Source organism: Narcine bancroftii, chromosome 3 (genome assembly GCF_036971445.1).
Source record: "Narcine bancroftii isolate sNarBan1 chromosome 3, sNarBan1.hap1, whole genome shotgun sequence".
NCBI lineage: Eukaryota > Metazoa > Chordata > Chondrichthyes > Torpediniformes > Narcinidae > Narcine > Narcine bancroftii.
Window position 1 is genome coordinate 116931044 of NC_091471.1, and position 144179 is coordinate 117075222.

A 144179-nucleotide genomic window follows, 5' to 3' on the forward strand; every position below is an offset into this window, starting at 1 on the left:
TAATTATGCCTGTGTTCTCCAGTTTATCATTCCTCCTCCAATGGACATAGCTTATCCACTCTGTCTACACCCTTTATTATTTCACATATGCTATGAAATCTCCCCTCTGCCATCCTGGCCTCTTAAATCTTTCCTTGCAAAATGTAATCTCTCAACGCAGGAGCCATTCTTGCACATCTTTTCTGGATCTTCACTAAAGGATTCACATTCTTTAAATAAAGTGGTGACCTGAACTGAACACAATATACCAGTGAAGACCAGACCAGTGTTTTATAAACACTCAACTATACCTCACTGGTTCACACTCTATCCCTCTATTGATGAAGCCGAGAATTGTATGTGCTTTTTTTATCAACTTACTCAACCACTTTTGATGATCTGTGCATCTATCCCACTTCAGAACAACATTTTATTCTCCTCATTCTTCCAAGCAAAATGAAACATTTCACAATTCTCTGCATTGAATCTCATCTGTCCATTCCACCATTCTGTTTTTTTTTTCACCCTGTTTCAATCCACCACTCTTTTATTCATAGTTAGAATGATGCCAAATGATGTGTCTTTCCAAAAAATTAGTTGTGGCTTGCTCTCCAAGGCCTAGATAGGCCTTGTTTGCTCTGAAGCCTGAGAACATCAAATTTTGTCCTCCTCCAGTCCAAACAACAATAAACAATAGTCCAAACAGGACCTTTACACCATGGACCATCTGAAACTAGCACATGTGGATATAATCAGTGATTACCCCATGTCAACCAAGAAGCCTTGTGGCTGACCTCCCAAAGTTCCAGATCTGCCTGGCACCCTTCCTGAACTCGGTGGTGGTGTAGTGGATCGCTTCACACAAGTTAGCGGGCAGAATCGGCAGGGACAGGCACAGGGTGGTAAAGGGACTGGGAAGTCAGCATTGCTGCATAGAAGCACAAGTCTGCAGGAACATGGGCTGCAGTTGGAAGGCAGGACTTCTGGGGAATCTGCCCATCAAGACTCTGGGAATGGTGATGGGCAGCCAGAGCTCAAGGGATGGGTTTTGAGAACTCAGAAAGGCATTGGGATTGTTTAAATATCATGTGTGTGTTTTGACTAAACTTTTTCTGTTGTGGCATTTACTGTGTGGACTTCAGTTATTGTGGCTCCTGTAGTTGGTAATTACAGATGCCAAAACTACACTAATGAGGTTGCATTATAGATCAACCAATAGTCAACAAAAATTGAAGTTCTGTTGCGTGCTATTTTGCCAAGATTTTTCCTATGCTTTCTCTTTTATACCTTGGACGTGAACACTGCTGTCAAACTTAGTATTGGTATCTCATCAAAAGCCTTCTGTGATTTCACATTGACTGCATTACTTTTATCAACTAATTCTGTGATCTCATCAAAAAATTCAATCAACTTATTAAACATGATTTGCCTTTCATAAATTCATACGTTATTATTATAATTAACCAATTTTCATCCACGTGACAATTAATTCCATCACAGAAAAAAAAATCTGAAAAACCTTTTCCAATCAGTGATTCTTAAGATCAAATTAGAACCATGCCCCTCAATTGCTTTGTTCAGTTTCTCTCCAGAAGAGGTTACACCCTTAATTTCATCCCAAAAAAGAATCCTAGCTTTTACTTTGTTGTTATCCACATGAGCAATTCTGATTAAATGGAAAGATAATTCTTCACCTATTCATATGCAATGTCTTAATTAAGTTTGGAGAAAATTAGATATAGCATTAAAGATGTCAAGGTTGAATTCGACCAGATGTGGGGCTCATCATGGATCACTATGACAACTTGAAGATTTAGTTGCATGAATGCTCTGAAGATTTCCTATCTGATGTCCAAGAGTCTGTGGTGGTACACCCCTACTGCAGGGGGAAACCTCTGTACCTGCAGGAGTGTACCACTGGCCCACTGCAGGGGGCAACCTCTGTACCTGCAGGAATGTACCATTGGCCTACTGTAGGGGGCAACCTCTCTACCTGCAGGAGTGTAAGGGGACAGGACAACATCTGGCCGGCTGCCAATCAGTTGGCCTGAATGGATCACCCTCTGGGATATAAGCCTGCACCGGCTCCCGAGGTCTCACTCCGAGTTGCTGCAACCACAGCCAGCCTGGCTCTGTGGAAGTCTTTGTGGATTAAAGCTTGTTGTACAGTCTTTATCTTTGTGTGTGTCTGATTCTGGCTAACAGTGCACCACAGAGTCTCAATTTGATTCAACAAATGCAGGTTACCCTTATTTAGTGGGAGGGGTAGGATTAGTGGTGGGGGGTGAGGGGGGAGGGTTTTTTATTTTTTTTTATTTCTAGAGAAAACCAGGCTATAGTGGACAATTAAGAATGATTACATTATAGAATAGGATGAAGATTTATAGTCCCTCTATGGGATTGTTAATTCTATCTTGTTATTTTCTGCTTAACATCAGAATCTGAGGTTTTGATCAAGCTATGTTGCCTGATAATTTTGGTTTATATTCTGGAACAGCCCTGCCAGCACCAAAGAAGTCCAAAGTGGTTCTGCTGTATGGGGAATTATGGGTGACGAAGACTGCCATTGATCCCGTATTGAGCCAGCTGTTGCCACCGCTTGCTCTTCTCCTACTGGGTGCTTAACGCCTCTAACTTTACCGCTCCACTCCAGCCCGGGGAATGCCACTTACTGCTTTCATTCAGTGAATGTTGGATTTTGAAATAGGCAGATGGCTTTTTTTTTAATTGAAATGACTGTCCTGATTTTTATGGTGTAGATTATTTTCAAATATCTCAAAATATCCAACACAATGTTGAATATTACTATTTTATGGTTCTACAGCAGTGAGTGAAGGTGAAGTGGATGGCGTGTGGTGGCAGCAAGGGATGGTTGCAGGGTGAAGGATTGAAGTAAATTTTTATAGGGGGGCACAATTTCAGTGCTTGCCATAGACACTATTTTCCCGAGATAAATCCACCGCACAGAGGTGCACTTAAGAGATAGACACATGAATATGCAGGAGAGGAGTAATATGTATCATGTGCACTGTTTCGTATTCGATTTGCTCATTTGTCATTCGTGATGTTATTTCATAGCCTAATGACTAGCTACACCAAGGAACATGGTTGGGGACTGCAACCATTTGGTTTTCAGTTATGTCATTTCTCAGCTAAAAAAGAAGTCTTCCTACATTTGTGACTGAAAAAAAATCTGATGTAGACGTCCTAAATGTTCAATGTTCTAAAATAAAATGTCAACCTGACCACTGAATCTTGTGGCTGATAACTCATTTCTACAGCTCTCAACTCAACATGGTGCGTTTATCAGTGTTCTTTCATCATGTGTTAATACATCCAATCAATTCAAGCCTTTAAAGTGTAAGTAATCATCTGAATAATTACCTGCTGTAATAGGTCTTTTCACTGTTAGTTATTTTAGATGCCACTGGTAAGATCTTGACAAGTATGTTTGCTGTAATCTAACAACGTTCAATTAATCCAATTTGTTAAAACAACCTTCCATTATTTTCTGAGGAATGTAGGTGCATTCAAATAGCAGAAAGTTGCAACGCTGCCGGAGCCACTGTGACATCAGCGCTGCCGCTGGGGCGGACCCGTAGAGAGCAAGAGATGAAGATACAGCGATCCCAAGGGGTCCAACCACCCAGTCAACTGCTATCAGCTCCACACGGGCTTTGAATGACCCATTAATCGAGCTGATGGTAGTTTATTTAAAATCTCACGACCGCAGGGTCTGCGCTCGAGATAGTGGCACCTCTGTTCAACAGCAGTCACTAAGGGTTGCAGATTCCAGAGGAGCGGGAGACTGGAGTAGGGCACCGGAAAATGGGGAGACCATCCCCCATCTGTGAAGGAGAAGCAGAGAAGACAACCCACGTGACAGTGTTCACAGCGGTGGACCAGTGTGGGGACTCTGAGACTGGAAGACCAATGCATGCTGACTCGAGGCAAGGAAACCATGGAGGCTGTGGGCTGCTGGAGACTTGCTCGAAACTGATTGAAAGGATCCCAGGTACCTGAACTGGGATGCAAGGTGGTGCCAAAGACATTTGAGGGCTCCTGACACTCAGTGACTCTACGAGGGGTGAGGGGGGGGCACTCTTTTTTGCTTTTTGCTTCTCTTTCTCTTGTGCTTCAGGGAATTTCTGCTGATGGTGATCTGTCTGCCTTACAACAGGCAAAAGCAATTGCATGTAATATGACACAGTTGAATCTTGAATCATTTATGCAGCATTAGAAAATTCTATGGCTATAAAGAAGAGAATAACAATAATCTGAAATAAAAACAACTTCAGATAAGGGATTTTGGAAATAAAGATAGAAAACAGCTGATCAGGCAGCAAATGTGGAATGAGAAATCATTAACACTTCAGGTCTGGAGAGGAAAACTAGAGTTATACAATCCAGTCATTGGGGGCCGCTGCTGTTTACAATTTATATTAACGATTTGGATTGTGGTATGAATGGTTTTGTGGCCATATTTGTGGATGATACTAAGATAGGTGGCGGAGTGGGAAGTGTAGTAAAGTTTCAGAAGGATATAGACAGATTAGGAGACTGGGCAAAAATATGGTAGATGAGATTTAACATAGAGAAATGTACAGTTGTACATTTTGGCAGTGGAAATAAACAGGCAGAATACTATTTGGATGGGGTGAAAATTCAGACCTCGGATGGGCAAAGGGATCTGGGTGTCCTCATGCAGGAAAACCTAAATGTTAATGAATAGATGAAATTGGTAGTGAAGAAAGCGAAAGCTATGTTGGCCTTCATTTCAAGAGGAATAGTGTACAAGAGTAAAGAGGTGTAGATGAGGCTCATTTGGAGTACTGTGTGCAGCTTTGGGCCCCCTATCTTAGAAAGGATGTGATGTTGTTGGAGAGGGTGCAGAGGAGTTTTACTAGTATGATTCCCAGAATGCAAGGGAACATATGAGGAGCGTTTGGCAGCCCTTGGGTTGTATTCATTGAAGTATAGGAGAATGAGAGGAGATCTCATAGAAATATTTTGTATTTTGAAAGGTTTATATAGGGTGGATGCGGGTAAGATGTTTCCCTTGGTGGGAGAATCGAGGACAAGGGGTCATAGTCTGAAAATGAGAAGTTATCCATATAAAACAGAGATTAGGAAGAACTTCTTTAGCCAGAGGGTCGTGAATTTATGGAACTCACTGCTGCATACAGCAGATCACTGGGAGTATTTAAACAAGAAATTGACAAGTATCTCATTAGTGAGGGTATCAAGTGATATGGGGAAAAGGCTGGAAATTGGAACTAGTGTAGAGTAGCTAGGTGTAGATTTACGGAACAGACTCAATGGGCCTAGTGGCCTGCCTCTGTTCCTTTGTCTTGTGAATCTTGTGGATCAGAGATGGGGCAGGAGAGCAAATTTAGGTTCTTGGGAGTCACTATCTTGGGAGATCTTTCCTCGAACTAACACATCAACGGCATCGTGAAGCAAGAACACCAGCGTTTCTACTTCCTCAGGAGGTTGCAGAGATTTGGTATGATACCAGAAACCCTGGTAAATTTCTACAGACTGACTCCATCACTGTCTGCTTTCGGAAAATCACACTCCTGGGCATAAAACCCTCCAAAATGTAATGGACACAGCCCAGGATGTAACAGGCAAAACAAAGTTAAAGATTTTCATCCATGTTACATTCTAAATGTAGTATTATGTGAATATTTTACACTCCAATAAAGAACATTGAATAGAACATTGGAGCGAAAAAAATGACTGTTGTGTTGCAGTAAACTTACAAGTTCTTTTGCAGGCTTCCTCAGATGACTTCCTTTGGTTCTCAAAGTGTGATTTTTAACCACCTCACTTATGAGGCATATGCATCTAGCATAGCTCTCCAAAATCTCTATGACATGAGAAATTCACAGTGACCTTTTCAGTCACACTTGAATTCAGTCTTTCCCCTGAGAAGGGGTAAGCCAGAACCGTTCTCAAGCACAGAGCATCTGGTGTCTCTGTGTATCCTTCTTAGCTACTCCAAGCTGAACACTCTGCTTCGCAGCAAGATGCTCCTCGCTTCTCAAAAGTTCCAAGCAATTACTTAATTTCTCTATCCCTTATCTCTCTCTTATTTCTGCACAGCTTGACCTTGGTGAGTCAGCACTGAGCTGTACGACCATGTTACACAGTTCTTAGACCAAATCCATCCTTTCTAATGACAGTCAAAAATCTCAATCCATGGTCCATAATACAATTATTAAAGACCCACACACCACTCACCACACACTCTGTTCTCACTGCTGCCATCAGGAAAGAGATAGAGGTGCAGCAAGACATGGACCATCAGGTTCAGGAACAGATGCTACCCCTCCACCATCAGACTCCTCAATCACAAACTCAATCAGAGACTAATTTAAGGATTCTTACCTGTGCACTTTATCTCTTTTGTTCTCTTTGTATTGCAGTTTGTTTACATTTGTTACCTGTTTACAGCTCTTTTACTTGTTTACATGTTTAAGCTATGTACAGTTTATTTTTTGCACTATCAATTAGTGATAATTCTGCTGTGCCCACAGGAATAGGAAATCTTAGGATTTTCTATTATGTCTGTACTCTGACAATAAATCTGTAATCTGAAAATAAGACAGTTTTCAGGGGGAGGGATGAAAGGAAACATCTCTGACTGGATGACGCCAAATAGCTTGGGGGTGGGGGGAGCATATAAATCATATAAAGTTTTTGTGCTTGTTAATCTGAAACAATATTTGTTTCTCTTTCCACACATTCTACCTGCCCTACCGAATAACTAATGCATTTTTCATATCTATATTCTGGGTTCGTCTGGTCTGAAGCAATAAAGTATCAATATAGTTTTAGGAAAAGGTTTTGCAATTTTTTAGTTACTGCTCACAGTAGAGCCCTTATCTATAATGAAATGTTACAATGCCAGGTAACCTAAGCAAACAATGTTTTATGATGAATAAATATTGGATAAATATTAATCTCATGTATTATTTCAGGAGACAGTTACTTATTCAGAAATCGTTATTTGTTTTTTTTTCATGCATCACTTCCCAATTTGCCCCCACATCCATTATGTTAAGCATCTTCTGCCTCAAATATGGAAGATATTCATTTCTATTTTGAGCTCACAAGCTACCTCAAAATCCCCAGGTCCGTAATAGAAGCAAGTTATTGTTGATCCCATTCTTTATGGCTAGAGAAGAAAAATGGTAAATAATTTGGCAAGAAATTCATATGGAGAAATTGGATATCTTTTGTTTGATTGGAAGAAAGTGAATTTCTATCGATGGATTTATTCACTTATTTCTCAAGTGATTGATTTTGAAAACACTAGTCTTTTGGGTATGTTAAGGATAGAGGATGGATCTATGTGCAGGGAGGTGGGGCTAGAAAGGGGTGTTTGGTTCGGTGCGGACTAGAAGGGCCTAATGGCCTGTTTCCGTGCTGTAATTGTTATGTTATGTTATGTTATGTTCTAAGATAGAATATACATGGATATCTTCTATCCTTCCTACCTTGTGGCAGAGATGAATGAGTAGCATGCAGATGTATTTGGCTCTGCCCCCAATTCATGGTCCCTGCTCTGCACTTTTATTAGACTTACATAAGGTGTCTGCCCTGATCTGATACCTATCAAGCAGATTCAGTTCAAATTGTTCACACAATGGAACAATGACAGAATTATCCATGATGCAAAGGTTTCAAGCATTAAAATGGAAATACAACATGTGAAAGACCACTGTAGTCAATGGGAGATGGGTTTTGAATTGGCAAAAGCTGTTTCCAGGGTGCCCTGCAGCAGGCTGCACAGATTGTCAGCTTGGTCATGCTGCTTCATAGGAGGCTGCAGTATTGAATAGAGTTAATTTGTTTATTGTCACATCTCCTGAGATAACAATGTTTTGCGTGCTGTCCAGGCAAATCAAACCCTACTGAACTACAACAGGTTGTGAAAAATCAAATAAAATGGTCAGGCATAGTGTTATAGAACAAAAGTCCAATTAAAACAGTCATCATTTTGGTAATAAGAGGTCCATTCAAGAGTCCAAAATGTTGGCTGAGGGGTTCTGCCAAGTATCACTCTCTCCAAATTCGCGTTGTAGCAGTTTTTAGAAGGCAAATGTAGTCTGACTAAAATCCTGAACTGAAGCACCAGTGATAAAGTTACTTATCTTGACTATTTCCTCTGATAGTAAATTGAACAAACTGACTGGTGAATATTGCTGGCAAGTTGCTTATGCATTCATTAACTGTGTTCTAGATTCTAGGAGGAACCAACGGTGAATCAAGGTTATAAGGGTGAAATTCAATTGGTTTAATGGGAGGAATTCCTAATTGGTCATCCAAAAGGTTTTTAATTGAAGATTTTTCTTTTGGCTTTCTTTCAATTTATTCATTTTCTATCTTGTTGGTCTGACATAGAGCTGACTCAGAGCAAAACATCAATGCATAGCGAAAAAGGTGATGTGTTACCAGGAGTTGTACTTGCTATGTGCAAGATACTTAAGGAGTGCTTTAGAGTTTGAAGATAACAGAATAGGAACAAGTAAGATGAAATGTCTATCAATAGATAATCCAGTTTTGTTTGCTATTCTCTGCTAGACAGGTTTTGCTGGAGCAAACAATTGAGATTTGTCTCACCTGTCTCTGATAAAGCAGTCTTTCCCTCCTCAGGTTATCAATTTTATTCTCTACTGGCTGGACAGCCACCAGTAGTGTGGACGGTGGGGGATTTGTGTTTATTTTACATTTGCTGATGTTAGCATATTGAGCCAGATCTTCTGCCAATATACTAGTGCTCTGCACTTGCTCCCCTTAATTTTGGAGTCTCATCTTTTTTAATGAGCCTATTCAGCTCATTCTTCTACTGGGTAGCAATTCTCCGCTGATAGATAATGTGGCAGCTGGTGAAGTCATTCGCAGTCTCAATGACTATCAAAGTTATGGCTGTGGTTGAATAAGCTCAAAACAGTTATATAATAAAATTACTCCCAAATCTTGAAAATTATTAAGAACATTAGTTTAGTTAAAATACTAAAAATATCAAAACATAAGTAAAGCAATTAAATATATATCTGAATCAACTAATTTGCATAAAAATAACTTTATATAAACATTTTACTCTCTTTTTAATTGATTGGTCCCAATGGGTCTTTACAAGGGAATGGTGGGGCAGATTTAGTGCAGAAATCTGTAAAGTTCTGTGCTCTCCCAGTAGAGGGAAATAAATATTGTTAAAATCTGCCCAGGTTTTCTGCCTGAACTCAGAAGATGGAAACTTTCACCCAAATAAGTATTGTACTTAGAAGATGGGATTTCTGAATATGCCAACATTTCTGTTCATTGTCAACTTAATTCTTGCTTGTAACTATTTTTTCCTGGTGATTCAACACAATTTCCTCCATTAACTCAAAGCTTTACTTTGCAAGTGAATAGGACATGATTTTTAATTGAAATGGAAACATAGCAAATGATAATGGACTGAATTATTGACACTGTTTTATAATGCTTTGGCTAGCATTTTACATTTTAAGAGTTCTCACCAAACATCTAGGAACTGTGGCATCTCAGTCTGCTGAGTGCAGGCAACTTCCCCCATGGCAAAGCAAATGGGCATAGGCACTCCCAACATGTGTCCAGCGAAAATGAGGCTGTCCAAACATCAAACAGAATTTGTCAAGATCGCACTGGCAGTGCCCAGGAAGTGTATAGAAATTACTTGGAAGTCTGACTCCCATCTAGGTTTAGCTTGTTGCAATGCGGAAATGCATAGTTGCATTCCCCTTGAGAAGATAACCTGTAACCTAAGAAATAAATATGGTATGTTTTAAAAAAATATATGGCAGCCATATTTACAAATTGTGGGTTGAAATCTTTATCCATGCCCCCCACCCCCCACCCCCCCCACCTCACCCTTGAGACGTGTTAATGTCCCATCAATATCTAGGTAAGTCATGGAAATTTGAACTCTGTGGAGTAGACTGGTGCTGAATCATCTCCTTCTTTCAACTGGTTTACTAGGTACAAAATGTGCAAAGGAAGTCAGATAAGCCCAAGCCCACTTAAGGGGGGCAAGTTCAGACTTTGGAGAGTTTCAGGTATCTTTAGGGGTTGTAATTAAATGGTGAAAGGTGTTGGGAAAACATGTTGGATGGATTGGTTGATGAAAACCTGTGACTCGATGGTGGGCTTGGACTGGGGCACCCAAGAGTTAAATGAAAATGGAGGGAATATCACAAGCTAATGGATATGCAAGTTGAACCAGTGAAGCAATGGTATGGCTTTCAGAAATTGAGCCAGCAGAGTAAATAGCTATATTAGGAACTCAAAGGGAGCTTGTCTTGGCTGGATTCCTATAGGCTGGACTTGTTCCTGCTCACTTGTAAATATTGCAAAGGCAGGTAATTTAAACATGATCAAAAATCCTACATGCCATGCCTAAATGTGTGTTGGGTAGTGACAGATGCCATTGTGCACGTGTGGAAACTTGTGTGCATTCTTAGCATATCCATTGAACAATTTGCATCAAAATGTAGTGATAGCAATCCATTTGGATACTCCTCATGTTTCAGTCATGCTTTACGTTTCATGAAAGTTGGATCACAAAGCAAATAAAAATGTGGTACTAAACATTAAATTCTCTTGGCAATAAATGTGTTTTTCAGAAATGAAGATCTTAGACCTAATCAGCCACTTCAAGAGACAGACAGAGAAAATACTCTTTCAAAAACATCCTGCTAGGATTATAACTGAAGGCTGTTTGATAAATACAGTGAAACTCCCATAATACTTTCTGAACACTGGAAAATCTTGCTCATCAGGCCCTTGGTCCCCAGATTCACTTTAACCTAACTGTGGCTCTGCTTCCTGTGCTCTCCTAATACACCAGTGCCCTGATTCACAAGTTCTCATGAAATTCACTGGATCCCATTTCCTGTGCTCTCCTGATGGTCTTCAGGGCCATCACTCTCTTGAAACTTACCGGGGTCTTGACCTAATTACTCCCTTGAAAGACACCTGGTTTAGTTTTCCATGATCTCTTGAAACTTAATGGAGTCTGGCTTTCCTGCCTTCCCTTTAAACATATCCCATTCATCGAAGTCTACTGTCTGATAGCTAAATGATCTGAATTGATTGTTGTATCAATACAGACAACATTCAATTGTTCAGAAAATCTACTAGTCCGACTCAAGCAAAACGCTCAGTTTGCCAGATTAATAGAGATTTATAGTAGAATTGTGCAGATTTGGAAACGTGTGACTGATTTTCAATCTGAACTGAATTGGCAATGGGTTCTCTGTCCAATTTGGATTGGGAAAAGCATTAAAACATATTACATTCTATTTTGTGGGTCTTTTCTGAAGCAATCATGCCCACTTCTCTCTTCTGCACTGTTTATTGCCTAAATCTGATGGATCATGTTAATTGTTGACATGGTGGTTGTCAAGAGGAAGAAACAGTAAAAGGTCATTAGCACCCTAAGTGCATCTTGAAACTTATCCATTCAGAAAATGTATGATGCCAAATAGAAATGATTTGTTAGGTGATGCACAAGTAAATAGGAAAACCTAATGTTTGACATTTTCAAATTAGAGCCTCTTCTAAACTGAGATGCAAGCCTATTTTAATTATAGTCCATACAACAGAAACTCTATTTTTCCCTTAGTTTGGAGAACCACATATTAAAGTAATCACTGAATACAATTTTAGAGTAAAGCAAAAAAAAAAAGTGCTTTCTATTTTTCATTTCATTGGAGAGTTTAAAGATAATGCTTGACATATTTTAGCTCTCTTAGTAGCGATTTTGCATTTGGACAGAAAAATTGTGCACCATTCCAAAACACCTCGCTCACTGCCATACCAAGTGTTGGTATAAACTGCAAAAAGCCAGATCAATAGTCCCTATTTATCTGCTTCTATTTGATAAGCAATTACACATCTACCTTATCAGGAAGAATAATAATATTTTCACATGCTGGAAAAATGTAGAGTAGACAATTAGAGGCATCTATCAAAGTGCACTACTGATGCTACCAATCAAGGCACTTGCACGGGAAATTGCTCTATTGTTAGACAAATACTGCATCCTTAACACTGTGGGGCAACCAGATCGACAACCTTAATTTTAATTGGAAAATAATCAGGAGGAGAGGCTTGTTTACCTCCCCTGAAACCTGCACAACCAAACAGCCCCATTATTCAGTGACATCATGAGTTCAACTCACCCAGAAAATCAAATCTATTGCAGCAGGAGAGATCCTTCCTGATAACCTCCATTGTTTAAAAAAAATGATCAGTTACACCTCATTTTTGCAAGTGAATGAGATGAATCCCAGGTGGAGTCATTTTATTGGTTAACCTTTGCCTGCACCACACAGCAGAAGGGGTAAACCTATATATTGCACAAATAAAGAAATATGTTAATTTCAAACCTCAATGGAATGTTCTCATTCCAATCCATAGGTGATGTGTTGACAGTTGACCCAGGAGCAGATCATTGTAATCAGAATAAAGGAAGGTTATGCAGCATAACCAAATTGGCCAGAGGAGGGAGAGAGGATGGTCAATTGGCAGGAAACCCTAACTTAGAAAGGTGCTTTGGGAATGTTATCCTTGTTTGCACCTGAATGATGAGTATGCACCTGGAATCTGAACTTCTGATGGAAAGGTGCTTTGTGCTGTGGCCTCAATTACAATCTTAGGGCAGGACCAGGGTTAATATTGGCAACTATTATGAAGACCAGGGATGCCATTAACTTGATGCAAGGGTCATTTGCAATACTCCACATTTTGAAGTACACTATACATTAGGAGCTCATAGAGTTTTAAAAAAAAATCTAGAAATAGATTAATTTCCTTTTCTTTCAGGAAGGGAGCATCAAGAGTGAAACTGTGTGGAGTTCTTTAGGCTTTTAGCTATGCAGTGTGCCATTAAGTACACTGACATTTGAATCATAAATTATTTGCCTAATGCAAAGTGCTTCAGTCACTATTGGATGGCTGGTCTATAGCCATGCATGAAGTATCAAGGTTATCACAAACTAACATGAATGTAGAAAATGGAGGAAAAAGTTCAAAAATTATCTGTGGAAAGTGAAACAACTTTACTCTCCTCTCCCACAGCTGAGCTCGCACTTGAATCTTAAGGACTTCAGAGGTACCTGGAACCAAAAAAAAAAACAGGTAGGGTAGAAAGAGTGCAGAGAAGATTTACTAGGATATTGCCTGGACTTCAGGAGCTAAGTTTGAGGGAAAAGTTAAGCAGGTTAGGTCTTTATTCCCTGGAGCATAGAAGAATGAGGGTGGATTTGATAGAGGTATTTAAAATTATGATGGAGATAGACAGAGAAAATATAGTAGACATTTCTTCCACTGTCGGTAAGTGAGATACAAATCAGAGGACATGGGTTAAGGGTGAAATGGGAAAATTTTAAGAGGAACATGAGGGGAAACTTCTTCACAACAGAGAGTGGAGAGAGTGTGGAATGAGCTGCCAGCTGAAGTGGTGAATGCAAGCATATTTTTAACATTTAAAAAGAATTTGGACAGATACATAGTTGAGAGAGCTGTGGAAAGCTATGGACTGGGTGAAGGTCAGTGGAACCAGGCAAAATAAAAATGATTGGGCACAGACTAGAAGGGCCAAAGGGGCTGTTTCTCTATTGTAATGTTCTATGATTCCATCGTTCTATGGTTCTAATGAGAGAAATGGGCAAGAGGAGGAAGAATTACATGTTTCTACCATTTGTAGATTTATAGAATGAGGGGACAAGTAGAATGCAGGAAAAAATATTAACTAGAATACTGCAGGACATTCAATTATCTCAATATTGCCAAAGAATCTGTCACAACCAATCTAAAATGGGCATTTTTGTCTCCCCAATGGAGTAAGGTGATGGGTAATGCAGCCATTTTTCTTGCCAACCCAAGTCACATCCAGTAAATCTGCCTTGTTCTTTGTGCTATTTTCTGTGCCCTCTTAAAGGAGTGAATCTAGAGCCATGCATTGTGTTTGGCAATTAATTGAAGTTCTGAGATGATTGTGGGACCAGGAGAAATGATAAATGGGTTCTTGTATAATTGAGTAAGTTTCCAATTAATTCCAAACTCCAATTGACAGAGATATTTGGTGTGCATTTGGAGGGCAAATAATAGGCTGAACACTGTTATTTTGACTACAAGATGCTTGAATATTTTACATCAATGCACTCATTTTCTTAGGCTGCAATCATAGTACTGACCTGAACGACTGCATTTTCCCTCTGTGACATCAAAGTTTGCCTTGAAACTTGACAGTCATCTGGACGGAGGAGCTTTCTTCACCATTACCACTCAAAACTACTCCTGCTTTCTTACCTCATTACACCCTGTGCCCTATAAGGATTCCACTCCATTCTATAAATTTTTCTGTCTCTGCCACATCTGCACTCAGGATGAGGACTTTCATACCAGATCATCAGAGATGTCCTCTTTCTTCAAACAACATGGCTTTCCCTCTACCACAATGCGTTTGGCTCTCACCCAAATACCTTCCATTACCGTGACATCTGCCCTGGCTCTCTCCGCCCCCACATGCAACAAGGACAGGATTCCCATTGTCCTCACCTACCACTCCTCCAGCCTTTGCATCCAACACATTCTCGTCCACCTACTACATGATCCCACCACTAGACATATATTCCCCTCACTTCCATCCACAGCAACCACTTCCTCCTTGACTCTCTTGTCCACTCCTCCCTCCTCACCAATCGTGCCCTTGAGACCAACCCCTGTGACCATAGGAGATTTTCCACTTGCGCCTATGCCTCCTCACTCAATACCATTCGTGGCCCCCAATAGTCCTTCTAAATGAAGCAACATTTCACTTCTGATTCTGCAGGGGTCATCTACTGCATCTGGTGCTCCCATTGTGGTCTCCTCTACATCGGAGTGACTGAACACAGACTGAGAGATCGCTTTGATGAGCACGTCAACACTGTCTGCCACAATAGCGTGGATCTCTCAGTGGCCACTCATTTCAACTGTCTATCCCATTCCCTTGCCAACATGTCTGTCCATGGTCCCATGCACTGCCATAATGAGACCACTTGTAAATTGGGGGAGCAACAACTCATCTTCTGGGTGGGGATCCTCCAACTGGATTACATTAATATTGACTTCTCTGGCTTTCATTAACCCCCCCCCCCCCCCCCCCCCCAGTTCTCTCTCCTTTCCCCTGTCCCCTTTCGCACAGACATGATAAATTCTCACCTGGTCCCTTATTACATCCAATTAACATATTTTATTGGTCTGGATTCCTCCCCCATTGATTGAATTCTGTGATTTTCTGATCTATCCTGTTTCTGCCTTTTCTGATTGTTCATCGATAAAGGGCTCAGGCCTGAAACATCTCCTAAGGGTGCTGAAAAGACAAGTTAAGGTCCTCCAACATTTCGACATGTTTATTACAGTCACAGCATTTGCAGCCAATCATGTTTCACTCTTCTCAGGAAATCTGTGTGGCTCACATGCTGGTAATGACCATTGTCTTTCAGCCTGAACCTGTTGAATATTTGTTACCTTGATGTCTTTGGCTTGGCTTCGTGGATGAAGATTTATGGAGGGGGTAAAAAGTCCACGTCAGCTGCAGGCTCGTTTGTGGCTGACAAGTCCGATGCGGGACAGGCAGACACGGTTGCAGCGGTTGCAGGGGAAAATTGGTTGGTTGGGGTTGGGTGTTGGGTTTTTCCTCCTTTGCCTTTTGTCAGTGAGGTGGGCTCTGCGGTCTTCTTCAAAGGAGGTTGCTGCCCGCCAAACTGTGAGGCGCCAAGATGCACGGTTTGAGGCGTTATCAGCCCACTGGTGGTGGTCAATGTGGCAGGCACCAAGAGATTTCTTTAGGCAGTCCTTGTACCTTTTCTTTGGTGCACCTCTGTCACGGTGGCCAGTGGAGAGCTCGCCATATAACACGATCTTGGGAAGGCGATGGTCCTCCATTCTGGAGACGTGACCCATCCAGCGCAGCTGGATCTTCAGCAGCGTGGATTCGATGCTGTCGACCTCTGCCATCTCGAGTACTTCGACGTTAGGGATGAAAGCGCCCCAATGGATGTTGAGGATGGAGCGGAGACAACGCTGGTGGAAGCGTTCTAGGAGCCGTAGGTGGTGCCGGTAGAGGACCCATGATTCGGAGCCGAACAGGAGTGTGGGTATGACAACGGCTCTGTATACGCTTATCTTTGTGAGGTTTTTCAGTTGGTTGTTTTTCCAGACTCTTTTGTGTAGTCTTCCAAAGGTGCTATTTGCCTTGGCGAGTCTGTTGTCTATCTCATTGTCGATCCTTGCATCTGATGAAATGGTGCAGCCGAGATAGGCAAACTGGTTGACCTTTTTGAGTTTTGTGTGCCTGATGGAGATGTGGGGGGGCTGGTAGTCATGGTGGGGAGCTGGCTGATGGAGGACCTCAGTTTTCTTCAGGCTGACTTCCAGGCCAAACATTTTGGCAGTTTCCGCAAAGCAGGACGTCAAGCGCTGAAGAGCTGGCTCTGAATGGGCAACTAAAGCGGCATCGTCTGCAAAGAGTAGTTCATGGACAAGTTTCTCTTGTGTCTTGGTGTGAGCTTGCAGGCGCCTCAGATTGAAGAGACTGCCATCCATGCGGTAACGGATGTAAACAGCGTCTTCATTGTTGGGGTCTTTCATGGCTTGGTTCAGCATCATGCTGAAGAAGATTGAAAAGAGGGTTGGTGCAAGAACCTTGATGTACATTGATTCTAACTGGTGCAGGTCAGTGTTAGCAGCTCAGACTATCTTAATCCAAGACCTCCTATAAAATTGTGCCATGTAGTCATAGCTAAACCAATCAACACAAATCATGACAATAAAAAGCAGCAAAGATTTTGGACCTTGAACTTAGCTCTCATATTGATTTTTATACGAGGACATAATAGCTACTGCCCCTTGTTCACTTTAGGATAACTAATCCCATTGTAGGTTTTCAGGAGGAAAAAAAAGATCAATTCAATATCCATTGCTCAATCAACAACAAGAGGAAATAAGGGAAACATGCATCTCATTTTTACCTTGCATGCTGACAATATTTTGTGGTATAATCTGCGGCTGGGGCATGTAACTAAAGACACATTGTGATGTGCCACTGCGAATTGCGGAATGCCACGCAGTGTCATTTTTTGCAAGGCCATCCCAGTCAGTATGATTGACATGGAATGACTGGAGATCACACTTGATTGTAGCGAAGATGTGGGCAGCCAACAGGGCAGGGAGCATCTGGATGCCCACCGTAGAGGACATCTTTGGGCAAGCCGTCCTCCATATGGACAATGTGGCTAGCCCACCCCAGGTGGCGAGCGAAGATGATTGAGTAGAGGTCTGTACTTCCAGTCTTCTCCAGGACTTGGACATTTGTGACTATGTCACGGCATGAGTAGCCAAGGATGGATCTGAGGCAGTGGAAATAGAATGATTTAAGGCGGTGTCCTTGCTTTCTGTATGTGACCCAGGATTCACAACCATAGAGAAAAGTACTCAGCACGCAGGCCTCGTAGACTCGGATCTTCAATTTGGTGGAGACATGGCACAGAGGCATCCAAAGGTAGTGGATGCTTTGCCCTTCCTATTTCTGACCTCCTCCCACAATTACACTCTCTGCGGCATCCTTCCTTTCTAAAGCCGTGATACTATCCCCGACCAATAACGTAACACACCTCCCCCCCCTTCACCTTTCTTTTAAAATCTCCCATCCTATTCCTTTTCAAACATCTAAACCCTGGTATATGCATCAAACAATCCTACCCTTCCTCCAATCATTATTTTTGTCACAGGCACAATATCGTAGTTCCACATACTGATCCATGCTCTAAGTTCATCTTGTTTATTCCTAATACTCCTTCCATTGAAATCAGCACATTTCAAACTGACTACATTTATGCTTCGTCCCCTGCCTGTCCTTCCTCACTAACTCAGAACACATTGCATCATGCTTTTGACATTTTGCCATAGTCTCCACTCTCACATTCTGGTTCCGACCCTGACAATACCATGATATTTGTCAGAAACTTGACCATGAATCTCACTGATGCAGATTGTAGCTGGATCTATGGAAAATGAATTGATGTTGATGTTAAAGTTTGTCCATGGATGTGGTTTGGTTTCACCACTGTCTGTTCTCCATCAGATCTCTGTCCAGAGTAAGCTCACAGTGGGACAGGATGTGGTATCTCTAGCGATCAGCATTTTTTGTGCATCAAGGCAGGTGCTCAATCAATTGGAGTGTAATTGAATCAACTTTGCAGCATTTTGTCCAATTGTATGGAAGAATTAAGAGTAAGCCTGGCAGCAGAAAACAAAGGTGAGATATATAGGAAGATAATGAGATGGATAACAAAATTATTCTGTTGCATTTTACAGCAATTTATTTTGTAATCCTTGCAATTTATGTTTTTTTTGATTGCAGGCATGTAATGGCACAATCAAGGAATTTTGCCACTATACAGGCAGTGTAAAAAGGAATGTGTATATTTAAGAGGGAAATGTACGTGTTTTGGTTGACATGATTCACAGTGTGAAAAAGAAAAAAAAGGAATGTGCAGGAATTTTGAGTCAATTCCTGCACCACGATTAATCCTGCAGGACCCCTACAACTTTTTGGAGGAAGCCTGCAGTGTAAATCATACCAGAAAAATTCATTGACTGCAAGTACCTGTGTCCAACCACTGGGACTGTTGGACACAAATACTTGCAGTCTAAAAAGGCACGCAGTGTGAATGATGAAATGGGCAGTAATTATGTTAAATTTTCAGCTATTTTCTCGACGTTGCATTAGTGACGTATAGTAATTTCCTGAGGTTACAAATTATTCGAACAGCAGTGCATAACGGATAATGCGAATCATATGTTTGGGAGATCTAAAGTATAGCAGATTGGTTTAGTATGGAAACATTAAGGGAATATCAGGAAGGAAAGGAAATACATTTATAATATGAATAGGTCTCTACAGCCACATTGAAAAGAATGAGGTCTTGAGAGTGATTGTAATATATATTCATTTTTATGTTTGTGAATGTTGCTACCGAGGATAGATATTATTGTTTATTCCTAGTTATCCTTGAGAGATTGATAATTATCTATGTTCTGGTGAAATTTATTTGGTAATGGTAGAGTGGTACATGATTTTGATTCACCTAATTGAAGAAATGGTAATATTCAATCAAATCAGGATGGTATGCATCTTGTGGGGAACTGATAGGCAAAACTCCTTTTCGAATCCAGACTAAAAATGATGCATTGTTACACAGAATATCCTGAAGTCAATTCAGGACTATAGGCTTAGACGCTATTGGTAGCAATGATACAGTGGTGCAGCTGTTTGAGCTACTGCCTCCCACATCCAAGCGACCCACGTTTTTTTCCGTCTGTACAGAATCTGTATGCTATCCCTGTGATGGTGGGGTTTCCTCCCACACACCACTGTAAAATGGTCCATGACAGTAGGTGAATAGTAGAATCAATAAAATTGTAATAATGTAAGATTTGGGTCAGTAGGTACTGATGATTGCCATGGACTCATTCAATCTATTTCTACACTGTATCACTTTCTTAATATCAGCTAAGAAATGTTTATTTATCACAGGGTTTCCCAACCAGGGGTGGGGGTGTAAGATAGCATTCCAGGGGGTGCAAGATAACTTTTCAGTTTTTTTTATAAATCCATACTCCTTCAATTTGGATAATATGTCAGATGATGAAGAGCTGAAGGAAGATCTTATTGAACTGCGCACAAATCATGTTCTTGAAATGCAGTTTGAAAGCAAAACTTTGGAACAATATAAGTGTTCGGCATGGACATGTTTCCAAGACTTTGTTAAAAACCACTAACAGTGCTCATCCCATTTGTGACGACATACTTCTGCAAGTCTGGATTTAGTGCCCTTTTGTCAATCGAGACAAAATCTAGAAATCGCTTGGGTTCATGCGGATTGCTCTCAGCTACAAAGTCCCACGTTTTGAAAAACTCTTAAGCAATAAACAGGAACAAAAGAGTCATTAAATTTAAATTGGCATATGAACAATTGAACATTAGTTCTTTAATTTTTTAAAAGAAATTTCATACATGGATGAAAATTTAATTTTTTGTAGGGTTTATGCAACTTTTAATTTGTTGTAATATTTTTTCTTTTCCATATGTTTCATTTTTATTTATATATTATTAAAAATTGATTATACAAATTAGTTTTGGTCACCACCTTTATTTTTAAATAAATTATTACTTTAAGGGGTGTGAGAACATATTAATTTTTTTTTCTGGTGCAGGGCATAAAAAAGGTTGGGAACCACTGATTTATCAGATTCTGCTGTTCTTTCATGGGTCTTGGACTATCATTATAAATATATTTCCTAAATATTCTTAAACTATGGATGAATTAGAAAGTTACTAAAAAGATTAATCACGCCTTAGGGAATTTGGGGAGATAAACACTAGGCACTAATATTTTTTGTAAGAGAATAAAATGTACAAAGGCATGATAAGAGACTTATAGGTATAGATAAGGTTGAATGAAGCAGGCAGCTTATCTTGAACACTAAACATCGAACAAAATAACGCAACTACAAAATCAATATGCCCTAGGCAATCTTAGACATTAGAATTAAAAATAACATTTTTATTGACAGGGATGTGGACACTTGATACAGAATGCCAGATAAACTGGTTGATTCAGGGTCAATTGGTTCTTACAAATGGAATTGCTTTGACATCGGAGATGAATGTAAGTATATCAATAGCATTGTTTATTTAATTTCCATTTACAAGCTCAAAAAAAGAAATGGACTTTTATTGAAGATGGGTGGCTCTGAGAAAAAGATAATTTTTTTTTCAACTAATATGTTATTAGGTGAGCAGAATACTGAAAAAGGTGCATTTTAATTTCCCATCCCAAGTTATCAAGAAACTGATCTGTATCATCCCTCTTCAATGAATTACTAATAGTCAGATGAAGATTATGACCTTGTAGTGAATGAATTCTGCTGCAGACTCCAACACTACTTTCGACTCAGTGAGCCGAAACATTTCATGTTGGGCCTCCGCCTTGAGACTGGTTATGAAACGGATGGAAAAATTGGAATTTACCTTTCACACAGCAGACCTAAAATGCTGCTCCAGCATCCCATTCATTTTCAGAAGCACCTCATAGCGCCCTCTGGAACTGATGGAGTCGGGGGTGACTGATGCCATGGTGCCACCCATCATAAATTTGTGGCAGATCAATGGCCTTCTTCCCTACCCATAATCCCCCATGCAGCTAGAACTGTTCTATGCTTCCCAGAACAGTCCCAGCCACATGGGGAACTATGGGTGGGGAAGACGGCCATTGCTCTGACTCATTTTGAGCCACGGAGAGTAGCCCCAAAGGCTGAATCAGCCTGAATAACTTAGGATGCACCGGCCACCCCCTGATGGCTCCTGCTGCCCTGGTAGCCCATGCTGTCCCGACTGCCCCCACTGTCAGCTCCTGACAGCCCCGCTGTTAACTCCTTTCAGCCCCCACTGACAGCTCCCACTTCCCCGATAGTTCCCACCGCCTCCGCTGACAGCTCCCGCTGCCCTGACTGTCCCCGCTACTCCAACTGCTCTTGCTGCCCCACTGGCCCCGCTAACAGCTCCTGCTGCCCTGAAGGCTCCCGGTGCCCCTGACTTGGAAGGAGAGTGGGGAGATGGGTCACAGGCTGGTGGCATCATCAGCCCATTACTAAACAACCACTTAGTGTGACTACTTTCACATCAATCGGTGGAGGACTGCGTTGTGGAGATGATCCCTCTTGGAGAGTGGTTGGAATATGTGGCTCGGAGATCACCTCCACACATTTAGAAAGGTAGGTAATTATGTGTTTTGGGGGAGTTTCTCCACCTTTACATCTCAACTTTTGGCCTATTTGAAATGGCCTAATGGTACATTCCCAAGTTGCATAACATTTTAAGTAGGGTAAACTTCGTTATTCTTTTGACATACTTTGTGGTATAATTTGGATGACGGGAGGAGTTCTGTCAGATTTCGCTTAACAAGTTGATACAGTGCAGTCACAGTGTACCAGCACTTATGAAAAATTTGGACATCATATTCCATTGGTTGCCTTGTGAGTTAGTCCTGATACTTGGCTTCAATGGGAGTAATTCAGTTGACAACTAATTTCCTGATTTGAACAGTCAAAAGCTGCTGGGACCATGATTTACATCTTGATAGATTCCAATGAATTTAAAACTGTGAGCACCCATGTAGATAGCACAATGCTAAATTATTCCTTTGTTCTCATTTTATGTCAAACTGATCTAAAAAGTTTTAAAAATTGGTTCCATATTTTTATGCCCTACATTTCAAAGAAAAATAAAGCATCGAAAATAAAAATGGAACTAACCTTCGTTTTAATTTCAGGTAGTCATTTCTGTTTGCCTGGGTTTTAGCTTTTTTTGTTTAGTTCAGATTGTTTATGGTCTCCTCTATATCAGAGAGACTGGATGCAGACTGGGAGATCGCTTTGTTGAACGCCTCGGCTCTGTCTACCACAATAGCGTGGTTCTTCCAGTGGCCACCATTTCAATTCTCCATCCCATGCACTTGCTGACATATCTGCCCATTACCTTATGCACTGCTAGAGACCACCCACAAATTGGAGGAACAGTACCGCTTCTTCTGACTGATAACCCTCCAATCGGATGGTATTAATGTCAACTTCTCTGCCTTTAGTTAAACCCCCAAAGCTAATGGCACGTTGGCCTTAATAACAAGGAGAGTTGAGTGTAGGAGCAAAGAGGTCCTTATGCAGTTGTACAGGGCCCTGTTGAGACCCTATTGTGTGCAGTTTCGGTCTCCAGGTTTGAGGGAGTGCAGCAGAGGTTCACAAGGTTAATTCCCTGGATGGTGGGACCGTCAACGTATGTCGGAGCAAGATTGGAGCAACTCGGCTTGTAAACACTGGAATTTAGAAGGATGAGAGGGGATCTGTTTGAAACATTTAAGATTTTTAAGGGATTGGACATGCTAGAGGCAGGAAACATATTCCTGATGTTGGGGGTATCCAGAACCAGAGCCCACAGTTTAAGAATAAGGGGTAGGCCATTTAGAATGGAGTTGAGAATAATAACTTTTTCACCCAAAGAGTTGTGAATCTGTGGAATGCTCTGCCTCAGAAGGCAGTGGAGGCTATTTCTCTGAATGCTTTCAAGAAAGCATTAGATAGAGCTCTTTAATATTGTGGAATCAAGGGATAAGAGGATAAAACAGGAATGGGGTACTAATTGTGCATGTTCAACCATAATCAAAGGGAATGGTGGAGTGGGCATGAAGGGCTGAATGGCCTATTCCTGCACCTATTGATTCCACTACCTCCTTAAGCTCACAACCACTGTTTGATCTAACAGATATCAGTAGTGATCAGTAGTGATCCTTCAACTAATATTTGAACAAGCCCCATATACTGATTTCCATCCTCATGCTAATCACTAGCAGTAGATCTTCATCCAAGCATTATTTATAAACCAGCAGACTCACCCCACCCCACCCCATTCAATCCACTAGATCGTCTCCATTTGAATTCCTAAATCTAGTCATGGGCTCAAACCAAGGGCCATACTTTGCATAAGGCCAGAGAAACACAAGCAACTGCAGATGCTGAATTCTTGAGCAACAAGAGAATCTGATTTCAGTACCAACCTGAAAACTTTACTGTCCATTTCTCTCCAAGGAGGTTGCCTCACATGCGAAGTCTTCAGTTTGTTTGATTTGTTTGACTGTCTGTTCACCAGGACCAGACATTTTAGGTTTTGGATACTATTGGCTCACAGACAAAATGGAGCTTGAAAGCAGCTTGTCAGCTTCTAGAGAAATTCTCACCAGTGTAATTTGGATGATTGGGTTTTTTTGTGATAACAGAATAATGTCAGGGTAATCTCTTGTTTGGTTATGCCATTGTGTATCCAAGGATCAGAAACAAAATTATCAATGATTTCTGTAAGAAATTCTCATGGATTCTGTTGCATGCGCATGCGCATGTCCATGTGATTTCATGTAATAATTTACATTCGATATAAGGATGCCATCTTGAACAGAATAAAGAGTGATCACAGATCCTATCATGTGAAACTATTTAGGATAAATATATAACAGAGTTGGTGAAGAGAATAAAACCAAACAAAATTCTACACTGGGCGATGGAATCTGTGGAATTTTGAGTAAAGAGGACATCAGAGGCAAGAATTTGTGGTAAAAACAGTGACCAAGATGATGTCGACAGCAACAGGACAAAAGCACGTATTCGTCAGCAATGAAAAAATTTGCGACGAAGACAACAAAAGAGTAAGAATAAGCAATACTTGGATAGCGGATTGACTTTGGTACTGGATATTAAATAGTGAAAATGGCAGAATGACGCTTTGGGAAATATAGAGAGACTGAAGATTGGTATAATTATGTCGATGTTTGATATGTACTGCATTGCTCATGATGTGAGAGAGACTGAGACTTGCAATAAAAAAAAACAGGTGTTTTTGATCGAGGTGGGGAGCAGGAGATATGGTCTTATCAAGACTCTAGTGACATCAGTAAAACCACATACCAAGTTCTGTAAAGAGTTATGTGACCTTGTTGGAGACCATCTGTCCCCCAAAACCAATAGTGATTGCGGAAAGACACAAATCCTATACCAGGAAGCAAAAGGCTGGTGAAACAATGAGCCAATATTCGGCGAATTGTCAGAGTCAGGTAGTTCTGAGAAACATGTTGGTGATTGGTTGGGCTGACCACCATGCCCAACAATGTAGACATTAAGTCCGCCTATGAGATAGCATTGATTTTCAAAATGGCCAATCGTCACATCAACATTATAGACAGTGAGCACGCGTGAAGAGAATGGGCCAACAAGAATGTTTCCACGATGGAAGAAATAAGCACAGCCCTGATAACTATTATTAGAAAAAGGCTAAGTGTTATTTGTGTGACTATGTGGGAAGCATTAAGTCAAAGTGTCCAAGGCATAAAGAAAAAAAAGAGAAAGATAATCCTAGGAGGAAGAAAAAATAGAAATTTAAGTATAAAAAGCAAAGTTAAAAGCATCATGGGAAAAGACAGAGTAAGCCAGAGTACGAAAGTGATTCCAATGATAATAGGGCATGAGCATTAATGTACATCCCTATGATATGATCACAGGACAGATATGTTTGTCATATTCAAGCCAACTCAAACCTGTCCAAATGGAACTTGACACAGGGGCAGCTGTGCCATTAATGTCAAAAGATCTGAAAGACAAACTACTGCCCAAACTTAAAATGAAACAGTCCGACATTGTATTAAAGACAATGACAAAAGAGAAAGTTAAAGTGCTAGGGAAATGTGACATTGAATATAAGGGACAGAAAAAAGAAAGGACTACCTCTCTACATAATTGACACAAAAGGACCTGCCTTGTTTGGAAGGATTGGTTGCACATTCAACTTGATTGGAATGCAATTGATGTAGTGGAGAATGTACAAGCTATTGATTATTTAAAAAAAAAACAAGTTGAAGCAGGTACTTCAGAAGTATCAGGCAGTGTTTGGGAAGAACCTGGGAAAATATTTTGGGAGTCCAGGTGAAATTGCAATTGAAATCAAAAGCCAAACCTCAGTTCTTCAAGACAAGGACAGCATTTTGTGTTATATAAAAAAAAGGAATTGAGACTGAACTCAACAGATTTGAAAGTGAAGGAATATGTAATGGATTTGTGTTAACCTTAAATTTAATGTTAAACTATATATATTTTATAAAAATATCTTAGTAAAATAAATTGTAGAGTTAAAATATTGTATTTGTATTCACAGTAAACTGGCTGTAGGGTCAGAAACACAGGTCACAGCACATTTATCGAGAATCATTGTTTTCAGAGAAGAGTGTTCATTCTCCGAGTCACAGCATCTTAATTATTCAAGAAGTGCTGAGGAAGCCATCAGTTTTTAATCAAAGCCACTTAGCCTTTTAAACAGAGATGAGGTCAGAGGCTGTTATGGAACAGCATTTTGATAGAAATAAAAATGATGGTCATGTAGTTTCCAAGAATTGGGACTCACTTCAGTGATGATGTAGTAGTCACATGATTTGGAGAAATATATTACAGAATTCGGACATTTTGAGTTCAGTTTTGGAAGAGTTCAGTTTGGAGAATGCAGAAGACACAGGGGTTGAAGCCTTGTGAAAGACAGGGTTGAGTTACAGTACCCAGAATTGGTGCTGTTGTACGTTACTCCTAGGAAAAGGGGAACACAGAACCAGTGGCTTTTGAATTAATGAAGACCACTTTGCTGTCTCTTTGGAAAAGAGGACAGAATTCTACTGAGTCTATTTTTGTGTTTGGCCACCTCGTTTAACCCTTCTCTGGTTTGTGACTTCATCATGGAAGAAGATAATCACAATTATTTAACCCTTGTCTGACTTGGTGAGTTCATCGTGGAAGAAAATAGTCACCTTGTGAGTAAAAGAGGCCTGAAGATATAATGTTTAAAATCACTTTATAGTTATTTCTGAACTGTGAACTTAAGACCTTCAAGAAAGTCTAAAATGATGCTGAACTTTTAAAGATTGGCTTTTCAGAATGGAATTTTAATTACACACACACACACACACACACACACACACACACACACACACACACACACACACACACACACACACACACACACACACACACACATATTTATGCGTAGTGGGATTAAGTTTAGAGTTAAGTTTAGAAATAAGTAAGAAATGTTATGTTATTAACAGTATAATTAAAAAAAACTATTATTTTGAATTTACCATTGCTGTTCCTGTGTTAGTGCTAACAAAGTCCCTTTCGTCTGAAAATAATTGAAAGGTTTGTTAGTTCATAACAAATAATAGAGATATTTCAGTACAGTGATGGGACAGAAAACATAGTGATGAAATTCAAATTTTTGGTGACTCTAAGGTCACAATTAACTAAGCACTGCAAGTCCCCAGACATCCACTTCCCAGAGTGGAGGAATTATTTCAAGCTCTGAATGGTGAAAAAAACTTCACAAAACTAGACTTATCACAAGTATATCAACAAGTCAAATTTGATCTTAAATCAATGAAATATGTTGCTATCAACACTTACCTGGGGTTCTTCATGTATAATAGGACGTCATATGGGATATCATCAGCTCCAGTGATGTTTCAAGTTGTTATGGACAAATTATTGCAAGGACTAAATGTTGGATGTTACCTAGATGATATCATCATTCTAGGTATTGATGACACAAAGTATCTAACAAACTTGGAAACAAACTGAAGATTGACTGTGTCAAGACAAGTGTGTATTTATGGTACTCTTAGTAACATACTTATGATTTATGAATGATCGTGAAGGAGTCAGGATGGATGAAACAGGCAGTGAATCTGTTCGCAGGGCACCCAGAGTCGGCGTCAGAACAAATCTAATCAGGGGGCATTAGGGTGGCTACAGGGTGGGGGGTGGGATGAGGGGAAACTGCCATTTGTGTGGCAGTTTTATGTGCCATTCACAGTTCATGTTTGAGTGAGTGGGACACAATAGTTTCCCATGTATAATCAGGGGTCAATATGTATAGCCATACTGCCAGATTGACATTTCTTGCATTTGACTGATCCTATGCAAATTCGTTACAAGTACCAAATTAAACACTGGATGTCTTCACTAGTTTCTGCACTTGGACTTGCAGCTTAAAGACCTATAAAAGTGGTTCTCAAACTCCGTCTTTCCACTCACATACCACTTTAAGTATTCCCTTTGCCATAGGTGCTCTCTGATTAGTAAGGGATTGCTTAATGAGGTATGTGGGTAAAAAGAAAAAGTTTGTTTTAATCATACCTAATTGACTCGTAATGTGCACGGTTTCATAACTCCAAAGGAAATGGGCCAATGACAATTTTTCTCAAGCAAAATATTTCAATATACTTATATACAACCTTAAGCTATCCCTTACTAATCACAGAGCACTGATGTCATAGAGATTAAAGTGGTATGTGAGTGGAAAGGAAAAGGTTAAGAATCACTGACCCTATAATTTTGGGTTCAAACCATACTCCTATACTTGAGTTCTGTAACTGATGTCTATGGGAATAAAGCTATTTTCAAAAGCAAACATTTTGTGTATTTATCATCTTCTTAATGCTATAAATGCTTAATGCAAATGCTTAATGCAAAGCAAAGCTCGATGATGCAACCCGCCTCACGGACCCATCCCCTGAAACCCTCTGGGATCAGTTGAAGACTACCATACTGCAATCCACTGAAGAGGTACTGGGCTTCTCCTCCAGGAAAAACAAGGACTGGTTTGACGAAAACAGCCAGGAAATCCAGGAGCTGCTGGCAAAGAAGCGAGCTGCCCACCAGGCTCACCTTACAAAGCTGTCCTGTCCAGAGAAGAAACAAGCCTTCCGTCGCGCATGCAGCCATCTTCAGCGCAAACTCCGGGAGATCCAAAATGAGTGGTGGACTAGCCTCGCCAAACGAACCCAGCTCAGCGTGGACATTGGCGACTTCAGGGGTTTCTACGAGGCTCTAAAGGCTGTGTACGGCCCCTCACCCCAAGTCCAAAGCCTGCTGCGCAGCTCAGATGGCAAAGTCCTCCTCAGCGACAAGATCTCCATCCTCAACCGATGGTCAGAACACTTCCAATCTCTTTTCAGTGCCAACCGCTCAGTTCAAGATTCCGCCCTGCTGGATGAGGCAATCGAACAACTGAAAAGTGGCAAAGCAGCAGGTATGGATGGAATCCCCCCAGAAGTCTGGAAGGCTGGCGGCAAAACTCTGCATGCCAAACTGCATGAGCTTTTCAAGCTTTGTTGGGACCAAGGTAAACTGCCTCAGGATCTTCGTGATGCCACCATCATCACCCTGTACAAAAACAAAGGCGAGAAATCAGACTGCTCAAACTACAGGGGAATCACGTTGCTCTCCATTGCAGGTAAAATCTTCGCTAGGATTCTACTAAATAGAATAATACCTAGTGTCGCCGAGAATATTCTCCCAGAATCACAGTGCGGCTTTCGCGCAAACAGAGGAACTACTGACATGGTCTTTGCCCTCAGACAGCTCCAAGAAAAGTGCAGAGAACAAAACAAAGGACTCTACATCACCTTTGTTGACCTCACCAAAGCCTTCGACACCGTGAGCAGGAAAGGGCTTTGGCAAATACTAGAGCGCATCGGATGTCCCCCAAAGTTCCTCAACATGATTATCCAACTGCACGAAAACCAACAAGGTCGGGTCAGATACAGCAATGAGCTCTCTGAACCCTTCTCCATTAACAATGGCGTGAAGCAAGGCTGTGTTCTCGCACCAACCCTCTTTTCAATCTTCTTCAGCATGATGCTAAACCAAGCCATGAAAGACCCCAACAATGAAGACGCTGTTTACATCCGGTACCGCACGGATGGCAGTCTCTTCAATCTGAGGCGCCTGCAAGCTCACACCAAGACACAAGAGAAACTTGTCCGTGAACTACTCTTTGCAGACGATGCCGCTTTAGTTGCCCATTCAGAGCCAGCTCTTCAGCGCTTGGCGTCCTGCTTTGCGGAAACTGCCAAAATGTTTGGCCTGGAAGTCAGCCTGAAGAAAACTGAGGTCCTCCATCAGCCAGCTCCCCACCATGACTACCAGCCCCCCCACATCTCCATCGGGCACACAAAACTCAAAACGGTCAACCAGTTTACCTATCTCGGCTGCACCATTTCATCAGATGCAAGGATCGACAATGAGATAGACAACAGACTCGCCAAGGCAAATAGCGCCTTTGGAAGACTACACAAAAGAGTCTGGAAAAACAACCAACTGAAAAACCTCACAAAGATAAGCGTATACAGAGCCGTTGTCATACCCACACTCCTGTTCGGCTCCGAATCATGGGTCCTCTACCGGCACCACCTACGGCTCCTAGAACGCTTCCACCAGCGTTGTCTCCGCTCCATCCTCAACATCCATTGGAGCGCTTACATCCCTAACGTCGAAGTACTCGAGATGGCAGAGGTCGACAGCATCGAGTCCACGCTGCTGAAGATCCAGCTGCGCTGGATGGGTCACGTCTCCAGAATGGAGGACCATCGCCTTCCCAAGATCGTGTTATATGGCGAGCTCTCCACTGGCCACCGTGACAGAGGTGCACCAAAGAAAAGGTACAAGGACTGCCTAAAGAAATCTCTTGGTGCCTGCCACATTGACCACCGCCAGTGGGCTGATAACGCCTCAAACCGTGCATCTTGGCGCCTCACAGTTTGGCGGGCAGCAACCTCCTTTGAAGAAGACCGCAGAGCCCACCTCACTGACAAAAGGCAAAGGAGGAAAAACCCAACACCCAACCCCAACCAACCAATTTTCCCCTGCAACCGCTGCAATCGTGTCTGCCTGTCCCGCATCGGACTTGTCAGCCACAAACGAGCCTGCAGCTGACGTGGACTTTTTACCCCCTCCATAAATCTTCGTCCGCGAAGCCAAGCCAAAGAATGCTATAAATATGATGAATATTGAACCTCAGTGAAACACAAAAACTACAGATGTTGAGACAATACAATGTTGCCTGACCTGCTGAGCTCCTCCAGCAACGCTTATCTTTACCCAAACATAAATTTTATTCACAATTCTCCTTTGGTTCAAAGGAGACAGGTTGTTGAGGAGTTTGTCTGTGGACATGAAAGTGACTTTGCAGTCCCAGACTGGAAGCACAAAGTTGAGCACAATGGGGGCACTCGAAGTCCGTTTTGTAATAACCATGGTTGTTGCTTTTTTACGCAGTTCACGGTTTTCCATCAGTTTTTTGGCAGCGCCTGTCTTCAAAACTGGTGTCGGCTTCATAACACAGGGCTCGTCAGCAGGATCTATCAGCAGTTGCGGTTTCGAGGTCTCTTGACTGATGCCACAGTGGCGTAAGCTTTCCTTGACAGCATCCTTGTATTGCTTGCGTGGACAAACTTGAAGTTTCCTTCACTATAGAAAAACTGGTGAAGCATATGGTGGTCATTCATTCTGATGACATGTCCCACCCACTGCATCTGGGTTCTTATGATTATGGACTCAATGCTGGTGGATGTCGTGCGAACCAAGACCTCCAGATTGGATCAGCAAGGCCAGCCAGGCTCTGGGGAGGCTGCATACCAGAGTTTTCATGTAACACAAAGTCAACATCTCCACAAAGCTGAAAGTTTACCCTGTGGTCATCTCTTCTCTCCTATATGGACTCTGTACCGACATCACATCAAACAACTGGAGAAATTCCACATGCGCACGATTCACAATAAATTAAATGCAAAGGGGAAACAGTTCAAAATTCTGTAGCCATATATTTCCTTCGCTTAATATTGTTACATTCATTTCTATCACATTCATTCACAGTCAGTACAAATTGGAAACAATGTCTCCTCTTCACTGATGATCAACACAGGGACACCCTAAGGATACGTGTTTAGCCCTCAGCTCTACTCATTATTCACCCATGACTGTGTGGCCACGCAGAATTTCAATTCAATTTACAAGTTTGTTGATGACGCCACAGTTGTCGGCAGAATCACAAATGACAATGAGGAAGTGTACAGGAGGGAGATAGATCAGTTCTTTGAGTGGTGTCGCACCAACAACCTTGCACTCAACGTCAACAAAACCAAGGAGATGATTGTGGACTTCAGGTGGAAAGTCAATGGAACATGAGCCAATCTTCATCGAGGGCTCAGTAGCGGAGAGGCTCAAGAACATCAAATTTCTGGGTGTCAACATCTCCGAGGATCCTGGAACCTCCATGTTGATGCAATCACAAAGAAGGCTTGCTAGCAGCTATACTTTGTGAGGTGTTTGAGGAGATTAGGTAAGTCACCGAAGACTCTTGAAATCCTCTGCAGGTGTACTATGGAGAGCATTCTGGCTGGTTGCATCACCATCTGGTATGGAGGTGCCAACTCTCAGGTCAAGAAAAATCCCCATAGAGTTGTTAACTTGGCCTGTAACATCACAGGCACCAGACTTCACGCTGTCAAGGACATCTACATGAGGCAGTGTCTTAAAAAGCAGCCTCCATCCTCAAAGACCACCCAGGCCATGCCCTCTTCACTCTGCTACCATTGGGAAAAACATGCAGGAGCCTAATGACGAGCACTCAGCGGCACAAGGACTGTTACTTCCCCGCTCCCATCAGATTCCTGTATAATGAATGAACCAGACACCACCTTACATTTCGTGCACTCTTATGGTAATTTTTAAAAAAATTACAGTGAGATGGTTATACTATGAATGTTTGTGCTATGATGCTGTCACAAAACAATGAATTTCATGACTTGTTCATAAAAATAAATTCTGATTCTGATTTCTGTTTACACCATTAGCATCACTGTGGCATCATGTTCTTGCTCCCCCTTCTATTGTTTGAGTGGCTTCCCCTTGGTCTCAGCTCTCAGTTGTGGGTCCTACCAGATGGAAACTCTCCCTTACGAACTACACACAAGCTGTTGATAATAAAACTTTGCAGTCCACAACCAACACCCCCAACCCAGTTCCAACTGATAAACATGCTTCAAAATCTCACTATCACACACACCATTATGCATGCACACTGCAAAAAAATATAGCCTATGTGCAAGCCACATCTTTCTCTCAGTCTCTCTCATGGAAACACTATGCTGTGTACATCATTAGACCATCATTTGAAATAGACTTATACTCCACTCTGACCGAATAAATGCAGAGAAGACCCCAAAACCATTCAACCATTTTGTATAATAATCATGAAAGCCAAGGTTGGCATCATAAAGTGAATTAAACACGTGGCTTAGCTTTAGAAGAACTACAGGCAGTGAGTGTTGGTGCTGAATCACCTAAGAATGGTGTCCATCCATGCAGTTGTGCATTTTCAGGTTAGGTTCTTCTCAAACGCTAGCTGAACAAACCGGGCCTTCCTTTTGTAGAACATTGCATTTGTGGTCTGAATATACGTTTTGCAGAATTGAGAATGAATTCTGGCACATTGCTGTGGAGGTGCAAAGTGTTAAGGCATGTTTGAAAACAGTCAGTACACTGGGCATTCCAATTAGATGTGTGTGGTGTTTTGAGAGGATATGCTATATAGTCCAATCCCGCTCGATGAGCTATGTTTGTTTTTGTGAGCTGAAAAACTGTTCAGCAACTTCATACTCTGTCTCAATTATAGGCAATCATGACAGGTCCAAAGTATGTTTCACAACCTTTACATCAAGAAGTGTATCACTTTCTGGATTCAGCGCAACATGTCCACTAGCCAACTGTGAGTTGCCCTTACTGAATCTTACTGAATCTGTGATCTATTTCTCCAAGCACTGAATCAATAACGTAGTACATTCACTGTTTTTTTTCACCATTCTTGTAGCCTGTGGTTCCCATAATGACATAATCATCTATAATCATGTTCATTTTGCATCTCCATTTGGTGATCACCCATCTCAGAGATGCACAGGCAGCTGTGGCCATGTCCCACTCCTTATTAAACTCCTCATCACAAAGGAGTCTCCATTCACAAGCTGTTGCATTATCCATGATATTTAAACCATTCATCAAGTCAATGTCATCTTTCTGTAGAAGCTTTTTTGGTGAGTCCAACAGGATAAGCTCTGTGTGCACTAATTTGGCAATGAATGAGAAACTGGACTCGGTCATCTCCTGCAGCAAGCCCACTGCCTCCATTTGTATCTCTGTTCCATAAATCAACACAGAGTTAACCCCACTTGTCAAAAGAGATGTTATGTCATCCAAGGATTTTAGAATGACTGACACAGTGGCAAGATGTCCTGTCCATTGCTCTTCCAGAAGACGTTTAAGATGCACACCTTTATAGTGCATAGCAATTGTGGGCTTCTTGCAGAATTTGTTGAAGGCACTGCACACATGAAAGAAGCCCATTCCAGATGTCTCTGCTGACATTGCATGTACTACCACTAAATGTACCTGGCGGTGAAGACAGTGCACATAATACATCTCACGACTAGTTTCTCTTGCAGTAGCTTTTGGACATCACCATGCTTCAGAGCAACCCCATCAAATACCATCAAGTGCTCTGTTACCTCATTTGACTTGTTTACAAACCGAATGACAATCAGTATATTTTCACATTCAGTGGGGTCACGAGTTCCATTTACTTTCAAAGTGTAATAGGAGTCACCCACTTCCCCCACTATAGCCTCTGTCACTGCCGAGTGTATTTATCAGTTCAATTTTCATATCATGACCGGTGCACGTGTCATTGCGAGGGATCATTTTGACAATTCGGCGTCCTTTTTAAGCATATAGTTCTGTAAGGAGAGAAAAGTCCACTCCCTCGCTCTGGCATGTAATCAAAACCCTCTAAATTTCCTATAAAGGCCACTGGTTTAACATCAAAAAATCCAAGAACATCGATGAGAGAGGAAACATAATACCTGTTCTTTCGTATTTTGTTCTGCATTGACAAGAGTTGAAATCTCCTTTCCAGTATTGATCCACCTCTCCCTCTCCTTCCACAGTGAACAGCATGAGATGTGCTCCTTTGAAGATTTGTGTTCATGAAATCCCCAATCTCTCTCCACAACATTTTTACATTTACAAAAGCCCACACTCAAAGCCATCCAGTATCTGAGATCTCTGAGTGGTGGTAGAGAGCTGACAGCAAAAACAAAATGCAGCATTGGCCTTGTAACTTTCATATTGATACCATCAATAATCACAAATGGCCGGAGTTGTGAAACCATCAAGCTTTTATTAACTAATGATTGGAACAACCATCTACCACAATGACTGATCGAAACAAAGAGAAACGGGGAGCACACAAGGGGCTATGGGTAAGATCAGACATGGGAGGCGTGTCCAGTCAGCAGCAGCCAATCATGGCACAACAGTGGTTTGCACTTACTATCACTGAAAATGCTGGCAGGGTATGTTGTAAGATGATTTGGTTGGGATGATCAGTCCCAAGGTCATCTTCCACAGCTAGCACTTACTTTAGCAGTGCATCATGGCTGCTTGCAGAAGGAGGCTCTTGCTTTTCAGAGGTGGCCTTGGTCCCTCTTCCATTGGTGGAACTGGAGTAGGCCCTGAAGAAGCAGATTTGTGTAGCCATTTTCTTATATCCATTTCTGTTGTGTCTTTAAGATTCGATTCACAACAGAGGAATGGTAAGCACACTTTATTTAGGTTTAAACATGAAACAACACTGCTCGCAAGCCTGACACAACTTCTGTTATGACATCACATGAGCGTGCGCATTCCATACATTGCCAAAGTAACTTCCTTTCTAACATCACATACATTTTTTTTTCTTTGTTATGTATCAGACAACAGTAATAGAAATTAGCACAGATGATGTTATATTTAAAATAATATTTTTAATTATTAACAATTATATTACACATTATCAAACTTATTTATACTTATTTAAATTTGCTACACTTATTTAACTTAACCATAACTATGCACACAAATATACTAGTGTGTGTGTGTGTGTGTGTGTGTGTGTGTGTGTGTGTGTGTGTGTGTGTGTGTGTGTGTGTGTGTGTGTGTGTGTGTGTGTGTGTGTGTGTGTGTGTGTGTGTGTGTGTGTATGATACCCCAAGCCTTAACAGCTCAAGGCACAATTCTCAGAAGGCAGTTCAAAGTTCAGGTTCAGAAATTCATTGTCGACACGTTGGCTTGAAATTGATGTGACACGCAGGCTTTGGATGGATGCAACAGACAGGCCTTGATGAAATTACTATTTCATAAAGTGAGCGAGAGAAAGCAAGGGTGACAGAATGTTTATTAATTCACAAAACCCTTGTCGAGGTACTTCCAGTGATATGTCCTTTTTAGATGAGTGATAACCAAAACTGCCCCTCTTCTTTGGGACCAAAGAAACTCATGCTCATAAGGCCTCCAGAACCTTTTCCATGGGTCAGCCAAACTCTCACTCTGGTCACTATCCAAGTGTAGTATTTCTTTTGCCTTCAGAACACTTTCTGTGGGTAAGCTGAACAAAAGTGACCTTCACTCTTTTGGTCACAGTATGATATTCTTATTCCTCTATCACAGACAGGAGGAAATCAGACAGATTGTCTATAACCACATAGGAGGCTAATCCACCACAGTATTTCTTCCAAGAGCTGTTTGCTCCTATCTTGTCTCCTAAAAATGGCCCACTGAGGAAAACTGTGTACTCAGACTTAATCTGTTGCACACATAAACTCTGCACCTGGGTTTAGGGACATTTCTCTTGAAATGTATTCAATTTAGGATCATGCTGTCTTCAGCCTGCAGTTCATTTCACAGAGATCCCAAAGCCTGCAGGGTTTGTTAATTCGGTTCTCTTAAAATGACAGTCCCATACAAATCAAAATGGACTGAAAATTGAGGGCACGTAATATCCTATTTTTGTTTTAATTTAATTTAATTTAGCAAAAAGGTTTTCACTTTTAATATGATAAATATAAATTAATTAATAAAATGCAGTTTTGCACCATGGTCTTGGCCTGCAGATGGATGGGTTGGGGGGGGGGGGGGAAGACACACAATAACTCACCGTTGCTCTCCCAGATTGCCAGCCATGAGTGCACAGTACCCATCAAATCGAGCTGAGTTGCAATCGTTCTTAGATTTGGTTAACCATTATCGAAAGCACATGCCCAACATGTCAACGGTATGAAACCTGCTCAACCAGTTGTTGAACAAAAATGAGAAATGCTATTGGAATGCTGAAACTGACAAAGCTTTCAATCACTTGAAGAAACTGCTTACCTCAAGGGACAATGTTCTTGTTCACTATGACCCAGACAAGGAAGTGACCCTTGCTGTTGATGTTTCACCTGTTGGTTTAGGTGTAATATCATCACAAGTCACAGTAAAGGGAGAACAAACAGATTGCATATGCTTCCCGTTCTTTGACAGCCTGAGAACTAAAATATGCACAACTGGAGAAGGAAGGACTGGCCATAATCTTTGGTCTAAAGTGATTTCTCCAATATCTACATGGTAGGAAGTTTACCTTAGTGGTGGACAATAAACCACTGAGTTTGATGTTAGAACCCAAGAAAGGCATTCCTGTTCGAGTGGCTGCAAGAATTCAATGATGGGCAATGGAGCATGTGACATGTTATTATCATGGCATTGCCCTGCAGCAAGAATGCTCATGCTGATGTGTTATCACACTTACCTCTGCTTGTAACAGAACAGACAGAAGGGAACATCATTTGGACAGCGGAAGCTATCAACAAGGAACATCTTCACAGCTGAGGCTATCTGCAGACAAGAAAATATTTTTTACTTCACCTTGAATGGGTAGCCTGAGGCCGACAATATTAACTCCGACCCGAAAGCACTTTTTTTCTCAGGCAAACAAAATCTCAATTGAGGGGAACAAGAACAATCATCCCCAAGAAATGGCAAAAGGTCATTCTAAAAGAGCTCCACAGCAATCATCCTGGAAAGGTTTGGATAAAGGTTCTGGCATGCATGCACGTCTGATGGCCATCAATTGACATAGGTATTGAATAGATGGTTCAGAGATGCCACATCTGCCCAAAAGCATCTCAAGCAGAAGCTAACCCACAGAAATAGCCATTACATCCATGGCACTGAATTCATATCGATTTCGCTGTTGGTCTACTTATGCAGGAAAACTTTCTGATTATTGTCGATGCACACTCCAAATGGCCGATTGTGTGGCAAATGCAGTCAACAACAATGGAGAAATCAATGGAAAGACTACAATGTGTGTTCACAGGTTATGGAGTACCCATAGAACTGGTTTTAGACAATGGATCTCAATTTCTATCAGATGCTTTCAAGCAGTTCCTGCAAAACAACAATGTGTGGCATTTATTATCTTCACCCTTCCATCCAAGTATGAATGGGGAAGCAGAGCACTTTGTTCAGATTTTTTAATAGGCAGTGAAAGAAAACAGTTCATTAAAAACATGGAATCATAAAATTGCAGACTTTCTGTTATCATGGAACTCCACTACAAAATGCATGCCGCAGAACTGAGGTTTGGACACAACGTGAAAACCAGACTTGCTGCAGTGCACCCAAACATCGGACTTCATATTCAGCAGTCGACATCCCTGAGTAAACCAACAAGATCTCTGGAGATGGGAGAACGAGTATTGGGATGAGATTACAGAGAGCATAAATAAACATGGGTAAGAAATTAAGTCCATGTTTATATTATGCACTAGTGAGTGACAAGAAATGGAAAGACACATCGACCAGTTAAGAGCAATAGAGGATCTCATTTCAGTGCCATTTTAGGTCGATCCCCCTGATGTTCCACATTTAGCACAACCTGATTCTGCCCCATGGATAGCCCCATTACTGGTTCCTGAGACACCATCCTTAGTGGCTGCACAGGGGCAAGATCCCAGCCAGGCACTGGAACACAGCTAGTAGTGTCAGCCAGCGATGAGAGTTATCTGTTCCAGAAAAGTCAGAAGTCCATACTCCTATTCTGTGTTCTAAGTTTCACTGCAGTGTCCACAAGTGTTAACATATATAAGTTAAGATGTATGGTTATTTACAAGAAAGTATAATTTTAATTTTGTGGGGGAAGACTGTTATGAGAACGCTCATGTCCACGTCATGTAATAATTTACATTCGATATACATGTTCAGAGAGTCACCATCTTGAACAAAATAAAGAGTGATCATAATTCCTATCATGTGAAACTATTCTTTAGGTTAAATACATGACAGATTCAATATAATTGATCCTCAAAACCCTTATAACCTGGAATGCATAGCTTTCTGGCCATTCTGTTCGCAAATAAACAGCTGGAAATCATAAAATATATCATGTCAGCTGTAAAAATATGCTTTACACTAAGACAGTAATATCATTACAGAGGCAGATAAAATAGAAAAGCCCAGTTTCGATAAAATTTCACTCTAAATCACTAGTTTATTTATCCAAAATAAATGAATGAACATTTTGAAACAGTCCCTCTTAATAATAATAAATATTCAGTTTAGTTTCAAAGTGAGTGTTCAGTAATCTGAACAAATTGGTCAAAGCTAATCTGATTCAGACTTTCAATGTAATTACTTGCTCTGACACATGGTTTATGAGTCATTGCTCTACTGATTGATGTTACTGATGTCTGAATCACTGAAGCTGGGAAGAGTTGAAGCCAAAGTAATTCAAGACTGCTGTGAAGAGACTTTCACTGCTGGTCCTATTGGCAAATTCACTGTGGAGCTAAAGACAGGCAAAATTGTGCCCAGTTCCTTTTGGTAATAAATATGCACCTCTACATTTTTAAAGCTGGATTTTGAATTATTTTAATCATGGATTTCACACAATGGAGATTGATGTGAAGCCAAGTACACCTTCGACTTCGTCGCAGAGAAAAGTACATCACTTACTGGCTGGCCAAAGGCTGTCAAACAATTCTGAGTTTAACACTGATTCAATATAGTCATTGAAAACATTCATTGATATTGAGCTGGACAATGTATCACTTTTCATGCATAGCATAAAAGAATGAATTAGGGTGACTATTCTATGCTATTGATGCAAGACTCTTCCTGGCCAGAGTTTCAGATTAACAACTACATGGAGGATGGCCAGTGCTTTCTCTTTTAATCCTTTTGACAGATATCTCTAGGCCAGAAGTTTCCAACTATAGCCTTGAACTTCACAAAATGCAATCAATAATTCAGTAAGTCAGAAAGCATCAGACAAAGCAAAACAGATCTGGGTCCCTGGCAGTGTATCTGTTTGACACATTAGTAAGCATGCTTCCTTGACCAATTTTACGTCTATTTCTGGTGAAGGAGAGGGAGGAATTTCTTTTGTTGTTTGGCCATTTCATGATAGTTCATGAAGTTTGTTAACCAATTTTCCCCTGCAACCGCTGCAACCGTGTCTGCCTGTCCCGCATCGGACTTGTCAGCCACAAACGAGCCTGCAGCTGACGTGGACTTTTTTACCCCCTCCATAAATCTTCGTCCGTGAAGCCAAGCCAAAGAAAGAACGTCTTGTACACACTGCTCTTCCTTCTGCTTGCTTTAAGATCTATTGTTTTTAAGCATTTCTCAAACAGTCAGAATCAGAACTTACTGTCATGAACAAATCATGAAATTTGGTGTTCTCCAATTCATACTGACTGTGGTCTTCCGATGAGAAAGTCAAGGATCCAGTTTCAGAGGACAGGTATAGAGGCCTAGAGTTTGCACCTTCTTGACCAGCACTGAAGGAATAATGGTGTTGAAGGCTGAGCTGTAGATGAAGAAGAGCAGCCGTATGTATGAATTGCTGTTTTCGAGGTGATCCAGAGCTGAATGCATCTGCAGTGGAGCCATTGTGACAAAAGGCAAATCTCAGTGGGTCCAGGACTTTGCTTAGGTATATGTTAATTCTGGCATGACCTGCCTTTCAAAGCATTGCATTAAAGTAGAAGTTAGTGCTACTGGGTGATACTCATTGAGGCAGTTCACAATACTTGGGCACAGGGATGATTGATACCCTTTTGAAAGAGGTGGGGACCTCTGACTGCAGCAATGAGAGGTTGAAAATGTCGATGGGTGGCACATATTTTCAGTACCCTGCCAGGTTCGTCATCAGGGCCTGACATCTTGCAAGGGTTCACCATCTTGAATGATGTTCTGAAATCGCCCTCAGAGACAAACAACCTCAGCCTTTGCAAGGATTCTAGTAGGCTCTGTATGGTTCTTCTTCTCAAAGTGGGCAGAGAAGATTTTCAGCTCATTGAGTATTGAAGTATCATCTATGGAGTTCGCCCCTACAATGTAGCCTTCACTCTTTGCCATAGCTGTCATGTGTATCTATGTATCAGTTTGGGTACAGCCAATGGCTGACTGTACATGTGGCCTCTCCCACAGGCTCCTGAATAAAGCTGACTGTTCAACAGACCCCTCCCAGTGTAAGATAGTCAACCAGCATGGTCATGCCTTTGTATTATTGAAAATAAAAGCCTACTAATTTGCTCAACTTCAGTCTTTTGGCATCATTGGTGATGCATCAATTTTATTTGCTATAATATCTATAATGGAGCAGATCTTGAAGCCTGAGAAGCCTGAAATCGACCCTCAATCACCTGATGCATCTACAAACTTTGAACTCTGGCTGTGCTGTTTTGAGGGATTGCTGCAGTTATCTTCAGCTATTATGTGGTCAGCGACCAACAAATTACAGGTGCTGCCCTCTTGATTCTGCACCCTGGTGTACTCGAGAATCAGGGATGCCACATCGTATCAGGAGGCCATGGATGTTCTAAAGGGCCAGTACTTGTGAAAGATTAACAAATTCTATGCCAGGTACTTCCTGGTGACCTGAAAGCAGTGACCCAGGGAGTCAAACGCCGAGTACCTCTGGGCCCTGCAAACCCTCAGAAAGGTCTGTGAATGTAAGGCTGTGATGGCTCCTGAGCACACAGAGGACCTGATCAGGGATTTCTATGCTGCAGGGATCAGGTCGAATTACATCCGCCAAAGACTACTGAAGCAAGCAGAGCTCAGCCTGCGAAGAACAGTCGAGCTGGCAGATATGCTGGGGGTGGCCCTTTAGAATTTGGAGGCTGACTCAACTGATAATGCGGCTGCCTTGTGGTTGGCCCGGGCATCACCATCTTGGGACGTGCTGCCACCCCCTCATCCCACTAACAATTCAACCATGGCAGCAGTTCTCCCACCATCGCCAAGTTCCACCAGCAACCCAACCACAGCCGCTGTACTCTACTAGCACCCAAAGTGCTACTTTTACACTCTGGGCAAGCACTCAAGGAAATGTTAGCCAGTGAAAGACACAGTCTGCTCTAGCTGCAGGATGAAAGGACACTAATGCTAAGGTGTCTAGATTTAAACCTCTTTCCAGCAGCATTGCCATTTTGGATTCCGCCATCACCAGGAACTAGCAGTGCCACATGCAAGTCGTGGAGGCTGCCATCTTGGGCACCATCTTCGGGACTCAGCAGCACTGCAATGTGGGCCATAGGGGCTGCCATCTTGGACACTTCCATCTTCCAAATCAGTACATGATCTCTTCTGACGCAGCAACAAGCAATGCACGGACACTGACCTCCATCACACTCGAGCAGGATAGCCTGCATCATTTCGCCAGGTTAATGATGGATATTCAGGTAAATGGCCATGTGATGAGTTGCCTGTTTGATAGCGGGAGCACGGAGAACTTCATTCATCCCAACAAGGTGCAGCACTACTCCCTTGTGGTAAGGGGAGTAAACCAAAAGGTCTCCTTGGCCTCAGAGACAAATATGGCAGATGTCTGTGGCTACTGCATAGTGATTCTGACCATACAGGGTCCAGACTATAAAGACTTTAAACTTTTGGTGATGCCGCTGCTCTGTGCTGCTGTTCTACTGGGACTTGATTTTCAATGTCACCTTAAAACTGTGATGATGGACCTCATCCAATCCTCACTATCAGTAACTAGAAGTTCTCGAATTGTTCACGGCGCTCCACCTGCCCTTCACACTCAGCCAGCAACCCAGTCACTCATCACGCATGTTCTGTGAACTCTCCATGCTCAAAATCACCCTTCCACCATTGTTCATTCATTGCATCCCCAACTCTAAACTCTTTGCCACCAAAAGTAGACAGTACAATGGTGGGGATAGGGCCTTTATTCAGGTCCAGTTACAGTGGCTACTTAATGAGGGGATCATTGAGGCCAGCACCACCCCTTGAAGAGCACAAGTGGTGGAAGTGAGGAATGGGGAAAAGTACAGGATGGTGATTGACTACAGTCAAACCATTAGTAGGTGTACACAACTAGATGCATACCCCCTCCCCCATACCTCCGATATGGTGAACCAAATTGCACAGTGTTTGGTCTTCTCTACCATCGACCTGAAATCTGCATATCATCAGCTCCCTATCCGACCAGAGGACTGCCAATACACTGGGTTCGAGGCACATGGCCAACTCTACCACTTCCTACAGATCCCCTTCAGCATTACCACAGAGTCTTGGTCTTCAGCCATAGATGGATCACTTGGTGGATTAATACGACCTGCAGGCCACATTCCCATATCTTGACAATGTCACCATCTGCGGCCATGACCTGCAGAACCACAATGCCAACCTTCAAAAATCTCACATACCTATTTTGCTCTGTCATTGAAAATGGAGTCATTAGTCCAGTCCCTGACTGCATACACCCACTCCTGGAACTTCCCCTCCCCTACAGCCTTAAGGCCCTGAAAAGGTGCCTGAGCATTTTTCTCTTACTATGACTAATGGAACCCTTACTATGCAGATAAGCACCACCCCCACACCCCCTGTCAAATCTACCTAATTTCCTCTGATGCCATAGGCCCATGCAGCATTCAGCTGCATCAAGGCAGATATTGCCAAGGCCATACACACTGTGGATGAATCCAACCCATTCCAGGTGGAACATGATGCATCAGACTTCGGTCTGGGTGCTACCCTTAACTAGGCTGGCAGACGAGTCTCATGGCTGTTTATCACAGAGCTCAGCCTCTCCCGTGCCTGCCTGATGTTAGCCTGGGGTGGAATGTACACTGCGACCAGGATGATGGCAGTGAACTCCCTTGGCAGGTAGAATGGGTGACACTGATTGCCAGATGTTCCAGGTCAGGGGAGCAAGACTGGGACATGACCGTCATGTCTATGCACCACGATGAATTGAGGGTGACACAAACACCACATCCCCTGGTTTTTCCTGATGCTGGTTTACAGTCAGCATAATGGGGGATTAAACCTTTGGGCTGTAGCACCATGTATGGAATGTCCAAGTTTAGCCATATTTCTGTAAAGCACATCACACAGCACTCCCTACTGCCTCTCTGATGTTGATGTCTGGCATGGAATTCATCAAGCTTGTTCTCCAAGGATTGTACTTTGGCCAGGAGGATGGTAGGGAGCAGAAGCCTCGGGGCCTGACATCACAGCTTAACCTGTGGATGAGATGCAGAGAAGCATACTAATGTGTCAAAAATGCTTATTTTCTGTCCATTGAAAATAGAAGGACCACTTGAGGTGAGTCCAAAGTCTCTTGTAAACATTTATTTGTTTGCAGATAAAATTCAGTCCTTCCTTGAAGAATATGGAGTGATTTGGTGGAGGCCAGAGTCACTCAGATTTTCCTCAGTGGATAATAAATTTCTCATTGTCATGGCTACAGATGTTATTCTCAGCCAATATGGTTTAAGGTTTGTCTTTCAAGATTTTCTTTATTGTCATGCAATAGTACAGAACAAGCAGTGTCACACGAAGCTGCCTTCTACCTTCTGCAAAGCAGACAAAGAGTCACTAAGAGGCTTGGCACCTCTTACAGTATAGGAGATTTCATGGGTGTTGGTTTAATTTCAGGCAACCAACTTAAAATGGTTACAATGGTTAACTTAAGCCAATATCCTCCATCACCCAGCTCATGACTTTTTTCAGATGATTAATGGAGCAGGAGCCAATCAAATTCTGGCTGAAATCCTAACTTGACTAAGGAAAATTCTTCAAAATAATTAGAAAATGGTGTATTTTTATTCTATTCAATCCATTTGACTGGCCTGGAACTTGAGGATAACAGCAAGATATTCTCACCCCTTTTTACAAAACTGTTGGACTTGTGTTCACCAGGATAGTTCTACTAAAACCACCCTGTGAAGGTCAGGCCAGGTGAAGATGGCAGATTTCCTTCCCAGAATGGCACAAATAAAGTAGATGGCATTTTATGACTGAAACAGCTTTTTCTTTCCACATTCCAGATCATTGTACATTAATAACGGGCTGATGTTTTTGCTAAAGTCATTTATTTCCCAGAGGCATATTCTTCAAGGAAGACAAAAATAACACTTTATTTACAGGAAATACGAAGTGAGTCTGATTTGATGGAATTCACCCAAGTTTTCATCAAACATCTTTTTCTAATCCCAAGTGTCTCCAAAAGGCTGCGGGTAATATGGAATTACAATTGGCTTAAGACATAATACTTTTTTAGGCAAATTTCCTCTCTGTTGTATTTTATTTTTCAGTGCTTGTGTCCCCAGGGTGGGAAGCCAATAGTTTTGAAACAGTTTGTGTTTGACTGAATGGAACGTGGACTTAAGTTGGCATTGTAATCAAAAGACAATGCTTGCTCTTTTCGTCGAAGTCAAAATAAACTAAATTCTGGTGGTATTTTAAGCAGCAGAAGAGATGGTTCACGAAAATGCATGTTAAAAATTGTCATGAGGAATGTTTAGGATACAATACAAATCACTTTAGCTTGCTTTATACTTAGCAAAAGCTTTTAGTCTTTTACAAATATTGATTAATCATAAAACAGAAAAAATAATTCAAATATAAGCAGTTTGTTTGGTGCAAGTAAAGCAGCACTAGGTAGGATTGTGCCACCATCATTTTTAATGTGTTATACTTTGATTCATGTGAGAGTTTTAATGGAGCATTACATTGGCATTACATTTCTTATGAGAGTTTGTGGCCTGTACCTGATGAATTCACTGTAATTATTCTTTTGCTTTCCAATGACAAAACATGACATTTCACTTCATTGCACCTGGCTAACAAATTCCATTTATATTATGCAAGATTTTACTGATTGGTACTCCAGAACAGCAAATAAGAAATAGTAGTCGGGCTCTCTCCACTATTCAATAAGATCATGGATGATGTGATCCTGACCACACCTCTATGTTTCACTATTCTCCAGCTGCAGTCTGATCATCAGTCTTGAGTATAATCAATGATTCAGCCTTCAGATCTCCATAGGGTAGAAAATTCCAAAAGTGAGAAATTAAATCCCATCTTTATCTTAAATCCATATTCTGAACTATTTTCCTTGGTTCTAATTCCCCTATTAAGGAAAATAACTCCTCAACTTCAAATGCATATTTTATGTTTAAAAAAAAACCCTCTAATTCTGATCCAATGTGTGGAGCCCCAATGTGTTCACCTCAAGAATACGTCTGATATACTTATTATGTTAAAATGCTAGAAACCTAGTTTAGCCATTATCATGATTGCTGGTAGACTTTGCTTTTAGCATATTTAAAACCAAAGGGGCACCAGAGAGGGGAAATGAACAAAATGTTGGAGGAGTCAATGGGCCAAGCAGCATCTACAGAACCATAGAACTGTAGAACGTCACAGCATGGACAAACAGGCCCTTTGGGCTTTTAGTCTCTCTATAGGAAGCAAGAGAATGTCAAAATTCAGGCCGAAATGTTAACTCTCTATCGTGTTCTATGGATGCGCCTTGGCTCTCCAGTATTTTGTCCGCTGATCTAGTTTTCCAGCATTTGCAATCTCTAATTTACCAGAGAGCTGTGACTCTTTTGTAATGCCTGGACAGCAAACAAAACTATTTCCAATTTGCATGGGAACACGTGATAATAAACCTTTCCTCATCACACAGCCTCTTCATTCCAACAAACAAAACAGTGAATCTCCTCTGAACCCTTAACAATGCAAGTATCTCCCTCATCAAAAATGGAAACCAACATTTTATGCAGTAGTAAAAATGTGGTCACATCAAGGCTGTGTGCAATTGTAATAAGAATTCTTAACTTGGGGAGGAGTCACGTGATGGAGTAGTGGCCGGTAGGAGAATTCCAGGCCTCTCCAGAAAAGAAGAAAAAAAGTGAAGAAAAAGGAAAGCCCCAGATACACAAAACTCAACAAATAAAAGATAAAAGTGTGGAGAAAATGGCACCTAAGAAAGAAAAACCAAAAACAACGGGGAAAAAAGAAGGAAAGACACCGGAAGAGAACGGTGAAGCCTTACCTGCATGAAAAAGGAGGGACCCACTGTGGAAAGAGGAGCCCATTCCCCAAAGTTAGTGGAGACCCGCAGGGTCACGACCTACTGCCCGCGGGAATGCAAAAAATGGCTCACTGAACCAAACAGAGGTGCACAACTGCGCACGCACGAGGAATCACACATGCGCAATGCACTCAAAAAGGAGAACACCAACGGGAGGGGGGGACCAGCTGTAGAGTAAAACTCCACAGCACGAAAAGCTGAGAGATGCCCGAGATCAGGGCTCCCAGCTGGAAGATAAAGAAAGCAATGGGAAAGGGAGGGATGAGAAAGAAAAACAGAAGCAGGAGGCCCAACAGATAACCAGCCCAGAAGAAGAGGACCAACATCAAGAAACCATGAAAAAAAAACCCAACAAACTGAGACAAGCAGCTCAACTAGAAAGTCAGAAGAGACACAGATACAAGGAAAAGTAATAGAAAACACAAACCCAAGAGCAGACACAGATAAAGAAGAAGAACACCAAGCTCTGCACAGAGGAATAGGAGGTAAAATAAATGGATAGTACTTAGATAAAATTGTTTTCAAGAACAAATGAAAGCATTAAAACAATAGTTGACACTAGAATTTAGTGAAATGAAAGGAAAATGAAAGTACAGAAGAAAAACTGAGTAGAATAGAGCTGGTCATAACAGATGTAGGGAAAGGATTAGAAAATGTGGAAGAACATGTAATGGCGGTAGAAATGGAAGTGAATGACTTAAAAAGAAAATTGGAAGAAAGTGACAAAAAAAGTTAAAGAAACATAGAAGTTGTTAGCCCAGAAGATGGATATAATGGAAAACTATAGTAGGCAAAACAATATAAAGATAGTGGGCATTAAGGAAGATGAAGAAGGCAAAGATATTAAAGAATTTATAAAAGAATGGATCCCAAATGTCCTGGGAATGCCAGAAATGCAGGAAGGAATGGAAATCGAAAGGGCACACAGAACATTAGGCCCGAAACCACAGTCACAACAAAAACCAAGATCCATTTTAGTAAAATTTCTGAGATACACGACAAGAGAAAATATATTGGAGAAGGCAATGAATAAAATTAGAGAAGACAAAAAACCACTGGAGAACAAAGGTCAAAAAATTTTTTTCTACCCAGACATAAGTTTTGAGCTCCTAAAGAAGAGGAAGGACAAATCTGTAATAACTCATGGTACAATGTTTGCATACCACCAAATGAAAACCTACTTGAAGGACAAATTGGGAATCAGGCTGAGGTTACCAGAAGGAAGCAGCTCTGAATATGTGATTACAGACACAATGATAATTAAAAGATTTATAACAAACATGTACATCAAGCTGAAAGAGAAAGAGAATGATGAAATAAGCTGTAAACCCAAATAAAAGTGGGAACAAGATCTAAACATAAAGATAAAAAATGAAATATGGGAAAAGCTATGCTCCGAAACTATGAGAAATACAATAAATATGAGGTTACACATGATACAATATAATTGGTTACACAGGCTATGTATCATGCCCCAAAAGTTAAATAAATGGGACCCAACATTATCAGACAGATGTTTTCACTGTAAGAAGGAAACAGAACAACAGAGCAAGCAATTTGGGCATGTGAGAAAGTGGAAAAGTTTTGGGAAGATCTAAACCAGGTATTAAATAAAATCACAAAAAGCAACATATCAAAAAATCCAGGGATCTTTCTTCTAAGTTATAGAAGAAGTAAAGAATTAGGCCTCAAACTGGATGAAGCACAAAAAAAGATTTATTATGATAGCCTAAGCTGTAGCAAAAAAATGTATAATGTCAACCTGGAAATCAGAAGAGAACCTGAGAGTACAGCAATGGTACATGGAAATGAATAAATGTATTCCTTTGGAAAAAATAACATATAATTTAAAAAATAAAGTCACATTATTTGAAAAATTTGGGAAACGTACATGGAACACCACAGAGAGGGCCTACCATAGACCTCCATCCCCTAAAATGATAGAATGAGAAGACAACGAAATGAACTGTCCCAGTGTGTAAAAGTAGATGACACAATTTTCTTGTTTATTTTCATTGTGTAATGACATTGTTTAATGGGTTTATTGTATTGTATATGTTGAACATTTAATGGGTAGGGAGGGGGTGGGAAGGAGGGAGGGAAGGGGGGGAGAAAGGGGGAGACAATGACACTGTATATTCAGGAGGGAAATGTTTGTGTGTATTTTGGTTAATATGGTTCATAGTGTGAAAAATAAAAATTATTAAAGAAAGAGGAAGGAGTTTAATGCAGCAAAATCGATGCTATGGAAAAAGGCAATAAATTTATGTTAAGATATCCAGCAGTATGTAAAATAGTTATCCAAGGGGAGCAAAAGAGACTGTTTTCGGATTCGGAGAAAGCATGAGAATTTGCAGAATGCCTGCAAGACAGAAAGGGAGATGAAGAGATGTAACAAGAACAAAGTATGATGACAAACTACATATAAAGATGTAAAAATAATGTATAAGTAAGAACTAAAGGAGGGAAGAAAAGGGAAGTAAGGGAGAAGGGACAGAAAAAAGAGGAGGGGTTAAAAAAAATTAAAAATAAAAATATAAAGAGAAGAAAAGAGGGGGGGCTTAGTTGTAATGTGAAGATAAAAGTCTTTTCTGAAGGATGTTGGGTGAGAGAGAATAACAGTCACTGCAAAATCAGTTGTCACTTGCGAACGGGTTCGCAGTCCGAATGGAGAGGGGAGTTGTGGTTGCCCGGCAAGGGAAAAGGGGTGACTCAGAGATGGGGGGGGAAAGACATGGGGTTAAGGGAATTTTAGATGAGGGAGTGGTTGATGTATTTTATGTTTTAGAAGTGTTGTCATACAGTGCATTCAAAAAAAGAATACTGAGAAATGAAAATGGGGAAAAGGGGAAAGTTGGTGGTAAGGAAGTGGAAATGAGATGTAAACAGAATATGAGATGGCCATGTTGAACTATATTAACGGAATACATAACCAAATCAAAAGGAAGCTATTAAATTTACTGAAAAAAGTAAATATAGATAGAGCATTCGTGCAGGAAACACATCTAATTGAAGTGGAACACAAGAAATTAAGGAGAGACTGGGTAGGATACGTAATGGCAGCATCATATAACTCAAAATCCGGAGGTATAGCTATATTAATCAATAAAAATGTACCAATCAAAATAGAAGAGGAAATAATAGATCCAGCAGGGAGATATGTAATGATAAAGTGTCAGATATATTCAGAACTCTGGAATTTGGTCAATATATATGCACCTAATGAAGAGAATCAAAAGTTTATGCAAGATTTTTTTTAAAGATTGTAGATACGCAGGGCAATATATTAATAGGAGGGGACTTTAACCTTAATTTGGATTCAAAGATGGATAAAACTGGACAAAAGACTAGCAAAAAGAACAAAGTAGCCAAATTTATGGTTAAATCAATGCAGGAAATGCATTGATTATTCGAGTAGACACAAGGATTGACCTGTTCGTGTTGTCAGCCCATAGCCAAGGGAGAGTTAGGAAAATGGAATATAAAGCTAGATTGTTATCGGATCACTCACCAAGAACATATAGATGGAGATTAAACTCCATGCTACTTAAAACATAGGAATTTAGAGAATTTATTGAGCGCCAAATTAAAATGTACTTTGAAATAAATACAGAATCAGTGAAAGACAAATTTTTATTCATCAGAGGGCAGATAATAAGGTTTGTAACTAAGATGAAAAAGGACTACAATTGGGAAATAAAACAGCTGGAATGGGAAATAATAAGTACCGAGAAAGAACTAGTAACAAGGGAAGATACAACATAAAGAGGAGAATTGGTGGACAAAAAAATAAAATACAAAACTCTACAAACGTATAAGGTGGAGAAGAACATAATGAAAATAAAGCAGAAGTATTATGAGCTAGGAGAAAAAACGCACAAAATACTAGCTTGGCAGCTTAAAACAGAACAAGCTAAAAGAACGGTATTGGCATCAAGGAAAAAAGGACAAAGTAGATATAATACAACAGAGATCAATGAAAACTTTAACGAATTCTACGAGCAATTATAATGAACTGAGAATGAAGGGAAAGAAGACAAAATAGATGAGTTTCTAGCTAAAATTGAACTACCAAAATTGCAAGAAGAGGAGCAAAATAAATTGATAAAACCATTTGAAATAGAGGAAATACAGGATATATTTAAAAAGCTACCAAACAATAAAATGCCTGGAGAGGATGGACTCCCAATAGAATTCTATAAAACATTTAAAGAGTTACTAATGCCTCCTCTCCTGCAAGTAATGAACCAGATAGAAGAAACACAAAACTTGCCAGATTCATGAAAACAGCAATAATTACAGTAATATCAAAGACGGGGAAAGATCCACTAACACCAGCATCGTATAGACCAATATCTCTACTTAACTCAGATTATAAGATAATAGAAAAACTATTAGTAAACAGATTGGCCGACTGTGTACCAAAAATAGCAAAACTTGATAAAACTGAATTTATTAAGAAAAGATGAACAACGGACAATGTCTGTAAGTTCATTAACTTAATGCATGCAGTACAAGGAAATAAGATCCCAACAGTGGATGTTGCTTTAGATGCAGAGAAAGCATTTGACAGGGTAGAATGGAATTATGTATTCAAAGTTTACAGAGATTCAATCTACTAGAGAAATATATTAATTGGATTAAAGCATTATATAAGGGACCAATGACGAAGGTGAGAGTAAATGGATATATATTGAACCAATTTAAATTAAGCAGGTCAACTGGACATGGATGTCCACTATCTCCCTCACTGTTCGCTTTAACTATAGAACCCTTGGCAGAACTGATAAGAACAGAAAATAAAATAAAAGGGATAAAAATAAAAGAGAAGGAATATAAAATCAGTCTATTTGCAGATGATATCATAGTATACTTAACAGAACCAGAATTATCAATAAAGAATTACATAAGAAATTGAAGGAATATGGAGAAATATCGGGGTACAAGATCAATGGAAATAAAAGTGAAGCGATGCCAATGAATAATACGGATTACACAAAGTTTAAAAAAGAATCACCATTTAAATGGCAAACACAAGCAATCCGATACCTAGGTATGAGACTAGAGAATAATCTAGGCCATCTATACAAATTATCAGCCATTAATGAAGAAATTACAAGATAACTTAGAACATTGGAAATATTTATCACTAACACTGATAGGAAGGGTAAATTGCACTAAAATGAATATCTTCCCAAGGATACAATACCTATTTCAATCATTACCAATTCCCTTAACAGAGAAATTCTTCAATGAACTAAAGAGAATAATAAGGAAATTCTTATGGAAAGAGGGGAAACCGAGGATAGCACTAGATAAATTAACAGAATGGTACAAACAAGGTGGTTTGCAGCTACCAAGCTTTAAAAATTATTATAGAGCAGCACAATTAAGATATCTATCAGATTTTTATCAAACAAGGGAAAATCTAGTTTGGACCAAGATAGAGCTAGATAAAATAGGGAGATGGTACCAGAACATATACTATATAAGTGGGATGAAAAACTGGTGCAATATAGAAGTTCACCAGTACTGCACCATCTGCTCAACATTTGGAAGAAGATTCATGTAGAAAGTAAAAAAAACAAATAATCAACTACCAAAATTATTATTGACGCAAAATCAACTAATCCTTTTCACAATAGATAACCTTTCCTTTAGAGAATGGGAAAGAAAAGGAATTAAAGGAATAGAAAATTGTTTTTTGGGAAATTTATTATCATTTGAACAAATGAAGTACAAATATGGAATAACTCATGGTACAATGTTTGCATACCACCAAATAAAAATCTACTTGAAGGACAAATTGGGGATCAGGCTGAGGTTACCAGAAGGAAGCAGCTTTGAATATGTGATTACAGACACAATGATAATTAAAAGATTTATAACAAACATGTACGTCAAGCTGCAAGAGAAAGAGAATGATGAAATAAGCTGTAAACCCATACAAAAGTGGGAACAAGATCTAAACATAAAGATAAAAAATGAAATATGGGAGAAGCTATGCTCCGGAACTATGAGAAGTATAATAAATACGAGGTTATGCATGATACAATATAACTGGTTACACAGGCTATATATCACACCCCAAATGTTAAATAAATGGGATCCAACATTATCAGATAGATGTTTTTGCTGTAAGAAGGAAACGGGAACAACAGTACATATAATTTGGGCATGTGAGAAAGTGAAAAAGTTTTGGGAAGATCTAAATCAGGTATTAAATAAAATCACAAAAAGCAACATACCAAAAAATCCAGAGATCTTTCTTCTTAGTAATATAAAAAGTATAGAATTAGGCCTCAAATTCGATGAAGCGCAAAAAAGATTTATTATGATAGCCTTAACTATAGCAAAAAAATGTATAATGTCTACTTGGAAATCAGAAGAGAGTACAGAAATGAATAAATGTATTCCATTGGAAAAAATAACATATAATTTAAAAAATAAAGTCACATTATTTGAACAAATTTGGAAACCATATATGGAACACAACTGAGGGGGCCTACCGCGGACCTCCACCCCTAAAATGAAAGAATGAGAAGAAGACGAAATGAACTGACCCAGTGTGTAAAAGTAGATGACACCATTTTCTTGCTTATTTTCATTGTGTGATGACATTGTTTAATGGGTTTATTGTATTGTATATGTTTAATGGGTTTGGAGGGGGGTGGGAGGGTGGGAGAAAAAAGGGGAGAAAATGACACTGTGTATATTCAAGAGGCAAAGTTTGTGTGTATTTTGATTATTATGGTTCGTAGTGTGCAAAATAAAATAAAAAATGAAAAAAAAAGAATTCTTAACTTGCCCTTAACTTATTCCTTACCCCTTACAACAAAGAAAAAAATTATTTGCTGCCTTAATTTTATTTTTTGAACACAGATACATCTTCATATCATATTCTACCACCTTCCTTTGTGTAATCTTCAAAAATGATAACATTTTATATCTGCATGATAAATAAAGATTGTAAACAGTTGAAGTTGAGGACTGGTCCCATAAGAGACATCTGCTGCAGCCAGCTAACCAGAAAATTAACCATTTTTTCTTGTCTATCTGTTTTCCTTTGGTCAATCCCATACTAATATTTTGTGATCCTGCTCCTTCCAACCCTATCCATCCCAATACCATCTTACCAAATAATCTTTTATGAGCATCTGATTGAATGCCTTCTGAAAACACCAATATATTTCATTAACAGATTTATCCACCCTGCATCAAATGTCATTAAAAAAGTTTAAAGCATTTCTCTATCACTATTTCCCTTTCATAAAACCATTTTGACTAGGCTTGAGTTTATTGTGGCTTTCTAGTTTTTCTGTTGCAATCTCCACAAATGTTTTTGGATTGCCTGAAAAAGAGGTGTAGGTTGATCAGAGTGGCACAGTTCACCTTGGAGGCAGGATTTGCAACTCAAGGTAAATGACAAACCAATGACTTCATGAGCCAAGGAAGGTGAGAGAATTTTGTTTAAAAATTACAATACAAAGCATGGAAACACTACAGATTAGATGCAGCCTTCCCAACAGTAATGGATCCTAAATAATTTTATGGATGCTTTCAAACTCCAGTTGCATTTTGGCAGGAAATTGACAGAACAAATGTAGATAATGCATAGGATAGGTGAAAACAGCACCACTGACGTGATTTTGTTTCTCTGTATAAATTGATTCATGAGGCTTAGAAAATCCAAGCAGAACTTACATTCAATATAAATAATGTATAAATAGGTATGACCTCAGGATCATGAAATTATTCAAACAGGTTTGAGACTTGGATCAGTGCTGAGAGGCATGATCTGAGAGAGCCAGTGTTGATCCTGGAATAGAAACAGTTATGATTGCCTTGAATGAATGAGCTGATAGAATTGTGCTGCATGTTTATCATTATTGATTGGGGATAAATTTCGAGACAAATAAATCCTGATTCTGGTAATGTTTGAAGGTCCAGTTGCCTATCTTCTCACTTAGTTCACAGAACATGGAACTGTGCAGAAACAAGAAATAATCCTTAAAAAAATACAAATTTGCAAAGAAAGTGGGAAATTTGTTTGCATCCAGGGCCAGCAAGGTGCAAAAATAAAAATGATAGTCAGTGTAAAACTTTCAAAAGAAATTATAACTGAAAATCAATGGGTTTTTCACATTAAGTCAGAGAATGTCACTCATTCTCCTGTTCATTTATTGAGGTACTGCAAAGGTTTATGTGTTTTTGAGTTTTCTGATATATTTCTGTCCATAAATGAATCCACTTATGGGTGCAACCTTGAACTGAATATACATTTTAAATATTTTTATACTTCAAAGTTTTCATGACCAACAGAGCAAGTAACAGCACTGAGAAGTATTTTACATTGAGACAGAAATGCATTCATACAGAGAGATCTGGCAGTTTCATTCATAGGTTTTAGATGTAATGCAGCTTTGATGGTTTGCAGATGAATGGCAGATCTGTACAGATTCTGACAGTGACAAGACTCCTGTGGAAATACGTGTGCATAAATAAAGGAAAAAACAAGTACTCAGATGCTTATCTATTGCTCACTTCAACCAAAATACTATATTTTTTTCTGCAGTCTAATTCAGTCACCATGAAGGGCATGATTCGATGTAATTGTGCTTTCAGTCAAAATTGATTTTGCATCTAAATACTAACAGTACAGACAGTTTGGTGGTGTCATATTGATAAATGCAGTTCCCTTGTCAATGTGTTGTTATCTAGCCAATGGAAGAAGTATGGGAGTAGGAAGTTTTCCAACATGAAAAAAAACAGAACAGAGATTGAAAATTTAGGTTCAGAATTTATGGTCAGTCCAAATAGCTGCTTGCCACTAACTAATGAAAAGAATTCACCATAGTTACATAGTTTTTCATTTACATTTCCCAGGGGACGTCAGATCACCTGACCGTGCTCCTTTTGCCTTCATGCAGATAGAGCCTAAAAAGAGAGGCTTTAGATATTAGAGTGGTGTAACACTATTGGTGCGACATCGATGATGTCACGGGGTGGGACCAGCATCTTGGAGAGAGAGGCTCAGGACTAGCAGGGATGTGGATATTCATGAAGTGTAAGGTAAAATAAAGCAAGCTACGAGCATGATTCAAGGCCTCATGATCATTTTTATAATGAGCGTGTCTGAACCCAACACGACATGGTGTCAGAAGTGGAGCTTTGAGCCACAGAGAGGACAGGCTGTGAAAGAATAAAAGTGAAAGAGACAAACCAAGATGGAGGATGGCCTGAACATGTGGAGGAACTCCGAATGACTCCTCCAATGATGATGTTCACAATAAAACCTCCAGAACCCTTAGACTTCTCAAAGCCGTAGGAGTGGGAGAAGAGGATAAGAAGATTTGAGTGCTTCAGACTGGCAAGTAATTTAAATAATTCCTCGGAAGCTAACCAGGTGAATATGCTGGTAAACTGCATGGGGGATGAAGCTGACAACGTGCTATGGAAATTAGACTTAATGGGCGTGCAGCGGCAGCAGTACGATGCAGTACGGAGAGGGTTCAATTATTATTTCATGCCTAAGAGGAGCATAATTTACGAATAGGCAAAATTAAACAAGAGAGTGCAGGAGAAACAGTAATTACGTTCCTTACACCCTTACATGAACTGGCAGAGAACTGTGAATATGAGGATCTGCACGATGAACTTTTATGCGACAGACTAGTAGTGGGTCTAAGAGAGGATGCAATTCAACAAAGACATCACCCTCATGAAAGCAGTCACAATGGCTAGACATACAGAGATGATAAAGCAGCAGCAAACAAACTTGAGAGAAATGTGTACAAGCAAACTGGCAGTAGATGCAGTGCAACTTAAAAGAGGAAGACAGCTGAAGTTTAAAGCCAAAGGGCAGACGCCGGGATAACAAAAAGTTAATACGATGACACAGAGCAAGACAGGCCCCAGGTGCGAAAACTACTGATCCACCCAATATTTCAATGCCAAGCCAGGAGTGTAGAAGGCCACAACTGCGGCAAAAGAGGACACTACGGAAAAGACTGTAGGTCAACCCGCATGGTGAATGAGGTAGCAGAGTGTGTGGACAGATTGTTCCTCAGATAAATAGCATCAGGCGAGGAGCCCTGGATGGCCGACATTTACGTAGGAGGCAGCAAAGTGACCTTCAAAATCGACACGAGGCTGATGATATAGCCGTTCCCGAGCAAGTGTTCAAAAGAATTATACCCGGAGACAGCAAACTAGGAAAAGCATAGAAACCACTCTACAGTCCGGGAGAGGGAAATTGATGGTCCTGGGATCGGCAAAAGAAATGCTCTCATGCAGAGAGAGGAGCACCACATAAAAAGGATATGTGGTGAGAGACTTACAAACACACTGTTGAGCAGACTAGCTTTGGTGAGACTCCAGCTGGTGGCCAGATTGGGTGCCCTAGACCGTTAGGAAGGCATACCCCAAACTTTGCAATGGACTTGAGCTAGTACATAAGCCCTACGTCATTAAACTCAAGACAGATGTGAAACCATTTTCACTGAAAGTACCTCGAAGCGTCCCATTTCCACTCGTGAGCAAAGTGAAGAGAGAGCTTGAAGGAACGGAGAAGCTTAGAGTTATCACCCACATAGAGGAGCCTACAGAATGGTGTTGCAGCATGGTGGTAGCACCGAAAAATCATTTTAAAAGATGTTCACATTTGTGTGGATTTGACACCCTTAAATGGATCAGTGTGCTGAAAAAAGTTTATGCTTCCTTCAGTGGATCAAACCCTAGGCATGCTCACTGGCACACAATATTTTACCAAGTTGGACGCGAACATGGGATTTTGGCAAATTCCTTTGTCCAAAGGATCAGCTCTCTACATGACACTTATCATACCATTCGGGCATTACTATTTCAACCGCCTACCCTTTGGTATCTCTTATGCCCCTGAACACTTCCAGAGCAGAATGGTAACAAGGTTACCGCAGGCCTGGAAGGAGCTCTCTGCCACATGGATGATATTCTCATTTGGGGGACCACAAAGAACCAACATGGCGCGAGGGTCCATGCAGTCCTAAAACAAGCAGAAAGGTCAGGGATCACTCTCAATATGGTGAAGTATGAGTTTGGAAGAGGCAGGTGAAATTTCTGGGATACATCATCTCAGCAGGCAGCATGAGACCAGACCCAGACAAGATAAGAGCTGTGCAGGACATAAAGGAGCCGACAAACATCAGTGAGCTCAGAAGTTTCTTTGATATGGTGAACCAACTAGGAAAGTTCATACCAAACCTGTCTGAAAAGGACAAACCACTGAGAGACCAGTTGCCAGTGGAGCTGGGGATACAAGCAACAGAGGACATTTAGTAACCTCAAGCAAGAGCTATCATCCACACCAGTACTTTAGTTGCATGATCCAAATAAGCAATTGAGAATATTAGCTGACGCTTCATCATATGGACTGGGAGCAGTGTTACTACAGATGGATGGAGACAATTGGTCACCAGTCGCTTATGCTTCCAGATTGCTAAAAGAAACGGAGCAAGAGTACACACAGATGGAATAAATAAAAGGTATAGGCACTGACTTGCAAGAGATTCAATAATTTTGTTTTTGGGCAACAGTCTGAATTGGAAATGGACCACAAACTACTTGTATAACCATATAACCATATACAGCACAGAACAGGCCAGTTTGGCCCTACTAGTCCATGCCGGAACAAATCCCCACCCTCCTAGTCCCACTGACCAGCACCTGGGTCCATACCCCTCCAATCCACTCCCCTCCAGTCTTTCCTTAAATGTAAATAACATCCCTGCTTCAACCACCTCCGTCGGAAGCTCATTCCACATCCCAACCACCCTTTGCATGAAGAAATTTCCCCTCATGTTCCCCTTATAATTTTCCCCCTTCAATCTCAAACTATGGCCTCTGGTTTGAATCTCCCCCACTCTTAATTGAAAAAGCCTATCCACGTTGACTCTCTCTGTCCCTTTTAAAATCTTGAACACCTCCATCAAATCCCCCCTTAATCTTCTACTCTCCAGAGAAAAAAGCCCCAGGCTGCTCAACCTTTCTCTGTAACTTAAACCCTGACATCCTGTCAACATTCTCGTGAACCTTCTCTGCACTCTCTCTATTTTGTTTATATCCTTCCTATAATTTGGTGACCAAAACTACACACAGTATTCCAAATTTGGCCTCACAATGCTTTGTACAATTTCATCATAACATCCCAACTCTTGAATTCAATACTCCGATTTATGAAGGCCAACATTCCAATATCTACCTGAGTATCAACTTTGAGGGTACTATTTACCATAACTCCTAAATCCCTTTGTTGCTCTGCACTCCTCAGTTGTCTACCATTCAATGTATATGACCTATTTAGATTTGCCTTTCCAAAATGCAACACTTCACACTTATCCGTATTAAATTTCATCAGCCATTTCTCAGCCCATTCCTCTAGCTTTCCTATATCTCTTTTTAAGCTACGGTAATCTTCCTCACTGTCCACAATACCACCAATCTTTGTATCATCTGCAAACTTACTTATCCAATTCATCACCCCTTCTTCCAGATCGTTAATATATACAACAAATAATAGTGGACCCAGGACCGATCCCTGAGGAACTCCACTAGTGAGTCTGCTAGGTGGGCAAGCGCTGGATTCGCTGCTGCCATGGATACAGGATGAGGCTGATGAGATACCGGAACATGATCTCACACATACCTGGGAAGAACCTCACAACTGCGAATACACTCTCTCGCTCCCCATTACAAGATGGAACCATGGAGGACACCAATATTTATGTAGAGACGGTGATGGAAAACTTCCCAACATGCGACAGATACCTAACAGAGCACCAAGAGCTCTGTTACAGACAGTGTGTGTGTGCAGGACATGAAAAACTGCATTCGAGGCTGGCCAGACAGAAACCAGTTATGAGGACCAGTCAAACACTACTGGCAAGAGAGGGCCGATCTCAGTGTGCACAATGAACTACACCTGCATGGTACAAGATTAGTTATTCCAGCTAACGTGCGGAACAAGGTACTCGAGAAAATACACGAGTCCACCAAGGGGTTGTAAAGTGCTGGGAATGTGCCAGTCAAACAATATGGTGGCCAGATCTAAGTAAGTGAGATTATCTTGATGTGCAGAGGGTGCATCCAGGAAAGGACAAATGTAAGAGAACCACTGATGTCAAGTAAATTCTGACAGGCCAAGGCAAAAACTTGATATGGGCTTATTCACTCTCGGAGAGAACACATTCATTAGTGGTGGACTATTTCTCTTGATTCATTGAAATAGCACAACTCAGCCTGACATGAACTACTGATGTAATTGTTCATTTAAAATCAATGTTGGCATGGCATGGCATTCCAGAGATGTTAGCAAGCGACAACGGTCCACAATTCTCTGGACAAAACATGAAAGCCTTCACAGCAGATTATAGGTTCTAGCATGTGACAGTGTCCCTAAGTATCTACAAAGCAATGGTGAGGCAGAGTGTGTAATACAAACAGTGAAGAACCTGCTCAAGAAGGCAAAGACCTTTACCGTGCACAATTAGCATACAGAGCCACATCACTGATCAACGGCTACAGTCCAGCCAGTTGCTAATGGGACATTGCCTTAGCACGACTCTACTAACACTTCCAAAAAGGTTGCAGCTGGAACTCCCAGACCTGCTACAATCCAGAACAAGGGGAGGGAGAAGAGGAGTACAGATGCAAAGTGGTATAACGAGAGACACAGAATGAGTGACCTGGAAAAACTGGCACCAGGAGATGAGGTGTAGATCTCTGATGCAAGATAGCAAGGTATAGTAACTTCTGTGCACCACTGCCCATGGTCGTACATGGTTAGCAGACCACAAGGGACACTGAGTCGGAATCGCCAACATCTTGTTCCCATTCCAGAGTCTCATGGTAAAAAGCAACAAATGCACGGACTGGAAATGGACACACCTGCAAAGGCAAGTCCAGAGACTCTGACAATTAAAACACAGAGATTGCCTGGTATAATAAGAACAAGGTCAGGATGAGAAGAAAAGACCACAGAGAATAAATCTGTAGAGACTGTAAAACACCCGAGCATCAAGAAAGACATGTGTATTGTAAATGTTGTGTGTGTATTTGTATCAGAATGTGTAAATGTGACTATGGCAGGTGAAACCACAGAAAAGGGGGATTTGAATGCCAAGTAAGGGGCAGGTGGTGTAACACTATTGGTGGGACATCAAGCAGGCCGATGACATCATGGGGCAGGACTTCCGTATCTTGGAGAGAGAGGCTCGGGACTAGCAGGGGAAAGACTGCGCATGTGAATATTCACTAAGTGTCAGGTAAAATAAAGCAAGCTATGAATGCTACTCCAGGCTCAAGGTCATTGTTATAATGAGTGTGTCTGAACCCAACACAACAATCAGGATAGCCAGAAGGTGGGTGCTGAAGGTTGAAGAAAGGTTACTGGACTGCCTCAAAGAAATGGATTTGGTGGTGTTCAAGAACTCAGCTGTCTATCTGAATGATTATACCAGGATCATTACAGACTATCAAAACAGCTATGGATGAATGTGTTGCTACCAAATCATTCAGTTTACTCTAATCAGAAGCCCTGGATGAACAATGAAATCTGGAACCTGATGAGAGCCAGATCACAGATATTCAAGTCTGGAGATCCAGAATATTACACAAGGAATAGGAACAATCCACAAAAAGCCATCTCCCAGGCGAAGTGGAGAGTCTGGACAAAAATGGAAACAATGAAGCATACCCAACAACTGTGGCAAGGCTTAAGTAACATGACCTGCTACAAAACCAAATCTGGTGCAGTTGGAGACAGCAAAGCTTCACTCCAGATGAGCTCAATGCCTTCAATGCACAATTTGACCATCAACACAAAGAAGAACCACTGCACATCCCCATGACCTCCGGGTGATCCTCTACTGTCCATATCAGAGGAGGATGTGCAGACTGCCTTCAGGACAATAAATCCAAAGAAAGCATCCAGTCTGGATAGTATATCTGGTCAAGTACTGAAAACTTATGCTGACCGACTTGCCAATGTATTCATGGATATCAACAACATCTCACTACAGCAGGGCATGGTATCCACCTGTTACAAAAAGGCCTCAGCATACCTGCACCTAAGGTGACTATGGTAGGTAACCTGCCTAAATGACTACAGACCACTGGCTCAAACATCCACAGTGATTAAGTGTTTTGAGAGGCTAGTGTTGAAGTATATTGGCTCCTGTCTGAGCAGTGACATGGATCTGTTCCAATTTGCCTACCACAGCAACATGCCTCCAGCAGATACCATCTCACTGGCTCTACACAAACCCCAGAACACCTTGATAGCAAAGATGCATATATCAGAATGCTCTTAGTTAGCAATAGTTTGGCATTCAACAGCCTCAAAAACTAAACTCCAAGTCCTAGGACTGTGCAATTGCTCCCTTATTTCCTCACCTTCAGAACACAATCATTGAGGATTGGTAAGAAGATCTCCTCCACAATCTCCTTCAGTAGCAGGGTGCCACAGGGCTGAATTATTAGCCCACTGCTCTACTCACTTTACCCCCATGACTGTGTGGTTCTGTATAATAATAACACCATCTACAAGTTGATGATACCACCAAAGTATGTTGTATAAAATGAGGTGAATGAAACAATATACAGGAGAGAGATTGGAAACTGCTAACAACAACCTCTCACTCAATGTCACCAAAACTAAAGAGCTGATTATAGATGAAAATAGGTGATTATTAGCAGATTATAGACAATAATAATACAATCCAGTTATCATTGGTGGATCAGAAGTGGAGAGGGTGAGCAAAATTAAATTAGTGGGAGTTACTCTTTCAGAGGACCTTGCCTGGATGCAATACATGAATGCCATCATGAAAATAAGCACAGGTTTCTGGAGGTTTGGTGTGACATCGAAAACTTTGGCAAACATCTATAGATCTGAAGTGGAAAGTGTGCTGATTAGCTGCATCACTGCCTGGTATTTGGACACCAATACTTCTGAATGGAAAGACCTGCAAAAGGCAGTGTATGCAGCCCAGTACATCACAGGCAAACATCCCCCACATCTGGAAAATCTACATGGAGCATTGTCATTGGAGAGAAGCAGCAATCATCAAGGGTCTACACCACCCAGGACATGCTTTGTTCTCGCGGCTATCAGTAAAGTGATACAAGTGCCACAAGATTCACTCCACTAGGTTCAGGATCAGTTGCTACCCCTCCACCATCAGATTAGTAAACATACCGCTCCGCTGGTCTAGGATATATGACGTAGCTACTCCCCTGCTAGTCTAAACCTCAAAGACCAGATTACTAAACATCAAACTCAATCAGAGACTCATTTAAGGACTCTTGCTTCACACATTATTTATTATAGACTATTTATTTACTGTATTATAGTCTTTTTTATTGCACTTCCTTCTTTCTCTTTTTAGTACAATGTTTTGCATTACTGATAAGTAGAAATTCTGCCTGGCCTACAGCAAAATTAATGTCAAGATTGTATGTGATTGTACGCTGTGAAGGCTTTCATGTTTTGTCCAGGATTGTAGAGTATGTATGTACTCTGACAATAAATTTGAACTTTAAACTTTGAATTTTTCATGGGTATCACTGGCAAGGCCCGATTTACTGTTCAGGAGAAAGTGAAGGTGAATCACGTGAACCACTGATGTTTTTGTGGTATTAGAAAGAGAGTTTCAGGAACTCTCGATGATATATTTCCAAATCAAGATAGAGTGTGACTCAGTTCACATGTGCCTACTGCCCCTTTGCTTCTTGATGGTAGAATTTACAGATCTAGGAGGAATATTCTAGGTGAGCAATTGCAAAGAACTTTGCAATTACAACTCTGTGTATTCGTGGTGGAAAGAAGAGATGTTTTGAATGATGGTTAGGATGCCCATTCAAGTGATTTTGCTGAATTTATTGGAGCTGCACCTCTCTAGGCAAATTGGGAATATTCCATCACACTCCTTAATTGTATGCAGTGAATGTGGGTGTCTGGAGTGAATCACTCATCGAAAAACAACTAGCATCTAATGCACACTTGTTATGTTATATTTATGTAGCAGATAAAATTAACTCTCTCTGTTTACTGGTGAGCCCTTGGATGTTGATGGTGGAGGACTTGGTAACAGCATTAATTACCTAGAGTAGGTGGCTGAATTTTGCCACATGGAACAAGTTACTTTTATGCTACATGTTATTCATTACCCTATGGTTGAATAATGGACTGCTTCATTTTCTGATGAATTACTGTACATTTCTGATAATCGGAAATGCTTGGAATTGGACGTTGTTCGGTTAACCAGATTTTTCAGATTACCGAGCCCAGTAGCAGAAGTAGAATACTTGTATCGGCTGTCGCCGATCCTTAACAGCTCCCCCCAGCCTCGCCATCACCAATCTTGCCCAGGGGTCTAAGGTCCCCGCTCCTGTCGTCATCACTGAGCACTGACACCTCTACACCTGCTCCTGCCTGGGAGGCTGCTCTCCTTGATACCAGGCCACCTAAAAAAAACAAATACAGTGGAAGGTAAAAACATAAATGGAAAGAGAGAGGGAAGGGGGTTGCCTGAAACAAGGACAACCTCCCCACGTGCTGCCTGACCCATGACTTCCTCCAGCCGCTTACTGATGGCTCAAGATTTCAGTCTGCTTTTCTGAGCTGGCATCCAGCCATTCAGTGTCTGTCTTCCCAGCTGTTTCTGAGATCTGTTGTTAATAAGCTGGCTCTAACAATGCATCAGAGCTGGACATGAGCATGTCAGGTGTATTTTTTTTCAACTTGCGATGTCATGCTGCCACGAAAAAATTTTCTGATAAATTTTTAGTTTTCGAGAAGGCATTGTTTCCCTCTTCAATCCAATGGATAGTTCTTGCATTTGCTGACAGTAAATCGAAAAGAAGCTTCATGGTATGAAGAAAACAAAATTAACAATTTACCATTCCAAAGAATTTCTGCAGGCTTTTAACTGTAGTGGGTAAAGGACTCAACTTTGGATGACCGCAGAGTCACTCCTTCCTGAGTAATCCTGTGCTGCAAAAAAACCAATAATTTCTTGTCCAAATCCACATTTATCCTGATTGATGGTCAGTCCAAACTTTTTGAAGACAAATAAAAAGTGTATGAGGATGTTCCAAATATTCTTCCTTAGTCCCACTGGCCACTAAAATGTCATCGAGGTCAATGAAGACATTGGTCATACCATGTCCTAAAGCATCCATCACCCGTTGAAATGATTCAGCGGCATTCTTTAACGCAAATGGCATTTGTAAAAATTATAACAACCCAGGCTGGGTAATTGCTGATTGTAGAATGTCTTCTGGCTCTACTGGGACTTAGTGATAGCTACAAATTGTCTATTTTGGAGAAGATGTTCGCTCCATGCAAATTAGCCGAGAAATCCTGAATATGAGGTATCGGATAATGACCCAGAATGGTGACGTCGTTAACCTTTGTGTTTCTGGACCTTACGTAATAGAGATGCCCAGGGACTGTCGGACATATGATTTATGCCTCGTTCCTCCATCTTGGTAAACTCTTCCTTAGCTAAGCGCAGCTTCTCTGGAGGCAAGCAGCATGCTTTAGTATGAATAGGAGGGCCCTTAGTACAAATGTCATGCCTTGCAGTGGAGGCAGAAAATTGTAGAGTAGTAATCTCAGGGAAATCTTCCAATAGCTTGGAGAATTCACCTATTGGTTCACAATGTTTGAAGGTGAAGAGCAGAGGTATAGGTGTCTGATAGAGGAATAGTCTAAAATGCAGTTCCATCTATTAGCTGATGCCCTTTTAAGTCGATGAGGAATGAATGAGCCTGATGAAAATCTACACCAAACAAAGGTCAGGATACTGCCGCTATAATAAATGGTCAAGTGTAGAGATGATTCTCGAACTTGACATTCATCTTCCTGGTGCCAAAGCTTGGAATGTTGGAACTGTTAACTGCTCATAATTATAGGTCTGGGGTGAAGTGCCAGTTGATGAAGTAGACAAAGACGATGTGGTCAAACAATAATCATGGCTTTTATTTAGCAGAAACTCATGGTACAATAATGAAAGACAATAGGTGCACATACAGTTATATCCAAGGAGAATGTCCTTCTTTCTTCTTCTTCTTCTTTGGCTTGGCTTCGCGGACGAAGATTTATGGAGGGATATGTCCACGTCTGCTGCAGGCTCGTTGGTGACTGACAAGTCCGATGTCCTTAACAGTAGAGATAATGCACAGCCAATGTTAGTACAGCAAGGCTCACCAGAGGGGTGACAGGCAGCTTGGAAGACATTCACCACAGTCTCCCCTGGCAAAAGAAGGATTAAAATCAAAAGGACACCTGCTAGGAAAGACTGAAGCAAGCGATACATGAATATCATGTTAGGCCTTGAGAATACTCTAATAACCAAAATATGCCAATATCTAGCAAGCAATCAAAATATAATGAGATGTTTTATGAATAAGTGAGCCTATCAGGTTGTTTATGAATTCTGGTGCTTCGTCTCAAAACAGGTGGCTTCATTGCAACCTTGGGAACTGGTACAGGTCCTAGGTCTGTAGTGTGAGAGGGACTGGCTTTTGGACCTGTCTTGGGTAAACTTGTACCTCTCACTTTGTTCGTTTTAGATTGGTCACAGTGTTCGAGCTACCAAAAGAAAATAGACACACACCGAGAGCAGTTCAGTTTATACAAGTCTTTATTACTAGATCTAAAGCTGAATTCACACTACAACATGCAAGCCTTTCCCAATTATACTTATCAATGCCTGGACTGGTCCCAACTGCCAAAGCGAGGTGACGACTGCACACTTGCAGTAGGTTGTCTGGGCGCCGGTAGCAGCTTCTCCACCTCCCCGGACCAGGACGTCGGTTTGGAATCTTGAAGTTCTTCTTCTTGCTGAGAGATGTTGCCACCTCTTGGAGAGTCTGAAGCTTCAGCAGTGGGACCATGGCTTATATTACCCAAAAGTTGTTTACTTCAGATCTTATCTCTTTGAACAAATGATTTAATTAACTTCAAGGTCTCCTGACAGTCTGCTAAAGACAACTGCATCTCTTGGCCTCATGGTGGAAGTTGGATAATGTCTACTGATTCATATGCATCCCTGGGCCCCATAGTGTAAATTTAGATAATGTCTTCCTATTCAACTGCATCCTGGGCCCCATGGTGCAATTTAGATGTGTTTACTAAATATGCATCCTCGCCCCATTGTGGAATTTAGATTACGTCTTCTAATGCAACTGCATCCCTTCTTGCATCAGCTGGTCTAAATCCTCCATTACAGGACCCGCTCCAGAATCACCAGCATGAGACAGTGGAGCCTCAGCAGGGCCATCTGAAAGCTTACTAGGGGGTCACAGGCTGGGGGTGGTGGGGGGGGGGGGGGGGGGAGGTTGAGTCCAACCTCTCAGGCTCACTCTGAGTAGGGGTGAGAGGAAGGGGCGAACCAGCCGAGGCCAGATCTCTTAGGGGTGTGTCAGTACTCACATCTGGGAATTTAACATGAGCATGGTTGGGGTTAGTATGCAGTAGCTGAACTGGTTAGACTAGGGGGTCTGTTTTATGTGCCCGAGCATGGCTCTTCAGCAGCACGGTTCCAGGCTCAGATAAGCAGTCTGGCCAGTCCATCACAGTTCCTGATTTCCTAGGAAAGGCAAACATATGTTCATGAGGTGTTTGATTTGTTGCAGTACACAATAAAGACCGAATAGAATGTAGTGTCTCAGGATGCACCTCCTGCCACCGGGTAACAGGGTAACCATGTGTTTTTAAAGCAAGATTAACAGTCTTCCAGACTGTAGCATTAGCCCTTTCAACCTGCCCATTGCCCTGCGGGTTGTAGCTCGCAGTACGGCTGGTGGCAATCCCCTTTCGTAGCAGGGCTCCCCGCAGTTCAGTGCTCATGAATGCTGAGCCTCTATCGTATGAATATAATTGGAAAAACCAAAAATGCTGAAAATTCTGTCAAGTGACTTAATGACAGACACTGACGAGACATCAGGGCAGGGTATCGCAAAGGGAAACCTGGAATATTCGTCAATTACAGTAAGGGAATTATACATTCTTGTTGTAGGAAGGTAACGGCCCTTTAAAATGTAAGCTAATCCTCTCACAAGGTCAGGTTGCCTTGATGAGAGTGGTCTCTGGAGCTTTGAAGAATTGCGGTTTGCATTCTGCGCAAACTGGACAGCTTTTTAAATTTTTTTAAATTTTTCACACTATAAACCACACTGACCAAAATACACATAAACATTTCCCTCTTGAATATACAGTGTCATTTTCTCCCCCTTTCCCCCCCTCCCTTCCCTCCCTCCTTCACTCCCCCTCCCCACCCACTCAACTTTCAACATATATGATACATTAAACAATGTCATCACACAATTAAAATAAACAAGAAATTTGTGTCATCTACTTTTACATACTGGGACAGTTCATTTCGTTTTCTTCTCCTTCTGTCATTTTAGGTGGTGGAGGTCCGCGGTAGGACTTCTCTGTTGTGTTCCATGTATGGTTCCCAAATTTGTTTGAATACTGTGATGTTATTTCTTAAATTATATGTTATTTTTTTCCATTGGAATACATTTATTCATTTCTATGTACCATTGCTGTATTCTCAGGCTATCTTTTAATTTCCAGGTTGACATAACACATTTTTTTGCTACAGCTAAGGCTATCATAATGAATCTTTTTTGTGCTCCATCCAAATAGAGTCCAAGTTCTTTACTTCTTATATTACTTAGAAGAAAGATCTCTGGATTTTTTGGTATGTTGCTTTTTGTGATTTTACTTAATACCTGGTTTAGATCTTCCCAAAACTTTTCCACTTTCTCACATGCCCAAATTGCATGTACTGTTGTTCTCATTTCCTTCTTACAGCGAAAACATCTACCTGATACTGTTGGGTTCCATTTATTTATCTTTTGGGGCATGGTGTATAGCCTGTGTAACCTTGTGTTTATTCTATTTCTCATAGTTCCGGAGCATAGCTTTTCCCATGTTTCATTCTTTATCTTTATGTTTAGATCTTGCTCCCATTTTTGTTTGGGTTTAAAGCTTGTTTCCTCGTTCTCTTTCTCTTGCATTTTGATGTACATGTTTGTTATAAATCTTTTAATTATCATTGTGTCTGTAATCACATATTCAAAATTGCTTCCTTCTGGTAACCTCAGCCTGCTTCCCAATTTGTCCTTCAAGTAGGTTTTCAGTTGGTGGTATGCAAACATTGTACCATGAGTTATACCATATTTGTCTTTCATTTGTTCAAAAGATAATAATTTATTTCCCGAAAAACAATTTTCTATTCTTTTGATCCCATTCTCTAAAGGAAAGGTTATCTATTGTGAAAGGGATTAGTTGATTTTGCATCAATATTAATTTTGGTAGTTGATAATTTGTTCTTTTCCTTTCTACGTGAATCTTCTTCCAAATGTTAAGCAGATGGTGCAGTACTGGTGAATTACTATGTTGCATCAGCTTTTCATTCCACTGATATAGTCTAAATTATCAGCCATTAATGAAGAAATTACAAGACGACTTAGAACATTGGAAAGACTTACCACTAACACTGATAGGAAGGGTAAATTGCATTAAAATGAATATCTTCCCAAGGATACAATACTTATTCTAATCGTTACCAATTCACCTAACAGAGAAATTCTTCAAGGAGCTAAAGAAAATAATAAGGAAATACTTATGGAAAGGGGGAAACCGAGGATAGCGCTAGATTAATTAACTGAATGGTACAAACAAGGGGGCTTACAGCTATCAAACTTTAAGAATTATTATAGAGCAGCACAATAAAGATACCTATCTGATTTTTATCAAACAAGGGAAAAACCAGATTGGACCAGATTAGAGCTAGATAAAATAGGGGAGAAGGTAACAGGACAGCTTTTAGTCAGTTTCCTGATTTTTTCCAGAGAGTAAGGAAGGTTGTTAGCCCTCATGTAGTGGAAGAATCTCGAGACTCCTGGGTGGCACAGTCTGCTATGGATCTCTTTTAACCCCTCCAGCTGAGCACCAGCAGCAGATAGTGACAATGCATCAGAGAGATCACTTAACCTGCTCCGTCTGTACTCGATCTCATAATTATAAGTTGTGAGTTCTATTCGCCAGCGTGCCATCTTATCATTCTTGATTTTGGCAGACATTCCCCACATGGGGTAGGATGCCATGTGTCAAAACCAATGGATAGAAATACGCCAACTTCTGAACTAGCGTCCACCAGAAATTTTCGCTGGGACAACTGGTCCAATACATACAGTAAGCTTACAGGTTTCTTTCCAACCAATACAGCCCTTACTGGTGGTTGGCCTAGATGTTTCCCGTAAATGGGAAAGGTGTCAGGCACTTGCGGGCATTTACTCCCCAACGCCTGTGGTAATAACACCAAGACAAGATGTCTACAGGCAGCTTGCTTGTCTTGGGGCATTGCCTGCCTGTAGGGAGTGATGTGCTAAGAGAACTAAAGTGTGAGATGGAGTCAATGTTGAAGGAGTTGGTTGTGCAGACTTGTTGTTCCTTGCTATGTCTAGCCATAGAATGTCTGCCTCTATTACTACAGCTTTTGGCTCTTCAAATGAATACTTGGATAACAAGAGCCAAATATCAACTGGCATTCACTCTAAAAAGAGCTGCTCGAATAACATATTTGGCTTTTCACCAACATCCAGGAACAGCATTTCATCCATTAGTTCGGAAGGGGTGCGGTCTCCCAACCCATCGAAATGTAATAGTTTGACTGGCCTTTCCCCAAGAGGCAGACCATATACACGTAATAAAAGTGCTTTCAAAGCCTCATACTTGATGGAATGTAGCAAATCCCATAGGAAGTCGCCAACCTTGACCAGGGCACTGACAAGATGGTAATAATGAGTGATGTTTGACTCATCTCTGTGAAGATGAAGTTGTGCTTCAGCCTATTGGAACCATAGTTCAGGCTCAGCTGTCCAGAAAGGTGGCAGCTTCACAGCAATGGCTGCAGAGTTCATGTTAGTCCAAAAATACATTTTTGGACTTGTCGGGCCACCAATTGTGGCCACTGGTATCGCAGTGGACACGATGAAATAACCACACAAGGCTTTTAGAGTGAATCAAACAGATTTACTCTTCATCACCTGCGAAACCTTTTAAAAGCCAGAATCACGTGCTGATGTCACATGGCCAATTCAATACCTCCTGGGAGTTGTAATGCTGCCATAGCACTGCTACAATGCAATAGCTAGTCAAATATTATCTCACTTCCAAAGGCAATTGCTCTCATATCACCTATGGAATTCAGCTCTCTAATCCATGTTTGATCCAAGACAGTGGAGAAGTCTCAAGCCAACTGGTCCTGGTGAATCCAAACAAGATGCTGTTGAGCAGATTAATGAAAAGTGTTCCATTGATAAAACTATTGATGTCTATTTGACAGCAGGGTACATAGTATTTAGAAAGATTAATTTCCTACATGAACTTGATGGGTGAATCCTATAAATTTTTCACATTGTCAGTCTGATGTAGGTGCTGAAACTCTACTGGAACTGTTAGGTTTCTAGTACAATAACTGTAGTTCAGGAAATCAGGATGCTATAGTTTTCAGGACTACAGCTGGGATATTTCCTGATCCCATAATCTTTTTCAGCATCTTGTTGTCTCAGCCATTTTTTGATATCATGGTGAGTAAATCTAATTAGCTATAGATGGTCTTACATGATAATGGGGATCACAGAAGGAAGCAGACATGGATCATTCACTTAGCCCCAGAAAGGCAGTCTGTGCTTCATGCCTTGCTACTTGAGAAATAATTAGTAATTAAAAGTTAGGAGAAGAGTCGTAGAAGGATAATGCTTGAAGCAATTTGCTTCAACATCATAAGACTTTTTGCAGAGTTTTTGCGGGAGTAGAAGGGACTGCTAAAGTATTATTGATTCTCTGCATTCAGATAATGAATGCTAAAAGTTGGCCTACAATTTCAAAAGAGACCACAAGGCCATTGAGTGCATTTCTTAATCAAATGAAATGACGACTTTACAGCTGCTGCCTTGGCATTCCATTTTGTCAAGAGGATTCTATCAAGTGCCCTAGTGTTTTGTGTTGTACTGAGCTTAAGTATCCATTAGCGTACATGATTGCAGGTCATTTGTCGAGTTTGTATGCAAAAAAACCTGCTTGCCATGTACGTATCCAGCTTCTTAAAAAAAATTACAAGATGCAATAGGTGATAGATTAGAAAAATGAAACTAGATTTTGGGCCACAATGAGTAACACGGATACTTTTACAAAGCTGAATGAGTGATGAATGAACTCAAGGAAACAGATCTTGGTTTTTCAGAAAGCCCTTGTTGCAATTTTCGATTTTTGTTTACGGGGAGAAAAAGAATCTGTGTCCATTTTAAGCTAAATCGAGAAATCATTAAATGCAAAGCACCTGCTTTATAAAGGTGGCAGCAAATGATTGTGTCTCAGTGGTGAAAGGCTGCCTCTTAGTGATGACCGTTAATTTGTGTGAGTGGTTTAAGATGCATTGTGCAAGAAGGACAGATGCTCTGAAAATTGTAAGAATTTTTGCAGCATAAATATTGACTTGCCTTCCAAACCCCCAATTTATTTCCCCTCTCCTGCCTTGTTCCATCACTTTTACCCTCAACCTACTGGGTCCTCTATTTCCTCCCCCTCCTCTTTCAAGCTGCCTACACCCGTTTCTTATCTGGTTCCAGTAATCATTTTGTTGATTTCTCAGACTACACAATCAGCAACCTTTTGTTGTTTATCCATCACCTCCCGATGATCCAGACACCCCACCTGGCTCAACCTGCCCATAAGCATTGCCACACTGGATCCACCTATCGGTTGCCAGATTATTTCTATACCAGGATGGTGTGTGACTTGAAACAAAGCATTCAGGTGGGGTGGTTTCCAAGCACTTGTTGCTATTGTTCTAGTGTTAGAAGCCATAGTTTGTTTTTTTTCTTGAACCAGTAACAAAGCTGAATTCAGTGAGGCACCTTATTTAAAAAAAAAAATCACACTTCTATCTTGTACCGTATGATGGTAGAATAGCTTTGTGATATCTGGAAGCAAGAAATTTCCTGTACCATAGTCAGCATTTGCCCTCATTATGATGCGACTTTTCCAGTTGAATTTCTGGTCAGTAATGCCTTCCATAAGCATTAATTGTTGGAGTCTCAGTGATGTCAAAACCAATATCAAGCAAAGACATTTTGACTTTTTCTTCTTGGGGATTGAGCACAGAACAGGACAGCACAGGAAATGCCCTTTGGCATTAATTAAACAAAGACTGCTGCATTTTCATGTCCATTGAGAAGTCTCTTAAATCCTACTATTTTATCTACTTCCACCACTACCCCTGGCCTTCTGTTGTAGGCATCAGTCATTCTCTGTAAGTAAAAATATACCTTGCACATTTCCTTTAAACTTCCACCCCGCCCTTTCATCTGCCTCACCTTAAAACACATACTTCAGTATGCAATTTAAAAAAAATTCCAGGAATAAGGTTCTGACTGTCTATAGTCAAAACCTCTTATTCTTCCATAAACTTTTATCAGGTCTCCCCTCAGCCTTGAGGATCCAAATAAAAATTACCCAAGTTGGTCTAACTTCTCCCCATAACTTGTACGTTCCAAGCCAGGCACCATATTGGTAAACCTCTTCTGTACCCTTTACAAAGCCTCCATTTCCTTCCAGTAATGGGGTAACCAGAACTGCACACAATATTCCAAATGTAGCCTATCTAAAGTTTTACATATGTGCAACACAGTTTCCTCACTTTTATACACAATGCCCTGCCCAATGAAGACAAGCATATGAAAAGCTTTATTTATCACTCTAAATGAGTAACAACTTTCAAGGAGCTTTGGACCAAGACCCTATGTTCCTCTCCTCATAAATGCTTTTATGAGTTCCGTATTTAACTGTTTGTTAAGTATTTAACTTCGACACCGTGAGCAGGAAAGGGCTTTGGCAAATACTAGAGCGCATCGGATGTCCCCCAAAGTTCCTCAACATGATTATCCAACTGCATGAAAACCAACAAGGTCGGGTCAGATACAGCAATGAGCTCTCTGAACCCTTCTCCATTAACAATGGCGTGAAGCAAGGCTGTGTTCTGGCACCAACCCTCTTTTCAATCTTCTTCAGCATGATGCTGAACCAAGCCATGAAAGACCCCAACAATGAAGACGCTGTTTACATCCGGTACCGCACGGATGGCAGTCTCTTCAATCTGAGGCGCCTGCAAGCTCACACCAAGACACAAGAGAAACTTGTCCGTGAACTACTCTTTGCAGACGATGCCGCTTTAGTTGCCCATTCAGAGCCAGCTCTTCAGCGCTTGACGTCCTGCTTTGCGGAAACTGCCAAAATGTTTGGCCTGGAAGTCAGCCTGAAGAAAACTGAGGTCCTCCATCAGCCAGCTCCCCACCATGATTACCAGCCCCCCCACATCTCCATCGGGCACACAAAACTCAAAACGGTCAACCAGTTTACCTATCTCGGCTGCACCATTTCATCAGATGCAAGGATCGACAATGAGATAGACAACAGATTCGCCAAGGCAAATAGCGCCTTTGGAAGACTACACAAAAGAGTCTGGAAAAACAACCAACTGAAAAACCTCACAAAGATAAGCGTATACAGAGCCGTTGTCATACCCACACTCCTGTTCGGCTCCGAATCATGGGTCCTCTACCGGCACCACCTACGGCTCCTAGAACGCTTCCACCAGCGTTGTCTCCGCTCCATCCTCAACATCCATTGGAGCGCTTACATCCCTAACGTCGAAATACTCGAGATGGCAGAGGTCGACAGCATCGAGTCCACGCTGCTGAAGATCCAGCTGCGCTGGATGGGTCACGTCTCCAGAATGGAGGACCATCGCCTTCCCAAGATCGTGTTATATGGCGAGCTCTCCACTGGCTACCGTGACAGAGGTGCACCAAAGAAAAGGTACAAGGACTGCCTAAAGAAATCTCTTGGTGCCTGCCACATTGACCACCGCCAGTGGGCTGATAACGCCTCAAACCGTGCATCTTGGCGCCTCACAGTTTGGCGGGCAGCAACCTCCTTTGAAGAAGACCGCAGAGCCCACCTCACTGACAAAAGGCAAAGGAGGAAAAACCCAACACCCAACCCCAACCAACCAATTTTCCCCTGCAACCGCTGCAATCGTGTCTGCCTGTCCCGCATCGGACTTGTCAGCCACAAACGAGCCTGCAGCTGACGTGGACTTTTTACCCCCTCCATAAATCTTCGTCCGCGAAGCCAAGCCAAAGATTTAACTGTTTACATTTACATTTGACATTCTAAAGTGCAACACCTCACACTTGCCTACATTAAAATCCATCTGCCAATATCCTTTTTATATTCCTTGATTGTCTTCTACACTATACATAACCACAAATCTTTGTGCCATCTACAAATGTACTCAATCTCCCCCACTGAGTTTTTAAACCAAGTAATTTATATTCATAAACATGAGGGATCCCAACACTAATTTCTCTGAATCACCACTGGTCACAGACCTCCAGCCAGAATAATACTTTCCAGTGTTACCCTCAGCCTTCTATGGGTTAGCTAATTCCACATCCAGATTATAAATACACCATGGAGACCATGCATCTGTAACTTCTGGATCTGTCTACCATGAAGAATCTTGTCAATGCCTCAATAAAGTCAGTGATGACAACATAAACTACCCTACCCTTTGTTATCTCCTGAAAAAAAAATCAAATTTGTAAGACACGACCTGCCCAGATAAAGCCAACAAAGACTTTTCAAATGTGCATAAATAAAACCACGTCATAGAAGCAGAAATAGGCTATTGAGCGAATCGAGTAATGAGCTGATCCATTTTGACACTCAGCTTCACTGCCCATAACTTTCTTCCAATAACCTTTGGTGCTTGGTTAATCAAAGACGTATCAACTTCTGCCTTAAATACACCCAATGACGTGGCTTCTACAACAACCTGTGACAATAAATTCCAGAGATTTACCAACTTCTGGCTGAATAAATTTCCTTTCAAAGCAGACATCCTTAAATTCTTTTGTGTCCTCTTGTCCTTGACACTCCCACTATGAGAATCAACTTTTCAACTTCTACTCTGTCCATAACTTTCAACATTTAAGATTCAAGATTCTATTTATTGTCATAGCAATAGAATAGCCATATTACATGAAATTTATTTTTACCTGCTTCAAGGCAGATAGATATAGCAACCAGCATGAATTGACTAAATGCTTTGTACTGGCAGAGGGGGGGGCCCGGGGGGGGGGGGAGAGGGAGGGCCCCGGGGGGGGCCCGGGGGGGGGGGGAGAGGGAGGGCCCCGGGGGGGGCCCGGGGGGGGGGGGGAGAGGGAGGGCCCCGGGGGGGGCCCGGGGGGGGGGGGAGAGGGAGGGCCCCGGGGGGGGCCCGGGGGGGGGGGGAGAGGGAGGGCCCCGGGGGGGGCCCGGGGGGGGGGGGAGAGGGAGGGCCCCGGGGGGGGCCCGGGGGGGGGGGGAGAGGGAGGGCCCCGGGGGGGGCCCGGGGGGGAGAGGGAGGGCGGGGGGGAGAGGGAGGGCGGGGGGGAGAGGGAGGGCGGGGGGGAGAGGGAGGGCGGGGGGGAGAGGGAGGGCGGGGGGGGAGAGGGAGGGCGGGGGGGAGAGGGAGGGCGGGGGGGAGAGGGAGGGCGGGGGGGAGAGGGAGGGCGGGGGGGGACAGGGAGGGCGGGGGGGACAGGGAGGGCGGGGGGGACAGGGAGGGCGGGGGGGACAGGGAGGGCGGGGGGGACAGGGAGGGCGGGGGGGACAGGGAGGGCGGGGGGGACAGGGAGGGCGGGGGGGACAGGGAGGGCGGGGGGGGACAGGGAGGGCGGGGGGGACAGGGAGGGCGGGGGGGACAGGGAGGGCGGGGGGGACAGGGAGGGCGGGGGGGACAGGGAGGGCGGGGGGGGACAGGGAGGGCGGGGGGGACAGGGAGGGCGGGGGGGACAGGGAGGGCGGGGGGGACAGGGAGGGCGGGGGGGACAGGGAGGGCGGGGGGGACAGGGAGGGCGGGGGGGACAGGGAGGGCGGGGGGGACAGGGAGGGCGGGGGGGACAGGGAGGGCGGGGGGGACAGGGAGGGCGGGGGGGACAGGGAGGGCGGGGGGGACAGGGAGGGCGGGGGGGACAGGGAGGGCGGGGGGGACAGGGAGGGCGGGGGGGACAGGGAGGGCGGGGGGGACAGGGAGGGCGGGGGGGACAGGGAGGGCGGGGGGGACAGGGAGGGCGGGGGGGACAGGGAGGGCGGGGGGGACAGGGAGGGCGGGGGGGACAGGGAGGGCGGGGGGGACAGGGAGGGCGGGGGGGACAGGGAGGGCGGGGGGGACAGGGAGGGCGGGGGGGACAGGGAGGGCGGGGGGGACAGGGAGGGCGGGGGGGACAGGGAGGGCGGGGGGGACAGGGAGGGCGGGGGGGACAGGGAGGGCGGGGGGGACAGGGAGGGCGGGGGGGACAGGGAGGGCGGGGGGGACAGGGAGGGCGGGGGGGACAGGGAGGGCGGGGGGGACAGGGAGGGCGGGGGGGACAGGGAGGGCGGGGGGGACAGGGAGGGCGGGGGGGACAGGGAGGGCGGGGGGGACAGGGAGGGCGGGGGGGACAGGGAGGGCGGGGGGGACAGGGAGGGCGGGGGGGACAGGGAGGGCGGGGGGGACAGGGAGGGCGGGGGGGACAGGGAGGGCGGGGGGGACAGGGAGGGCGGGGGGGACAGGGAGGGCGGGGGGGACAGGGAGGGCGGGGGGGACAGGGAGGGCGGGGGGGAGAGGGAGGGCGGGGGGGAGAGGGAGGGCGGGGGGGAGAGGGAGGGCGGGGGGGAGAGGGAGGGCGGGGGGGAGAGGGAGGGCGGGGGGGAGAGGGAGGGCGGGGGGGAGAGGGAGGGCGGGGGGGAGAGGGAGGGCGGGGGGGAGAGGGAGGGCGGGGGGGAGAGGGAGGGCGGGGGGGAGAGGGAGGGCGGGGGGGAGAGGGAGGGCGGGGGGGAGAGGGAGGGCGGGGGGGAGAGGGAGGGCGGGGGGGAGAGGGAGGGCGGGGGGGAGAGGGAGGGCGGGGGGGAGAGGGAGGGCGGGGGGGAGAGGGAGGGCGGGGGGGAGAGGGAGGGCGGGGGGGAGAGGGAGGGCGGGGGGGAGAGGGAGGGCGGGGGGGAGAGGGAGGGCGGGGGGGAGAGGGAGGGCGGGGGGGAGAGGGAGGGCGGGGGGGAGAGGGAGGGCGGGGGGGAGAGGGAGGGCGGGGGGGAGAGGGAGGGCGGGGGGGAGAGGGAGGGCGGGGGGGAGAGGGAGGGCGGGGGGGAGAGGGAGGGCGGGGGGGAGAGGGAGGGCGGGGGGGAGAGGGAGGGCGGGGGGGAGAGGGAGGGCGGGGGGGAGAGGGAGGGCGGGGGGGAGAGGGAGGGCGGGGGGGAGAGGGAGGGCGGGGGGGAGAGGGAGGGCGGGGGGGAGAGGGAGGGCGGGGGGGAGAGGGAGGGCGGGGGGGAGAGGGAGGGCGGGGGGGAGAGGGAGGGCGGGGGGGAGAGGGAGGGCGGGGGGGAGAGGGAGGGCGGGGGGGAGAGGGAGGGCGGGGGGGAGAGGGAGGGCGGGGGGGAGAGGGAGGGCGGGGGGGAGAGGGAGGGCGGGGGGGAGAGGGAGGGCGGGGGGGAGAGGGAGGGCGGGGGGGAGAGGGAGGGCGGGGGGGAGAGGGAGGGCGGGGGGGAGAGGGAGGGCGGGGGGGAGAGGGAGGGCGGGGGGGAGAGGGAGGGCGGGGGGGAGAGGGAGGGCGGGGGGGAGAGGGAGGGCGGGGGGGAGAGGGAGGGCGGGGGGGAGAGGGAGGGCGGGGGGGAGAGGGAGGGCGGGGGGGAGAGGGAGGGCGGGGGGGAGAGGGAGGGCGGGGGGGAGAGGGAGGGCGGGGGGGAGAGGGAGGGCGGGGGGGAGAGGGAGGGCGCGGGGGAGAGGGAGGGCGCGGGGGAGAGGGAGGGCGCGGGGGAGAGGGAGGGCGCGGGGGAGAGGAGAGAACCAAAATTGAGTATTCCCAAATTCACTTCCATTGCTTCCACAGCCAGATAGAGTGCAGACTATTGGCAACCCAACCTCCAGACCTGAACCTCACATGGTCTGGGACCCTCCAGTCCCCCTCGGCACATTCTCGCACGCAGTTCCAATATCAGGTACCCTTCTAGCCAATTCAGGCCAGTCTCCAGCAGTCAGTTGCCACGAACGAGGCTCCTGACAGCAGTCTCCAGCAGCCCATAACTTCCTTTTCTTGAGTTACCAGCAGCCCAGCACATGCACTGGTTCCTCAGTCACGGAGTCCCATCACTGTTTCACCGACATGGTCACCATCCCTGCAGGTAATTTCTTCTACTTCTCCCTGTCAGATGGTGCGTGATCTTGCTTTAGTCCACCACTTCCCTCGAGTATGCAACCTCTTGTGGATGCTGCCAATTAATAGGTATTGCCATTTTGGGGGCAGTCCCACGGTCACGGGATTTCAACTAAAACCACTTTGGGCCCCCTCAGCGAGCTCTTCAACGCCCTCATGCGGAGTCTACGGCAGTCAACTGGGCAGTGGTCCTTGCAGAAGCACTTTATTTGGTCCCTGAAGGTCTACACCAGTGGCAGCGCTGCCACTACAGCGGCTATGGCAACCCCACCATCTTGAGTCAAACATTCAAAATGTTTCATTGCAATCCCCCCTCATTCACCTAAACTCCAATGAATATAGGCCAAGAACTGTCATTCCTCATGAGGACCCTTTCATTCCACAATTATCCAAGTGAACCTCTTTAAACCCTCTCCAACATCAGCACATACCTTAAATGTAGACCCAAAAACCTCTCACAATGGTTCCAAGTGAGGACTCACCAATGCCTTATGGAGCCTCAACTGTTTGTGTATTTTGTTCAAGTTGAAATCAATGTCAGCATTGGATTTGCCTTCTTCAATACAGTCTCAACCTGTAGGTTTACCTTCGGCCTATCCTGCACAAAGGCTCCCAGATCCCTTTGCATTTGGGAATTTTCAATTATTTCCCCATTAATGTCTATAATATGTTCTGTGAAATTGGGCGTTATGTAATGTGGATGTTGAATGAACACCTTATTTAGCATCTACCCTTCCATAAATCTTCGTCCACGAAGCCAAGCCAAAAGAAATTGGACACTGTAAATGTACCTGTAAACATTTCTAAGTAGGAATTAGTGTGGGGACTGAGAGGGTTGTGGGGAGTGCATGGGAAAGTCAGATCAGTTTGGGTATACAGTATTCAATTTCCTATAGCTAGCAAAAGCTTTTATCCAAATTGCTGCAGACTTGCTCGTGGTAACTGAATTATAGGACCACGTACGTATATTCTGTTGGACATTACCCGAACTTACGTGCACGACCACAGTTTTTGACATTGTATTTCATCTGTCACTTCTCTGCCCAATCGGCTAATTAGTCTGTTCTTCTGCAGCCTTCATGTTTCCTCTGCACTACCAACTCCTCCACCTACTTTTGTATTGTCTGCAAACTTGTCCACAAAGCCATTCATTCCATAATTCAGATCATTAATATACAACACAAAAAGTAGCCAGAACACTGATGCCTGTGGAACATCACTAACAACTTGCAGCTAATCAGAATATGATACTTGTATTCCAAATCTGCTTCCTGTCAATCAGTCCATGCTCTACACATGCTAGTATGTTTCCTGTTATACTATGGGCTCTTACCTTGTTAAGTAGCCTCACAAATGCCACCTTGTCAAATGCCTTCTGAAAATCCAAATACACAACATCCACTGCATCTCCCTTATCCAGCCTGTCACCTCCTCAAAGAATTCCAATAGGTTTGTCATGTAGGATTTTTCCTTAAGGAAACCAAGCTGGCTTTGGCCTATCCTGTCATGTTTCTCCAAGTACACCATTAGCTCATCCTTGATAATTGACTCCAACGTTCTCCCAACCACTGATGTCATGCTAACTGGTCTCTAATTTCCTTTCTGCAACTTCCCTCCCTTCTTCAATAGTTGGGTGACGTTTGCAATTTTCCAGTCCTCAGGGATCTTAATTGAATCTATTGATTCCTAAAAGATTATTTACAATGCCTCCACTACTTATTTCAGGTCCTGGGGGTGCAATCCATCTGGTCCAGAAGACTCATCCACTCCAAGACTATTCAGCTTTCTAATTACCTTCTCCCTTGAAATAATAACTGTACTCACTTCCATGGGATGCTATCTTGAAGTATACAATCAAATAGTTTTCCTACAACTAATGCAAGGCTTACCAGTTCCGAGTTTCATGGATTATCCCCATTCCTTTCTTTGTACCAAGGAACAACATGGACTATTCTCCAGCCCTCTTGGATCTTGTGACGTTGTCAAGGCTCCAGCAATCTCTCTCACTTGCAACTTTCAACATCAGGGTCCAGACTCATCTACCTTAATGCTCTTCAAAAGATGCAGCACCATTTCTTTCTTAATTTTAAATAGTTCTAACTCATTAGGGTGCTCTAAACTATACTCCTTATGACTATCCTCCAGGTCCTTTCCTTGGTGAATATCAATGCAAAATATCCATTTAGTATCATGCCCATTTCTGTTAACTTGAAGCTTATATTTCTTCCTTTGTCCAAGAGTGGTTCAATCACTTGCAGGATCATCCTCTTGTTTTTAAATACAAGAATAAAATGGCTTGGGATTCTCTTTAACCCTGCTTGCCAAAGACATTTCATGGCCCCTTTTCACCTTCTATTACCCTGTTTGAGCTATTTCATGCTCCATATATTCCTCTACTTAACTTTACATAGGATTTCTCTATCCTTTTTAATGAGATTCATGAATTTTCTTGTCATCATTTTTTTTTTTTAAATCTTGCCATCCTTTTTTTCCCCTCACTGGAACATGTTAGTACTGGGCTCTAATTAGCTGGTCCTTAAAAAAAAAACCTCCCACATAGACTTGCCCAAGAGCAGATGCTCCCAATTAACTTCTCCTCGCTGCTGGCTAATAATGACATAATTTTCCCTGCTCCAATTTTAAGTTTTACCACAAGTTCCAGACTTGTCCTTACCACTACCTTGAAATTTAAGGAATTAAAAATCACTATTTTCCAAAATGCTCTACCATAGATTCTCCAATCACCTGGCCAGGCTCCTTTCCCAGAATCAAGCCTTGGATGGCCCTCTTCCTAGAACAATAAACTATTACAGCACAGAGAACAGTACCTTTGGCACATCTGCCTAGTCTCACTGACCTTCACCCATTCCATATCTCTTCACATCTCTCCCATCATGTACCTGTCTAAATTGTTCTCAACTATTAAAATTGATCCCGGACTCACCACTTTAGCTTGCAGCTCATTCCATACTCCCACCATTCTGTGTGAAGAAATTCCCCTTAATGTTCTCCAAAAACATCTCCTCTCCCCCCACCCCACCCCCACCTTTCACCCTTAACCCATGTCCTCTAGTTTGCATCTCCTGGTCAGACAATCTACATGCTGCTTCAATAAACTCTCCTGGATGCCCCATTTGAGCCTCTGGCACTAAGGTTTAGTCATCATTAGGAAGGCCCACCCACAATGACAATCCTGTTACTCCTACATTTTTCCTAATCTGTCTACGTATGCGTTCCTCTATCTCCTAGTAGCTATTTTGGAGGCCCATCATACCACCCAGTCACAGTAAGGGCATCTTTATTATTTTTGACCTGAATGCATACTGCCTCAAATATGTTCTCACTGAGTGGAGTTATAACACTCTCTGATTAGTAATGCAATAGTCTCAATTTCATCTAAAACATTGAAACCCAGGAACATGGAGCTGCCAGGCTTGACCATCTCACAGCCAAGTCTTTGGCCTCAACATAATTTCATGTACTAACCCAGGTTCTGAGTTTATCTGCCTGACCCATGTGCTCTCTGTATTAAAATAAACATACATTAGCCCATTCGTCTCACTGAGTTCAGCTAGACACCCCTTACTGTCCTACTTTCAGACTTACTTCCCCTCAAACCTATCATCCCTTCAACTCCTATACTTGTTGCTCGAGTTCCCACCACCCTGCCACTAGTTTAAACCCTCCTGACTAGCACCCGTGGATCGCTGTGTTGATATTAGTTCCCCTTTAGATTAGGTGTAAACTGTCACTTTAAAAAAAAGTGATTATGGCCTGGATATTATGCAGTGCACAATTTACTACCACTCATCAGCCAGTGTCTGAATCAACATCATTAGTATGCTTTTCTAAGGAGTTGGATATCAAATGAAATTGAACATTGGACAATATCTTAAACTATAACCAGCTGTTTGCATATCATTTTGGGAACAACCAATGCTAATTGCTTCCAGTATTTACAGCATTCTCCCTGAGGCTGCAATCCTCAGCTCTATTTCTTTATGTTACAAGATTATCCAAGAGGAGGGTAACACGAAAGTGTACAGACACTATGAATGTAATTAAAAACACAAGAGCTGGAGGAACTTAACTAGTCATGCAGTTTCCACAACAGGCAAAGATATATAACCAACTTTTCTATCCCCCTTTCCATGCCTCCTTTCCTCCCACTCTGCATTCACAGAGCCACTCACCTTTCCTTTTCTGTCCTCCTATCCATATCCTCTCCCTGCTCTTTCTTCCCTCCTTCCCCAGCATTTTCATTCTGGTACTTGCCTGAATTTTGCTCATACCTTGAAGGAGGGCTGATGGTAAACCATTTAAGGTATAATATCTGGTCAAGCATACTTATTGGCTGGTTGTACCTGCGGCCCATCCCCACAGGCTCCTGTATAATGATGACTATTCCACAGCCTCCTGCAACTCAGTTCAGGACAACTGAACAGTAAGGATATCCTCTGTTCTCAAGTGAATTAAAGCCTATTGGTTTCTCCACAATCGTCTCCAGATTGATTGTGCATCAGGGGGAAGGTCCAAAATATTGGTTAGAAACCCAAAATATGTCCACCTCCAAAACTCAAACCCCAGCCAGGAGGCTAGAGATCCCCCTTAAGAAGGCAGAGGAGGGAGCTTCAGAGAAAAACTGCATACTGTAAAAAGAAAGAAAACCCTAAGCCCCACGAAAGACAGTGGCCATTGATACTGCAAGCAGTGGGAAGAAAAGGGTCATTGTACAAAGAGAAGCCAGCAACCATACCTTGATGAAGGGCCCAAGCATTTGCATCTTTATCTTTGCTGTAGAAGAACACTGTTTGATCTGCTGAGTTTCTCTAGTATTGTGTACCAACAACCTATCGCTGTCTGAAGATGAAGCCAGTGTGAGCAATGGATGAAGGCAGATGTGTCAAGAGGGGAAAGAAAGGACTATGGGTTCTGAGTAACCTGACTGTGGGTTGTGTTACAAGCCCAGAGGACCCCAAAACCTAGCAACAATAGAAATTCACCAAGTTACTTAAACGAAAGTTATTTTAACTTTCTTTAAATATTAAAACAGGATCAAACTTTAGCTTATTACTATTAACTTAACCCCTTCTAATTCTAAGTGCACATGTATGTAATTTGTACAAGTTCAGAAAAAATCTTTGATTCACACTCCAATCTCACTACTTCAAGATTACTGGTATCAGATAATTCTTATACTGTGCACAGAATTAAATATTTATGAATCTTCAGCAGGATTTGGTTCTTGAAAGGTAAATGGTAAGCACTCAAAGATTCTTGTTGGTTTTCAGAGATAGATTTGTTGCTCATTGGACACACACAAATGGATTCCTTCCGATCAGCCACTTCAGTGTCTTGCTGAAGAAACTTGCCCCATCAGGGTTTTCCAGATGATAACCTCTTTCAGGTCACCAGAATTCCTTTTCTGTTTCCCTTATCTCAGCCAAAACATTATACAGCTAGCCATCTCCTCTTGTAAGGACTAGAAGAGTGTTTCAAAAGGCTGAACTCAAAACCCACAACCCATCTTCAAAATGCTCGCTCTCTCTCGTGCTCTCCATGACTATTTCTTAGAACATCAAACTGCAGCACTGGACCCAAACTTCTGAGTCCATTCATCTGTTGCTTTCAAAACAATAATTACTTGTGAAGTCTCTAGAGACATTCTCCAAAGTTTTTCCAAAGGCACTGAGCCTTGACTGTGGCTTGAGCAGAACTCTGGCATTTTAAATGAGATCGGTTTTGTGAAGTGTTTGTTTATGACCTCCATAAACCCCACAATCCATCTCCTCCAAAAACATTTCTATACACAATAAAATATGATATAATCCATCACAGTTGTTAAGCAACCACCAACTTCAGAAGACTGGGAGCAGTGGAGATGCCATCACACCACTCTTCTCTCCTCTCCACCCCCTCCCCCCAGCCTCAGGTGAATGGGAGCAGTGCAGAAGCTATTTCCCTCTTGCTCCAGGAGGTCTGGAACAGAATAAGTCACCCCCCCTCAGCCCCCAACTCTGGGAGAAGGAGAACACAAGACAGCCAGGAGATGGAGGAGTAGGAGCAAAGCCAGATCTCCTCCCAGCAACACCACCAGGTTCACTGGAGTAAACTCCACACCCAGAGGAAGATCATCCTCTATTCTTAAGCTCAAAATCAGTGCTGCAAATTAGTGAGTATGAAGGCTCCCACTGATTGACACTGGACTATAAGGATTGTGATGTGGAGACACTAATAAACACCAATGCAGATTAAAATAGCAACACTCAACACACACAGTGTCAAACACAGTACACAATGTGTAAACTCCTTTAATTACCTTGCCAAAATCAGGACAACTGTGACTTTCGTACAGGAGTGTGGGCTGTCACACCTTAGGAACTATCAGAGGTGGTCACAATAGTTGCCCCAACCGTATGATTGGGTTGAAAGGGGGGGGTGTGTGAAAATTTATTGAGCTTCAGCTCTGTGTACCTTGCTTCAGGGAGAGAGCTTTGTAATCACCAAGGTTAGGGAGGTGGTGGGGGGGGGGGGGGAAGGGGGCATCTCCATGAGGTGGATCTAAAGTAACAACACCATGCTCCATCTATTCATTCTGTATCCTCAGCAGCTCCCACTGCTGCTGGTGATGTCCAGGCCAGTCGCTCTGGTTGGTGGCTTCAACTGCATCATTGATATGAATGGAAGATCTGGCAATGCCAACAACTAAGTGGACAGCTCCTTAACATGAAGATGGTAACTCAATGCCTTCAGCAGCACTGCAAAGTGGAGCACAACCACAGCCCACCTTGTCAAGATTGGATGCCTCAATTCAGATTTGGTTAGCCGTAGTCTTCATGTCGAAGGCCGTCACAGTCATAACTACCAATGTCACACCAGTGTTGATCTCTGACCACTGCCTCCTTCACACTTCCATCACCTGCAGAAGGTCCAGTAGGTGGGCAGAGGAACATGGAAGCTGACCATCAGTGAATAGAGGATCTAAAGAAGGAGCACACTGGTTGGAAAAACGTGAAACTCTTCTTCAACTCCCCAATTACCTGGTGGGAAGTGACCAAGGAGAACATCAAGAGGCTCTTTATCTTCAAGATTGCTCAGAGAGTATGACAGAGGCAGCAGAAATGAAGCCAACTCTCGTCTGACCTGCAGCAACTCCTCATTCAGCTGTCGAAAGAGTGGATGTGAGGGAGCAACTCTGGAAGGTGAAGAGCCAGCAAGCTGCACCATTTACCATAGAGTCCTCCAAGATCATCTTCCCATCCAGAGTCCACACAACAGAACAGAATGAGATGCTCACGCTTCTTCCAAATGTTTTACAGATAGATCTCTGTGATCCTCTGCCATAAGAGGATGCCTCAGTCCAATGGCATATCTAGGGAAAATAGTGTCTATGGCAAGCACTTAAATGACACCCTCCCCCCAGTTAAAACTTACTTATTTCAACCCTTCACTTCCACCTTTCAAAACATATGGGGATTGTAGGTTCATTGGGTACAAATGGGCTGCATGTCGACATTTAATTTAAATTTTAGAAGATATTTGTCTTTATTCACATGCCTGCCCAAGTTCCCTCTCTTTGCTCAGAGCATTGCCGCATCTATTCTTTCATCGGCAACACACTTTAGAAGACTGCTGCATCCATTCCATCAAGTTTGTTTTGACACTGACTGTATGAACAGCCACCACGAAGCAGTTTACCCCAAAATCCATCTGAAGACCTCAGTGACTCGGGCATTTAATACTGCTTTTGTATCATTAAGATATGCAACAATTTAATTATGAGAACTTCACAGGCATTTGACTTTTCCCCAAGATGCTTCTTGGCAACCCTATACCATAGTTGCTGTCTCTCCATTTGTAATGGAGAAGTTTTTTCACTGAGCCACTGTTAGGCGATCTGACCAACAAAACGATTGTACATAAAACATTGGGTAAAAGCATGTGAACACACTATGTTATTTGACGGTCACCCTGATGAACACCTGAACCCTGAAAGGTTGGTCTTTGCTATGTAAAGTACACAATTTGACCTTCCGAGTTTTTCCAGCATTGTGTTTATACCTTGTTATTTAAAGCTATTTAAATTTTCAGGAATTGTCATTCTCAGGGGAGATATGCTTAAAAGGATATTTATGCTTCAAGTTTTACAGCTGACCGAACTGACAGACTGTTTTGAGGTTACTCCTCACCCCCATACATATTCTTTCCTTTTCATGGCAGAATGTGCAGTTGGTGATTAATCTTGCTCTGACTTGCTTCAAGGAGGAATATAAATCAGTGTTCTCTGTGTAGCGGCAGCTACTCTGCTACTGAAGGATCCCACAACCAAACGGGTTGAGTTCAGTGAGCAAAAACTCGTTTATTCAGGTCTGTCTGGCTGGCCTTATGCTCCCAGCCCGGACCTGGCTGAGAACCGCACCGGGGGCCCTTTTGTCACCGGGGCATCACATGGGCCACAGAGCGCGGGCTTCTGAGCCTGGTACCGAGGTCGGGGAGAAACCCCTGATGGCGCCATTTTGGCCGGCTGCCCCGCTGCGTGAGTGGCATGCAGGGCTGATTTACCTGCCTAATGGTGTGCCGCCACAACTGGTTAATTTCATAACCAACCTGACCAGAATATTTGATAACACAGGCCCACTGGCTAATTGAAGATGCAGCACATTCTGGGCATTGGAATTCAGTATTAGTCAATGTTATTTGCATGGATCACAGCCAACACCAAGTCAATATTTAATCTTACTTGCATGGATTGCATGGAGCACAGCTGGTGGGGAGGTACACAGTCGGGCAGGTCACGCCATGCCGATGTGCTGTCACTGGACGATTTGGGCTCTGTAATCATATAACCATTTACGGAGCGGAAACAGGCCATGTCAGCCATTCATGTCCGCACCGGTTTACTAGAACAACTCCACTAGCTCAAACCTCCCGCTCTCCGCCAATAACCCTCCAACTCCATCACCTCCATGTACACATCCAATCTTCTCTTAAAATGACAGAAGGGACCCTGACGCAACTATCTCATTCGGAAGATCATTCCATTCTGCCACCACTTGCTGAGTGAAAAAGCCACCTCTAATATTTCTCCTAAAGTGTTGCCCCCTTACCCTTAACTCATGGCCTCTTGTTCCAACCTCCCCTGCCCTCAAGGGAAAGAGTCTGTTTATGTCTAGTCTCTCTATTCCTTTCATAATTTTATCGTCCCCTCTCAGTCGTCTACATTCCAATAAATAAAATCCCAGTATCCTTAATCTCTCCCTGTAATCCAGATGCTGTAAGCCAGGCAACATTCTTGTAAACCTTCTCCTCACCCTCTCTATATCCTTTCTATAATTTGGAGACCAGAACTGAGCACAGTACTCCAAACCTGGCCTCACCAATGCCTTAAACAGCTGCAGAATTACCTCCTAGCTCTTATTATTTATGAAGGCCAGTATACCATATGGCTTCTCAACCACCCTATCTCCATGGGAATCCACATTCAGTGAACTCTGTACCATAACCACCCAGGTCCCTTTGCTCCTTTGCATGCCTCAATGCCCTCCCCTTAACTGTATATGTCCTATTCTGGTTATTTTTACCAAAATGCAACACCTCACACTTGTCTACATTGAATTCCATTTGCCATCTTTCAGCTCACTCTTCCAAACAAACCAAATCCTTCTGTAATCCAAGAAAATCTACCTCACTATCCACCACTCCCACTATTTTCATATCATCCACATATTTGCTTACCCAGTTAACCACACCCTCCTCTAAATCATTAATATAAATAATAAACAACAAGGGACCCAGCACCGATCCCTGAGGCACCCTGCTTGTCACAGGCTTCCAACCTGACATACATTTGTCCACCATGACTCTCTGCTGTCTATCTCCAGCCACCTCTGAACCCATGTCACAATCGCTCTACTAATTCCTAATGACTGAACCTTCCTTATTAACCTTCCATGCAGAACCTTATCAAAAGCCTTACTAAATTCCAAATAGATCACATCTACCACTCTAACTTCATCTACCTTTTTTGTCACTTCCTCAAAAAACTCAACAAGGTTCATCAAACATGACTTTCCTTTTACAAACCCATGCTGGGTGCCCATAATCAATCCCTGCCTATCCAGATATGCATATATACTATCTTGAAGAATACCCTCCATAACCTTCCCCACCACTGAAGTCAAATTTACTGGCCGATAATTACTTGGCCTACACCTATTGCCTTTTTTGAACAATGGAACAACATTTGCAACCCTCCAATCCTGTGGTACCACACCCTCCACCAGTGATCTTTGAAAAATCACTGTCAGTGTTCCTGCTATTAAAGTCCTGGGAAAAATCCCATCAGGACCAGGAGACATCCACCTTAATTGACCCTAAAAGCTCCAAAACTCTCGCTTTACTAATCCCGATCCTTTCCATAACTAAGCCTTTTGCTTCACTTATCTTGTATAGCCCAATGTCCCTTTCCCTCGTGAATACGGACAAGAAAAAAATGTTCAATATTTCTCCCATCTCATATGGTTCCTGACATAGTTCACCAATCCCATCATCCAGTGGACCTATTCTATCCTTAACCCTCCTTTAACTGTTTACTATCTGTAAAAACCCTTAGGATTCACCATCACTTTATTAGCTATGGACACCTTATACCTTTTTTCTTTTCTATTTTCCCTCTCAAGGTTCTTCCTGCAATCTAAGTAATGACCATACATCTCCTCAATCCCTTGTTTTTTTAAAAAAAATTGATATAGGCCTCCCTCTTGTCCCGAACCAACTTCTTAATTTCACCAGAAAACCACATCTCCCTCAAACCTTTAGTCTTCCCCTTCAGCCTGACTGAAACAAAGATCCTGTACTCTCAAAATCTCACCCCAAAATGCCCCCCAAATTTCCTCTACATCCTTTCTGTCAAAAAGATCACCCCACACAACTTTCTGCATATCCCTTCTCATTTCTCCAAATCTGGCCTTCCCCCACTTAAGACCTTCAACCTCGGACATGACCTATCCCTTTCCATCATTAAGCTAAAGCTAATGGACCCATGATCAATGGATCCAAAATTCTCTCCAACGCTTACCTCCGTCACCTGCCCCATTGCATTCCCAAACAACAGATCCAACACCATTCCCCCTCTAGTTGGCATCTCAACATTTTGCTGCAAAAAGCAATCCTGAACACAATGCATAAATACTAAGCCATCCCTGCCCTTTTACTGACTGCATTTCCCAATCTATTTTTGGAAAATTGAAATCCCCAACCAACACCACCCTATTTCGACTGCACATCTCACCTATTTCCTTGAACATTTGCTCTTCTAGTTCCCTTTCCCCATTTGGATGCCTATAATATACCCCCATAATAGTAATCTCACCCTTCTTATTTTTCAGCTCTACCTACACTGCCTCCCTCGATGAGCCCTCCAGTCTACCTTGCCTCAGCACTCTTAATCTACTAACTCTGTCGCATCTAAAGCAGCAAAATCCTGGAACATTCAACTGCCAGTCACAACCTTGCTGGGGCTCCAAGCGCACCCCTGCCCTCTCAGGTAGGTGCTCTGAACTTCCAGCAAATTTTCCGAGGCCAGGGCTCCTGTCCTTTGTGCTCTCAGTCCAGGAGCAGGAGGTCCCTGTGTCCAGCCCAGGAGATGCAGTGCCTGGGATTCCACCCCCACCCCTGTTGGTCTTTCATGCTGGGAATGGGAGGGGGAAGGGGAGGTGGTGCAGAAGGGAGAGGGATACGAGCGGGGGACAGGAGGGAGAGAGCAATGGGAGAGGGTGCCCTGAGAGGGGGAAGGTGGTTGGGAGAGGGGGACAAGGGAGGGAGAGGAAGGTAAAACACAATAGTTGCCAAACAAAATTAAACTATGTCATGATATAAATTAAACTTTGCCACGGTACCCTTAACTAACAACTTTAATTAACTAAAGTCAGACAAATTGTGTTCACAACAGGTCTGACCTGCCCTTTTCTTTAATAGTAGCTTTTGAGTAGCAGCAATAAATCAAGCTAGCAAGCAGTAGCTTTCCAGTTTAACCGCGGGCACTGCCTTTATGAGAGCTTCCCATTAGTTTAATACCCTTTTGAGATTAGTTACATATTCTGCACTCTCTTGCCAAAATAAAGAAACACTATTTTATAAAAATAAATGAACGTGGACAATTATATTTACATATTTGTAGAAATAAATCTACTTCACATAGCACGTGAAGAGCTGTACTATCAGATGATCCCTGCTACACGATTCTTTGTCTTATCCAGTGCTTGTTGATCTATTCATGGCTAAAATTAGCTTTAAAACATGATGCGATGAACTTTGTGAGTTTCTTTGAATCGCTTATTAATAAATCAGTTCAACTTGTCTGTCCCTGGCTTGATTTCCATCAGAGAGCAAAATGTGTCATTAAATATCTTCTGTCGCCCATATGATTAAGTTCTTTTGTCAGATGGAGATTCTTTGCTGGGCTCAAGAGTTCGATATTTGGCAGGCAAGGCAAGAACAGTGGCAGGATGCGTGCCCTGGCTACCATACCCTAGATGCGCCTAGGCCTCAGTCACATCCTTGCGGACAAGCATGCAGAGAATCCGCAGATCTTTAATGCAAAACTGTAAAACACTAAGGCTGCAGAGATAATGGCCTTTCCACACTTCCTGTTCGCTAATAGACGACAGCAAGTGGGAAAGTCTTGACCAGCAATAACTGGGAGAATCTGACAGATTCATTTATTCCTTTAGGTCGAGTAAAACACCCAGAAGCGATAGCTTGCTGTCTGAGTTGTATATAGCTTTGTGGGACTGGATGGGCTCGGACCCTGCTGGAAGTGTACAACGCTATACTCCTGGAAGACAACATGACAGACTTCACGAGGAATGGCATCATTACCCTCCTCTTCAAGCAGAAGGGGGAGAAAGAGGATATCAGGAATTAATTTGAGATTCTTATATTATCAGTTAATAAAAGAGATGTATACAGGTATTCCCTGACTTACCACATATACAGTCATCCATACACGATTGATTTTTCTTTATTTAAAGAAAAGATTATGCTTTTATGGGTGGAAGTCAGAGCTATCCATAGAAAATAACACCTCTCATGAGAGCTGGCCGTCACGTGATAACATGGATACAATGCATTTCTGACATATGCATTTCGAGATATGACTAGTTGGCCAGAATGGAACACAGAAGTAAGTTGAGGAGTATCTGTATCACACATAATGGGTACAGGTCAGTGGAACTAGTGAAATTTTCTTTTGATGCAGACTAAAAGGGCCAAATGGCCTGTTTTCTTTGCTGTAGTGTTCTATAACAGCATTTAATCTCCATAAGGCAGGCAAAGATTCATCATCAGCAGAAATTGCTGACCCCCTTAAAGTCAGAGCAATAGTAGCCAAAAAAAATTCCCTTCAGAGACACTGAGAGTCCATGGATTTGTGCCAAGACTCCCAAAGCCTCTGGAGCCACTGACTTTAGCCCAAACCATCAACAGCCTGAACTTCAGATAAAGCCTCCAACATGATCAGGAAGCCTTCAGCGGCCTTGACACTCCCTTGCATCCTGGATCGGATAGCTGGTAGCCCTTCAGCCAGTCTTGATCCAATCTCCAGCAGTCTGCAGCCTAATGGGAGTCATTTCACTGCAGTCACCACCAGTCCTCAGCCTGCGTGAGTTCCTTGCCTCGAGTTACTACTAACCCACAGGCCTGGGCATTCTTTAGCTGCAGAGACCCTCACTGATCCACTGCTGTGGTAATCTGCTCCTCTTTCACAAATGGAGTTGGGGGAGGGGGGGTAGTCTCCCTTTTTATTGGTGCCTGTGCCAGTTTGATGCTTCCCTGGAGTCTATAACTCCATCAAGGCTGCTGTTGAACATGGGTGTCATAATCTTGGGCCTAAAACCCACAGTTGCAGGATCTTAAACCAGCATCGGCTCTTTAACAAGCTGTTTAAATCTTGTATGCAGCTTTCAGTAGTTGGACTGGGCAGTAGAAACCTACAGAGGGATGCTGTATTTCTGCTCACGGATTTACCCTCACCCAGGAATTGGAGGCCCATATCATTGTTAAGTGCAGTAGTTTATTTATATAAGCACATTTAACACGTCACACATTGATCCAAAGTGCTGAACATACAGTTAGGAATAAATTGGATACTATCTAAACAATGACAGGCAGCCAAAATACACCTGTACAGTCATCTTTTTATGTAAACTATCCAACTTAGAACATTAATTATTTAAACCCTAACCTGTTCCTCCCAATTGCAGCAATGAACATCTTCCCAATTTCAAATGAACGACAGTGCTACAAATACCAGACTTCAAAAAACAAGCAGTGAACACAAATAAGTCTGGTTGCAATTACAAAAAGTCCAACTGTAGCTATCTTAGGGCTAGTTTGCCAGCTAACCTACCAGCCAAGTCACAGTTTCTCGAGGCAGTAGAGCAACCGTTCACCTCAAAGGCTTCCTGACCTCAGACGATCTGAGCACTTTGAGACCTTGCGCCTCAGGTTGACATTGACAACAACCAATACATCCTGCCCCACCGCTCCAGTTATATCAGGACACCACTTCTGTCTCTCCATTGTGCACTGTTTCCATGACTACTAAAGCAGGTACCATTGGAAGGCTGAGGCCACATTACCACACTACAGGTTGACATTGACAACAACCAATACATCCTGCCCCACCACTCCAGTTATATCAGGACACCACTTCTGTCTCTCCATTTTGCACTGTTTCCATGACTACTAAAGCAGGTACCATTGGAAGGCTGAGGCCACATTACCACACTACAGGTTGACATTGACAACAACCAATACATCCTGCCCCACCACTCCAGTTATATCAGGACACCACTTCTGTCTCTCCATTTTGCACTGTTTCCATGACTACTAAAGCAGGTACCATTGGAAGGCTGAGGCCACATTACCACACTACAGGTTGACATTGACAACAACCAATACATCCTGCCCCACCACTCCAGTTATATCAGGACACCACTTCTGTCTCTCCATTGTGCACTGTTTCCATGACTACTAAAGCAGGTACCATTGGAAGGCTGAGGCCACATTACCACACTACAGGTTGACATTGACAACAACCAATACATCCTGCCCCACCACTCCAGTTATATCAGGACACCACTTCTGTCTCTCCATTGTGTACTGTTTCCATGACTACTAAAGCAGGTACCATTGGAAGGCTGAGACCACATTACCACACTACAGGTTGACATTGACAACAACCAATACATCCTGCCCCACCACTCCAGTTATATCAGGACACCACTTCTGTCTCTCCATTTTGCACTGTTTCCATGACTACTAAAGCAGGTACCATTGGAAGGCTGAGGCCACATTACCACACTACAGGTTGACATTGACAACAACCAATACATCCTGCCCCACCACTCCAGTTATATCAGGACACCACTTCTGTCTCTCCATTTTGCACTGTTTCCATGACTACTAAAGCAGGTACCATTGGAAGGCTGAGGCCACATTACCACACTACAGGTTGACATTGACAACAACCAATACATCCTGCCCCACCACTCCAGTTATATCAGGACACCACTTCTGTCTCTCCATTGTGCACTGTTTCCATGACTACTAAAGCAGGTACCATTGGAAGGCTGAGGCCACATTACCACACTACAGGTTGACATTGACAACAACCAATACATCCTGCCCCACCACTCCAGTTATATCAGGACACCACTTCTGTCTCTCCATTGTGCACTGTTTCCATGACTACTAAAGCAGGTACCATTGGAAGGCTGAGGCCACATTACCACACTACAGGTTGACATTGACAACAACCAATACATCCTGCCCCACCACTCCAGTTATATCAGGACACCACTTCTGTCTCTCCATTGTGTACTGTTTCCATGACTACTAAAGCAGGTACCATTGGAAGGCTGAGGCCACATTACCACACTACAGGTTGACATTGACAACAACCAATACATCCTGCCCCACCACTCCAGTTATATCAGGACACCACTTCTGTCTCTCCATTTTGCACTGTTTCCATGACTACTAAAGCAGGTACCATTGGAAGGCTGAGGCCACATTACCACACTACAGGTTGACATTGACAACAACCAATACATCCTGCCCCACCACTCCAGTTATATCAGGACACCACTTCTGTCTCTCCATTTTGCACTGTTTCCATGACTACTAAAGCAGGTACCATTGGAAGGCTGAGGCCACATTACCACACTACAGGTTGACATTGACAACAACCAATACATCCTGCCCCACCACTCCAGTTATATCAGGACACCACTTCTGTCTCTCCATTGTGTACTGTTTCCATGACTACTAAAGCAGGTACCATTGGAAGGCTGAGGCCACATTACCACACTACAGGTTGACATTGACAACAACCAATACATCCTGCCCCACCACTCCAGTTATATCAGGACACCACTTCTGTCTCTCCATTTTGCACTGTTTCCATGACTACTAAAGCAGGTACCATTGGAAGGCTGAGGCCACATTACCACACTTCAGTAGACTTCACTTCATGACCGTCGAGCTGAAAGCCTTGTGGCTTTGTCTCAAGACTCGCTCATTGCTTGGCGCCCCAGGTTGAAGTCCCAGACTCATTGTGTTACATGGAATCTTGTTGAATCCAGGTTTGTGCACAACACATCTACTTGTTAGTTACAGCAGTCCTGGGATCCAGAGCAGCAGCTGCTGCAACCGTAGTTGTGCCATCATCTTGCTTTTGTTGATAAATCAGGTATGGAGGGTTCAAAGTGTGGAACAAAAAGTTGGAGTGGATGTAAAATGTCCAACAGTAATTGGGTCTATGAGAATGACACTCCTTTTCAATTACAGGGAAGAACCTGGTCATCAGGTGTGAAGGGTTCTCAGAAATGCTCTACATAGTGCAGGTGTAATCCATCCACTGCACCTCCGCCCTGGCAGTCACCAGAGGAGTTTTCTGGTTCACATGGGGAAAATCGAAGATTGAAAGGTCTGAAGGGTCACCATGTACAAGGCATCAGACACTATGGACAAGGGCATTCCCTTATCCTGATGACCACCTTCATCTGTGGCTGCATCATTCTGTTGGTGGGACCAAAGTATGAAGTCACCAAGAGATTCTACCTTCCTAGGTGTTGGGAAGGATGGGTCTGGCCTTGTTGCTGTGCAATATCCCAGTCAACTGGACTGCCACATCACCTATCCTTGATTATTTTTTCTCCCCAGAAAAACACTGACTATAAGGCAATCAGGCAGTGGTCAACACAGAATGTCCTAAAGACACCAAGAGATAAGGACCTGATTAAACTATGTGGGGTGGTTCCTGATGCCGACAGTCTAGGTCATCTGGCAGAATGTTGCATCAAACAAGCACCAAGACTTGGTCCAGCTGGCAGAGAGAGGATCCCTCCCAGTCAGATTCTTCCTATATAACCATAGCAGCAGCCATAACACATGTCCCTGAGATGACTATGGTCGAGTGAAGACATTCACCCACCACTTTGCAGAATGCAGACTCGCTAAGAGTGTGTGGACAAGAATATAGGGTCCTTGTCATCCCCAACAGCACTGATAGAGGACTCTCTGATCTACAGGCCGTTCCCACAGATGCACACAGAGCCAGACATCAGGAATAGCTGGAAGACCACCAATTCAATTAATGCACTTCGATCTGCCTGAAAATCTGTGGAACTTTTAGCAAATGATGTGTGTGTGGGAATGGTGTAAACAGAAATGAATATAGCAAAGTATAGTGATGGGAAATGTATGGATAGAAAACTAAGGGTGGGAAGATAATTCAAACAGTTTTCCTTTTGTAATTAATTTATTGTGAATAGTATATATTTTTTTGCAAAATATCTATCTATCTCCAATGGATGCTGTGTGACCTACGTAGATCCTCCAGCAATTTTGTGACTTTATCAAAAGATTTTGCAAGCTTTTTAACATGACATTGCTGAAGATGAAAATCAATTTACACAAAAATTTAATTTTGGGGCTACATTTATTTTAATATTTAGTTTTTTTTTCATGATTCTGGAAACATGGATATCTGAATTATTCTGATTCACATTCCTAATTGCAGAAGGAAGGTTCTTATACAGTAAAATCCCCAATATCTGGAATTCAAGCAACTGGCAAAGAAATGTTGGAAAATAAATAGCAAAAAAAAAACCAAAAGTTTAAATTTTGCTCCCCACCACCACGACTCCCCTCCTCCTCAGCAGTCAGTTCACCAATTAATGCAGCATGCAATCTCAAGCAACCGGCAAATTCACCCATCCAGCATTACCCAAACCCCATTGGCATCTGATACCAGGGGTTTTACTATATTCAACATTATTTTAAATGTATACAATGAATGTATGCTTTGAATCTCTGATGATTTTTCTCCACATGATCAATACAAAGCTTTGTTTTGGTTTGTTCAAGATTACCGAGCTCAGGGCCAATGTTAACAGGTCAATCATACGATAGCAGCCTTATGGAGGCACTACAACCCAGAGGGCATTAAAATGGCCATGAGACAACAGTGCGAGATGATGTCAGCACATGTCAATCGTGTGATTCTTGCTTTTAAAAGATGTTGTGGATTATGAAGAGTAAATCCATTTGATTCACTCTAGAAACACCTTGTGCAATTATTTAGTCATGCCCACTGCGATTCTAGTGGCCACAATTGGTGACCCCGATGAGTCTAAAAACATATTTTTGGACAAACATGAACTCTGCAGCCATTGCTGTGAAGCTACCATCTGTCTGGACAGCTGAGCCTGAACAATTTCTTCTTCGCAAAGTCTAGTTGGACACTGCTCATTATTACTATCTTGTCAGTTCCCTTGACCAAGTTGTCACTAAGAAGGTCAGCGACTTGCTTATGGAATCCACTATGTACCAGCAAGTATGATGCTTTGAAAGCACTTATTACAGGTATATGGTATGTCCCGTAGGGAAAGGACAGCCAAATTACTAGATGTCGATGTGTTTGGAGACTGCACCCCTTCAGAACTAATGGATGAAATGTTGCTCTGGAAGCCAGCAAAAGACCAAATATGCTATTCGAGCAGCTCTTTTTAGAGTGAATGCCAGATAATATTAGGTTTCTGTTATTCAAGAGTTCATTTGGAGACCCAAGTGTTGTAGCAGCGGAGGCAGATATTCTATAGCTGGATAAAAAGTCTGCTCAACCAACCCCTCCAAAATTGACCCCTGTACAACCATCTTCACATGGAGAACACTTCCTTTGTGTCTAAAGACCTCAAAAACAGCGAATACGTCTTCATCCATAGGGGGATGCTTGGTCAACCTTTGCAGATGCCATACTAGGGAGCTTGTAGGATATTCAGACAAACTAGGTCGACCTATATTCATTGGAGTGGAGCCACAATCTTTCACTATTGGCAGGCTTAAACCAGCTCATGTGGACATGTCTTGCCCACTGCAGCAGCCAACAGTCTGTCGCAGGGGTCGACCACCTAAAAAAAAGGGAGGGGGTGCCATGCAGCAGCACTATGGCTGCACAACAACTCCCAGAAGGCATGGAACTGGTCATGTGATGTCAGTGCATGATGATGTCAGCGCGTGTCAAGTGCATGATTCTGGCTTTTAAAAGGTTGTGTGGGTTAAATCAGTTTGATTCACTCTAGAATCACCACGTGTGGTAATTTTGTCGTATCCACTGTGATTCCAGTGGCCCCAGTACCATCAATAAGCAGATAATTTTCAAACCTTAATTTCATCAGGAAAGGCAATGAAGCAGGGACATATTTAGCCCAGCTCAAGTCATCAAGGAATCTTGACATTTTGAAAACTCTTCTTGACAAAGTATAAGCTTAACAGAGTGTAGGTTTGTGTATGAAGTGGTTGGTTTCAGTGGCATGAAAGTAAGAACAGCTGACAGTTTGTAGCGTGAATAAAATCTCATGACTGGAAGGAGAACATATGTTTTTATTAGCTTATAACTGAGGGTAGGGTCTTACAGTGGTCTTCAGAAGGGCTCAGGGTTTAGGAGGGAAACCAAGATTATATATGGGCAAATGGGGGTGGAGCTGGGGGGGGCAGAGCCAGCCATCAGTATTACACACCACCAGTGAATGCCAGTTCGCTGCAGTCTTCCTAAAACTCAAAAGCTGGGATAATTCACCTCCCAGCTTGAGATGCATGCATTAGGCCTGGCAAAACTGAAATGCGAGGGCTGTGAGGGTGCTCAGGGTGGGAGCACTGTTCTGGATAACATTCATAGCAAGAGATAAATAAGGTTAAATTAAGAAAGGGAAGGCCAACCCAGATTATTGGGAGATTATTGCTGAACTATGAACTGATGTGGCTTGATATTCGTCTGGGGCATCAAAGGATTATTCAGGTTTTCTATATTTAGAGAAACACTCATCTGTTCTTGGATCCTTGCTACTGTAAGCTATTGCTTGCAGGGTGGAGATTTTGTTCTCCACAGTTTTGCTGCAGTTAAAAAAAAACAGCAAGCAATTCAATTATTTCATCAGAATACAATGATTATCACTTAAATTTGCCTTCTGTTCCTCTCAGTTGGCAGAAAAGAAAAATGATACAAGAGCAAGAGTGCACTGAATGCAGAGCAAACCTTATGCTATCTCCTCTCTGAACCATGCACTCATACAATATTTCCAAAAGGTTAGTTGGGTTTAAATTCAACTCTTGTGATTCTCTTAATATACCTATTACATTAGTCCTGAAGATAGATATGACAAATATCTCCCTTCATAATAATGGCCTGGACAATGGATCTGGCCAATTTTACAGATATTTTCTCAACACGGTGTCTTAGATCATAAAATTATAGAAAACATGCATAACTATCTCATCAATTTGCAGTGAAGTTTTATAATTTGGGTGCTCTGAATTTATTTAATGCGTCGACTACATCCATTTGGAAATTTAAATTTTCTTGAAGAAATGTAAAATGAAAAATTGCACAAAATGTCATGAATTTTTTTTCTCTTTTAAGCGGTCTATCTTATTTGTAGGTTAATATTAAATTAGTTTGAGACCAATCATATTTTCTGCACCAAAATTCCAACATCAGCAAAATTATAAGTCTTCAACCTTAACTGTAATATAATTTTCTTTTGAGCACCAGTACTCTCTTCATGCAGTTGTGTGAACAATATGCAAACACTAACATTTTGCCTACCATCTGTCATATTCTATCAGAGCCTTCCTTTTCTTCTATCTGGTGAGGTTTTAAATACAATTTATCACATTTCAGAGGCTTGGATGACAATGGCAACATCAAACTGACCATTTCTATCCTGTAACCCAGGCTGAAACTTATCTCAATCTCATAACAAATTCAGGTTGAAAAGAAAAAAGCCCATTTAAAAAAAATGAAAATGGAAGCAGATAAATAACACCAAGCAAGCTTGCAAAAAAAAAAAAAAAAAAAATCACTGGTAGGTACACACTGATTAAAACAACAGTTGAACATTCTATACTGTCCAAATTTTGCCAGCTGGCTCCATTCCTTCATTTCGATTTTTGAAAGCAATCTACTGTTTCAATGTAAAGGCCGTATATCATGCCTATGCCATTTCTGGAATATCAGGCACAGCAGCTGCTGTGCTGTCAGCACAATTATAATAATTTCACTTTTGAACATTTTGCACCTTTAAAAAAAATTCACAGATAATATCATTACAGAAATTCTGGAAGCCATTAAACATTCTGAATTATACTTCTAGCTTGCAGGATTCTTGTACAAATTGGTAACAGTGATCTAATTAAACATTGAAGAAGCAGACTGGAAGTAGACAGAAAAGAAGGGATACAGATAATGTACATCATCGGTAACATATTCTAACTATTTAGCATTTTATGTCAACAACTTGCATTAGAAAACAATTAATGCAAACTAAAATATTTTCAAATACTATATATCGAATAATACTTAAACAAAGAAGATCTTATTCTTATTAATCTTATTTTCTTTTTAAAAAAAAAACATGTTATATAGTACCAAGGTCACACCATTCGGCTCCATCTCCTGTCATATTTGATTGTACACAATTAGACTGATTAAACATAGCCGAGCAAATTAACTTGCTTGAGGAAGAGGATGTTGACTTATTCAGCTCGATCAGAATATATTTTATTACAGTGTGTCTCAATAAGGCCTAGAAAAAGTCTTAGATTATACTTGTATTCTTTCTCAAACCTTTATCAACATGCCTATATTTAATAGATTTGGGCATTGTTAATATGGGCAAAATTTATTGCCCTGCTTTTGAGAGGCAGTGATCAGATAGGTTTTTGATTAGCACACAGTCATTTTGGTGACTAATCTTTTGCAGCGGTGTTGGAGAGGGTGCTAGATACATCATCAATGAACGAACAGGGATATGTTTTGTGGTAAAAATGCAGATGAATCTGCTGATGTGATGTATGTTGCCTTGAAGCTATTTCACCACTCAACTGGTGGTAGGGATAAGTCACTCACTGCACCAAATGCAGCCTCAGACAGTTTCTTGATTTATTGTATTTAATTGTTTAAGTCCAGATAAATTTCTGGTCAATGCTAACCTCTCAGGATATTGATAGCAGAGGAATCCGTCATCTTAAGAGCATTTCTTTGGTCATATAAATCGCACAGAGCGTCCAATATGTGCACTGGTGATCGAAGTAGAAAAGTGAGACTTATGGATGCAAGTACATAGTTGCCAGAAAGCAGCAGTACCATTTGACAGTGCAGGAGGTATATGGCCTGTTTACATTCACTGTTTGGGCAATAAATACAAGATTTAGGACACCATATTATAGTTGTTAATGAGATCATATTTGGAGCACTGTGTGTAATTCAGATCACCATAGCATAGGAAGTAATCAAGCTAGAAATAGTGCAGAAAAGATTCACCAGGATGCAGCCAGGACTGGAGGGCTTGTGTTGTGAGAAGATATCGGGATTGTACTCCCTGAGCAAAGGAGGCTATAGGATAATGTGAAAGAACAAGGATACAAATATTTTCTAGAAAATAGAGCAAGCTAGACAAAGAAAATATGTTGCATTTTGTTAGTTCAGTCTTTAAATATCAGTGAATTCAACGAAATGAATTGTGCAAACAGAGGACCACATGCTTAAACAACTATAAAGTGTGTTGATAACAACTATCCAAGCATGAATCTCTGGAACAAGTTTGAGGGGAAATATGACATGTACAAAAGCACAGGTAAAGTTAGGGAGCTGCCTTCAGAACATCCTCATTTTGCCATTCAATAGTATGTGGAGAAAGTAGACCTTATGACATTCATGCTAATGGGGACAATGTCTTTTCAGCTAACACTTTCACCCTCCTGCTGGTAAAATTATTCTTCACTTTAATCAGTAAGGTCTTTACCAGCAGGAAGGTAAACCTTAAAAGCACAGACTCACTTTTAAACTGAAAGTCAATATTGAACTGAAATAATTGGAAGCCATTTACCTTTCACTGGAGATTATAAAATTAGATGTATTGATTAGTTCCCTGTGGTACTTCCTGTTGTTTCACAGTGCCATGTCTTTTAGTCAATTTTTACCATTTCCTTTAGACTAAGAATATTTATCTCATCTGACTTCCCAGAATATAATCATCAAGCTTTCAAATCTAGACAAACTTTTTAATAATCTTTAATTCCTGCATTCTCTTGGTCAAATCAAATTACAGTAGAAAGAGCCTACATTTTTGTTGAACTTTCCTTATCTCAGGACATGTCAAAGTAGTTGGGAAATAGGCAGCCAATTTGAGCATGGTCACATTCTCACCAGCAATAATTAAACTTGCATGTTTGTACTGTTCAGTGAAAGAAAAATGTTGGCCTGAACCAACATGTCTTCTTCAAACATGTCACAGGATTAGTATGACTATTACATATGCCCATAAGGTTTGTTGCAAAATTATCTTTGTAGAACAGTACCCAGTTTCTGCCCTGCCATCTCAAAAAAGAAAAACAAATAGCTGAGACACTGGCAATGTGAAATTTAAAAAAAACACCAGCAGATCAGCCATCATCTACATAGAGGGAGAAACAGAGTTAATATTTCAGGGAATCCAAGTGAAATGTAATTTCTTTCTCTGTTGACATTGCCTGATCTGCTGAATTCTCCGTTTCAACAGGAACATCTGCTTATCAACTGATTAAGAGTTTGGAGTTCGTCTTGAGCCTGAAACCTTCTGACTCAGATACAAGATTGCTATTACTGAGCAAGTTTAAACATAGTGATTAATTTCCGCAAATAACTGCTGTGAACAATAACATTACGTAGGAGGAAGTGACATGGAACTTGAAAGATAAGTGGTACAATCATTAGGGTTTGAAAATTTCATAAATATTTGTCTTCTTTTGGATACCTCTCTAATTTGACAATTTTCATTTTCCACTGCTTTCACAAAATGGCAAAGCCAATATGAGCTTCCAAGATAGTGACATGACCAACAATGACGATCACCAACAAGAGGAAGTGTAACCACTTCCCCATGATTTTCTGCACCATGGTCATTTCCCACTGTCTTCCAATATTTTAAGGATTGCAAATTAACAGAAAATCTCTAAAACTAATTATTTAATTATTGTCGCTGCAACAATGAATCATTGACTGAACATTCCACTCCTGACTTCTTGGACATTTCCATATATCTGAAAGAATACTCGATATTTGCCTCACTGATTGCATTTTCCAAGATAGTGACGAGGCTTTAGAAGTTTCAGTACAGAGCTGCCAGCTTCAACCAGAATGAAAAGGGCTGCATGTGTCAATATGCAAAATGGAAGACAAGAAGTCAACATTGCTTCTTTGAAATCACAAAAAAATCCCTAGTATTTTATTTTTAATAAAACTGCCTGGGCTACTCTAACCCCTGGAAAAAGGACTCCACCATACATTGCCATCAGCTACAAGTATTTGTACCCCAACCATAGGCTTGCTCATTCGCATTGTTGAAACTGCCAATCTCATACTTTATTAATCTGATTTGGCAGATAGACACAGTAGATAGGAAAGATTCAAAGGAAAATGAGCCAAATGCTGGGAAATAGAACCAGCTCAGGTAGATAGCTTGGTCAACACAGACAAGTTTGGCCAAAGGGCCTGTTTCAGTATTGTACAACTCTATGACTAAGTCTACAAGAGTTGTTTCTTCTGAAACTTTCTTTGCAAGATAGATGTCTGCCCAATTTTGTTAATATTATGCTCCACTTTTTACTTTTGTTTTACAATGACTGTCATATATTTGGAGAAAATAAGTGAGTCTTTGATCCAAAGGTGAAGGAGCACTGGTATATAATGCGCTAAACAGTCATATTGTTTACTTATCCAATAAATAACATTACATCCACATCTCCCATGCCTTCATCATTTTTTTTTTCAAACAATAGAGTGATTGTTGTCAACATTTACATCCGTAAAATTTAAGGATCATATGACAATTCCTAAAATGTTTCTTTTGAAATTATTTAACGGGGATTAACAATGGTAGATTAAGTTTTCACCCAAGTCATTTATGCGATAGCACACGAATAACAAGAAGAAAGGAACTGAATAGAGGTCATGCATTTCAGACTTGAAGGTGCAACAAAATTGGTTGTTTTGCAACAGTATTAGAGTGCAAATATTATGATAAAATTACATTTAAAAATAAATAAATTACTGCAAAAATAAGAGAAAGTGCTCATCTTCTGGCTCCTACACCCCTTTCCTGAGGGCAGCAGTGTGAAGAGGGCATGGCCTGGATGGTAAGGGACCTTGAGGATAAAGGCTGCTTAAGACAAACTCTAGTAGATGTTTTTGATGGCGTTGGGACTGATGCCTGTGATCGTCCTGGCGGAGATGACAACTTGCTGTAGATTTTTATTGTCCTGTGCATTGGCAACTCCATACCAGACAGTGATGCAGCCACTCAGAATGCACTTCATGGAACACCTGTAGAAATTTGCAAGCATCTTTGGTGACATACCAAATCTCCTCAAACTCCTCACGAAGAAGAGCCACTGATGAGTCATCTTCATGGATGCCACAGGGACAGATGCTCACAGATGATGACACCCAGGAACTTATTCTTAACCTTTTTCATCATTGACCTCTTGATCATGTTCCCTTGATTTCTGTTCCTGAAGTTCACAATCAGCTCTTTGGTTTTGCTAACATTGAGTGCAATGTTGTTATTGTGGCATCACTCAACAAGCTGATCTAATTCCCGTGCAGAGCGAACAAACAAGCTCAAACTACAAAGGCTGTACTACAGGCTTTAATTAGCTTAAAACTTGCTGACAAGGTTCAGTTCCCTTCTGGCTCCATGTGCTCTACTCCTACTCAAGGGCTGGCATGAACCTTTATATGGGGCTAGTGATTGATAGGGGCCTCCCAGGTTACCTCCCTGCAGGTACAATGGGTTGCCCCTTGCAAGAAGCAGGCAGGAATGTAGACAGGCGCAAGCATTTTCAGACAGTCCAGTAGTTGTATCACCATATCCCGTTCACTTCCTCATTGCCGTCTGTGATTCCATCAGCAAATTTGTAGATGGAATTGGAATTGTGGGGGAAGGACTTGAATATATGGGCAAGAATGTTCAAAGTGATAGATTATGGGCCAAATAAACCTCAGCACTGACAATAATACATCTTGTAGAATGTTGGTAGCAATTAAGAATTTTAAATGGTAATGGTTTGCATCATTGCAAGACTAAAATGTTTTGCATTTCTTCTCTACCCACTACACAATTTTGGAAGTTAAACTTGAATAAATATCAATTCAAAATACAGATTAAAAAGTCATTTGATAAGAATAATATACATGTTAGCTTTATTTTAATTGTTCCATTTTCCTGGTTAATACTCTCTGCATCAGAAATCATTAACTATTTCTACCAATTTCAACTTGCTTATGTTATCAATAATGACATGTACTTTGATAGCTGAGGTTATTTGACTGTGAAGTGATCAAAAAGAGAGTGGAATTTCTTCTCCAAAAGGATTTCTTCCACTGCTTAACCTGAAGGCATCTTTTCATAAATTGAATATTGCAGGGTCTTCCTGGAACCACTTTGCCACTGCTGGCCTTTCATTTCAGTATCAAAAGTCAGTTCTCACTGATTTTTCTAACAGATTGGTAGTCAGAAACATTGTGCATTTACGGCACTGTCAACATGTTGTACGAATATGAATGCTCAGCAAAACAGGCCACATATGAGAAGAGAGAACTAGAGCTAACAATTCAGGTAAATAACTTTTTTTATTAGAAGGGAGCAACATTAAATGTAAATGAATTTAAAGGTGCAGAGTGAAAAGTTAAGAATGGACAAAAGGTGTGGTCTAGGATGGAGAAAGACAAATTATTCACGTAGCAGTTCTATAGCTACCTATGTGAACGTCAACCAACTTAATATCAGTGAATGAATCCTCAGCAAAATTTTAAATTTCTGAATTGATTAAGGGTATTCAAATTGAATAACATTAACAAAAAAGCCAATAACTATTGCTGTGGCTGTGGTATAAAAGAGATTAAAGTTAAATTTAATAATTGAAAAAATTCAGCTCAGACTTTTCAGCGTAGCATTTAATTTCCAATAATCAGCCCCATTTAATGTAAATTACATAAGCCAGCAATTTTCAGTAATAAGTGTTTCATATTTGTTTGTGTCAGATTAATTTTGCTTCAATAATTTTTTTTTCCTTTGTTCTCCATAAATGTCAATGATGTTGTAAACCAGTCATTTTAATTTTGGCCACCGTTTCCATTCATTAAGCACTATTTAATTTAAAAAAAAGGAGATGAATTCAGGAATGTTAAGCACTTAGAAAATAACAAAATGATTGGGCAGAGTTGATGCTAAGTAGGAAAGAGAAACCGGGTTTTATTCATCTATTGAAGGGTTTTGATGGTGTAATTGGCAGAGTAGCTAAGAGAATCAGTGGATGAAGTTTATTTGGACTTCCAGAAAGCTTTAAAAAAAATTACCTGCAGGATCGTATTGAGCAATAGTGGAACTTGTGGAATTAGTGGTAATGTTCTGGTGGGGATTGACAGTTAGTGAAGGATGGAAAACACAGAAAAGGAATAAAGGAATTCTTCACAGGATGACATGGAATGTCTAGAATTGGTGTATGGTCCTGAAGTTTCACAATATACAGTAAAACCTATGGGGATTGGTGGATGCTAGGTAACTGTATTTCCCGGTTGCTTGAGGTTGCGTGTAGTGTGATGGCGGACTAACCACTGGGGTGCCTATTTTAAACTTTTGTTTAAAATTTTATACAAATGTGATTACATCCAACCCAACAACCCCATATATTTGAAGAGTGGGGAAAAAACCTGTAGTGCCCAGAGAATACCCATACAGGTCATGTGGAGAACATACAAACTTCCAGACAGCACCAGATTCAAACCTTGTTTACTAGCCATGTATTAGCATTTGCTAGCTGTTACACTAACTGTGCTGTGAAAGTAATGATTTCTAAGTTTTCTCATGACCTTAACCTAATTGGGAATATGAATAATGATGAAAGGGCAAAAAGACTTAGAGACATGCTGAGTGAGTAGGCAGCAAGAAACACATGGAGTCAGAGCACAGGAGCAGAACCTTTTGTCCTACTGTTTGTATCAGTTATTATGCATTAATTTATACCAGTTGCTTTCAAACTGCCCCCTAAACTCACATTCCACCTTAAGCAATCTAGTGGTCTGTGATTGGTAAGGGATTGCTTAAGGTGCAATGTGAGTGGTAAGGGTAGGTTGAGAATCACTGCTCTAGACCTAATTGTTACTGAAATATTTTGCTTGAGAAAAATGGTCATTGCCGGATTTCACTTGGAGTTATGAAACCATGCACATAGAGTCAATGAGGTACGATTAAAACAGTTGTTTTCAAACCATTTTCTTTCCACTCACATACTACCTTAAGCAATCCCCTAATAATCACATAGCACTTATGGCATAGGGGTTGCTTAAGGTGGAATACGAGTTGTGCGGGTGGGGGGAGGGGAGACATTGAAAACCCCTGATTTATACTAATCTATCCCAATTTTCAACATTCGGAACATACAATTTTATTCCACAGTTTTAAGTGCTGTTGCAAATCCTTAAGTATTTTGAGATAGTGTCCCAGATTTGAACCAACCCTGAGGTGAAGGAGTTCTTCTTCAAAATTTCTTACCCCTTACTTTTAAATTTTTGCTTAATGCATTCAGATGCCATTACTAAAGGGAAACCTTACTTATGGACTATGCTCCTTATAATGGTATATATCTCAATCAGTAATCCATTAGTCTCCTTTGCTCCAAGGAAAACAGAAAAATCACCAGCCTATCCAATCATCTCTGCATTCTCACCAATGCAATCATATCTTCTACAGTACAGTAGCCAGAACTAGATACGAGATTCCAGCCATGGCCAAAAACAACATTGTATAAAATAGTGTCATAACATTTCTGCTTTTGTATTCTATGCCCCAGCCAATTAAGTCAGGAATCTGGTTTGTCAACTTAATCATCTTATCTTTTGTTCTGTTGCCTTTAAGAATCCTTGGGTATGCAAACAAACATCCCTCAATAGATCCTCGAGTCTCACCATTTAATATGTATAACCTAAACATTAATGCTCCCAAAATGCATTTCTTAATATAGTATTTTTCAGTATTATGAACTCAAAGCCTAAGCTTAAATCTATCAATTTTAGTATTTTCTGAAAACTTACTAATCTTATATGCCACATTGACTCAGATTGTTAATGCACATCTTCTTTCTTTCTTGCTGCAAACAAGAGCAGTCCTCCTCAACTTCAACACAATAGGTCCTCCTCTTGATAGTCAAATGGAACTCTTGAGATTCTGGATAAAATGAAGATGATTTATCTGCTGAAACAGTCCTGACAAGAATTTACTTCCCTGGTCTGACTGGATCACTTCAGGAAAACCAAACAAAGTGAAAAAAATTTACAAAAGCTCTTAGATTTAGAATTTCCAAGTGGCACTTTCTCAATTTTGTCCTCAGAGGAAGCATCATCTCTCACCTCAGCAGAGTCAGGATCTATGTTCTGCCCACCATAAATTTCTTCTGGGACAATGACAGGACCTTATTCCCAGGTTTACCACCAGAACTCTCATCCAAACCATCTGCACATGATGGATATGTATCCAAATAGGTCTTTCTTTTCTCAATGACTGGCTTGATAGTCAAACTCACACCAGGGACATCTTTACTCTCTGCAAGGTAATTTCCCAGTTTATTTCCCATCTTTCATGGACATCCACATTATCCCTCTCAAAGGTTTTTCTTGGCACAAATTCAACCCTCTGGAAGGTTTCACGTTGCACAAAATTAACCCTATGGGTTAAATCATACTCATGTGCTACTTCAGCAGATTCCTGCCATTTTGATTTTTTCCTCAAATTGACTTTATCTATTAGTATCTCTAAGTTTTCCTAATTCTAGCTACCTTTGTCTCTTGGCTTCCTCAGCCTCAAATTTCCTTTGTTTCTCTGCCAAACTAAATTTGCATAATTTTATCTCAACCTGCTTTGTTCTCTCTCTCTCCTCTATGATCTGCTAATACAAGTTTTTTTAAATTCTGGCTCAGTCTGCTTTTATTCCCACTCTCTGCATCAGCTAATCTAGTTTTTTTTTTCCTATTCTAGTTCAAACTCTAATTTAAGATTTTCTAATTCAATTTGTCACCCTGGTGACCGGAATCACTCTGGAGAAATTGTTTTACCTCCTCTCACCAAAATTCCTTTCTATTACATACTAGTGCCCTATAATTTCCTGAATCACTGCCTTTTCTATTGATTATTTTACCATCACATTTTCCAACTTTTGGGTGATAGTCAGCCATTCACTTGGTTTCACCCAATGTAAATCTGCAAGGGTGGGGGGGATCCCAAGAATTTAATCAATGTCCATCACTGCTATCCTTCCACACACAACCTCTAATTTGTTTTAAAAAATCTAATCATTTGAATTGAAAATTAATCAATCTTTCAGCTCCCAATTTGGAGTGATCCTGGTGGACAAGCCATCAATTTTATAACACACCAGACAGCAGCAATAGAAATGAGCCCAGACAGTGTTATATTTAAAATAATATTTTTAATGATTAATAAGAAATAATACACTTTATCCAATTTAATTAACTTATCTACCTTAACCCCCAACAATGCACAAATGTGTGCGTGTGCTACCTCAAGCCACTACAGCTCAAGGCACAATTCTTGGAAGGCAATTTCAGGTTTGGAAATTCAGTGTTGATACATTGGCTTGAAATTAATGTGACACATAGGCATGAGATGGATGCAACACTCAGGCCTTAGAAGTTCGTGAAGTTGGTGACATAATGTTTATAACTCATGAAATTCTTGTTGAGTTGTTTCCACCAAAAAGTCCCTTTTAGACAAATCCCATCCAAAACTCCCCTCTACTTTGGCATAGGAGTCAAAGCAAGTGATGCTCACAAAGCCTCCAGAACTCTTTCCGCAGGTCTGCCAAACACAAGTGACTCACTCTTGTCACTATCCCAGCACAGTATTTCTTCTATCTTCAGAACCATTTCTGTGGGTCAGCTGACAAAAGTGACCTTCACCTTTTTAGTCATAGAGTGATATTCTCATCCCTCTATCACAGACAGGAGGAAATCAGATTACCTATAACCACATATGAGGCTAATCCAGCACAGTATTTCACCTAAGAGCTGTTTGCTCCTGTGTGGTCTCCTGAAAATAGCCCCTGAGCAAAGTAGTGCACTCAGTCTGGAATCTGTATGTCACATGGTCTCTAACTTTTTTTCCCCCTTCTTTCTGCAAAATATATCCAGTTTAGGAACTTGGTGTTCAAAGCTTGCTGCCTGTTCCCAATTGCTTTCCAAATACCTGCTGGGCTATTCAAAATTTATTCTTTTAAAGTGACAGTCCCACACATATTAAAACAAAAATGGAAGCACATAAAATGCCTATGGACCAATTCCAACATGACATCTTGCATGTGAACTGGAGGGGGACTAATATCCTTGTTGGAACATTTGCAGGTACTGTTCCAGTGGTTTAAGACAATATTTTTAGGAGGATGAGAACTAGTGAGTGCCAGTACAGATAGGGGAGTGGAGGAGGGAAAAAGCTGAAGTGAAGATTGCATGTAATATCAGAATTTAAAGAGTTGTACATGTTCTCAGGTACATCTATTGTAATGCAAGAAATATTGTATAAAGGCAGACAAGCTGAGAGCATGGATCAGCACCTGGAATTATGACATTGTGGTCATTAGTGAAACTTGCTCGTAGGAGGGACAGGATTGGCAGTTCAACGTTTCAGGGTTCTTTTGTTTTAAACACAATAGAGCGAGGAATGAGGGAGGATGAGGGGGTGGGAGGAGAGATGAAAGGGGAGGAGTGGCATTGTAATCAGGGGAAATATCAAAGCTGGACAGAACAGAAGGCTTGACTACTAGTGCTATATTCGGGGAGCCAAGGACTCATGTTTGGAACTGCCTAATAGAGAAAATTGGAGGAACAAATCTGTAGAGCGACAGCAGACAGCTGCAGGAAACATTGTTGTGATAGCAGAAGATTTTAACTTTCAACATATTGACTGGGACTCCCACAGTATAAAAGGTCTGGATGGCTTGGAGTTCATTGAATGTGTTCATGAAGGTTTACCAAATAAATATGCAGAGATACCAACTAGAGAGAGTGCAATATTGGATCTCTCATCAGGGAACAAGACAGAACAGGTGACAGACATGTGTAGGGAAACATTTTTGGTCCAGTGATCATATAACATAACCAAACATTTCAAATTAATTATGGAGAAGGATTGGTCTGGGCCTCAGATTAGGATTCTAAATTTGAGAAAGGCTAATTTGAAGGAAATGAGAAAGAATATGATTTGGATAAGTTGTTATCCTGTCAGGATTAAAGACAAAATATGAGGGAAGATTTGAATTTTTTTTAACATCAGTATTTAATCAGGAAAATGGCACAGAGTGTACAGAAATATTGAAAACAAGCAGATAGGTCATGGAACCTAAACAGATTAAAGAGGATGAGGTGCTTGATGCCTTAAAGCAAATAAGGTTGGATCAATCTTCAGGGCCTTCCAAGATATTCCCTCAGACCTTAAGGAAAGCTAGTGTGTGTAGAAATTGCAGGAGATCTGGAGAAATATTTAAAATATCCTTAGTCTCAGGTGTGGTGTCAGAGGATAGCTCATGTTGTTCTGTTGTTTAAAAAGTCTCCAAAGGCTGATGAGCTTGAAGTCAATAATAGGTAAGTTATTGGAAGGTGTTCCAAGAGATCAGATATACAAGTATTTGGATAGCCAGGGACTGATTAGGGATAGACATCCTGGCTTGGTGGTCATGGCTACCTAATCTGATAGAGTTTTTCAAGAAGTTTACCAGGAATATTGACGAAGAAAAGGCTGTGGGCGATGTTTATGTGGACTTCAGAAAGGCCTTTGACAAGGTCCCACCACTGCAGTTAATCAGGAATGTTCAGACGCTCAGTATTCATAGTGAGGCAGTAAACTAGATTTGACATGGCTATATGGGTGAAGCCATAGAGTAGTGGAGGATGATTGCTCGTCCTACTGGAAACCTGTGACTAGTGATGGCCTCAGGAATCAGTGCTGGAACCAATGTGGCAATTTGGATCAGCAAGTTTGTAGATGACACAAAGTTTGGAGATGTTGTAAACAGTAAGGAAGGTTTTCAAAGCTGGTCCAGATGGGAAAATGGGCTGAAAAATGGCAGATGGCATTTAATCCAGACAGGTGTGTGGTGTTGCATTTTGAAAGGACTTGCATGGTAAATGGTAATGCATTGAGGAGTGTTGTAGAAGTTAAGGAATACAGATGCACAATTTCCTGGAAGTAGCATTATAGGTTGATAGGGTTGTTATGAGATTTTTCAGCATTATAAACATTTAACAGTTTATGGCAATGGAAACAGGCCATTTTAGCCCTTCAAGTCCATGCTGGTTCACTCAAACAACTCCACTAGATTCCCCCACCTATTCTTTGCCCATAACCCTCCAACCTGCTCCTATCCATGTGTATATCCAGCCTCCTCTTAAATTAAAGAATTGACTCTGCCTCAAGTATTTCCTCTGGAAGATTATTCTATTCAGACACCACTCTCTGAGTGAAGAAGCATCCGCTAATGTTTCTCCTAAAATGTTGCCCCCTTACCCTCAACTTGTGTCCTCTTGTTTCAACCTCCTCTGCTCTCAGAGGGAAGAATCTACTTGCATCTGGTCTATCTATTCCCTTCATTATTTTAAACACCTCTATCAAATACCCTCTCAACCGTCTACATTCCAATGAATAAAGTCCTAACCTCTTCAATCTTTCTCTGTAAGTATTTTAAGCCAGGCAACATCCTGGTAAATCTTCTCTGCACCCTCTCCACCTTATCTGGATTCTTCCTATAATTTGGAGACCAGAACTGAACACAATACTCCGAACCTGGTCTCACCAATGCCTTAAACAGTTGCAGCATCACTTCCCAGCTCCTATACACTATACTATTATTTATGAAGGCTAACATACCAAATGCCTTCTTAACCACCTTGTCAACATGGGAACCCACATTCAAGAAACCCTGCACCATAACTCTTTGTTCTTGTGCAATCCCCCACGTCCTCCCCTTTACTACGTATGTCATATTCTGATATTTTTTTTCCGAAATAAAGCACCTCACACTTCTCTAATTAAATTCCATCTGCCAACTTTCAGCCCAATTTTCAAGACAAACCAAATCCCTCTGTAATCCCTGAAAATCTTCCTCACTATCTGCCACTCCCCCTATTTTTGTATTGTCTGTGTATTTACTTACCCAATTAACCACCCCATCATCCAAATCATTAATATAAATTATGAACAACAGGGGACCTAGCACCAATTCTTGAGGCATGCTGCTCATCACAGGCTTCCATCCTGACAGACAGTTGTCCACCATGACCCTCTGCTGTCTCTCCTCTAGCCACCTCTGAACCCATCTTACTATTTCTCTATTGATCCCTAGTGACTGAACCTTCCTTACTCATCTTTCATGTGGAACTTTATCAAAAGCTTTGCTAAAAGCCAGATAGACAACATCAACTGCCCTACCTTCATCCACCTTTCTTGTCACTTCTTCAAAAAACTCAACAAGGTTCGTCAAACATGACTTTCCCTTCACAAACCCATGCTGGGTGCTCCTGATCAATCTTTGCCTATCCAGATATTTATACACATTATCTCCAAGAATACCTTCCATAACTTTCCCTACCACTGAAGTCAAGCTTACAGGCCTATAATTACTTGGCTGACACCTCATGCCTTTTATTAAACAACGGAACTACATTAGCAACCCTCCAATCCCACGGCACCACACCCTCCCCCAGTGATCGTTGAAAAATCACTGACAGTACCTCTGCTATTTGCTCCCTGACCTCGCTTAATGTCCTGGGGAAAATCCCATTAGGACCAAGAGACTTATCCACTTTTGCTGACCCTAGAAACTCCAAAACCCTCTCTTTACTAATCCCTATCTTTTCCATCACTAAGCTATTTGCCTCACTTATCTCACATAGTCCAATGTCTTTTTCCTTTGTGAACACAGATGAGAAAAAAAAGTTTAATATCTCTCCCATCTGATACAGTATCTCGCACAGTTCACTGCTCTCATTTTCCAGCGGTCCTATTCTATCATTAACCCTCCTTTTACTATTCACATATCTGTAAAAATTATTTGGATTCACTTTTACCTGATCAGCTATTGACACTTCACACCTTTTTTCCTTTCTGATTTCCTTCTTAAGGTTTTTTCTGTAATCTATGTTAGAATCATACATCTTATCCATTTTTTGCTTCTTAAATTTAGTATATGCCCCCTTTTATCCTGAACCATCTTATTTTTTCCAGAAAATGATAGTTGCCTTGAACGTTTGACCTTGCCTTTCGACCTGGCACATAAACATCCTGTACTCTCAATATCTCTTCCTTAAATACCCTCCAAATCTCCTGAATATCCTTTCCAGAAAAAAAAAATCAGCCCATAAAATTTTCTGCAAATCCTTTCTCATTTCTTCAAATCTGGCCTTCCCCCACTAGAAGACCTTCAAACTCAGACCTGACCTATCCCTTTCCATATTTAAGTTGAAGCTCATGGACCCATGATCAGTGGATCCAAAGTTCTCACCAATGCACACTTATATCACCTGCCCTATTCTGTTCCCTAACAATAGATCTAACACCGCCTTCCCTCTAGTAGGCACCTCAACATACTGCTGTAAAAAAGCAATCCTGAACACACTGTATAAAGTCTAAGCCATCCTGCCCTCTCACTGATTGTGTTTCCCAATCAATATTAGGAAAATTGAAATCCCAACTATTACAACCCTATTTCTACTACACATCTCAACTATTTTCCTGCACATTTGCTCTTCCAGTTCCCTATCCTCTTTTGGCAGCCTACAACATACCCCTACATTTGAGGCCTCACCTTTCTTTTAGTTCACCCCACAAAGTCTCCTGCAATGAGTCCTCCAGTCTATCTTGCCTCAGTACCACTATAAAATCTTCCCTGACAAGCAACACTACAATTCTGTCAGGTCTAAAGCAGTGAAATCCCTGAATATTTAACTGCCAGTCACAACCTTCCTTCAACCATGTCTCACTAAATGCTATCACATCACAACACCACATGTCAATCCATACCATTAGTTCATCCCCTTTATTTACCACACTCCTTGCATTGAAATAAATACATTTCTAAGATCTTCCACCTTTAACTTTCTGCCTCTCACCCTCTCTACAATTGTTACTATGGCCACTATTTATTACCTGCTGCTGTTCCACCTCCAGATTGTGTGAAAAAGACTTTTTTCTTTGCCTGAAGACTCTGTTCTTACTCTGCTCCCTGACATGAACCCTTGTCCCCAACTTTATTAGTTTAAAGCTCTAGCAAACACCCCTGCCAGGAGACTGGTACCTCTGGGATTTAGATGCAACCCATCCTTACAGTTTAGGTCCCATCTCCCCCAGAAACGGTCCCAGTGGTCCAAGAATTAAAAACCCTGTCTTTTACTCCACCCCATCAGCCACACATTCAGTCTCCACCTGACTATTTTTGCCCTCACTATCACATGGCACAGGAAATAATTCTGAGATTACACCCTTAGTGGTCCTTCTTCTGAGCTCCCTGTATTCGTTTTACATTTTACAGGACCACTTCTTCCTTCCTACTAATATCATTGGTACTGACGTGAATTACAACCTCAAACTCTTTCCCTTCCCCTTTAGGATGTTCTGGATTCGTGTAGCCACATCCCGGATCCTGGTATCAGGGAGGCAAGCCACCATCTGGCTTTCTTTATCTCGTCCACAAAAACGTCTATCCGTCCACCTCACCAGCAAGTCCCCTATAACTATCATCCTATTACTTCCTTTCTGGGCTACAGAGGCTGACCCTACACCTCTGCCTGCCTTAGCCTGTCTATCCCCTTCCTCAGTACTCAAGGAGGAGTACCTATTTCTGAGGATTTCAGGTTCAGATGCTCTCTCTGGAGCCCGACATTTCTCTTTCATCTTCCTAAGAGTAACTCACTGCCCCTCCTCCAATGGGCCAGGTGTGATCACCTGACTATAACTCTTATCTATGACGGCCTCGCTCTCCCTGACCAAAGTGAGGTCATCTAGCTGCAGCTCAAGGTCCCTTAGACACTGCAGCTCAGCACACTTAGTGCACATGTGTTCATCCGGAAGGTTAGAAGTCTCCATGACTTCCCACTTGTGACAAAGGGAGCAGAAAACTGTCCTCACACTCATCCTTCCTCCTTTTCCTTGTACCTTACCAGAGTAAATATAAAAAGATATATATTAAATTAAATGTGACCATCTTACCTCAAATCAGATATGCTCGTCCTCAGTCTCAGCTCGCCAAAGCCTCGAAGCCCCACTCCTTCACCGGGCCATTCACTTGCTGGCCGCTCCCTAATACCTACCCTCCTTTTATTGGCCCTTGACCAATTAACCCCTCAACCTCTCCAAGTTCCTCCTCCTCTCATAAATCAAAGTATTGATTATAGGTGTTTGAATATTATGATAAAATTGTACAAAACATTAATGTGGCCAGATTTGAAGTATTAGGTGCAGTTTTGGTCACCTAACTACAGGAAAGATATCAATAAGATAGAAAGAGTGCAGAGAAGATTTACTAAGATATTGCCTGGACTTGAGTAACAAGTTACAGTGAAAGATTAAACAGTTTGGGGGGGGGGGGGGGCAGTGGGGAGAGAGATTTTAGAGCTATTTAAAATTGAGGGGGCTAGACAACAAATGTAGATAGGTGAAGGTTAAACAAGTTAGGACTTTAAACATCTCTATCAAATCTCCCATCATTCTACACGCCAGGTAATAAAGTACAAGGGGATGGACAGAGTAAATGTCCACCGAGGATAGGCAAGATACAAACCAGTGCACATGGGCTAAGGATGAAAGTGGAAAGGTTAGTGGGAACATCTTCACTCAGGGAGTGGTGGGACTGTAGAATGAACTGCCAGCTGAAGTGATAAATGTGGGCTGAATTTTCACATTTAAGATGAATTTGGACAGGTTCATGGATAGGAGGGGTAGGTAGGGCTATGGACTGGGTGCAGATAATTCAGACTAGGAATAATAATAAGCACAGTATAGAAGGGCTGAACAGTCTGTTTCTGTGCTGTAATGTTCATTGCTTCTATGGTTCAAAGAGGTGGTGTAGATTTTTTTTCCCCTCCAATAGATTTAATATTGTTTAGTAGCATCCTCTCTCCAATGGATGGCTCTTGAGGTTATCAAAGTGATACAATATTGAATCTGATATGTAATGAACTAGTCATCCAGTGACTGGAATCTGAACATGGCTTTCAACCCCACCATTGCAGCTGAGGGCCAACATTTTTAATTTGTGGTAGATGTCTATGTGCTAATGTCCTTTCTTGAAATAAATTTACCACCTTTACCTGGTCTGACCTAAATTTTTCTAGAGGCCCAGATTTTTTCTGAAATGACAAGAACTCACTTGGTTCTAGAAGAAGATCTTGCCAGTAATGTACATGTTGGATGGTTGAATATTTGATAACAGCAAAAATAACTTCATTTATCCTCTCCTCCATAGTTTTAAACATTGCTATCTAAATTTCAGCTATTAACTTTCATCTGATCAGGTCCTCTCGTAGAATCAGGACATAGGACAGTACAGCCCAGGCCCTGCGATCCATATGTCCACACTCTTCACAATTCCAAAACCAAACTAAAACTGCAGTTTGCATCTGATAGTTATCCTTCCATCCCCATCAAATTCATGTGTTTATTCAGAAGAGACTAAAATGTATCTGATTCCAGGTACCCACATCACCCTTTACGTAAATGTATTTGTCATGTGCATCTCCCTTAAACTTCCTTCCCCTCACCTAAACACATGTCCTCTAATGTACAACAGTTTAACCTGAGTAGAGATTCTGACTGGCTACCCTATCAATACTTCCCTTGATTTTATAAACTTCTAACAGTTAACTCTCAGCTTCCTACACTCCAGAGAAAATAGCCCAAGATTGTCCAACATCCTCTCCTCTCACCACCCACCCATAATTCATATACTTTAAACCAGGAAACATTCTGAAACTTCTTTTGCACCCTTTTTGAAGCCTCCACATCCTTCCTGCAATACAATGGTCAGAAGCGCACACAGGTAATGGGGTAGGGTGGCCATTCCAAAGAAGAACATGGTCATAGGTTATTGCAAAAGCAATAAACCTATGACCATATCTTCCTTTGAAATGGCCACCCTATCATCCAGGTGACCAGGAGAGATTATCTTGACCACTGTTTTGACCACAATAAAAGACACTTTGTCCACTAAGTAATAGAGTCTATGAGTTTCTGCAGCTGGTTTCAGATTCCAATTATGTCTGTAATTACTCATCGCCCATTTGCACATATCACAGAAGGAAACTATTTGACTTACTGAATACTTGCCACTTCTCAGAACACTCATCTCCCAACATCCTTTGCTTTGTCTCATCTGTCCATCATTTCTCCTCCCCCAACTCTCCTGCCACTCAAGAATATTTGATCATAATTGACATATTACTACCAAATGTGGGAGAAAACCAGAGCCTCTTGGTGGAAACCCACATAATCACATGTAAACTCCACATGGAACATGATTTAACTCACATTTTCAATGCTCAGACTGTACAATAAGTAAAGACCTTACCAGAACTCACTTTTGCCTCAAGGCCTGCTGTTACCTGCACCATCTTCTCAGCCTCTGCTCTGAAGCTATTAAGTCCCACTCTTACACTGGCCAATCCACTTGTGTTCCCCTTCCCTTTATTGGCTTCAGTTAATTAGTCATTAACTAATTAACAAGCACCTAATTTTCCCGGTGCTTTTCCATGGTCCTGATCTCACCTCACTCTCTCTCTTGCTGCTGCTGTGAAGAAATGCCTTGGAGAAATTCAATTAATTATATTGGAAAGGACAATTAAACATCATCCCCAGTTAACTTGCCTTTGTGTTCTGTAGGATTATATTCCTCTCTTCATAAATTAGTTTAAATCCTTTTGAAAACAAATAGCATGAGCTTAGCAGTGAAGAACCTTCTGTCAAAGTGAAAGCTTTCAGGCAAAAAAATCTTGTTCCATTTTCAAAAGTGGAATCTCTTGCATTTTGCTTGATCTTCTCACTCTATTCATTTGCATCCTCCAACTTCATAACAGGAGGTCCACTCATCTGAATAAATTACATAAATAATTGTGACATTATTTACAAGGACAGATATATCAGTGCAGGAATAGTTGGGGGAATTGAAATGGTTGGCTAGAGGAAGCTCAAGTTCAGAACCACAAATGAAGTGTAGGCGTTCAGTGAATCAAGTGACCAATCTACTTTTGGTCTCACCGATGTAGTGGAAGTTACACTGGGTACATCGAATGCAGTAAATATGGTGAATTCTTCCTAGAGAGCCTGAAACCTGATGGTTTGAATATTGATTTTTCCAATTTTATACAACACCTACCCCATCTGGCTCTTGGATTTCCAGTTGTTCTTTACTTACTCCTGTACGTAAAATTTTCCCTCACTTTTCTTTTCTTTCTTCTACCCCTTTATTTATCCCTCCACCTCTCACACCTTCTGTCTGGTACTCTATCACCTCTGGGACCCACACGCAGCTTCTTTCCATTTTTATATATGAATATTCACCATTTTATCTTGGTCTTGATGAAGTGTCACAACGTGAACTGTCAACTGACTATTTCTAACCCTGGATGCTATTTGTCTTGCTGAGTCCTCCGGCAATACCTTGCTTAAGATTCCAGCATCTGCAGCTTTTCAATTTCTCAGATAGGTGACCTTACTGCATATAAAATCTTGAAGGATGTAAAAAAGGTGAATAGAAATGGTAACTTTATTTCATGGAAGGAAAATTTTCTAAGATGATTGTGGAGCAGCAGAGAGTGAGGCCAAAAATCTGGGTATGTTCCAGTGAGATGGACTACTAGATTAACTGTGAATTCACTGGAATGGAGAAAACATGCAATGAACTAATTGTGCTTGGTGAGTCTGAGCAAGAGGCCCAATTCAGCCTATGCTTTTTATTTGTTGTATTCAAATTTTATTTCTTTTAGAATACTTCACTTGGCTTTGAAATATATCTGCGGGCCCAATTCTATTTGCTTGCACAGTGGGACCAATGTAGATCATTTCTAGATGCATTGAACACAAGGTGGCTTATAAAAATCATTAGAGATCAAAAGGTTATGCATTGATTGACTAAAGATTTTCAATAACCAAAAATAACCACTTGCATCAAAAAACTAAGAAAGCTTGAAAAATAAACTGTGGAACTGAAGCAAAAACAAAACAAGCCCCAGGCATATATGACACTTGGATTACATCGGAACAACTGAGATGAGAAGAGTTGTATCCTGACTCTTAATTCTTGTCTCTTTAATTAAATGGATCAAGAATTGTTGCTCTTGGGGGGCGTGGCAAGATGGCATAGAATCAAGACGTGGCTTCAGTCTCTCCCTGGAAGGATTGATTAATACCTGATTTATATAAACTGTTAAAAGTTAAAAAAGTTCATTAAACATATTATTAAGTGTTGGAGCTGCAAGAAATGAAGAAAGGAAAAGGTCAGAAACAGAAGAAATTAGTTATTAAAGATGTTGGAAAAAGTGAAAAATCTGGGCCTACTGACCGGGAGAAGCACCGGGATCAATTAGGTATGGAACCTAAGCCACAGAGGATGTCCTTGGATCAACTTGAAAGAAGATCGCTGTCTCCAGGGACTCGATCGACCAAAGATGGCGCCAATGTCTGCCAGCGTCGTCAGCGTAGCCTGGGGGAGGGGGTGAGTCAGGTGGGGTAGCACAGGGCAGCAGGGAAGGTATGCTGCAAGTAGCGCTTTAGCATGTGCCAACGTGCCTGCGAGCACCGGTACTACGCAAAGGGCCCAATGAGAATACGCCCGATGTCATGCTTCTGTGAAGTCCTGGATCGATTTCAGGCTGCGGGGGGACCCACTCCAATTCAAGCTGAAGAAGTTGGCCCAACGTTGGATAGGGTTCAAACGCACAGCATGGCAACGAGAGAGGATATTCTGGTACCTGAAGATGAGGAAGAAGAACAAATTGAATATTTGGACAAAGAAGATCAAGAGTTGTTATTGATGGCAGCTGAAGCAATGGAAGGTAGGCCCAGAACTACAAGAATTAAAAAAACTACAAAAATGTCTTTTCCTTTTAAATCTGTTACATCACCTACTTCTAATCCTTCTCTTGGACCTGATGTAGTTACAATGTTTGAAGAGTTAACAAAACAGAATGAAAATATTATGACTTATATAATCATTGGTTTTCATAATGTTGATGAACAACTGGTGGATGTGAAAAGTAAAATTGCAGCTATGAAAGAAGATCTTAATAAATGCTTGATTGCGGTGGATGAGGTACAGGAAAGATGCAAGAATGTGGAAGATAGAATAGATCAAGTGGAAGAATCAGTATCTGGGTGGGATATGCAAAATAATTTGTTTATGCAAAAGATTTATTCTTTGGAAAATCAAAGTCGAAGGAATAATGTAAAGATAGTTGGACTTCTGGAGGACTTTGAAGGTCAAGCCCCTATGAAATTTTATTGTAAATGGATTCCAGAAATATTAGGGGTTGAAGCGTTTCCTGATGGATTGGAATTGGTTAGGGATCATCGAGCGTTAAGAAGAAAACCTTTTCCTGGACAACCTCCAAGAGCAGTTCTAATCAGATGTTTAAGATATCAAGATTGGGAGACGATTTTGCATCTTACGGTGCAAAAAGACTGAGTTGATCAGAATCCAATAATGGTTCAAGGTAGTAGAGTTTTCTTTTACGCAGATTTAAGTCAGGAGATTATACAGCGACGTAAGAAGTTTAATCAGGCCAAATCGGTGTTGTGGAAGAAGGGTTACAGATCGACATTTAGATATCCTACTGTTCTGAAAGTGTTCTATGGGCCATCTCAATTTCAATTTTTTGAGAAAGCTCAAGATGCCTTCACTTTTGCTAATTCTTTACCAGATAACAAGCTGAGTTATGATCTTTCCAAGAAGTCAGTGGTCAACATTCCTAAAGTCAAGAATGGAAATGAGAGTGAATTGCAGAAGATGGAGATGTGGCAGAAGATATTATAAAGCAGACTGGACAATAAGTTTATGACTTTTTTTTATTTTTTAGAAGTCCTGTGGGGAGCGGCAGATGACCCGTGGAATTAGAAGTCATCTGCCATTAGTGGTATCGACCACACCCAGTTGACGAGAGTGGTACTGCTTTGCAGTTTGGGAGGGAGGAGGGGAATTATTGTGATTGCATTTGACTATTAAGTTAGTAAGTAGGGGGGAGTTACTGTTTTTTTTATTCGGGATTTTTATTAGTTTAGAGGGAGAGCCGGTTCACTTGTAAGAGTAAATTTTGTTAAGTGCCACTCTATAGGTGATAATGAATAATTTGACTTTTGCCACGTTTAATGTTAGGGGGTTAAATCATCTGATAAAATGGAAATGTGTACTGGATTATATTAAAAAAACTGAAGGTGGATATAGCATTTTTGCAAGAAACTCATTTAACTGAGAAGGAACATTTGAAATTAAAAAGAGATTGGGTAGGACATGTGATTGCTTCATCTTTTAATTCTAAGGCCAGAGGAGTAGCCATTTCGATAAATAAAAAAGTACCGTTTATTTTGGATTTTTTTTGTTAATGCGGGTAGGATTTTGGTGGTGAATTGTAATTTTTTTCTGAAGCTTGGACTTTGAATAATGTTTATGCACCAAATGAGGATGATGAAGCATTTATTACAGATACTTTTTTTTAAATTTGAACCAATTGACTGGAAATATTTTAGTGGGAGGGGACTTTAATTTTTGTCTAGACCCCTTATTGGATAAATCTCCAAAGACTGTGAAGAGAACTAAAATGGCAAAGAGAATTATCAAGGTAATGAAGGATTTAAATTTGGTGGACATATGGAGAAAATTGAATCCTACTGAAAAAGACTCTTCACTCGGCATGGCATAATTCTTTTTCTAGAATTGATTTATTTTTAGTTTCAGCTCAATTGCAGGGTAGAGTATAAAAGTAGAATTTTGCCTGACCACTCATTGTTGTTGGCCTTTTGTTTAGGTACTGAGAAGATAGTAAATATGATCATTGGAGATTTAATTAGATGTTATTAAAAAGAACTGAGTTCATTAAATATAACAGGGAACAAATTAATTTTTATTTATAAATGAATCAGGAATCAGTACAAAGTAAATTTGTTTTATGGGATGCTTTAAAAGCATATTTGAAATGTCAGATCATTAGTTATACAACTAGAGTTAAAAGAAAATATTTGATTGAATGTCAAAATTGGAAAAATAAATTGAAAAAGTTAGAAAAAGAATTTCAGAAGAATTCTACTGAAGATAATAAGATCCATTTATCTAAAATAAAAATTTTTCATATAAATATGAAAAAATGATTCAAAGATCGAAACAGCGTTATGAGCTAGGCAAAAGAGCACATAAGGTTTTAGCTTGGCAATTAAAAATGGAACAAGCATCAAGAACAATTAATCACGAACAAGAACAATTAATGCTATTAGGAAAGATTGAGAGATTACATAAACCTCAAGAAATTAATGAGGAATCTTTTTAGATTTTTTAATGAACTGTATACATCTGAAAGTAGGCAAAATACTGAACAAATACTGAGCAAATTGATTTGTTTTGTTGATTTGTTTTTGACTAATTAAATTTGCCATCATTGACTGGAAAGGATATTAATGATTTAGATTGTCCTTTTACAGAATCAGAATTAAAGGAAGCATTGTAATTAATGTCAGGAGGAAAGTCCCTGGGTGAAGATGGGTTTACAGTACAATTTTATAAAGAATTTAATTATTTGTTGTTTCCGGTTTATATGGAAGTTTTGAAGCAGGCAACTGAAGTGGGTTCATTTCCAGAATCGCTTTTGAGGGCATTGATTACTGTTATTCCAAAAAAGATAGAGATCCATTAAAAGTGTCTTCTTATCGACCAATTTCATTATTAAATGTAGATTATAAAATTGTTGCTTAAGTATTAGCTAACAGACTGGCTAATTATTTGCCAAAGTTAGTACACATTGATCAAGCTGGATTTATAAAGGGTCAATATTCAGTTGATAATGTCACTAAATTGATTTTTATAATTAATGCTGCTAGAAAACAAGCTAATCAACCAATGATCGTGGCGTTAGATGCAGAAAAGGCTTTTGATAGGATTGAGTGGAAATTTTTATTCAAAGTTTTAGAAAAATTTCCATTTGGACCGATTTTCACTACTTGGGTTAAAGCTTTATATATTGATCCTCAGCACAAATAATGATGAATGGGCTGATTTCATTGGCTTTTACACTATCTCGATCAACTAGGCAAGGCTGTCCTCCTTCACCACCGTTGTTTACATTGCTAATGGAACCTTTCGATCAAGCTGTTAGGCAAAATTTGGATATTAAAGGTAGGTGAACAAGAATATATGATTAATCTGTTTGCCAATTATATTTAACATATCCTAAAGAATCTTTGAGGATGCTGCAAAATTTATTACATCAATATGGTATATTGTCAGGTTATAAGGTTAACTGAGAGAAGAGTGAAATATTGCCGATATTAAATGAGGATTATTTACATTGTAGACAGATTACTAAATTTAAATGGTCTGATAAGATTAAATATTTAGGAGTTATAGTTAATAAAGATTACCATGACATATATTTTGAATTATATGCCTTTGTTGAATAAGATTAAAATTGATTTACAGAAATGGAAAGATTTGCCATTAACTTTAATTGGGAGAGTAAATTGCATAAAAGTGAATGTTTATCCTCGTGTACGATATCTTTTCAATCTATTCCATGTGGGATTCTGGAGAATTTTTTTAAAAAATAATTAAATAAAGCAATTCAATTATTTTTATGGAAGGGTAAATTATCTAGTGTCTCAATGCATAAATTAATGCGGTGGTATGAATGGGGAGGACTTCAGTTACCAAATTTTCAAAATTAATATGAGGCGGCTCAGTTGAAATTTATTAATAGGTTGTTTGATGTTCAGCAATCACCGGTTTGGGCTAAAGTTGAGTTGAATCAAATTCTTGAAAAATAATTGAGTCAATTTATTTACAAATGGAATCCTTTGTTGTTAGCAAATTATAATATACTAGTATTAAGACATATATTGGATATTTGGTATATAAGCAGGATCAGCATTGATTAAATCACCGTTGTACCAGAAAAAAATTAATTCAATTTTCTTTAAATAATCCTTATTTGAAAAATTGGAAATTGAAAGGGATTAGTATTATACAGGATTGTTTTGAGGTAAATTTTCTACATTTCATAGATTACAAGAGAAGTTTGGTATTTCTGCAAATTCTATTTTAGCCTATTATCAAATTCAAGATTTTTTGTGAATACAATTTGGTAAGAAATTAATTTTACTAAGTCAATCTAAGTTTGAGATTATAATGGTTGGCAAGGACACAAAAGGATTTATATCGAATATGTATAGATTGTTACAAGAAAAGATGGATAAAGTTGGGATAGATAGAATAAAATAGAAATGGGAGAAAGATTTAGATATTGAATTGTCTTGGGAGGAATGGTCAAATATGTATATGGACAGTGTTACAAAATTAATTAATGTGAGATATAGTATGGTTAATTATAATTTTATTCATCAATTATATTCATCATTTATATTTGACTCCTTAGAAACTGAAGAAATATGGATTTAGACCAACAGATATGTGTTTTAGATGTGGAGAAAATACAGGTACTTTTGTACATTAGGTATGGACATGTAAGAAAGTTAATTTTTTGGGGGAAAAGTTATTAAAATTTTGAGAGATTTATTTATCATTGATTTGCAAATGGATGCAATGATGTGTTTACTAGGATATATAAAAGCTGTTACTTTCGGATTGGTTGATAAGCCACAGTTGGCATTTCTGTGGTTAGGGTTAGCGGTTGCAAGAAAATGCATAGCGATAACCTGGAAAAATGATGTGGAATTGAATATACAAAGATAGCATAATGAATTGCAATCATGTTTATATTTGGAAAAAATAACTTACAATTTGTGAAATAATTATTCTTTTTTTATTAAAATGTGGAGTTTATATTTGGATTTGATGTGTATTGATTTTAAGTAAAAGTTAAGTAAAGAATTGGCAAATGGATTAATTAATTCTAAATGTATAATTTTTTAAGGTTCCGAGGGGTGAGGGAGGGAGTTAAGATTTAGTAGTTAGTAGAGGGAGGGAGGGGGGTGGGGGTTTCTTATCATTATCAGTATTTTTTATAATGCTTTTTTCCTTCTTTTTATATATCTATATTTGTATCATGTATTTTATTTTTTATATAATATTTTGTAAAATTCTTAAATAAAATTTTCAAAAAAAATTGTTGCTGTTTGTTCACTTCATAACTTAATGTTCCATGAGTCGGCACACATGGAAATTGAACCCAAAATGATCTCTCAGAGAAACAAAGTATGCTCCCAACTGAGTCATGTGCCTGTCAAAGAGTTATGGTAAGTGTAAACTCATTATTTTCTGATGTAAATTTTATTTACTGGGACGCTTGTACATAATCTTATGGCACAATTAAACACAAGCAATTTAGGCTTAGAACCCATGCATCAGCCAATCTCAGCTTCTAATCTAAGTTACCCTATGGCATCTTTGCTTGATTAGTTGAAAAAAGTGAAGTTAATAAAAAGCCATGTCCTCCTTTTCAGTAATTCATCAAAATTATTAAAATGCTGATTGTATTCTGCTTGAGTACTTTTGAACCAACATGCTTTCCATCACTCTTTTTAAATGATTACAATCTGCTACATCAGAGTGTTGGATGAAATGAGAAAGTTATTGTTGCTAGCTCAAACTTTCTTCATTTTTATTTACTTTGTTTGCAGGCATGTGACTTAGATATCTAATTACTAAACACTGAAAGAAACATGTTGGTTTCCTGATCAAAATAATTTTCCTCCTCAACCTTAACTTCTGAAAACTGCATTCAATTTCTATGTTACATGAAGACTCTGACACATAGGAGTGGATTTTGGCCATTCATCTGATTGAGTCTACCCTGCCATTCCATTATGGCTGATTTACTATCCTTTTCAACCCCATTCTTCTACCTTGTCCCCATAACCCTTCCATCAATCATCAACCTCTATCTTAAATACCCAATATACTTGGAATCTACAGCCATCCATGGCAATTAATTCCATAGATTTATTGCCCTCCTTATTTCTGTTCTAAAGGGACATTTTTGTATTCTGAGGATGTGCCATATGGTCCCAGTCACTTTGATAATGGAAAGCATCCTCTCTATGTTCACTCTATCCAGGCCTTTCAATATACAATAGGTTTAAATGTGATTCCCCGTCATTTCTTTTTTCTTTGAAGGACAACTAAAGGATTAAATATGGATAAAGTGTTTGGGATAATCTTTGGCTTGGCTTCGCGGACGAAGATTTATGGAGGGGGTAAAAGTCCACGTCAGCTGCAGGCTCGTTTGTGGCTGACAAGTCCGATGCGGGACAGGCAGATCATCATGGCACTCGAAAATCACATATAAAAATTGTTATAATCATTGGGCAACCTTACTGTTGGGATTTTGACTTCAATGGAACGAAATATGTGGATGTGAATTCATCGGGCAGACAATAATCTCATATTTTAGTTGCAGTAAGCAACATAAATATTGAGAAAATGGACTTAATTATTTTTTAAGGTATTAAGCCTACATATTGTACTGACACCTTGTCAGATCACCTCCTAAAAATAGTGACAATGGCAAAAAATGCACAAGAGGAAGAGTCAATCACAGAACCATATGCAAATATAAAATATGTGTGGCTCGCAATGAGAGTAAGCTCAATTTAAGGCAGCTTGTCTTAATGTCATAATGTCTTTAACAGCTGGACAGAAGCAACACACACAATGGTTACCATGGAGGAAAGAAAAGCTGTAAGGCTGACTGTGATGACCTGGAAACCAAAGTAAACCAGTTGCACAAATAGAATGGGTGCCTTTGAGAATACGGGACATCTTTGAACTCTCTGAGCTTACATTTGGTGATCTCAATGTGATCATGGGAAAACCTGAGATCTTTGCAAGTCACCATACCTGTCTTGTCTGCTATTGTTCAGCAAGGAAGAAATGAATGAATTCTGTTTTCCTATAGTAGGGAACATCTAAAACCTCCCAAGTATAACATGATGCAGCACACTAGAAAATGTTCTACACTACAACAGTAAGTGAGAAAGAGCTAGAAACGTAAAGGTTTGTGGACCCTTGTGTATTGCACCCTCAATTATCCCCTACACTACAGCTATGCTCCCAACCCACTTCCCTTGGATGTTAATGCTGGGAACATTTTGATACAGTAGTGCTATAGAACATCAAAAAAAAAGGTGGGGGGAGGGAAGGGGGAAAGTTAGAAGCATTCTTCTTAGAGATGATAATTTTGTGGCATAAGGACTTGTGGCCTTTGCCTTTTAATGTTACCAGGACCAAGTCATTTGGCTTGCTTGCCATGGCAATCCTAAAACACCTATTGCGTTGCAAACATGAAATCAAAGAGATAGCAGTCACTAAGCTGCTCTGCACAAAATACTCCATATTCCTGGTGAACGTCCTGTTGGTTTTTTTTTTTCCCCCTCCTATCTGTCACTTGGCAGATAGCAGTAATAGTTCAAGTACAACTCAATCTGTTTTCAATTCTGTTTTCCTAGGAATATTGAGACATTCTGGATTCTACTCACATAGATTAAACACTTCCTGGCAATTCCTCATTTGGATAAGAGGCTTGAGGAACTTAAATGTTCTGCTCTCCTTCTTTTCCAGTGTCCATCAATGCTGTTGCAATTCCGAGTTAAATACAGCCTTGTGTGTTTTCTTATTTTTTAATCTATGTTGCATTCTGATATTGCAGTGGCAATATCACATGGCAGAATTTTTAATTTATTCTAATTGTAGTAGTGACCTTAAAGCAATCCAACATGTTCATATTCATGCAAATTCTCAAGGGCAGTCTTTCCATGCAATTGATGCTATTTTTGGAAGTAATTTATTCAAATATTTTCTTCACAAATGTTTAATTTAAATTTAAAAGTCAGGAAAGGACCTTTTCGTTCTTACGTTCCAGATTTGTTGCAGCAATGCAAACTGGTGTGAGAAATCAATCCATTGGTGGCTCTATACCAAAAGGTAGTTTACCAATCTAATTAGTTTGCTGCAATGTGTGATATGAGGCCACAATAGGGCCATCAACATGATAGTCTTGGCACTATTTCCAATTGCAAATCCTGCTACCACTATTCACAGAGTAAGGTATTAGCCAAGGGCCAGATGGACATTGGATGAAAATGAAAGCTAAATATTTTAAATTATGTCGCCATCTTTGGTTAACATTTTTTGGATGTGTTGATGGTGTTTTCGTTAATTGATTTTGCCCTTTCGTATACGGTCGTAAATGAGTCACAAATATAGTAGTTATATTGGGAGAAAGAAAATTATACCAGAATCTCTCTCCAGCAGTGCCCAGTTGGATTAGTCAGGAATCCATTCAAATGAGCTGTCTGTTAACTGTGCATCACTCCAGATCTACCAACTGGAAGGGAACACAAGCAAATTTCCAGTACGAAAGTGTTTTGGTTTATTGTTGAAGTTCTTGTTTTAAAAGAGATTTCAAACAGAGTTTTCTAAGCTATGGGTGTGATAGAGTGACTGATTATCTATACAAACATACATTTCACATGGTGAACTGGTCAAAGGAATATTGTTCTTCCCCATACAAAGATGTGATCATATCAATGGAACAGACTTGAAAAAAATATAAATTGACATTTTTTGATCCTTCAGCAGAAACTTTCACAAATTGTTTTTAAAAAATGATTGAAAATTGAGTATCCACCTCTTAAAATCTGAGGGGATAGATCCCAAGACAAATATAGACAGCAACGGGAGACCAGTGCTGGGTTAGCACGAGAACGCATGGTTGTGAATTATCAGAGGTTGCCTGGGGACCTGTAGAACTAACACCAGAATACAGAGGATTTTCTAAAGTATTCACCTTTGGGTCTCAAAGCTGTTTCTAAAACTTTAGTCAATGGGGAATGATAACGGAATAATTCTTATCAGCCCCAAGGTTTAATTCAAGAATAAACTCTCATGTTTTTTACATATAACTAACATTTTTTTTCTCCATCAGCAATTGTCATACTTACCTTCCAGAGAGGCCGTTCACACAGGAACTACCAAAGCTCAAAAATTCCAGATTTCACTGCGAGTGTAGACTAAATACCTGAGGAGCGGTATTTATGTAGGCTGGATGTGGGATGCCACTGCGTCAACGTCGACCATGACGTATAATCTACGTGCAAAATGCCTGTTATGGTAAGCGTCAGAGATTGATAAATCCAGAGAGTCGGATCATTCAAATTGAAACTAATAATGTACATTTTACACAAAACCTGTTAAGAATACCGTACAATAAAATATGCTGGTTATTACCACAGAAAAAAAAAAGAATACGTGCGCGACCCTTATAAATTCCAGATTTCTGACTAATCAATTAATCTAATGCCAGCAATATACACCCGTTGGATACGCTTGATGTAAAACTTTTTCTTTCAGATCATAAGTTCCTTCCCCAATTCCATTTCATTATTTTTCTCTCTCTGTCACTTCTGAAAAATAGTGAGCAAGCAAGATACCCAGTTTGTACCAAGAAATAAACATTGACAGATTTCATATTTATTGTCAGAATACATACATGGTATCACATACAACCCTGAGATTTCCTTTTTCCTGCGGGTGACAGATTATGTTATATTTTATATTGTATATAGATATATTTTATAGGAGATAAATTGTGATAGGTATTTTTTTTAGTGTAGGACACATACAAACACTTCAAAACAAATCTCATTTAAAATGCCAGAGTTCTGCTCAAGTCAGACAGTCCAGGCTCCGGGTGCCTTTGTCAAAACCTTGAAGGATGTCTATAAGGACTTCATAAGTAGGTGCTTATTGGACATGCTGTGGAGTAATGAATGTTTGGGAAAGCAACAGATGAATGAACTCAGAAGATTAGGCCTGGAATTGCAGTCTGTCTGAGTTGTCTGAGTGCAGTTGGCTATTCTAAGAGAGTTGTGGTTTTCTCTGAGTGTGTGTGTGTGTGTGTGTGTGTGTGTGTGTGTGTGTGTGTGTGTGTGTGTGTGTGTGTGTGTGTGTGTGTGTGTGTGCGCGTGTGTGTGTGTGTGTGTGTGTGTGTGTGTGTGTGTGTGTGTGTGTGTGTGAGTGTGTGTGTGTGTGTGTGAGAGAGAGAGAGAGAGAGAATTCAGTTCTACAGTTCAGCAGCAGCATCTGTGACTGGAATATGACAAACTGGCAAGTTTGTGGAAAAAAAACAATTTGAAGACAGGTTGTGAGTTCTTAATTCAGCCTGGTCAAAGCCCTTGTCATCCATACAAGAGGAGAGGACTGGCTGCATAATGTTTCACTTGAAATAAGGGAAACAAAAAATAACTCTGTGGTGACCTGAAAGAAAGAGGTTATTGTCATGATAATGAATATGTATGAGATGTACGGAAGTCACTTGGTATGAGAGAGAGATAAGAACACAAGCAGGAGAACAAAGGGAAACTGGAGAATAAAGCCACTGAAAAGTTTACCTAATAAAACTTGTGTTTAATGTTTTATTAACTTCACATTTCGGGCCACAAATGTGACATTGGCGACGAGGATGAAAGAAGCTTGAAAAATTAAAGACTAAACAAGATTACAGAGGATTACAGACAACTTCAAGGTGATAAGAATTTTCTCTTTGTCTCAGTACTTTTGGGGCTGGAATATTTCCTCATGGCTGGTGCAGACGGTGACTTTCTAACACATAGTGGAATTGCTCATTTTGACCCGACTGGTGATGCAAGCACTGTAAGTGTGAAGTGGAAGGCATGGCTGGAAGAATTTGAATCCTACGCCGACAGTCGTGGCCTATTTCTAGATACCGGTACAGTTGAACAAAAAGCGCAGAGAAGGGCATTACTTCTTTTCTCTGCTGGACCTGCAGTTCGGGAAACATTTAAGACACTTTTGAATACTGGAAGAAAGGATGAGTACCGGAAAGCGATAGATGCATTAAATGCACACTATGTAGTGACACCGAATGCTACATTTCAACGCCATTTGTTTCGGAGAACGAGACAAGAAGATGGCCAGACAATTGCTCAGTACATGTCGAGACTACGCCAGCTAGCTGTTGGATGCAATTACATGCCAGCTGATTTGGACAACCAATTATTGGATCAAGTCGTACAGCACTGCAGATCAGATAAACTCAGAAGACGTCTACTGGAAAGAGGGAGTGAGTTGGAACTCACCGATGCTTTAACCATTGCTGCTGCATTAGAGGCTGTTGAAGGGCAATTTCATACCATGACCCTGAAAGACAACTCAAGCCAGCAAATTAAGAGGCTCTCACAATGCCATAACCAGCCAAGATATACGTCGACACATGACGTGGAGTGTTATCGATGTGGAAACCGAGGTCACTTTGGAAAAGACCCATATTGCCCGGTCAAAGGCAAAGTTTGCGGAAAGTGTGGAGGTAAGGACCACTTTGCAAAGAAGTGCAAAAGCAAGTCCAATGCAGACCAGAAGAGGAAGAGTACAACTTCCAAAGGCAAAGCCTGGGGGAAAGGAAAGTATCCTGGAAAGAAAGATACCATTCGCCAGATAGACGGTGACGATGATGATACCCAGGAGGGACAGAGTTGTTACCAATTTACGTTGAATGAAATACATCATGAGAAGGTCCCAGTGATCATTGGGGGAGTGACAGTTCAGGTCATTGTAGACTCAGGCAGTGACAGTAATGTGATTGATCGACATTTATGGGAGAAGTTGAAAAGGAAAAAGATCATCTGTACCTCAAAGAAGTGTTCCAAGAAACTATATCCATACACAGCAACCAAGCCATTGCAGACCATTGAATGTTTTACTGCAACTGTTGAAGCTGGAGATAAGTACACCGAAGCAGAGTTTATGGTCATAGAAGAGAAGGGAGAACCATTGCTGAGTAGAAGCACAGCGCAAGACCTGAGCTTGTGTCAATTCAATTCAGTCATACGAGGATATGAAGCATGAATTCCCCGCAGTCTTCCAAGGAGTAGGAAAGCTGAAAGGTTGACAATTGAAGCTAGCGGTAGATGAAACGGTCAAACCCAAGGCACAACCAATGCGCCGAACTCCGTTTGGACTTCGTGGGAAAGTCGAAGCCAAAATTAAAGAATTGATCGAACAGGACATTATTGAACCGGTGGAACATTTGACACAATGGGTCAGCCCAGTAGTGATTGTGCCCAAACCAAAGGGTGACATAAGACTATGTGTTGACATGAGAATGACTAATGAAGCTATAATTAGAGAACAACACCCTATACCAACAGTGGAGGAAATACTTCAAGAACTAACTACCAGCAAGGTATTCTCAAAAATTGATCTGAAGTGGGGCTATCATCAATTAGAGCTGGATTCAGGTTCCCGAGATGTAACGACATTTGTGACTCACTGTGGATTGTATTGTTACAAGAGACTATCATTTGGAATTAATGCAGCTTCGGAGATCTACCAGTATGAAATCCATCGAGTGATTCAAGGCATTCCTGGAGTTGCCAACATTTCTGACAACATCATAGTCCATGCACCAACGAAGGAAGAGCATGACAAACGGTTGAGAAGTGTACTATCTAGACTACAGGAGGCAGGCCTTACCGTGAATGGAAACAAGTGCCAGTTCGGTGTGTCAGAAATAGACTTCATGAGACACAGACTTACACGGAAAGGACTAAACCCTGCAGAGGCCAAGGTGAAAGCTATTGCAGAGGCACGTGCACCTCAGAACGCAACAGAGGTGAGAAGTTTCCTGGGATTGGTCAATTTTTGTGCAAAGTTCATTCCTAATTTCGCTACAGTGGCAGAACCACTAAGGAAACTAACCAGGAATGGTGTACCATTTCATTTTGGATCTGAGCAGAAGAAAGCGTTCACAGCACTAAAGCAAAGCCTGACAGATGCAAAAACTCTTGGATATTACGATCCGGCGGCATCAACCAAAGTCATAGCGGATGCCAGCCTGGTTGGTTTAGGAGCCATGTTGGTCCAGATGCATGATGGAGGACCAAGAATCATTGCCTATGCCAGCAGATCATTATCAGATGTGGAAAGAAGATACTCTCAGGCAGAGAAAGAAGCACTATGACTTGTATGGGCCTGTGAGAGGTTCCATGCATATTTATACGGCATTGAATTTGAACTCATCACAGATCATAAGCCATTAGAGGTGATCTATGCACCTAGATCCAAACCATGTGCCAGAATAGAGAGATGGGTACTCAGACTACAACCCTACAAATATAAAGTAATCCACATTGCAGGGAAAGCAAACATTGCTGATCCGCTGTCCAGATTGGTGAAGGATGGTGGTCCACAATCCAAGTCAGAATTGGGAACAGAAACAGAGAGCTTTGTATGCTTCGTAGTTATTCAGTCGACACCGAAAGCTGTGACTACGAAGGAAGTCGAGAGAGAATCCGAACGTGATCCAGAACTCATGGAAGTAAGAGAATGCATACAGAGTGGACAATGGGACAAGTGTACTCACAAGGCTTACATTCCCATTAGAGACGAATTTTGTTGCATCGGACAGTGTGTATTAAGAGGTTGCAGATTGGTGATACCGCAAAGATTGAGACCGAAGATCATATCCTTAGTGCATGTATGAGTGCTGTAGGAAGTAAACTTTATGTAGTTGAGTTATAGTATTACCATTAGTTACGATGTTTGTATGTTTCCGAGGGATATTGGTAAGTGAAGGTAAAGTTTATTTCTGATTAAAGGAGGGATGTCATGATAATGAATATGTATGAGATGTACCGGAAGTCACGTGGTATGAGAGAGAGATAAGAACACAAGCAGGAGAACAAAGGGAAACTGGAGAATAAAGCCACTGAGAAGTTTACCTAATAAAACTTGTGTTTAATGTTTTATTAACTTCACATTTTGGGCCACAAATGTGACAGTTATCACCTGGAAAACCTTGATGGGGCAAGTTTCTTCAGCAAGTCACTGAAGTGGCTGATCGAAAGGGATCAGTTGTGGGCCTCCAACGAGCAACAAATCTCTCTCTGAAACTGACAAGAACCTCCCTGGGCAGTAACAATTTAGCTTTAAGCACCAGAGCCTGGTGAAAATTCATAAATGTTAAATTCTGTGCACAGTATAATAATTGCCTGATGCCGGTGAACTTGGAGGAGTGAGAAGTGAATGATTGGGCTGTGAGTCAAAGAACTTTCCTGAACATAAACACATTGGATACATGTGTGCTTAGAATTAGAAGGAGGTTAAATTAGTTTAAGTTAAGTTAATAGTAATAAGTTAAAATTTGATCTTGTTTCATGTTTAAAGATGATTAAAAGTAACTTTTGTTTAAGTAAACATTTGTCTTGGTGAATTTCTATTGCTGCTGGGATTTGGGTCCTCTGGGCCCATAACACTACCAATTGGTTGTGCAAAAAATAAACTGTACACCGTGTGAACATGTAGACAATCAAAAGAACTGTAACCAGATAAGAAATGTAAATAATCTGACTGTGCAATACAGGGTGAGCAAAGAAAATCAATGAAGTTCATAAGTAAGCGTCCTTAAATTAGTCGCAGATTGAGTTTGTCATTGAGGTGTTTGATGGTGGTGAGGTAGCTGATCTTTGTGAACCTGGTGGTGGGAGCCTTCCTGATGGCAGCAGCAAGAACAGAGAATGTGCTGGGTGTTGTGGGTCTTTAATGATTGCTCCTGCCCTCTGATGGTAGTGTTCCCTGTAGATGTACTCAATAGTGGGGAGGGTTTTGCCTGTAATGTCCTGGGCTGTGTCCACTACCTTTTGAAGGGCTTTACATTCAGGGGTATTGGTGTTCCCAGACCAGACTGTGATGCAGTTGGTCAGCACACTTTCCACCACACAACTGCAGAACATTTCCAGGGTTTTTGATGTCATGCCAAACCTCTGAAAAATCCTGAGAAAGTAAAGGTGCTGACGTGCTTTCTTTATGATGCCATTGGTGTATTGGGTCCAGGAAAGGTCCTCTGAGATAGTGACTCACAAGAACCTAAATGTGCTCACCCACTCCACCTTTGATTCCCTAGTGATCACTGGATTGTAAACTTCTGGCTTTCTCTTCCTGAAGTCAACATCAGCTCCTTAGTTTTGGTAATATTGAGTGCAAGGTTGTTATTGGTGCATCATTCAGCCAAGTTGTCAATTTCCATCCTGTAAACTGACTCGTCCCCTTCCTTTATACAACTCAAAACCATGGTACCATCAGCATACTTGTAAATGCTGTTATTGTTGAACCGAGCTACACAGTCATAGGTGTAAAATTAGTAGAGGAGGGGGCTAAGAACACAGCCCTGTGGTGCTTTGGTACTGATGGAGATTGTGGAGGAGAAGTTCTTACCAATCCACACTGATTGTGGTCTAAAGGTGAGGAAATCCATGATCCAATTACACAGTGGGGTGTTAACTTCAAAGACTTGGAGTTTGCTCATCAGTTTTGAAGGGATGATGGTAATAAATGCCAAACTGAAGTCAATAAAGAGCATCCTGATGTATGAATCTTTGCTGTCCAGGTGTTCCAGGGCTTTGTGTAGAGCAAGTGAGATGAAATCTGCTGCAGACCTGTTACTATGATAGACTATTTTGAGCTCCTGTTTTAGTAAAATGGGATATCATTGTAAGGGATAGTATAGAGAGGAGGAACTGAATGGTCACTCAACATTTAACACTTCACACAAGCACAACACAGGTCAGAGCCCATTGATAATTCAATAGATTGGAAGGCTTGTCAATGCATGAGCAAAGACATTACATTTTGAAAAGGAAGAACCATTCTGGCTGCTAAAAAGAAAGCAGCTTTTTGAAGAAGCTCTTGTGGCCAGCCATTTTTGTGGAATTCAGAGCAAAGCATGCTCTGTGAATGACTGGGCCTTTTCAATGGATTGACCTGTGCTTGGAGAGTCTTTTGGGAAGCAATGTGCTTCATTTTGATTGTAACTAACAGTAGAGTTCACTTGGAGAGGCTGCTTCATTTTGAATGTGACTAGCAGTGAAGTTACTTGGAGAGACCTGTGCCAGGTCTTAGAAGCTTCATGGAGGCCGCTCAGTTCAAGTCTTGCCTACAAAAGGACGAGGAGTGTTTTAACCACAGCTCGTGTGGATGAACATTTCTTCAAAGGCAACGCAAGGAGAAATTGTGAGTCTGTACCAGCCACAACTCCAGTCTTCCCATCAGTTCATCATTAATTCTGGGCATCAAATTTCAAAGCCTCACATTTCAACATTGAAATTAAAAGACTGAACTTTGAAAAAACTCTGGATTTTAGCCTGGACTGTAATGGTTTGCGTATATCACACACACATGCGCGCGCACACACACACACACACACACACACACACACACACACAAACACACACACACGCACACGCGCGCACACACACACACACACACACACACACACACACACACACACACACACTAGACACCTGCGCGGAGCTGGATAGATTTAGTGTTAAAGATAGTTTAAAAGTTAGAAATCGAAGTAGTGTTTTAAAATGAAACACCTTCTGGTTCATTGTCTATTTGTCTATTGCTGCTCATTACGCATGGTTTGGAGCAAGACAAACTGGAATGAATCCATGTCACTGCTAAGAGAGGAGCTTCATCTCCAGCCTTTCAAAACATTTCATCACTGTTGATGTACGTGCTACTGGTCATTAGTTATTAAGACAGGTTACTACACTGTTCTTGGGCACTGTTATGATGGACGTCTGTTTGAAACAGAGAGGCACCATGTCCTGCTGGAGTGAGATATTGAAGATATCTGTGAATACCATGGTGTTCAGCACAAATTTTTAATACTCGGCCAGGTACTCAATCCAGGCCAAATGCTTTCCTCGGATTCACTCTCCTGAAGACAGCATGCATGTCATCCTCAGATATGGACAGGATGGGATCATCAGGTGCAGAGGGAAGGATCTTCACTCATCAAATCAGATGAGAAGGCATTGGTCTCTATTTTTTTAAAATTATTTTTATTTCACACTGTGGACCATATCAATCAAAATACACACAAACATTTCCTCTTAAATATACACAGTTGCATTTTCTCCCCTTTTTTCCACCCAACCTTCCCTCCCCACTTCCCACACCCCTCCAAACCCATTAAACGTTCAACATATGCAATACAATAAACCCATTAAACAATTTCATCACACAATGAAAATAAAAAAGAAAATTGTGTCATCTACTTTTACACACTGGGTCAGTTCATTTAGTCTTCTCATTCTTTCATTTTAGTGGGGTGGAGGTCTGCGGTAGGCACTCTCTGTTGTGTTCCATGTACGGTTCCCAAATTTGTTCAAATAATGCGACTTTATTTTTTAAATTATATGTTATTTTTTCCAATGGAATACATTTATTCATTTCCAAGTATCATTGCTGTACTCTCAGGCTCTCTTCTGATTTCCAGGTTGACATTAGACATTTTTTTGCTACAGCTAAGCCGATCATAATAAATCTATTTTGCGCTTCATCCAGTTTGAGGCCTAATTCTTTACTTCTTATATTACTTAAGATCTCTGGATTTTTTGGTATGTTGCTTTTTGTGATTTTATTTAATACCCGATTTAGATCTTCCCAAAACATTTTCACTTTCTCACATGCCCAAATTGCATGTATTGTTGTTTCCGTTTCCTTCTTACAGCAAAAAAACATCTATCTGATAATGTTGGATCCCATTTTTTTTTAACTTTTGGGATGTGATATATAACCTGTGTAACCAATTATACTGTATCATACATAACCTTGTGTTTATTATATTCTTCATAGTTCCAGAGCATAACTTTTCCCATGTTTCATTTTTTATCTTTATGTTTAAAACTTTTTCCCACTTTTGTTTGGGTTTATAGCTTATTTCATCATTTTCCTTCTCTTGCAGCTTGTTCGTTATAAATCTTTTTATTATCATTGTTTCTGTAATCACATATTCAAATCTGTTTCCTTCTTGTAATTTCAGTCTATTTCCCAATTTATCCTTTAAGTAGACTTCCAGTTGATGGTATGCAAACATTGTACCATGAGTTATTCCATATTTGTACTTCATTTGTTCAAATGTTAATAAATTATTTCCCAAAAAACAATTTTCTATTCTTTTAATTCCTTTTCTCTCCCATTCTTTAAAGGAAAGGTTATCTATTGTAAAAGGGATTAGCTGATTTTGTGCCAATAATAATTTTGGTAGTTGGTAATTTGTTTTTTTTCTTTCTAAGTGAATCTTCTTCCATATATTGAATAAATGATGCAATACTGGTGAATTTTTATATTGCATCAGCTTTTCATCCCACTTATAAAGTATATGTTCCGGTAACTTCTCCCCTATTTTATCTAGCTTTATCTTAGTCCAATCTGTTTTTTCCCTTGTCTGATAAAAATCTAATAAATACCTTAATTATGCTGCACTATAATAATTTTTAATATTTGGTAGCTGCAAACCACCTTGGTTGTACCTCTCTGTTAATTTATCTAACGCTATTCTCAGTTTCCCCCCTTTCCATAAAAAAATCCTTATTATTCTCTTTAGTTCATTAAAGAATTTCTCTGTTAAGGGAATTGGTAATGATTGAAATAAGTATTGCATCCATGGGAAGACATTCATTTTAATGCAATTTACCTTCTTTATCAATGTTAGTGGTAATTCTTTTCAATGTTCTAAGTCTTCCTGCAATTTCTTTATTAATGGCTGATAATTTAATTTGTACAGGTGTCTTAAATTATTATCTAATCTAATACCTAGGTATTGAATTGCTTGTGTCTGCCATTTAAATGGTGATTTAAATTATTTAAATTTAAGGGATTGAATTCTTCTGGGAGAGAAGCTTTGCCAAATTTGGTTTTGTAACAGATTGTGGCATTTAGGCCCTGCTACAGTTGTCAGGACCCCTTGTTGTTTCGATTTTTATCCAGAATCTCCATTTCACCTGGGAGATGTACCAGGGAAGTTTGAGATTGGGATGAAAATTGGTAGCAAAGTGAATGAAGTTATGAGCGCATGAGGCAGCCATCAATAAAGCAGAGAAAGAGTTCAGGGGCTTTGCCTGTGTCGGCTTGCAGCATGGATTGCTCCACAAAGTTCTCAAACAGCCAGGCATAGCTGGGACCCATGTGGCTACTTCTTTGATTTAAAGCTATTCAGAATAAGCACAAGTTTAGTGAGGTGGAAGAGAGTGCTGGTGGAGGGTGACTCATAGAGCCTTGTCCAGAAAGACATCCATTGTAAAAATGATGAGGTCCTGTTCAGGGAATTTGAAATCATTTGGGGGATGGAGGTGCAAAGGGATGTGATGTGATACACTTTATTGCCATTACAACCAACATCGACCGGAATATAAAATAAAGTTACATATATTAGGAGCCCAGAGGTCTCCAGCAGTAATAGAAATTCATGAAGACAAATGGTAACTTAAGCAAAAGTTGCTTTTGTTTTTCTTTAAATATAAAAGCAGGATCAAACTTTAACTTATTACTATTAACTTAACTTAAACAAATTTAACCCCCTTCTAATTCTAAGCAAACGTGTATGTAATGTGTATATTTTCAGGAAAGTTCTTTGATTCACAATCCAATCTTTCACCTCACTCTTCCAAGTTCACCAGTATCAGGCAATTCTTATACTGTGCAGAGAATATAACATTTATGAATTTTCACCAGGCTCTGGTGCTTAAAGTTATATGCTTACTGTTCAGGAAGGTTCTCTTTGGTTTCCGAGAGATATTTGTTGCTCGTTGGACATTCATCCAAACCAATTTCCTCCAAACAGCCACTCCAGTATCTTACTGAAGAAACTTGCCCCATCATGGGTTTTCCAAATGATAACCTCTTCTTCCACAGAGTTCCTCTTGTCTCCATTATTTCAGGAGAAAACCTCTAGCCAGACTACAAGGGTTTTCAACAGGCTGAACTCAGAACTCACAACCAGTCTTCAAAATGGGGTTTTCAACAAGCCTGCCAGCTTGCCAGGTTGCAGCCTCAATTGCTGCTGTAGAACTCAGTTCTCTCTCTCTTTCTCTCTCTGAGAAATCCTGTTTGTTCTTTCCTCTCTCTCTGCTTGAAAAAAAACTGAACTTCTTGCAGGGCTCCAATCTTTGAAAGATCTTTATCAGCACTTGAACCTGGACTTTGTTTTGCCCGAATGTCTGGCTTCAGCAAAGTTCTTGCATTTTAAATGAGATATGAAGTGACCAACACTAATCCCACCACAATCTATCTCTTTTAAAAACATATTTATATATAATATAACCCATAACATATATAATACAATAAACATATACAATAAAAAAACATACACACAATAAACCATGTACAATTAAAACCACATTATTCTAAAATAAATTGTTAAAAAAGATTACTGATTCTGAATATAAGTGCAGCACCACTCAGTGCCATGAATTGGTATTTAACATTACCACGGCTTCATGATAAAAGTTATTTTTAAGTCTGGTAGTTCTCGAGTGAAAGCTCCTCTTGCATCTCCCCAATGGTCAGAGAGTAAATTGTTCATGGTTAGGGTGTGTTGCGTCTTTAATGATATTCCTTGCCCTGCCCAGATGTTGACCCCAATTGCATTCCAACAATTGGATGGGCAGTTTTCACTACCCACTGGAGTGCCTTCCTATTTTGTGCAGAACAATTCCCATACCATGCCAAAATACTGTATGTCATCACACTCTCAATAGTACATCGGGCTGAGGTGTAACTTCTTCATACATCTCAAAAAATAAAGATATCGTTGTGGCTTTTTGATCACCATTGATGAATTCAAAGACCAAGCAAGATCATCAGAGATAAGGACCCCCAGATTTTTGAAGCTCTGTAACCACTCCATTAATGTAAATCGGGATGTGGCTTCCCGTTCACCTAAAATCCACAACAATCTCTTTTGTCTTCGGGGTATTGAGTAACAAAATGTTCTCAGCACACCACAAGGCTAGGTGCTGAACCTCACCCATATAGTTAGTTTAATTTTCCCCTATGATCAGTCGTGGCCCGCTACCTGCACTCAAAATGGCAGACTAATGCGGTGAGTGGAGAAAGCCCACACATTCTAATGACTTTCACCCAACAATCATTGTAAAATTGATGAGGTCCTGTTCAGGGAATTTGAAATCCTTGAAGAGACAGAGCATATGTGAGGTATTGCAGATGTAGATGGAGAGGAATTGGACAAGGGGAGAAAGCTAAAGTCAAGACAAAACTAGTTTGGTGTGGCAAGGGCAATTGGAAACAATGGATCTGCCTGGATTGTTGGGTTTATGTATCCTGGGTAAAAGGTAGAACCAGGCAGAATGGAGGGGGAAACAATGAGATTAGAGGCCATGGGAGGGAGGTGGTCAGAGGTGGTGAGATTGGAGACAGTATTGGAGACGGTGGCTTGAAGTGGTGGTGTCATGTGGAAGAGGTAAGTAGGAGGAGGTGTCTGAGAGCTGTCATCTGGCCGTGAAAAGGTAGAACTCAGTGCACCAGACCACTGCCGCACCAACCTTGTCTACGGGTTTGATGGTGAGGGTGGGATTGTTGCTGAGAGAGTGGAGGGCAGACCATTTGGTGGAAGGGAGATTAGGATAAGAGTGGGGAGTGGTGAAGTTGAGATGATTGTTGTCTTGGCAGGAATTGGAAATAAAAAGGACCAGAGCAGACAGCTTGCCAAGACAAGGTATCCAAGAGGAGGAAGAAGGTTGAAAGCAGGAGGTCTTGGGGTGGGGATGAAGAGTTATGGTCATAGAAGTAGGCCTAAAGACAGAGGTGATGGAAAAAAAATTTGGCATCATGATGTGCATGGAACTGTCTTAATTAGTTCAATGTACGACACGATGCCAAACTCTTTTTTCATTGCCTTTGTCTCCAGGCCTACTTCCACAATCATGTCACTCCATCCCCCCCCACCCACCCACCCATAGCCTTGTCTCCTGCTTTAAGCCTTCTTCCCCCTTATGGACATCGCATCCTGGCCAGATGCATGCTCTGGATCTTTTTATTTCCAATTGCCACCTCGCCATTAAATGTCTCAAATTCACCACTCCTCTTTGTCTTTTTCTAATCTAACCTCCTTTGAACCCTCTGTCTCCACTCTCTCTGCAACAATCCCAACCCCACCATTAATAGATAAGGGTGGTGCTGCTGTGATCTGGTGCACTGAGCTCTACTTGTCAAGGCCAGATGACAGCTCTTAGACACCTTCTCCTACTTATCCCTTCCACAGGACCTCACCACAGCTCAACAAGCCACTGAACCATCACCATTTACAACCTCATCACCTCTGGTCAACTCTCTCCCTCGGCCTCCAACCTCAAAGTTTCCCATCCCTACATTGTCCACTTCTACCGTT